Consider the following 144,179-nt stretch of genomic DNA (forward strand, 5'->3'; position numbering starts at 1 on the left):
GTGTAAGTGGATGATTAAGAATCTCCTATTTAATATTAAAATCTTGTGCAAGTTTGAAAATTTTCTACTTAATTCTAAAATCTTGTTCTTCTAAGTGGCCTACTTATAATAATTTTGAGATCTTACAGGTTGATTAGTCACTTAGTAAACAATCCGATAAGAGAAAATTCATCTACCTACCATCAATTGTGAATAAGTTGCCAGTAAGCAGGTAGTGCTCTTCCCTTGCCTCTTGTTTTAAAAAAAATATGGATTTTAGTTTTTGCCTTTCAGTTTTAATTTTGGTTTCTATTGTAGGAAAGGCCTTTCATTTAGCATCTTACTGAATGAATAGTATTATAGGAAATTTCCTCACCTTATACAGTTAGAATAATTCTATAATTTGTTTCAAAGTTTCTAGATGAGACTCCAGTAAGTAATTTTTAGATAACCTAACAAGAGTTTTGGCAAAAGTATCTAAAAGACTCAAGTGACCTATATTTTAGATAACCATCTTTTTGATTCTAAATTACAATGCCATAAACTATGTAACATTGAAAAAAATTCATAGGTACATTTTTCTATGTTGCATGGAAGCTTAAATTTTCACTGTTTTGGTTCCTGATTAAAGAATTTGCAAGTCCTAAACATGTCACAGAAAATATTGTCATGACTTGAGATGACTTTGGATTAAAATTTCATAATTAAAAATTTTCCTCATTTTTTACAGACAATGAGTTGGAAGTGTAATAGTGGTGGGGGAGGAAGTGATGGAAATGGGGGTTGTGACGCAGCAATTGTCAGGCCTAGCATCAATGGCAGCTCATCCCATAACAATAGAAATATTCAGGCCCCTCCCAGATGGACAGATCTACACTCACGAGTTAAAGAAATGCGCCGAACTTATTCCCAACTATTTGTCAAAACTCCAACAAAGATAAAATTTCGTTTAATATCTGATGACGTTCTTAGAATATACTTCCTCCTCTGCCCTGGTCAAGGAAGAGAAGCCACTCTTTTTTATGCTGACTTGAGCCTCTCTGTGGTGAGTTTTTTGAAATAATTGATTTTTGAAATCTTTGACTAGCAATTTTTACATGAAAGTTTGGATTTTATTTGTTGACATTTCCTACTTGGAATGTGGTTGATAGGGGTTACACGCCAATTCATCCATTGGCAAAAGAGAATATTGTGTCTTATAAATGTTTAATAATTTGTTTTCCCGAATTCTCATCCTATTCTGCGCTTGTCTAGTGACTATTTTGTCCAGTGGCTGTTATTGTTCAACCTTGTTCTCCAGATTGGATCCAGCTCACCATTATCAGTCCAGGAGGTGCTGGACACAACTAATCAGTTTATTTGGAGGCGCACAAGTCGAGAGGAGCAACTGTTAAGTGAGCGTCGGAGATGTAGCATGTGGGGCATCACGCACTATCAGCTTCATCCTGAGACTGGCACACTTGCCTTCCCAGCTGCCTCCACCATCTTTTATTGTCAACATCCTATCCTGCCTGTGAGTCATCTCTCTCCCATTGATATTACAAATATTTTGTCTATCAAAAAAGTATTCCAATTTATTTTTAAAATTAAGTTGTTCTTTTAGTTTAAATGCCTATCTTGTTTCTAACCACAAACATTTTTTATAAGAATATATACAAGTGTTTTTTAAAACTTCCTAAGAACTGTTTTTCAGTTGTCATTGTTGTGGGTGTGAGCAGGTGTGAGGCCAGTTGAGGTGAATGAAAATAGGTTTTCCAATATGAATGTGATGGTAACCTATTGGGTTATATTTGTTCATGAAAACATGAACAATCTTGCAGAATAACTTTTTGGTAATTTGTGATAAAAATAGGTTTATATACATATAGTTTGTGTAACTAAAGCCAGAGCCTCTTTGTGTTAACCAAGCAACCAGCATGTAAATAATCTTAGCTGAGAATGTAATTGAGTGTAAGCAATTACAGGAAAATTAATGAGATAGTATATAAAGCCATTCTAATGAACCCAATGAAGAGCAGTGCAAGCTGCTGCCACTACCATTGTGTGATCAGATATCAACTGAGAAGAATTGAAACAAACAATTGAAGTTAGAGTAATCAACTGAAGAGATTAGAGTAAACATATAATTCATGTAATTGCAATACAGCATTATGTACACGTGAAAATTTCATCTAGTAAGTGAGCATTGTAAGCAAGTGAATTGGATGCAGGAACAAAAGGCATAAAATATAGGCAAATGTAGATTAATCCATTGGGTGTCATGAATGAACTGTAAAGCACACCTGCTCCTACAAGCTCCATACAAACATTTATTCTACCAAGCACTCGATAGCAGTCCTTAGTTTCATCATTGTTGATGAGCACACAATATGTGAGGTTATGGACAATCTTTGAACTAAAATTATTTAGCCTTCTTATCTGAGCTCTGGCAACTTATTTCTCTTTTATTTAGTGGAATACATTTGATCTTATTGAAGTACTAGTTATTATTTCCGGTTTTTCTGGTATTCTAAAGCATATAATAATTATTATTAACATGCCTATCTGCAGGCTGGTGCCATGGCTCCTAAAGAACTGCCTACTGGCAAAGTTCGGCTCAACCCCCAGTTGTGTCCTTCCAGCCCTCACCTCATGGCCTACTCTGCTTCTAAAGATGTCTACATTTACAACACAAAGACCAGTAAGTCTATATTTGATCATGTGTTCACTGTTCGTGGAGCATTGCTCATCATGTTCAAAATTCAAAATTTTTAGTTCAAAATTTTCAAGTTGATATAAAGTTTTTTTGTTTGTTAGAAGCTTCTAAGGACTAAGGCAGTTATGCGTTTAGGCTTTTTTATTTAGGCTTTTTCATAAATTTACATTGAAACAACAAAATTTTTGAGAAATTGCTTGTTCCATATTAAATTTATTTGGACATACCAATTCAATCATCAAATGGATCTAGAAATTCAATTCTATGGAATTATAAAGCTTTGCAAGAGAGTCTTCCTGTTTAAATATAACTGTTGTGCAGATTCAGAATACCGTGTAAGCCACTGCCACCTGGGCACTGGATGCCTGGACCAAGACCCGCTGAGTGCCGGTGTGCCTGCGTACGTCATGCAGGAGGAGTTCTCTCGCTACCAGGGGTATTGGTGGCAGCCCAAGACATGGGAGGCTGGACTACACAGGCTCTTATATGAAGAGGTTGACGAGTCACAAGTACTCATTGTTCAGTTCATGTCGCCAGATCAGAGCTGTCCTGAGGAATTTCGGTGAGTTTTGGTTTCCTAATGTGCCAGAAAACATTGTTTGCTCATGCTTAGGCGGCGCTCCAGCATGACCTGGGACTGCCACGTCTGAAATGCACACCTAAGATACTCACCAATGCAGAGTGGACATGCGAGTTGAGAATTTCAGGTGGTGGGACATGCTATAATTTACATGAGCTAACAGTAGGTATTTCATTTTGTAAGTTGATTGTAATATATTTCATTAGTGTCCGAAATGTATTTTAGTTTGGCATTTCCTACTTGGGAGATGTTGTTACCGTGTTAAATTTTAATGTTAATAATTGAAAACCTTTGGGTAATTAACACTGTTAATTAATTACTTGAATATCTTATGTTAATTACATAATTACTGAATGTTGTATAACTCTGTAGATTTCCTCGTGCGGGCGCCAACAATGCAACATCAAGGCTGCGGCTGGCAGAGGTGAGCACCGAGGGCAAGGTGCTGCGGGTGCTGCAGCTGGTGCCTGAGCTGGAGCTGATCGCTCCCTGGTACCAATACCTCGTCAGGGTTGGCTGGACGCCTTGTGGCCAATAGTAAGTTCAATAAGGATAATTTCGACCGCGTTTATCGGTTAATAAAATAGGCGGCTTCAATGACATGATGCGGAGCAAATATAAGGTGAAATTCCAGTTGTAAGCAGTGACCACAGCAGGCATCATATTTTTCCTTTTCAAAGCTCTACTGCAGTTTTTTGTCAATGAAAAGCTCCGAAGGGAATAAAAAAGGTTGACCTCTGTTAAAACTTGACTCTGCTATTAAAGACATAATGACCACATTGTTTGCTGTCAAGAAAACGCAATGAGGTTGTCGTGGCATACTATGCATTAAAAAGTTCTCTGTCTCAAGTAATTTAGAGCCTTTTTTAGACGCAATGAGACTCACTCAGTGGGTAGAGCCATCATATCTGTTTTTAAAGTTGGTGTTTCTTGTTGACTCATCTCACTGTATCAAGTGTGCATGCATTCAGTTTGTATTTTTATATTAACTTAATGTAACATGGTCCCTCCATTCAGTTCTTATACATAAAACTATTTGATTACTTAGTCTACTGATGAGTAAAGTCGTTTTTTATCACACGTTCCCAGAGGTAGAGCTTTACAATAAAATATCATGAAAATGATGTAGTATCAATGAATAAAGTAATTTCTTACCTCCGCCTTGTTTTTGGTAGCGTGTGGTGCCAACTTCTGGAGCGTCGTCAGCGCAGACTGGACCTCATTTTGCTGCCACTTGGGCTTTTCTCGCAAGTTCTTTCTCAGAAAGAATTTCAGTTTCGCCAACACTCGTCCACAAGCCACGACTCGATGAGATCTCTCAATGTTGTATCAACTCAACCTACTGTTCAACAGCAAAACGTTTCCTTACCGGTCTCGCATGTTCATCAAATGCATCAGCATCAAATGCACCAACAACAGCATGAAATGCATCAACAGGATATGCATCAACGCCAACATGAAATGCTTCAACAGGAGATGCATCAACGCCAACATGAAATGCACCAGCGCCAGCAGGAAATGCACCAACAAATGCAGCAGCCTGTGTTCGGGCAGTCTCTCCACCAGAACGGCCCCGCACTCATGCCATACACTATCTTATCTGAATGCAATGAAGACTCCTGGATTGATGTGAGATGTTTATCATTTAATGGTTGCTTTTCTCAACTGTTTACTACATACAGGTCGTAATATCTTACAATAGAAAGTATTTACTACCTTTTATCAGAGAATAGAAAGTATTTAGTAACTTGGATGAATGATCCAGTGCTGTGATTTTCTCAGTCTCCTTTTGAATCTTGATAAATATAATCTGCATTTAAAGAGATACGGTATATGTATTTTAAAGAGCATCATAAATTTATTTCTTTACGATATATTGAACAGATCCAGACTCAAACATTAGGTCTCTCTAACCCAATACTATTCCAAAAAAATGAAATGTTAAAAAGGAAAAATAAGTTCAACATTTTATTGGTTACAGGTGCACTGCTTGCTTTATTGGTTCAAGAATGACGAATCAACCATCCGATCATTTGTGTGGGGCAGCGAAGAGTCAGGTCACAGGCACCTCTACTTCTACCGAGTTAGACTGGCAGGTGAATAGATCTATTTAGTTATCCTTAGTATGTATTTCGCACGTAGCAGCCCTGGCCACGCCTGGCTTTAGTGATTTACACTTCTTAATCTCGTTAATATTTGCTTTAACCAATAGTAGTGGATGAACTGTTTTTGGCCTCTCAGGGCAGTGCTATGTAATTCCATTTCAGGCTCGTCTAATCAGCACAAGTAACGAGAGAAGTTACGATTTTTCATTGAAATTAAACGTTACCAAGGCTAGATATTTGCTAAGCCTTGACCATCGTTGCTCTATATAGTTTCCAGATATTAATGATAGGAAGAAAGCACACTTTCTATGTTGCACGGTGCATGCTGTGGCACCGTGCAGGTGCAGCAGCAACACAGTAACTTTTGTGTTGTATTGTGCAGGCTGCGGCACCGTGCAGGTGCAACACAAGGTAGCCCTCACAGGCGGCGATTGGTCGGTGCTCAGCAAGGGCTTGTGGGTGGATGAGGACAGAGGACTCGTGTACTTCATGGGCCTCAGGGACACGCCTCTTGAACAGCACCTGTATGTTGTCAGCGTCAGTGAGGCCCTCTCAAGGAGCTCTTGGGCCACGCCTCACCGCCTCACCGCGCTGGGATACTCACACACAGTCTACCTAAGCATTGTGAGTGGCTCTCAGTATTGTTAAATGGGCCTTGTTATTGTAGTGTGCTGGGGTATTTTCAAATGTGCGGCTGTATTGTTAGTTTGCTACAAACTTTTTAACTCTCATCAAAATTCCATTTTTGAAATGTTGGGAGGTTTCAGAATCAAATTATGACCCAAGTTTCTGTTGCTGTGATTTTTTATTGTACATATATATTTATCGTCGCCTCATGGTAGTCGGATGGAACGATCTAAATGTGTTAACGACCAGGAATTAGTCGCATAAAAAATAATTGGTACCTGTCACAAAAAGTGACAAAATTTTCTCTTGTTTTGCGATGAAATGAATGGTCGGTTTTACTGTAATGATTTCGCCACTTCTCAGATTAGTTAGCTTGATTATCCCCATTAAATGTCCATTTCTTAATTAATTAATCCCACTCTGAAGGAGAGTCAAGTGTTTGTGACGAGGTACAGCAGCGTCAACTTCCCGGGCTCGTCTCAAGTGTATCGCATCTGTCCACCCGAGCACCCCGGACTTCTCGTCTCTACCCGCATCTGTGCTGAGCTGCTGCCTCATGCTGGTGATTTAATTTGACTCGATAAACGATGCTGCAAATTTCCATCCAAATTGCCATTACCTCTGGTGTGCTTGAGAAATCTTGTCATTGCTGCAAATTGTAATCGGAATGTATCAATTACCGTTGGTGTGTTACACAAGTCTCATTGTTACTTCAAGTTGCTATCCTAATGTTCAACTATTCATCACGAAGGCTCGACTTCATGATAAAAACTTTAGTGTGTTTCAAACTCACGAGTTTATATCGTCCATTTTCTCTTTTTATAGTTGTATAAAATGGTATCTAATATATTTTTTGCATTTGGCTCTAGTTACAACTTTTAAATTATTAATCGACATTGAAATTGAATTATTTCTAGGAGTTGATTTGCTTTTTAGCATTAATAGTGTTGGTAGCGAATTTTGTATTCTGCTACCAGTAACGACGTTCAAGATTTTATTTATAGGCATAAAAATTGAATGATTTCATTTGAATTATAGCATTCATCAATCAGTGTTTGTATATAATGTTGTATTTTGCAGCGAGCGAAGGCGTGCGAGACCTACTGCCCCTGGTGGTGCCTGACATTGTGCCTGTGGAGCTGTCGAGCGGCCCCACGCTGTACGCGATGCTCTTCAAGCCTCACAACTTCAAGTGTGATCGCAAGTATCCTGTTGTGCTGCACATCTACGGCGGACCTCAAGTTCAGCTTGTCACTAATTCTTTCAAGGTGAGGCTCACAGCAGGCGTCTAGTTGATAACAAGTTTATTGCTCCTCAATAATGAGTTGTTTCTTCAGGATTGCAGTGGGATTTGATTTGAAGTGAAAATGGCGAATACTCGAAATTGAGTGATGTATTTGATCCACAGAAATAATTTTTAAGGCTATTTTACAATATATTACGGCTGGTTTGTAATTTTTATCATTAACTTTATTTTTAAATGCAAATAATTCAGTTCAATCAACCATGTTTTTCCAATAACACTTCCCATTTTTATAATGAATTTTCTGGCTATTATTTGTTCATACTTGGCAACGCTACGAGTTTTTTTTTTTCCAAGAACTTGGCGGATGCATGGAGAGCTCAGATATTATTTTCTAAACCCTCTCAACCCCACGGAAATAAGTTCGGCATGGATATTGAATACCAAATCTCACATTGTTTATGACGGCAGGGCTGCCGCCACATGCGCATGCACATGCTGGCGTCCCACGAGATGTGCGTGGTGAGCATAGACTCCCGCGGCTCAGACAACAGAGGCGTGCACTTCCAGGCGCACATCAAGAACAGGATGGGCACCGTCGAGATCGAGGACCAGGTTTGTAGTGCCCTAGTCGCCCACCAGGGTCGTAGTGCCCTAATTTTGCTCGCCCACCTGGGTCGTGGTGCCCTAGTCGTCCACTAGGGTCGTGGTGCCCTAGTCGCCCACCAGGGTCGTGGTGCCCTAGTCGTCCACCAGGGTCGTGCCAGAGGCTTGCTGCAGTTGCTGGTCCATAAGCTTTTAATTTGAGATACGATTTCAATACTTTTATTATTTTTAAAAATCTACATTGGAATGTTGCCCAAGTAAAAGTCGAGTTTGAATTATCTTCTCGCAAACCTTGACCATATTAATAATTTTACTGGTATTCTGGATGAAGTAAAATGGTTTCTTCCACATCAGTTCTTGACAGTTAATCATTCCAGCTTTTTTTAGCAAATGCTCGAAATTGATTATGTATTTTGTGATGAGTACGAAATCAAATGATTGGCTGTATCACTGAAATGATGCATGCAAATTTGATGAAATATCAATTGGTAGCATTGCCGTTGGCAAGGAAAAAAGATCTCGAATCAGAATTTACCTTAATCGAAGTTTACTTGCAATCTATTGCTAATGAAAAGAATATGAGAGAAGCATATGCGGCGGACTTTGTAATGATTTCAGTAGCAGATTCCAGATTTGTTGCACATGGTGGATAAATTTATGGTGAATCAATTCTTCATCATACATCTGAAATTGATAGAAATTTCAGCTCGCTCGTAAATTTCACTCCTAAAATCACTGAAACTGCGCTGTATGCTACCATCTTTGCGTGATCTTTCAGGTGGAAGCGCTTCTTATTCTCCGCGAACGCTTTCCTTTCTTGGATCTGGAGCGCGTGGGTGTGTTTGGTTGAAGGGTCGTGGTGCCCTAGTCGCCCACCAGGGTCGTGGTGCCCTAGTCGCCCACCAGGGTCGTGGTGCCCTAGTCGTCCACCAGGGTCGTGGTGAACTAATTTTGCTCGCCCACCTGGGTCGTGCTAGAGGCTTGCTGGTCTATAAGTTTTTAATCTGATATACGCTTTTCAATACTTTTATTTATTTTTAAGAATCTACATTGGAATGTTGCCAAAGTTAAATTCGAGTTTGAATTTTCTTCTCGCAAACCTTGACATCTTAATAATTTTACTGGTGTTCTGAATGAAGTAAAATTGTTTCCTCCATTTCAGTTCTTGATAGTTAATCATTCGAACTTTTTGAGAAAATGCTCGAAATTGATCATGTATTTTATGATGAGCACGAAATCATGTGATTGGCTGCATCAATGACATGATGCCTGCAAATTAGATGTAAAATCATTCGGCAGTATTGACTTTGGCAAGGAAAAAAGATCTAGCATCAGAATTTTCCTTAATAGAAGTTTACTTGCAATCTATTACTAATGAAAAGAATAAGAGAGAAGCATATGCGGCGGATTTTGTAATGATTTCAGTAACAGTTTCCAGATGTGTTGCACACAACATCAGGGCGTTTGGTGGATCAATTCTTCATCGCATATTTGAAATTGATAGAAATTTAACTCCAAAAATCAATGAAACTGCGCTCTATGTTACCATCTTTGCGTGATCTTTCAGGTGGAAGCGCTTCTTATTCTCCGCGAACGCTTTCCCTTCTTGGATCTGGAGCGCGTGGGTGTGTTTGGTTGGTCGTACGGAGGCTACTTGTCCCTCATGGCCCTGGCACAACGCGGCGACTTCTTTAAAGTTGCTGTGGCCGGCGCGCCTGTCGTCAACTGGGCTTACTATGACACGGGGTACACAGAGCGATACATGGACACTCCAGAGCACAATAGTACGGGATACAAGAACTCTTCCGTGTTGTCCTTCGTCAAGAACTTCCCTGATGAGTGAGTTTCGGGGCGTGAGCTCATGAGCTCTGTAATAACCATTTCATGAACGTGAGCATAGCTGTCAAAGTTACTTAACTATTGCGAATGCGTGTCATTGATCCTTAACCCTTTGACTCGTTAACTTGGCACTCGGCCGGTTTTCCTTACGAACCAGGCTTGCAACTAAAGACCAGGGGCCGCGCTATCCTAAATTGTTGGAAATTCGTAGCTGCTTGAGCAAATCACTGACGGCTTTTAAGCTAAAACTACCAAAAATGGACAAGAAAGTTACCGCTATCTGCTTTTAAGTTGTTTTGATAGCATGGCCTCTGAACACTCTTGCTCACAAACTCATAGATTCCATGGACTTGTCTGAAGCTTCCTATTGCAGCATTCGTCACCTCCGTGTCAGGATTTCTCTACCTGGAAGCTGGAGTCTCTCAGCAAACTCAATAATTTGTTTGAATAGAATTTGTCACGCTTTCATGCCCGTTGAATAAAATTTGTCAAGCGTTCATGAAGTGTCCGGGCCAAGCATGAATGAATCAATGTACTATGATTCTGTTCTACAGAGAGGGACGTTTGCTGATCGTGCAAGGCGTGATTGATGAAAACGTCCACTTCTGCCACACCAGCGCCCTCATCCAACATTTGGTGGCTGCTGGCAAGCCGTACCAGTTGCAGGTATAATTATGACTTCATGAATACTCTTCACGTTACACTGTTACCTAACGGTAGAGATTTTATCATACAGATTCTTTTGTACTTCTATGTTACTCTTTCATACTATGATCAATTCGAATAATTTCAGTGGCGTATGCATTATTTGATAACTTGCCTATTGAATTCGGGGTTCTCGTCTCAAGCACTGGTTGGTGTCTGCAGGGGTCTCTTGAAGAATTTATATGTGGCTGCTGGCTGGTGTATCCTCCTTAAGTGTGCGTTTGTGGCAGATATATCTCTTAAGTATATATTGATAGCTCGTGGATGAAACCTCCTTACTAACGGTAGAGATTTTATCATACAGATTCTTTTGTACTTCTATGTTACTCGTTCATACTATAATCAATTTGAATAATTTCAGTGGCGTATGCATTATTTAATAACTTGCCTATTGAATTCGGGGTTCTCGTCTCAAGCACTGGTAGGTGTTTACAGGTGTGTCTCCTGAAGAATTTATATGTGGCTGGTGTATCCTCCTTAAGTGTGCGTTTGTGGCAGATATATCTCTTAAGTATATATTGATAGCTTGTTTATAAGTGATCGTCTGTTGCAGGTGTATCCCCGGGAGCGCCACTGCTTGAGGCAGCTGGATTCTAACGAGCACTTCGAAACTCAGCTGCTACACTTCCTGCTCAAGGGCCTATGATGACGCGGCCCCTTAGTACCTTTGCTCTCTTGCTCTTCTGAGAGTTACTCTGATCATCTCCTGCTCTGAACTTTCATCACTACCTGAAGGATTCTAAGCGGTTGTGCACCTCCAACCCAACTTCATTCAAATACCTTCAAGGAATATCGAACTTCAAGTCTCACGTGAATATAGTTTCTAACTATGATCACTCTTTAGCTCTTCTGCATTGAAAACATCACGAAAATTTGCTGTGACGCCGTCAGGATAATAATGCAATGTATTATTCAGTTAATGAAGCTTATGTATGACTTTAGATATCAGTTTCGGTTGTTGAATCGCTCGTTGACCTTCGGAAAGTTTCATCTAGGGTTCAGTTGGCAAACCTAACTGAATATTCTGGGGTTTGCGTTCTTGGTATTAAATGATTTTGAAAATATCTTTATGCTTAGTAAATTTTACCTTGTGTTCGCTCACAGCTCTTGATTCAAAGGTAAGGCTTTGTGAGTACGTTAATATGTAGCGTTGAAACGTGGCTCTCATGCTGATGTTCATAGATTCGATGTATCAATACCTGTGATGTTCTCAATAATAACCTAGCCTGTTGCTGACGACGGATTTTTCTCTGTGCTTCCTCTAATCTCACATCATTGTTAGCAGATTGTTTTCTTATTTATATGTCGTTGCTCTAAACATTTAAACTTGAATTGTAAGATTTACGCTCATAAACCGTCGTGAGACTCGCGTGTCTCTGTTGTAAACGTGACGGCTGCCGCAGCATCTCTGTCCTGAGTACTGCAGCATCTCTGTCCTGAGTACTGCAGCATCTCTGTCCTGAGTACTGCAGCATCTCTGACCTGAGTACTGCAGCATCTCTGTCCTGAGTACTGCAGCATCTCTGTCCTGAGTACTGCTGCTGACTTTGCTACTCGGTCTTAAAATTTTATCCTCATGACTGATTGCTGCTATTATTTTAAATAGAATTTCCCTCCATCATTATTTAATATTTGGTCGATCTAATATTTAATTAATTTAAATTCTAATTAATTTAATATTGAACGAACCTTAATATTGAACGGACATGATCTTAGAGTGATTTGCGTTGAAGTATTTTAACCGAAATCTAGATTTCTTGAAATATTATTTGATACTCTCAAGCATCTAAATGATCAACTGTCGTAAACAAGCTCTCATATGAAGCATATTCTCCTACTTGCATTATATTTGTAAGTTTGAATTGAATTTATGTTCGGAAGACAAGGATTTTATGTAGACATTGCCTTGTAGTTAGGCATGTCTTGCGAAACTTCATGTCTCGAAGTCATCATGTCTACTCAACAAATTAACAAACTTGTTGTCTAAACTGCATAATGTCTTGATTTGCTTCAGCAATCCTTCCTCTCTCTCTCTCTTTGCAATGAGACTGGAGAATTCCTTCATATTTTACGATAGCCCCAAACTCGTATCGTCTTTATGATGATAGAAAAATTTATTCATGCCTGCTCAAGAGCTTGCTTTCATCTCGTACTGTCTTGTTGGTTTTAACCTTCTGTCTGTTGATGTTGTAAATCTCCCAGGGGAAAGAGCAGTCATGAATTTAATTGAGTTTTTGAAGTCAGCGTTGCTCTGGTAAGCTTAAAAAGTTTTGCTCGGAGTTTTCATTGAATTGTGTTTCTTCATTTAGCCTTTACAATGCATGGTTATTCACACTATTAATTTAAATAATTGTTTCCGCCATAATTATTGACTAGTTCTGACTCTTAACTGCCGGAGCAAGTTAACCTTAATACAAATAACATCCAGCTGGATTAATATATGCATGGAGGTGGACAGAATGTGATTAAATACGTTACAAAAATAGCGTGTTCTCATCAGTTGGGCCATGGGTTCTAGTGCAATAAAGTGAGTTGACACAATTTGTGTGGCTGTGAGAACTGACGTTTGGAATTAACTATTCGAATGTGAATCTTGTGTATAATAACACAAACACCATCAACAATGAGACCCAATTCACGGCTGTTAGAATAAGCTCGTAAAGTGTTGCGTTTGGGCGGGTCAGACCTCTGTGATATAGCGTTTAATTGGTAGCGAAGCTACCAGTGAAAAGCTTCTCTGTCCATCATCTGAATGGCTTTGAGGTTAGAGTGACTGCGGTCAATCTCCTTATTCGTGATAACAGGTGAATAAAATAACAAATATTTCCTCATCTTTTGTAGGAATCGTGACCTTGAACTTTTCGTTGTGCTCACATTTGTACATTTGCCCTCAATGCTACGGCTTTGATATCAATTCTCAATTGATTTCAATTCTTTCGTCTGTTGATGCTTCCCTGTGTGGTTTTAAGTATTTTTTATTCGCTGTCACACTCTAAATCAAGTCATGTATCGAGTGTACAGAATGAAGAAGTGCACCAATTCCAGGATCATTCAAAGCTTCATGGTTCACCCGAAATTTGAGCTTGTCTATATTTACTGAGGACAATCAAAATGATGCTTCTGGTTTATCGAAAGCTAGTATTACTTCCTGTATTCTCACGTGTTGCTATTGATTATTTGGGTTCTGAAACATAACCAAACGGTTTGATGTGTTTGTTATTGTGTCCTGGTATTTGCTGCTGGTTTGCCGGCGCATACGATCTAGATGAAGTTAATCCTTGATCCTGCCTTCGGCTGATCCTTGATCCTGCCTTCGGCTGATCCTTGATCCTGCCTTCGGCTGATCCTTGATCCTGCCTTCGGCTGATCATGATCCTCCCATCGACTGATCCTTGATCCTCCCATCGGCTGATCCTTGATCCTCCCATCGGCTGATCCTTGATCCTCCCATCGGCTGATCCTTGATCCTGCCATTCGTGGCGGCAACTCAGCCCTAGACGATCCTGCAATACCACGTTTAACGGACCGCTTCACTAACTTTATCTTCATTATGCATTTCGGATGTAGCAGTCCCAGGCCACGCTGAAGCTCCGCCCTCAGGTAATGCACTAGAGGAAGGAGACCTCACCCATTAAGGCCATTTATCTTGTGTTCGAATAGTCGTGCAAAGAAAGCAGAGAAATTTCTATAACTCTGACGTGGTGTGCGAGGTGCTTGTGCTACTCGGCCAGCTCTGCATCACGAACATTAACTTCGATAAAAAAGCTATTCCGTATCCAGCCAAATAGGTTGTATCCGAGGAAGGATGTGTATGATCTACGCACACTTCTGTAGTACGATATTGAGCGAGCAATCAACGTCAATTTTTTTAAATAATGCATAATTTCTTATGAATTACCCTATTTTAATACGTCATGAATAGATTTTCTTGAATTCTCGCTTTGCTCCAGATTATTATCCTTGGTGGACAATTGGACGCTCTTTTCTAGCGTCAATCAAAGTTTGTGCTGAATTCCTTCCAATGGATTTTTTTCCTATGATCTTCCCTGGACGGCCCTGAAGATACTCCGTCGGATATCATCAGTTGCTCCTACGCAGAATTGACCCTGTTGAACTTGTATGATAAACCCGCTTTTTTCCTCGATAACTTTCTGCTATGTTTTCTCTAACAACGTTGTTCTTGGTTAATTAAGTTATTTATTTAGGTTATGCATATAGTTTCACGAGGCCGACTCTACCCATTTGCTTTCTAGTGTTGATATTCGTCATAGTAGTTTTTTTTTCCATACGATGAGTAACAAGTCGACTCCCGTATGTCTATCACATACGGTAAGAAGCTCACTCTTGCAGCTGGTGTAACAGTCCCGTGTAAAATTATTCCTGGCTAACCTGCTTAGGTGTGTACAGTTTCTTCTAATTTGTTGATTAATGCATCGAGTTAGGTAAGCTTTATATGGACGGGCAGTGAATGGGCTCTGCCCTGCTAGTTCATCATAATCTTAAGTTGTATCTATAGCTATTTATTCAGTACCACCTCTGCTGTTGCTGCTTCTCTGTATATATTGTTCGGCCTCCGTTCATTAACCGTCTGTCGTACTCTGATGACGTCGATTTTGTCTCGAGTGGCGATCTAATTATGTTGCCTCGTGCGTCTCTGTGCCTAACACACTACGCTGATCCATGATTTTCATGCATCTGGGTGATGAACGTATGTCGTTGATCCATGTCCATTCTCCTTGCGTATGGGTGAATAATTCTCATCTATGACAATTCGTACGATCTGTTATAATAAGTCGGCGATTTTCAGATGAATCGAAATTTCAGCATTTAACGATATCGTAACTCATGTCATGAGTACTCATGTCATGAGTTACGATATCGTTAAATTATTGTCACTATTCACCGAGAATACACTGGTCGCTCGGAATTGTTATTCTTTGACAATAATGTTAGATTCATTTTTCGCGCTAACTTTTCTGCGATGAAGGTTTTTTAGTTTTACCAAACAATGATACTCTGAATGCATCATGGTATTTACGAGTGGATCTTTAGTAAACGATGTGTCCACTGTTTAGCTAACGTTTGTTATAAACGTCTCTAACCTGAAATGTGATCAAAGCTCTCGAGGTGTCAACGTTTTTAATATTTTTTTTAATACTTACAGTTATCTTTGTACAAGAACTGATGAGCATAATTTTCCATGAAAATTTTTTTGACAAAGTCTTAAATTGAGTAATGATGGCGCACACTTTTTATTTCTATCAATTCTTAACATTAGTTGTTTTTAGTAATTTATTATGTTGCTTTTACCGAGCCTGCTACGCTCGGTCATTAGGCTTGAAATTCGGTGTAATTTTTTTTATTTCAGTAATTCCCGGATACTTACCGTGAGAGCCGTAAAGCTGATCCGCTCCGTTGATGTTCATGTACGAGTCATGGCCCTCATTTTCGGGCGCGGTTGAGAACTAAACTTTGTACAGCGCAAATAAACTCGAATACTGAAGGTGTTATTATTTATGACCTTTTATCTCGTGGATCAGTGGCAGAGTAGGTCCTTCGACCCACTTCTGACGGCTTTACACACGCCGACATTACTTGTAATGAGGAACAACTTTCAGAATTGTATCCTTAGTGTTCATTTAACTTGCACTTCAATAAAGAAATACTGACACTGCTGTGTAATTCCAGCACTCCATGTTTCCAGATGTCGAAGTGAGGACAAGAAAAGTAAAAAGAATGGTAGCTTATGAGTATATTATTACAGCATTAATCACTTTGATGGAAGAATATGGCAATTTATTAATCATCTAGTCCAATATTACCCAGCGAAGAAACGGGACTACGATTGTTGAAAGAAGTTACGAGCTTATTTACAGGGCACCCTTGCTCACCTCGTGATTTAGGGTTATATTGAAGAACAAGAATCTTATCACTGCGCGGTATATTATAAAATATTGTCTTGTACAGAATCTGAAACGTTATTTCTTACAGCCGTCTTGTAACCTTTATTCTTATGGCAGTTCAACCTATCGCTTGTTTCAAGTATGGGCGTCGCGACGACTACCGAATAAAAGTAGGTCCATGCGCGCGCGAACCCATGTTCTCCGTTGTTATTGTAGCAATGTAAAACTTAACTATTCGACTCACTGCTCATTGTTTCATATCACTACTAATACTTCTGTACGATTAAAAATTAAGCAAAAGTAAAATGTTTTAATTGGAATACCGAATACTAAACTTGAACAACAAGAGAGGGCTAGGAACGCCTGTCTACGTAGGACCTAATACTAGATTTGATGAACTTGCAGAAAACATTGAATGATAGCAAAGGTTGTTCGCAAGCAGCAAGAATTAAATTCACTGCGAACATAAACGATTGCATCCAACAGCCGAAGACATAGTTTTAAACGCTATGATATTCNGAATTAAATTCACCGCGAACATAAATGATTGCATCCAACAGCCGAAGACATAGTTTTAAACACTATGATATTCGACTCGTTGACTATATATTGTTTTAATTTCAAATCAGGATTGATCCTTTGCATCGTATTAACCAAGTAGAGTTGTCTTACGATTTATGCGGAATCGATTTGATCTGAATAATCCCCGGTTTAATCATGCACCGTTCTAAAAAGCTAACAAGTTCATAGAGTAAACTAGAATACAGGCCAGAGGAACGAAGGTTAACAATGATTAGAGATTGTTTTATAAAAAAAAACATTACTTTGAAACTAGGGAATACTTTACAAGAAAATACTTAGAAACTGAAGAATACTTTACACCAAGATAATACTGTACAAAATTTACAGCACGAAGGGCCGCCGCTCATCCAGCAGGCACCAGCATCACCGACGACGTACTCATCATCTCCCGCATCAACTGGTGGAAAAATCCCAATATCCTGGCATTAGGCAGGATATTGCAAGCAATAACTAGACTAATTTCACGAGACCAGTAATCAAGATCATTTCCAAATGATCTAAGTTTGAACTTCGGTCAGCCCGCGGTAGCTCGTTCCTGGATAATGTGAGGTAAGATTGAAATGACAATAAATGCTAGTGTATGAGGCCGGCCGACTGCAGATTTGTCACTCCAGACAATTTTTATTGAATTTTAATAAAAAGGTTCTTCATATTTTCTTAGTTTGCAGATACGACATGAATTAAGAAATTTTCTACAATTTGTTTATGCTCCAGACTACGGTATGCATATTACTAATGTGGAAATACAAACATTATTGAAAACATTTTGGTAACTTTCTACCTCAAGAGGGATGTAACCGTTTAGACCTCCAATGGAAATGCGATGATCTTCTTAATTTTATTTGAATCGTCACTAAGCATTTAATAAAGTACCATAACTCGCCATTGCAAATAGTATAATTTTCTGGTGTATATATGTCCCTTCAGCCAAAATTTTCAGAATGTGAGTGACAACCATAGCGCTAAAACCAAACTTCCGACTAATAATGACAAATTTCTTCAGAAATCTTCATAATTTAAATCTGTTTTAAAACTTGACAGAAATCAAACACGTTAAGCAGGCTAAGATATTTGCGCAAGAAAAATTCAGCCACTCAAAAAATTAGCGACCACAATTTTGTCTCATTTTCGTGCGTTTTCATTTACATGATATTGACGACAGGCATATTGCGACATGGATTCCTAACCTGCGTGTCGTACTGATGCACGACATGGAAGCAGATGGCATGAGCGATCATGAGGAGCAGGTGCAGGATAAGCTGCGTGCCCACGTCTGCTAGTCTGTAGTTCGTGGACAGGAAGATCACAACCACCACACCCACCGACGCAGACATCTTCACCCACATCAAGTACGGTACAAGCAGACCCGCAGACTCCTGCGCACAGCAGACTATGTCATCGAATATGTACGGAAAATACGGAAATTAAAGTAACGACGATCCTCATAATCTGAATTTTGACCGTCTGGATATGCAACATTTCCTTGTTTATTTCTTGCACCTCATTTCTAGTAATGAACAAGCGACCTGGCTATGATATTATTCCATAAACATGAACTAACTATATGAACACTAACAAAAACAAACAATAAGCCATGAGCGCAAAAAAAGCTTATCTATATCCGACAAATTTTTAATATTTATAATATAATGACACGTGTGTTACTAGTGTCTAGTGACACGTGTGTTACTAGTGTCTAGTGACACGTGTGTTACTAGTGTCTAGTGACACGTGTGTTACTAGTGCTAGTATCCCTCTGTTACTAATAACCCATCGGTTATTAGTACTAGTAAGCCCGCAGGACTAGCAAACTAATAACTCAACGCTGCACCGATCATGATCATGGGTAGACAGACAGCAACTCTCGTTCACAGACATTCACGCATTAATAACATTGAAAACTGTTCAGATATCCACAGAATATAGAAAATGCATCTTATCATACCCGTAGAAATATTATAAATCAGTAAAAAAACAGGTAGTCGATGAACTGCAAATGAGAAAGGCTATGAACAGAGGACGACATTAAGTGAATCTACGGGATTCATGCATAATGTTTAACTTACTTTTCTTGAAGTGACTTGTTCAAATACGTACACATACGCCAATTAATTAACCTTAACAAGTTAATTTTTTACGTTACTAACGTTAATTGTATATTACATTATAATAACGTTAATATAACGTTAATTTTTAACGTTAATAAATCATTAAATAAATTTATTTTTACAGGCACGTTGTGGCTGCGAAGATGATTTTATTTATTGATTTATTATCTTTATATTAACAGATGAGAATTAAAGCTGCAATGATGATGTAAATATTGTAGTTTGATATTGCTTGAAATATTGCATTGCTTGAAATATAGCATCAATTATCATATATTGATAATTGATGTAAATTCTTTAACACCGGTTTGAAAATAGCTATTGAGGAAGCAAATATATTTTGCAGACACAAGCAACTTACTACCGCAACCCTAGAATAGCGGGAGCTAAATACAACATAAGCTGCAGTAAATACAGGAAAATTGGACTGAGAGTCAAATTAATTTATGAGGAATTGCTAAATGCCTTAGAATCATCAGCTGAGAATTCCTCCAAGAACGGATAGCGAAATTAAGCAAACCGAAACGCTAGCAGCTTATACTGCGGTAGAGAGAACCGAGCTGTTGAAATTCAAGATTATTATCTTCACGCATCTATTAACGCTGATTATTATGATGATTAGCATGATTATTATGATGATGGGCACAATTATTTATTATAGTAATTATTGACGGTAAAGAACTTTAGAATTAAATGTGTACCATGAATGTTGAAAATAGAGTGGGTAGTGAGAAAGTAGAAAATAAAATGCGTCCCAAGAATGTGTAAAAATGGGAAAAATCTTTGCATGCCCCCTTCAGTGACTTGTGAAATTTACTTGATAGTTGTCATTTACTTTCAGCGGTTCCAACAAAATATTGCTGGACGTACTCCAGAGGTTGTATAAATAATGCAAAATGTACGTTACGAAATATGTTTTTTTTTGCTTGGTGATGAAGTAGTGCGTCATTCCCACGCATGGGGAAAATTGTCAAGCATTGAAACTTACCCCGCCAGAACATATTGCCGAAAATAGTGCAATTTTCCAAGATTAATAAAAACTAACTCAATTACGTACATTTTAGTATTCGATATCCTGCTTCTCACCATAGTGAAGATGCTGACAGCGCCAGCAGCCCGTCTCGTGGTGATATTGTAGCATAAATAGTGCACTTCCCGCCGCCTCGATAATCTGTAAGCATCATATAATAAATCAGCATACACTTCACTTATAAACATAGAAGAGTAAATAGTGCACTTCCCGCCACCTAAATAATCTGCTGATAACAAAGAAGAGCATCATACAAAATAATAACCGGGAATAAACGATTGAATTGTTTACATTCAGCAAGACATTACATTATTAACTATTACAGAATAAAGAATTCAATCCGTACATCACGTGAAAACTTGATGGAAGGCGCATGTGGTAAGCGAGGTGAGCACATGCTGTGATACCAGATTCCTGCCTGCGTGGTGAGCATACATTGAGTTGCGTGAGCGAGTGGTAAGCGCTGCGCTCACTGCCTTACGTGAGCGCACGGGGAGTATACATTGCGCTACGTGAGCGCGTGATGAGCGCTCACTGCCTCACGTGAGCGCATGGTGAGCATACAATGCGTTGCGTGAGCGAGTGATGAGCGCTCACTGCCTCACGTGAGCGCATGGTGAGCATACATTGCGCTGCGTGAACGCGTGATGAGCGCTCACTGCCTCACGTGAGCGCATGGGGAGCGTATCCTGCGTTGCGTGCACGCGCGATTTGTTCGTAACGCCAGAAGATCATGAACTTTGCCTATAATTTATTCGTCACGCACGAGCCAAACATATCCTTAACTAACACACGCACGTTTGTTAACGCACGCACTTTGCTATCACGAAAATGCGGGTACAAATTCAATGCAAAACTCCACCGGTCACCTTAGTAACATGCCCAAACAAAACTTCTGCAAAGTGTTTCAATCAAAATAATACTTTCATCTTTTTACGTTACACACGCAATGCAAAAACCATCATGCATGGATGTTAAACATGTTTTACAGCGCAGGCTGTAAAATGAAAACAACCCGAGTTGAACCTGCAGAGAACATCAATCAGAGGATATGAATTCATTCTAGACTCGAGTTTTAGACACAATACCTAGCTGGGCCAGAAATGCTGGTCATCGTTCCCATATCTAAACAAATTTCTGTTTAGAAATTAACGAACGAAAATAAATTATATATAGAACCATAATTATCATAGGGTACTAGTAATAAGTTTAATTGATTAAACCAATTTTACAGCTCCTTTGGATGATTCATACATTTAATCTGAAACCAGACTGTTTTCATTTTTAGTAAAAGAAGTTTGTTTCATAAAATCTAAGCTAAAATAAATAAGCTATTACGAAGGAACAAATTATTTCCTACAAAAACTGAAAATATTTCACTGAATGATAGGTTTATAACAGCCGGTCGTTGTGACGCAATCTTATGAAAAATTCCCTTACTCCACTTGGCAAGATTTGGTTTTCGTATTCAGGAAACTTAATCCCGCTTCAGAGCCATGCAATTTCAACTCCCGCGTAGTCCGAGTGATTATAGAGCATAAGCTTTGATGTATCGTCGAGTCGTAACGTAGGTGTTATTACGTCACAAGCATGACGTCATGAGTAGCTCACGTGCTGCAAATTGTCCGGTCAATGCAAAGCTGTGATTCTTTATTACGACAGCTCCGTGACCTTCACCCTCAGTTATAATCTCAGTTTATGCGGACTGCTTGGGGCGCTGGAACAAAGAAAGACAGGATTCTTCGTGCCTAAACTTTGGCATATACTGCGAGATTCCTCATATGTATAAGCACACGGCAAGATTCTGCATGCATAAGCATTCGACGATACTCCTTTATACATCAGCATAAACATAATTAAATAGGTCTGCCAGCGAGAGTCGTATCCCAGGAGCGAGTTTACAGTTGACTGAGGCAAGAAATTACATTTGTTGTTTGGTTACAAAAAAATGCGAGAGTGAATACCTCCGGGTACTTAATTGAAATTACCATTCATTTAATAGTAATGCTACATAATAAAAAATCTATGAAAAAATTCAAGATTAAAGGCTTACGGATACTGAACTAATATCTATTATCTCCATAGTAATATGACAGCAACAACATCATAGACCCCGGAGAGCACAGTTCGAAGAAAATCGAATGTTCTTGAAGCATCGTCTCGTCTTTATGAGTGAAAAGTTTGGACAATTTCATTATTGCAGCTAGAAAACGTTTAATGTTAGGCCAGGATGTACGGATATAAACCTCAAAACAATCATTGAATTTTCAACTCACAAAACTCTAATTTAATAAGTCCCAGAAATGTAGTTTCATATGCAATATCGCTCCGTTGCCGTAAATTTTTTCGCGAAAGGTACTATTGATTTCCATGAATTTGCAGCAGAAAAAAAAACAAAGAATGTGGCAAGTTAACTACGGAACTTGGCGATAACCTTAGCACAGCACGCAAGACGTCTACACCCAACACAAAGCTATGAGGTATACTGCCATGCCTAGCAAACTCTTGCATGAAGCTTCAATTATAATGGATTGCGCTGTTCCATCGATTACAAAAATGGTTACCTATACATTTAGTCTATTTTATGTACAAATGGGAATTACAGAAAATTCTTAGATAATTACTCTTTTTTCCATGAAGAGCTCATTGAGAAAGTAGAGAACATGATTCCCTAAAAAAACACATATTAAAGTGCGACCTACCGCATAGCACGTCTGATTTTATCGATAACTTTTGTTTTTACCTCTCAGCGAGACTATATTTCTCGGCATATATTCACGATCCTTCATGCTCTTATGAATACTTGAATTTTTGTTGTCTAAATGTAGAAACAAACAAGTTCGAAAGACTCGTGTATAAGCGATGCAAATGCGATGCAAAAACACGGGATTGCAATTACTGATAGCGATCATAATAGTGCGGCTCATGGTCGAGCAGCTCATAATCGTACAGCTCATAATCGAGCAGCTCATGATCGAGCAGCTCATAGTCGTACAGCTCATAATCGTACAGCTCATGATCGAGCAGCTCATAGTCGTACAGCTCATAATCGTACAGCTCATGATCGAGCAGCTCATAATCGTACAGCTCATAATCGAGCAGCTCATAGTCGTACAGCTCATGATCGAGCAGCTCATAGTCATGCGACTTGTGGTCGAGCAGCTCATATAGTCGTACAGCTCATGATCGTGCAGCTCATAGTCATGCGACTTGTGGTCGAGCAGCTCATATAGTCGTACAGCTCATGATCGTGCAGCTCATAGTCATGCGACTTGCGGTCGAGCAGCTCATATAGTCGTACAGCTCATGATCGTGCAGCTCATAGTAATGCGACTTATGGTCGAGCAGCTCATAGTCATGCAACTTGTGGTCGAGCAGCTCATAGTCGTACAGATCAAGATCGTGCAGCTCATAGTAATGCGACTTATGGTCGAGCAGCTCATAGTCGTACAGCTCATGATCGCGCAACTCATAGTAATGCGACTTATGGTCGAGCAGCTCATAGTCATGCGACTTGTGGTCGAGCAGCTCATAGTCATGCGGCTCATGGTCGAACGGTTCGTGATCATGCGGTGCACACGCCTGCGCTTCTATATATCAAAGTTAAACATTAAGAGTTTTTTAAGCTTGCTGACGTTACTGGACGAGTTCTTTGAGGGCTTCGCATTGAAACTTTTCACGCACGCAGCAAGAAACTGGGAGAAAGCGTCCACGAACGCATCATATTTAGATACATTTAATGAAAATAGTCAAGAATTTCACTTTATCCATTCATCAAAAGTGGATAGAAACGAGTTTCTTCGAAGACTCATCACAGACAGCTCCCTGCAGTATTGACTGTCATATACTGTATACTGATAGAGAATATACATCACGGACAGCACCCTGCAGTATTGACTGTCATATACTGTATACTGATAGAGAATATACATCACGGACAGCACCCTGCAGTACTAACTGGCTAGAGAATATACATCACGGACAGCACCCTGCAGTACTAACTGGCATATACTGTACTGTACTGACTGGCATATACTGTACTGTATATACTGACTGGCATATACTGTACTGTACTGACTGGCATATACTGTATACTGGTCGAGCAGGCAGGGCAATTGTCGTGACTGTTGACCTTCACAGCCTCGCTAAGAATAGCGTTAGGTCGTTACCGCGACTGCGCTCCTGTTGCTAATATGGACGCCAATATTGCGGCATAATTGAGTCTCAAATTAATTTGTTCAACGCAAAGCACAAAGGAAGAGCTTTCAACTAAACTACAATCAAGATTCTAGTGAGCGCGGAACAAAGGAACTCGCAATTAAATATGCAGGACATAAGTCCAAGAGAGGAACAGAGATAACGTGCAGCTTTGAATTTACAGGTAGAAGACCCCGTATAGCTGGAACAGTAATGTCATCAGGAGATTGATAGTTAAATTTGCTGCATAAAATATCATTCAATGAATGTTTGTGATGTGCATCAGTTAACACCGAGTTCAGGTATATAGATAATACATTCAATGTTTACATAAATGTTATGATCCAGCAAATACTGCGCGAGTCATTCAAGTCCACCGTAAACAAGACCTGCATTTCCCGCACATGCGCTAAAGCCTATAGAATATCACAGGATATTTACGATCCATCCTACTCCGAATAGCCCCCAGTTTTCTGCAGTAAAAATAAATGGTCGCTATTGGTATCATCCACATAAAAAACGTGAGCCACACAGCAGCGGTGCGAGTCACGGCACTATAGACCGCCATGTTAACTGCAGAACAAAGCGAATTTTTTCGACGGAGTCGTGAAGAACAAAGGGAGTTGTTGTTCTGACTAACAATCAACTCTACGAGAGCAGGAATTAACAGAATACGTAAACATAAGCATGATTTGTTCGCGAGTTATTGGTTCGGAACGCCGGAAGATCGTGAAGATGAATTTATTTGTCACGGACGAGTCAAACATATCCTTCACTAACACACTCGTTTGATATCGTGACAAACTTCGCTATAACACGAATATGCGAGTACAAATACAATGTAGAAAATAAAAATTTTACCACCTTAACTTGTTCACATCATTGTAAAGATGACCCGATTCGTACACTTAAATCGTTTTGAGTGATAACTGGGTGAGATTAGTGTTATTAGATGAAAAACTCGCACTACGCACTACCATATTACAAACAGAAGGTGGCATATCATTTTTTTCCTCACTTCGGTTGCTCATTTCTCTTTTATAGTCGTCGTGCCAACTTAGAATTGCCTCCTCCTAACCAAAATTTTGCCACTAATACACTTATGAAAGCAAGAATTGCGAACAAATTTTTCAGCAAAAAGCAAATTAATACAGACTTCAAAGTAAATTGTGCATCAATTCGAACTTTTGCTATACTACCACATGGCGACAAGGCGTTATTGAATTACTGCCCTAGTATTGTTCCTGCCACCACTCTTTAATCAGGGTCATTGAGTACGCAGTGTGAATGGACACTATGGACGGATTCTGACTAGAAATTTCTATATTGCTTTTCATACGTGCATGAAAAGTCAAGAGCACTTAAACGGGCGACCAAACATCACTGACGTATCGAAAACCATAGGCATAATTGAAGAACACATGTGCAAGGCAGGAAATAGAGAAAAAACGTTGTACCTCAGTACCATTCACATGACTGTCATGGGAAGTTCAGATGTGATTATGATATCAAATATTCGCAAAGTATATTCAAATCAGAAAAATAATTCGCATAAAATTGTGAAATTCTTGGTACAAACAATTAGTAAAATGCACACTGGAACACGATTGAGACCTGTTAGCTTACTTTATCAAGAAAACGACGGGGAAAATTTTCCTTGTTGCAGTTTGAGTTCACGAATTTTTGGTTTTACACGTTACTTCGCAACGAAGTTTACTTTAGAATTGCAAGACAAGGAAACAGAAGCCAGTGCAGTCGTGCATGTTATTGTTGGCAGAACATATTCAGTTGGCTCCTGCTAAGTGGCCTCAAGCAAACGGTGTACGATCGCACCAACACGCAAGATCGATGCGTCAACGAGCCAGTTGAGCTACATGCCTTTCGTCTCTAAGGTGATCGCAATTAAACACGTGTTCGAACATAACGCTGCATGTTGGTGCCAAACATCTCAATAAAATGTTCATTATGATGTTAATCTTTGTTTCTTCATTCGACAAGAAGTTCTTGAAGAGCTGAAAAAATATTACGCCAAATGGTACGTGGTTATTAGGGAAGGTCATGACACAAATGAAATATGAGATCATGAGAGAATTAAAACACATCAAGTTAGTGATGATATTAATAAAACATTATTAATTTTTTGTAATAACATATATTTTATATGTGATTAACTAACGCATAAAAATAAATGATCATGATACAAGCATGAAATCCAGGAATCGACAATTTATGGAACCTGACAAGCACTAAAAATGGAAACGAACAGATTATAGTTAAAAAATGCAATATGAACTAAAATATGAAGTACAAGAATTCTTCAAAAGTTTCAAACACTCACTTTGACATTTGTTTCTCATGACCAACATTTCAACTCAGTACAAGAGCAAATGCCAATAAAGGAATTTCACCACAAAGACAAACACAAAATAAATAAAGTATGCTCGTCATATCAATAAAAAATTTTCAAAAATATATTAACTAAAGTTTCATGCGCTGATGCCAGTGAATATAACGATCCCAGTCTGGCGTCCGCCAGACTGGGATCGGCAGCTATATTTATCTCCCTCCATTTAGAGCGATTGCATGACCTCCTCAGAAAGTTAGCTATTAATACAAATCAACTTTAAATTACTTCATCTAAAATGATAAATTAATTTTGAAATTTTGATCTGAAAGGCTAAAGATTATGCAGTTTATCAATATCCATCAGGGTGGATTTCGAATGCTATTATTAAATAAAATGGATTTCGCAGAGGACAATTCAAACAATATTTTTTTAGTTCTGTGGGCAGGTCACTCAAGACAATACTGGACTTACTTTATACTAAATTTACATTTCCGTCATGCCTCGAAGAGCAATAACTGATCAGTGCAACAGCCTACATCTGATGATTGTTACTGTAGGCCGGATGATGATATTTTATACCCCGACGGTTGACTATGTCAGTCCACTTACATATGATAATTTTTCACGCATCACATCAACTATCGTGCTGGCTACCAAGTGATCGGAGGTGAACATCTCTGAGGTCAGAGGCTATCGACAGAACAATAACCGGTTAATGTAGAGCAGCCATATAACAACAGCAGCAGCCATGAAGGAGCATATATATGTATAGATGCGAGGACTGGAATAGCTCCCAACACAATTGGGGATCTCGCAGTTGAGGAGACTCGTTCTGGTAACGGGCCGATGACGTGCCTTTGTGTCGCCAAGACTCAGGCGTTCAGGTAATAAATGGCTGGATCCGTCACCAGAACTACCAATACATTTATTATTGTCCAGCCACTAAACTCTTATAGCTTTTTAATGTACACCATGATCGTATAAAGGTTCCCAATTGGTATATTATTTTGAAAATTGAATGACGGTATACTGGAAATTTTTTACAAGATTTTGCACAAAAAACCATCAAACCTAATCCATGTATTTTTTGCTTCAAATATTAGATCGAATGTACGCAAATACCTAAAAGCAGACATTCAACAATGGCTCGATGCCAAGAAATACTTCAAACACAAACATCTCTGAGGTCAGAGGCTATCGACAGAACAATAACCGGTTAATGTACTGCAGCCATATAACAACAGCGGCAGCCATGAAGGAGCATATATATGTATAGGTGCAGAGACTGGAATAGCTCCCAACACAATGGGGGATCTCGCAGTTGAGGAGACTCGTTCTGGTAACGGGCCGATGACGTGCCTTTGTGTCACCAGGACTCAGGCGTTCAGATAATAAATGGCTGGATCCGTCATCAGAACTACCAATACATTAATTATTGTCCAGCCAATAAACTCTTATAGCCTTTCGATGTACACCATGATCGTATAAAGGTTCCCAATTGTTATATTATTTTGGAAATTGAATTTTAAATTTTGGAAATTTTTACACATTTTCGCATAAAAAAATCATCAAACCTAATCTATGTATTTTTTGCTGCAAATAGTAAATCGAATGTATGCAAATACCTAAAAACAGACATCTGACAATGGCTCGATGCAAAGAAATACTTCCAACACAATACCGTTAACCAGATCACTGCAGCATGCGTCGCCGTATCAACGAGGTGAGCTAATCGATGCATGATCCGTCTCGGTTTATTCCAGTAGATAATGAGAAGACCTGAGGCGATTTCTCCTAAGAAGGCCAAGGATGAGCTGTTGTGGAACGCGTTCCCAATTAAGAAACCTTAAGGTCCGTACTGCGATAAGCCGTATCGCGTGAGCTATCGTCTTAATGACTTCTATAGTGATGCCGCTACACGCATATGTTTCCACGGAATGGGTAATCAAGCTTCAATGAAATATGCTGCTCCATGTTTAACTCGCCCGCAGGCCTATTATAAATTCGATTACTTCAGACAGGTTATGTTAATGAAACGTGCTCGAATAATTGCGAGGAATACACTCTCAATTGATATTACTTTGTTTTACATGATAAAACTCTCGTAGTATGATAAGTATCAATGGAATTGGCGCTCTGTACAAAACATGGTAGTTCATTCTTCGTTGCAATTTCGGAGTTGATAAACGAATTTGCAAGTATAGGTAATATTGTTTCAGCGTTACGTGCTCGCACATCCAGTGCCGTCTTTAGTGGAATCAACAAGCCTTGACTCTGATCACTGTAAACATATCACGTAAGCATGGCACCGTCAGACATCATAGCCTTCATCACATGCACAACTCGCGCCTGCCACTTACCCAAAAAGTTAATCAACAATCGGGACTTGCCCCATGAGTGCCTTATTGACAAAGTTGCTGGTGCGCGCTCTTGTTATAACTTCAGCCCAACACCTGGAGCCGATCTATTGCAGGGTCATTAACCTTATGCATGGAACACAACTCGAGCGGGCGTGATTATACAGCGGTCGGCCGAGATGAGGATAATGGAATGATTCACACAATATAGTCTTTCATTTAGGTACTGAACTGACAGAATAAGTCAAACAAATTGCTTCTAAAACTCCAATATGTTCATAAATTCTACCTAAAATTAACTACAAAATCTAGGAAAAACTAACATTGAACGCTATTCTGTCAAAAAAGGTCTAACATGAACGTCGGTGTTGCCTATAAGCCAGCTTAGCCGTCATTCATCACTAGCCTTAAGTTCACTCTTAATTCTCACGTAACGAACTGGTGATTTTTGGACAACCCCTTGCCCAGAGCCTGCAACTTTTCGGACTTCAAATCATCGTTAACAGCATAAAGACAGCAAGGCGTTTGTGTTCAAGGTGAACGAGAAATGCGACATTATTGGCTTTGCGTTATTACATGGGCATACATCACCTACAAGTGCCTGACTTTACGACCATTTCCATCAGAATTACTCGCCATACAGAAGCGTGCAAAGTAAGCTATTGGCAGGCTTTCATCACATCAACTTCATTACATGCTGCTTTTTGGACCGATGGCATCTATTGGTAAGGCCTGAGTTTATTACTCATTAGTTTGAAAGTGGTGCGAAATTTCATACTGTGCAATATTTTGTTCTTATTTCAATTATTTATTAATCTACGTGAATAGCTCGGCCAAAAAAAATCGTATAATAAACTTATCTATAGATATCAAATTCATCAACTATTTTGAACTTAATGATAGTTGTAAGGTATCTCACCTCCTTTCTTCACCAGCGCCGTCATGGAGGGGCGAGTCTGCAACAAGGAGGAAACGTCTAACATAAATAAATAAATCATAAAATTATCATTTATAATATGTAGAGAATGATTGCTGTTTATCACAGACGAGTATATGGTTGTTAACTGTCATGAGTTAAATGCAGCCTAACGTAATGAATATAATATAAAATATGTCAATCGAAGACGAATTAGTTGGAGTGTCAAAAAAAATGTGGCCAGCGATATCCATTGAATATATTAACCATATACTAGTATAGTAAATAAAATACCCTCCATTAAAGCAGTTCAGAGAAAAATTCCATTTGAGTTTATAATGAAACCTGCAGAACAATTTTGCGCTCAGCATGAGAATAACGAAGACACCGGAAAATAGGCACCTGAAATATTACACGTTAAGTACAATTTCGAATGGCTAGACTTTTCCCACTATTTAAGTGTTTTTATATAACAGATCAAGCAGCATAGGACAAGGTATCCAGCTTATAGTTACAGAGGAACATATTCCAAGTAAGCAAGCTTCACTGAGTTGACGCGCTGAATAATGGTATTGCACAAAATAGTTTTGGTGTCGCGGCAAATTGCTATGCGGTCGGTCAGGCGGACATGCTGGAGGACAGGGCGGTCATGCGACGAGCCACTCAACAGGCGCTGAGGGAGCAGCAGGCGCTGAGGGAAGAACAGGCGCTGAGNGATGAGGGAGCAGCAGGCGATGAGGGAGCAGCAGGCGCTAAGGGAGCAGCAAGATCATCAGCAGCACCAGGAGAAGCAGAAGCAGTTGTTGCTGCTGCAGAGCTTCAGGCCAAGAGAAGTAAGAAGCGGACATCGATCAAGACGATTCCGTTGAAGCAAAATTGCCGTTACGAGGTAATGACGATAGTTGCGGCGTCTCGAATATGAATGATTGAACCATATTGTGGTTGAATGCAGATGATTATCATATTTTACATTCCCTAACATTGCAGAGAACGAACAAATAGACGATATCAATCACGGTAAGCAGAGTGAGTTAAATTTGCCTGGCTTAGCTTCTGGCCACCGCTCGAATTGGTCGCTTATCAAGCCGTTGACAGTCTTTTTCAGGCCCGTAGAGAATCAGATTGGCGAGTCGCTCGCTAACCTTACAAATTGTATTATATAATATCCCATGCAAAGCCCTTCTATTTGATATCTAAGTCGGCTATCACATATAAAAATGGCCATATGTTGAAAAATACGTATTGACATGGAATCCGAAAATACCCGAAACAGACACAATTATTCGGTCTTCTCTGTCCCCGAAGTCGCATGCTTTCTAAAGTGCATTTATATCCTACACAAAACACGTAAGTTAGGAGTTGCAAGGGCAAATGAGTCTCATTGACTGTCCTTGAAACCACGGCATTATTGGAACGCATGCTCTTCCTCAGGACGATCAAGATAACCTGACCCCATAACCGTGACCGCACGCAAGTCGAGCATCGCAAGCTTGAGGCTCCCTATACTAAGTGCTGGTCCAGACTCCTTAGTGTAATAGGCAGTTGGAGGTCCATTACTTGAGTCAACGCAACAAAAACTAGGGCACAAGATTTGTCAGCCGATTATGGTTATTGGATTTTCTAATCATGCACTCGCCGAACTTGTTTGAAGGGTTTCAGTGCAAGTTTTCGTATAGGTTGTATGGTTTAAGAAAAATAGAATTCAATAGAATTCTGTTATAAAAAAACAATAAAGAACATTTAATATATGGAGCTTTGGAGGCAGTAGTGATTAAAGAGCGTCTCCATACACTTTCAGCCTGCAATTATAGTGCAATAAGAAATTTTATCATGAAAAAATTCGACTTAAAGAGCCGGTAGAAAGCGTTTTACATGATTTCATTCACTACAAAAATTCCTAAAAAGCAAAGCTTATAAATCTTATTTTGAAGGAAAGTTTCGGTCAACACAAAATTGTCATATAAATCTACGGTAGGTGAGACCAGAATTTAAATAATAATTAAAAATCATATTGGCCGGCAAAGACAATCGCTTTACTTCTTGCAGTACGCAACGATTAATTTATTGGATTGTTACTGTAGCGAAGTTCAACTCTTGTATTTTCTCAGAAAAGCTCCTACCATTGCGGAATGGGAACATTAATAGACCCAAAGTTGATTGACATATGACACACACACTGCATGAGACAAACGTGCGCAGCAGCAGCAGCATCAGGGCTCAGCCGTTCACTACATAAAGGGAATCGCACGCTTGAATTCAAGGCTTGAAAAGATAAAAAAAACACCTGATTTCAGTCTGTTGTGCTTGCTGAAGCGAGGCTCAAACAGAATAACACAAATTTTAATTCAGACCATAAGACTTTCAGAAGCGAGGTTCAAACAGAATAACGTTTCATGTCTGTCTATTGTGCGCTCAGAAGCAAGGCTCTATTAAAATAAAAAAAAATATTTGACTTTAACCTATTATGCCATCAAAAGCTTAAAGCTTAATAAATTAAGGACATTAAAGTTTAGCCCCTTTTTATATGGATGTAAAATCTCAGATGGATGTAAAATGGCAGGGAGTTTGAAGGGCAGGACGTTTGTAACCCCTTGATAACACCGCAGTGTTTTGAGTGTCGCAGCGAGGAAGCATGAGGGACAGAGAGACGGCCAATTGCGGACAAACAACTAAATAAAACACAGTAGTAAATGACGACTCATAACAACTTAATTGGTGGAGTGAAAGCTATGAACTAATTTGGGTAGCAGCCAACAATTAGAGATCATGAATGAAATGCACCGAGTTCATACTTGAAATTCTACGTCGTTTTCCAAGTTTTACTCAAAATATTCTTAGGAGAAAAAATACATAATATAGTCTATATACTTAAAATATACTTTCCATTTTTTGAGCACATATGTAGTTTTTTCTGTTTTTACATAATTATTTCACATCGTAAAAAAATGTAACAAGTTTTTCACCCTTATATACGTGGCTGACTAAGAACTAAAAAAAAGCATTTTTACCCTTTCATCATTCACAATATATATGACAAATGACCCCCAGAAGGTTATTAACCACAATTGAGTGAGCAACACACAACTGCACTGGTAAGGAAGCAAGGGAGTTCGGCGAGTGCGGCGTATCGCCCTCCTTGTTGACGCAGCGATATACTGCATTGCAGTCCAGCCTCTAGTACACTGCACAAGGTCAGACCTACTGCACCACGCAAGGGTTCAAGTACTGCTCCGCGCAGTATACTCAGAGATATTAAAGAAATTTTGTCCAAATAGCTATGAACCTTTACACTAATTTGGGTCATAATGATCCAGTTTGGCCTGGAAAAAAGGACGTAGCGGTACTTCACGCAGCCAGTGTGTCACTATATACATGTATCGTTAGGTAATAATGTAATCAATTTATATCGGTGCACAAATTCACGAGCGGGTATTAGGAATTAGGCGGTGCGGTAGTACCTTGTACGTGAGTACCAGTACCATGAATTTATTTGGGAAATCCACAGCGATGTGGCTACCTTTTGATGCAATACCTGTACAATAAATGGCATCGAAAAATATATGGCGCGGGTGTTACTTCCAACACAAGGTCAGACCTACTGCACCACGCAAGGGTTCAAGTACTGCTCCGCGCAGTATACTTAGAGATATTAATGGAATTTTGTCCAAAAAGCTATGCACTTTTATATTAATTTGGGTCAGAATGACCCAATTTGGCCCGGAAAAAAGGACGTAGCAGTGCTTCACGCAGCCCAGCGTGTCACTATATATATATTTTGATAATAATGTAATCAATTTGTATCGGTGCACAAATTTCACGAGCGGGTATTAGGAATTACGTGGTGCGGTAGTTCCTTGTCCGGGAGTACCAGTACCATGAATGTATTTGGGAAATCCACAGCGATGTGGCTACCTTTTGATGCAATACCTGTACAATAAATGGCATCGAAAAATATATGGCGCGGGTGTTACTTCCACCTGAATACCAATACCATAAATTTATTAAATTACCTTCAAATCAACGTTGATGTGGTTTTTTTTTTGGCGTATTACCTGTGTCATAAACGGCATCAAAAATCCCTTGCGCGATTTGTTAACTTTTACTGCATTATCAATTCTAAAAGTGGCGTTGGCAAGGCACCGCAAGTTCAGCGTTTCGTTTATGCGTTAAGTTAATACATTCATAGTCAACAACACGTGATGATGGTAAAATGAACGTTTCCTGGGACTTACTTTGCTCTATATTAGCCACCTTACACTGGAGTTCAGAAAAAGGGTTCAAAATCCCTTATGAAAAGGCGAAATATAATTCTGCGACATTGCGGTTGTCTCTTCCTTGGCTACCAATGTTTGACTATCAACACATACTTTTTGCTGCACAAGATCCTACTATGACAATTCGTCTTCGTCGAATTTTCGTAACAGAAAATACTTTACCGTAGATAATCTCGAGAGATTACTGATAATTATTCATGGCAATTTGGAGAACACATTACACATTACGTCACATTACTTTTTATTTATGAACTTTTATTTGTCAACATAATAAAATCTTCAAATATTTCAAGTTAGAACTTTAGGTAAACATAACATTATATTTTTTGAAGCTTCACCTTGTAGTTGAGAAGGTCCGAGGGCAGCGAAACCGTTGCTGGGGAAAGCTGAACCGTTGGCAGTTACAGGCCCAACTCTCGTAGCAGCGCCAACCATGGAAGCTCCTCGCCCCTCCACAGATCGCCCTTCTGGCAGCGGCCCTACGCGATTGAAGCTCGGCACCGTGAGAAGTTAGGTTAACTCCAATATATGTACTTCATCAGCGCCATTTATTTCGTAACAGATGTTTGGCAGACAAATTAGGCGAGTAGAAAACACCAATACGTAGTTCAAGCGTTGCAAAGTAGTTTACATGATTATATCCTGAAGCTGTTGAGACGTTTGTGCTACCTGACAATTGCAGGATACTTGTTGGAGGCGAGGGAGGTGCAGTCCGGTGAGAAATGAAGTGCTCTCAACAGCCCGGTATGCGCTCGAACGAACACGTGCAAAGTTTTTAGGTAAATGGTTATAGATAAAACTACAAACAACTCTTATGATTACGACGAATAGTGCATATAGAAACAAGGCCGAAGGTTTCAATTTCTTACAAATATTAAAAATAATATTATGAAGTAACGGACAAAGACCGTAAGCTGGGATTGGGTGATTTCCTTCGACGCGAACGATGCGTTGTACAACACACAGCATTTCAAACAAAGATTCGAATCAAAATTTTACATTTCATCGATCGGAAAATTTTGGTCATCTACTCCAGGTCATTATAAGTTTTTCATAAGTTGCGCGAACTTTTAGCCTTAGGAGGTACCAGGCCACATGAAACTTCCCGGTCGAGCTCCGAAGATCGTCGAAGGCTGTTGTAATGCAACTCCCCTACTGGGAGACATTTGGTGTGTGGTCGTTGAAGCTTGAAGGAATACTCTATATATTATCACTTGATGAAATCAAGTCTCTACGCCAGTTTAGTTAGAAAATCTGGTTGACAGAATAATTCCTCTTCTTAAAATGTTCACACTTATATGCAGGAGATAATTTAATTTTCTTCGTCACGCAAGAACAAACAAACGAAGATTCAAACAAATCTTGAAATTTCTAACGAGACTTTTGACAATAATTTTTCACACTTGAATCTCTTCTTTAGAGACGTGTTTCATGATTGGCATACCTCAGCCATCAGACGCTTAGCTGCAACACTATTTGGTCATAGATGCGGACACACATTCATCGACCACCTACCCAACTGCTGCCTTACCACCTACTGAACTGATCACTGCTTGATATTTTTTACAGGGTTGCCAGATGAAGCCAAGAGAAAAAAGCCCATTTAGCAAACAAAAATTGCCAAAATCGGCCCTATTTAAAATTAATACCAACGTTTTAAATTTAAGGTAGTTAAAACCATTTACAGTGCGCACATTTACGCTTCAGGTTTTTATATGAATAGGTAACTGTATATAACCCCATGCTTCAACCATGGTGTAGCCCGAATTAAGCGGCACTCGGCCAGTGTTGCCAGGAAGTTATGAAACAATTAGCCTATTAGGTATCAAAATTTAAATTTGCCCATCTTGAGCAAAACGAAATTGTAAGTGAAGAACAAAAATAAGGAGTAAAGAGTGACTTGAAAGTAACATACTTTTTCATAAAAAAAGCAGACGGGCAAAGCAGCCAAATAAATTTTGACAAGCCAATGTTTTGAAAAAAGGCCACGTTTACGAAATGTGGCCGCAAATTGGCCCATTTAGCAACCCTGGGCCTTGATTTTCCCTGACCCTCATTCCAGTCATATCAATGATCGACGATTTCTGCGTCTGAGCAGAACATGGACTAAGATTGCATGTTGTGCTTTTTATACGGGTAGTTCTCGTCGAGTCAATCGCTACTTTCTTGTTTGAAGCCGCAAAAACGCAGACATTATTACAAACATTAATCCGACAGGACATTGAGCATCAATGATTTCCTGTCTTGCCTGAATACAACGCTCGGCTATCTGCGGTCAAAACCAAGTTCATATGTGATTCAGTTCAGCAGTAGATAAATTATGCAAATCAAGAAATTTAGGAGCATATCAGGAAATAATTTAGAGGCTAATAACCAAATAATTTATATGATCATTGTTCCAAAAGTGGGCTCCACACTTTGAGAATCATTCTCTTGAGTCTAAGACAAAAAGAGAGTGTTGAAGGTTGGTTAGAGTTAGAGATTTTCACTGTTAGAGTTTGTTAATAGTATTGTTGACTCTTGATTGTCCAGTCTGGTTGCAGCTGGTAGTTATAAAATTTGTTCAGTAAATTTGCCTATTTTCGCTTCTCGTACGCGAATATAATGTTGCATATAAATAACTCATTAAAAAGTCTTCCTTTCGAATTTCATTCCCAGGCAGGGATATATTTCAGAAGCAACTGCTCTGTCCGAAATGGAACATTTTCGTCTTGAACCAAAACTAATGCTGAGAAACAATTGACAACACCTACTTATGTTGCATATCCAGACGCTCAAATTGTAGCCAAGGAACATAATTTCAAACAGTATGCATTTGATAAATATTATCTTCAATGACGTGGTAAAATTTCGTCCTTCCAGTTCGTATATTTTCATCTAGAACTGGAGAACACAGTGAACTGTCCCGTTGTTGTATGTTCCATATAAACTTCATATAAGAGGGGTTGGTGAGAGTATGGCATTAACTTTGCATTAACTTTATATTCAATTCAATTAAATCATACCATCGCCGATTTTTAACAAAGATGATGGATCCCTATGTTAAACCTGATATTATCTTATGGTAAACATTTGCGATATAAAATATTATTTCTTCGATTATACTTTAAATCCCATCACTTTTATATTAACTGTCAATATTTTCCTATACAAACTTCATATCATAGGTATATATGTATATTTATCTATACCTCGAGTTTTAACGTGAAAGCTGTTTAAATTGAATGAAAGTGAACATTTTGAGTTTGAGCAGCAAAAAGCTACTTGCGTGATGGTGGTATTTCGTATTCATCACATGCTGAACACAATCAGCTCAGGTAAAAAAATTCTACAACGGAATATCAAATACACGAAGATAAAAATAAATATTCAATATTAAAGTAATATCAAAATAAAATCAGTTTCTGAAGTTAGTGAGGGTCGTGCTATCCTGATGAGTTCACACTTCAAATCGAATAAAATTACGAATCAATCAAAATTTTCAGTCGCGCCCGAGTGCTGCCAGTGTAGCTATCAGACACCACATTTAATCTGTTTATTTTCTTTTAAATCTATTATATCAGTGGTTCCCAAAGTGGGCGATATCGCCCCCTAGGGGCGGTGGAAGGATTTGGGGGACGGTAATGAAGAAGAGGGCGGCAGGGGGGCGGTAGGAGGTAGTCCGAAGTCAATGTAAGAAGTTCGAACGTTTGTTTGACGATTTGTAGTTTGTACACAACACGTGCAGCACATGACTCCCATGCAGCGATGGTTTTTTCACCCAGATCGTTTTTTAACCTCTCCTGAGTTTACGAATCGGACAAATTAACGGCCGGTCTCACGGCCAATTTCCAAATTCAATGATCGAGGAATATCTCTCAAACTAATGAACTTAACTTGATGAAACTTGGTACACGTATTCATTAGGACCTAGCGATAATGTTTTGCTCGTGAAAATTGTTTGAATTTTGCCATCGTTTGTTATTGCCATAGTTACACACATATATGGCAAAACAGGCCAAAATTCACAGTGATCAAGTAATTTCTTCCAAGCTACTGAACAGATTCGAACGAAATTTTGAATTTACAGTCCTAACTACCGGACGGTAATGTTTAGCACGTGTAAATTTTTTCGATTGTGCCTTCGTTCGCGATTTTTTTCATTTCACCCTCATTCGTGATTATATAAACAGCAATACGCGTACGTGCTTAAATTCGCAGTAATCAAGAATTTTTTTCCAAACTACTGAACAGATTTGAATGAAACTTGGTGTTTAAATACCTAACCTCAGCAACGGTGATGTTTACAATTTTTTCGTTTTGCCTTCGTTTGCGAGTTATACGGCTATACGTATAAAGCGCTTGATTAAATCGGCCGGTAGAAAAGCCGGTCGTTCCTCCAATATCTGTATAACCCGCGAAGCAAAGCAAAATAGAAAATTTGTCACGAGCCAAACATCACTGTTGAGAGGTTAGGTATTTATATACAAAGTTTCGTTGAAATCTGTTCTGTAGTTTAGAAGAAATTTCTTGATCGCCGCGAATTCAACGGACAAATTACCCGACGATACGGGCCGAATATAAGGAAGTGTGCATGAAATCAAGAATGACGGTGAAATGAAAAAACTCGCAAACGAAGGTAAAATCGAAAAAAAATTTATAGGCTGAAAAATCACCGTTTATTAGTTAGGAATGTACATTCAAAATTTCGTTCAAATCTGATCAATAGTTTGGAAGAAATTCTTTGATCACTGCGAATTTCGGCTTGTTTCGCAATATACGCTAACTCACAAGTGAAGGTGAAATTGTAAAAAATTTTACGAGCTAAACACCACCGTTAGGTTCCGATGAATACGTGTTCCAAGTTTCATAGAGCTGCGTTCATTAGTTTGGGAGATATTACTTGATAATTGAATTTGGAGTCCGGGGGATATTTGAATTTGGGCCACGAGTCCGGCCGTAAATTCGCCCGCGACGTCCTAGGTTTCTAGTGCTGAAACAGCTGAAAAAGATATTGGTTCACTAAATGAGGTTCTATTTGTGAAATACACATTTGTGTTTAATCTTTATCTTTTAAAATTGCAGCGTACTAAATTTCAAGAAAGAGACGTATGTCTGTGGGGTGCGCTAGAAATTCACTAGGGAGTCAGAGGGGGCGCCAGCCTGAAAAAGTTTGGGAACCACTGTATTATATCATGGCAGCTTAAACCTACATTACTCGGAAAATGTAATCTTTTTTCGATAATCATATTGATAATTTTTAAAGTGAAGTAATGCTAATTGAAGGAAATCCTCTTCAAGCAAACGTTAATTAAAACACCCATATGACTCTTGTTGAAACCTTTGACACCTAGAACAAAAAGTTAAACTCTTAATCTAAATCCCATTTATTATTTTGTCAGTTACAGATAATATCTCTATACGAGAAGCATTTTGAATGGGTTTAAATTACAGCACGATAGTTATAACAAAGATAATAAGTATCTTCATCTCAGAAGAAGAAACTTTCTAAAACTATAATACAAATCTATAGTATATCTAATACTTTAAATACAATACTCATTGCGCTATATATACTTTATATACTAGCATCATTTATTGGGAAGAAAACCAAGCAACACATCTCACCTGAATAATTAGGACGTAACATGAACTCGAAGTCTGAAAAGGCAATTTGATAGCAGTAATGAATTATCGAAAAATGATCCTTCGAAAATGATATTCAAATATTTTATATGCGGCATGAACATCTATCTGGCTATACTGCCGGTATATGATCTGTTATTTATTTCCGGCAATTTGTTCATATGTGTTGTTTTTTGTTTCAGTATTCTGACTGTTTAAATAATAATATATTGTGGCTTTTCGTAAGCATATACACAGTGCATTCGTTATGACAGACATCCAAGTCGGACGAAAGTGCGTGACAATCCCGGCGCCCTGAATTCAACCACTTCGTCACGCCTCATTTCTTTCATTCGGAACAAATAATAATGACAATTAATACGAACACATTTTAATGCTCATTGCAATTTGGCAAGCATTTATTGCATTTTTAGTTCTTCCCGTTTTCAATTAAAATGGGCGAATTAAACCACTTTGGCACGCCCCATTTTTAATTAATTCGTGACGTGAAGTCTCTTCAATACAGGAATTGCATGAAAAAATTGAATAATCTATATGTTATGAAGGAAGACGTTTGTTTTAAAATTCGAGTTGGATTCCTCAAAGAGATTGGTTATAACTAATCTCTCATTATTAGAAACATTGAATGAGCTTAGTTCGATTGAAATGGAGAGAAAAATTAATTTTGAAATCCATGGCAATCTCTCACACGCATTGTTTCAGAGTGCAGTAGGTCCCTGAAATTTCAATTTATACGGTTTATTGTAATTCACATTTCCTCGCTTTTTTATGTCTGTGCAGTTCAGCATAGCCCATAGGGCCCTTCCACAAAATCTCATATATATCGCGCACATATGGACATTTCATCATAGACAAAGCAATATGAAATCCCAGTAACTTTTCAGACTCGGAGAAAGTTACCTAAATAAATTAATTGTATAAAGATCCCTTATGCAAGCAATCTAAAATTGATCCTGATACGCAGAAGAACAATATCCGAGAAATGTTACACGGTACGAGCATTTCTTCACTGAAAATTTCTATTCTTAGCAAAAACTTATGATACTTAGGCACATATGGAAAGTTCCCTTAATTTAAAATATAATTATTCTAATTTCACTAGAAATATTTCAAAATACCAAGGAGGGAAGTATGTTGGCTGCCACGAAGTTTGGCAACATCGTCAGATGATAGAAAACTATTCTCGGAAGAGCAGTGTAGACGTGTAAATGTTAGGCTTTCGTTTCTATTTTACATCTAGTTCTCTGAGAATACAATAGAATTTGTTTTACATTTTTTATTCTTTGAGGTACGTATGAGTGAAATCGTTGGCTGAATTTGGGACGAATTACGAAGTTTTGAATGTGTTCCTAACATTAACAACATAATTGGTGTCGTACAATGGAATGATGAACGGGGGGGTTGAATCATAGTGATTTTTGTCATCGCAGGAAGTGAATATTGTTCTAGAACGTCGTGCATCTTGTAAGAAATTGGTGATAGCTATGTATTGATATACTATATGTGTGTGTGTGTGTATAATTTTTTCCGTGGCAAATGCCAATCCGTGCTAACTTATTTTATATTTTATAATCTACCGTACGCACAACAGTTAACAATAACATCAAGAGTTTTTTGATTTCCTACTTGAATTTTAAGCATTTCACAAATTAGGCTAGGTACCTACCTACATTACATAGGCTTATCTTTTGAAAATCTGAAAATAAAATCCTCTTTGTTTCAACAAAATGGCAGTCATAAAGAAGCCTGGTTACCTTTATTAAGCTTTATAGCTATCTAAGATAGAAGTTAGGAAAGTTGACATTTTTTTCCCTAATATTTTTTTTGTGGTTTCATGTTTCCAATCATACATGTCATCATTTTCACGTACCTATGTCATAATCATAATTTATTTAAATGTGTAGCCTAGCCTACTTTCCTATCTCTGCATCTCACTAGAGTGACTAGACTACTAGTAGGTTTTATCAACAATTCAATAATTTATCAAGCAAGAATCATTCATTTGCATAAAATGTCAGCTGACTACCTAAACTCAATCTGAAAAATTGGTTCAAAATTTTCCTGAAATTTTGTAGCTATATAAAGTCATACTTTTCTTTAAATTCAAGTCAAAAGAGTGCTGTTTTTCTTTTTTTATTTCTACAGTAGAGATTTGACAAGGACAATGGAAATTGTCAAATTCCTAACTGGGCAATTAGGCTGTTAGGCAGAACCTTCCCGTGAATCGGATGAGAACGCGGCGCCCATGACTTGAATCTGGCCAATTTGAACCATCCTGTGCCGTGTAGCGTATAGGCTTGTATCCTTTCCTTATTTCTTAGTTAAAAACGTGAAAATAAGAGAAATCGCCTATTTTTATATGCAATACAGTAATCCCTTGATTAACACGGTTAATAAATCCCCCAGTTTTACTGTGTTAAGCAAAACCGCGCTAATCAAACTTGAGAATATATGGGAATAATTATAATGAATCCTCAAAAATATCAAAGTTACATAATAATTTTTTTTCCACTAAAATTCATCATATTTTGCTTAGTTCAATTCATCATTCAAGCTTAGTCTCCAAAGTGATATTTTTAACATTTTATTATTGTCAGTTCGACTCGCGTAGTCAATATACTCGCGTATATTGTCGACTAAAATAGTAGAACTATCTTAGCTTTCTAAAGTATTTTTTACCATTTCTAAAGTATTTTATTTTTTACCATTTTTTTACCAGCATAGTACGGCGCACCGCGCAGGTCGTTAAAATGACAAAATAAATTCCCGCGCACCTGGCACATCTTCCTGACCATGGGCGCCCATGACTTGAATCTGGCCAATTTGAACCATCCTGTGCCGTGTAGCGTATAGGCTTGTATCCTTTCCTTATTTCTTAGTTAAAAACTTGAAAATAAGAGAAATGGCCTATTTTTATAAGCAATACAGTAATCCCTTGAGTAACACGCCTAAACACGGTTAATAAATCCCAGAGTTTTACTGTGTTAAGCAAAACCGCGCTAATCAAACTTAATATGTGGTAATAATTATAATGAATCCTCAAAAATAACAAAGTTACATAATAATTTTTTTTCCACTAAAATTCATCATATTTTGCTTAGTTCAATTCATCATTCAAGCTTAGTCTCCAAAGTGATATTTTTACGTTTAAGCGTTCCCTTTTGTCCATAATTATGACGGTAATTTATCAAGGAAAATTATGTAGTTTGATAAAAGTGAGCAGTAGATATAGCAGCGATCTTGACCAGTTGAAGGCTAACGAGTAACTAGAGCACCGGCATGGCGCACTTACCGGCGAACGTTGCCGAACTTGACCATTCGAGTTACGAACGAGACAAGGTGCGGTTAAACCGACTCTGTAGTCAGCACGAGTGCCTACAGAACGGGACCTTATTTAAAGAATTATTGGCTGAAATTCATAAAGTTACAACATTTGGCGAATTTTTCCAAAAGTCGTAACAAAAGTAACAACATAAGATCTAATAAGCAAAAAGTAACACTTTTGTTACGAACATAACACCTCTGTTCGTAACACCTCTGTTCGTAACACCTCTGGCTAGAGGTGGGAAAATGATGCGTTGTGAAAAAAAGTCACACTAATTAAAACTGGCAACGCGTAGATTAAGGGTAGGTCGCAAATTTTTTTTTCGCGTTAATCAAAACCGCGGTATTCAAAACAGTGCTAATCAAGGGATTGCTGTATTGGAAAATTATTAATGCAACTATTGCAACAATCATTTTCACCTACAATTCCAGGAAACTTTAGTCCAATATTTCAAATTGAATATAATTGTTTGCAAGCATGGGCATTTTGTCACATTCCAATCTTGAATGTGGGGTAGAATTTATTGAATCACTGGTAGAAAACATTGTTTTGCTTGCTATTTTATATTTTCTAAAATTCAAAATTGCAGGCATAAGTCATGTTTTTCTCATTGTTGATAATAGAAATTATGCAAGGGCCATAAAAATCAGTGAAATTAATTGCAATTGCAAGAATTATTATCACATTAATGAGTGGCTTCTGCCCGTATTTTCAGTTTAGAATTTAGACTGAATTTGCCTTCACAAAAGATAAACTATTATCCAAATTCTGGCTCAAAAATTTTAAAATTATACAGTACGGTATCATGAAATTGTTCTTTTCTAAAACTGAAAATAGTGTATATTGCTTGAAAGGCCAGAAAGTGAAAATATTGTATAAATATTGATGGAATATAATAAGGAAATTACAAAATTTTTGTATTCAACTAAGTTGCTTCTGAGTATGGAATAAGTATAGGTCCTTCCATTGGAATTTGGCTTGTTGCCATTTTGTAGTCACATAAAAGATGCATTTTAATATTCAATGATATTATTTATCAGGTTATTAAGCCAGGTCTACATGTTATTTACAAATTTGAGTAAAATAATTTAGGAAAATGTATCTCTACAATTGTTGATGTTATTTTGGTTGATAAATATCAACAGAAATGGCTTTTTAATTCATAAATTGAATTAAACTAGTCATATGGTTCAAAAAATAGTTGAATAGTTTTTGTATGGTTTCCTACTATCCTTTTATCAGATAGGTACTAGTCATTGCTTGCAGTATCATGAAATTTGAAGAGCATCCACAAAAACTATTGTCTTGCGCATTTATTATGTTTCATTAACTTATGAAGAACTCTACAACTTGTTTTGTTTGCTGTGTACCCACATTTGTGAAATGTAACTGAAAAAGTAATTAAATGAAACTTTTTAGTTAACAAGATTATGTGGTTATGATTTAAGATTCGTGTGTTCATTCAGTAACCTGAAGTTAAGTGGTAAAATAAAATACTTGAAAAATTAAAAAAAAACAATGTTTTTCTTGTGGACTAAAAAGTAGAAAATAAATTATGGCTCGCCCCAAAAAATGTGTGTTGGGCAGATTTATGATTAAAGCAAAAAGCACACAACACACGAATTTTGGAAATTTGATGGTGAACGTACAGCCCGACCCACGTCTCTTANTTTTTTTTTAAAGTTTTTTTAAGTATTTTATTTTCTCCTTTTTAGTCCGTTGCTACACATCAAAAATGTTGTTGCGAGCCAATTTATTTGACTTGATGTACGCATCGATGATCCGCAGCGTTAGCGCCAGCATGTCTATAATGTCAGCGCCGGCACGTCATACTATATAAATATATATATAAACTTTACTCAATTAAGCTAATTTAGGTCTCTAATTGCTAGTTTTTATGAATGTATCTGAAATTGTAAGGCGAAAATAGCCTGCATGCCAAATTTCAGATCTCTAGATCAATCAGAAGTGGGCTAATTTTTCTTGTCAATGTTAACAACAAACAAATCCACAAACAAACGCAAAGCTAAGTTAAAAAAAAAACGTGTTGATAAGGCTATAGCTGCTCATGAGTGAGCTATAATCGTCCATGTCCCATGTGAAATATTGGGCAGATTTTTGATGAAATTGTGTTATCAGGCAGTATCATTTTACTTGAGATTTTCTACTTGGAATGAGTGAAAATGTATGCATACAGACTTTCATAATTAATTACCTGTAATGGTTCTTTATATGTTCAAATCAATCTAGTCTGAAAGAAAGCTAGACTAGTCTGACTTGTATCTCACACTTGAACACATTTCCTCATCTGGTGGGCAAGTATATACATTTAATGTAAAAATGGTGGTTCCTTTTCCTTTATGGTTCCTTCCTTGCGGAGAACAATCAACCTTCATTGCTCCATTCAATTTGGCTATAAGAATTCAATCTGCTCTTGTCCTGACTTAACATTGTAAATTTTCTATTATAAATCAAAACATCAGAAAAAATTGAAATGTCATGTCTAAACATTCCACTGTGTTGCTTAATATGATTGCACATATCTAAATTGATATATGAATGTAATATACATCTGGTAGACAAACGTGGATTAAGCTTGTTCTTTAGAAATGTTCTTCTCTGTTTTCATTAAAATAGAATTATATTGTAGTATGGAAATGTTATAAGTTCCATATTAAAAAAAAATAGTGCAATTCATTGTATAAAATGACTATTTTATTGTAAGAAGTGATACTAGTGTAACTGGAACATTACCACAGAGTGGAAATGGTTAAGAGGCTTTCATTCTGCTGCATCGAATGGTACTAGAACCATCTCTGTACGTTGATTTATGCGTTCACAACAGATCCCGAAAAGGGTGGGTTGGTGGAGTCCCTTAATAAAAGTCAAGGGGGATAATTCTGGCCAGGCACTATTAAATGTGCTATCACTGGACCTGCAGCTCGGTTACCACTCAGCAACATGTGGGAAGGTGTTTATTTAGTTGTCCTATATATTGCTTACTGCCTTCAAGTGAGATAATGCTTACTTTTGGTATCTTAGCTTCGCTACATGCCTTTACATTGCGCGTGGCGGTTTTTTGCCTCTACTGAAAAGTTTGAAAACTGAAAACCTCTCTCATGGCAAACCTATCTCCTCCTACAGTTTTGAAGCTACAACAATGAGACATAAATCGTTAGATTTGCAACACAAAGCTCTAAAAAGTGGTCTTTGTTTTTTTCTAATGTTGTCATAGTTTGGGTTTGATTCTGCAAAAAGGAAGGGTGGCAGGGGGCCAAATTGAAAAATTTCCAAAAAAATATGAAAAATGCCTCCTCACCCACAAAAACTAGAAATTGCAAAAATCACTAAGATCTGTTTTTAGATATGGTCTTTACACATCCAATGAAATGTGTCTTGATGTCATAGCTCGAAAATCCTTGGAGGAGGACTACTGTACCCCCCTTTTTGGCCATTTTCTAAGAATTTCATGTTTTCTTTAATTTTTTAAAAAATTTTACCCAAACAAAAAAAAAGTCTTAGATTTCTGTTTTACATATGTGTACCAAATTATGAAGTGATCTGTTTGTAAATAACAGAGTTGCAAAAACACCCAGTGACCCAGATGCTCCCCTTAAGAGTAGCATTTTGACATTGCAGAAAATTTTCACTGCAGGTTTACCAAAAGGGCTTAAGAGTGGTGCCTTGGTCCAGCTCTAAATTCTCTTGTGTGGGAGTGGGGATGAATAAACACAAGGAAAACTGTATTATACTGATAATCTCCAAGTGGCATGAGAGATTCTTCATACAAGGATACATAATTGGTTCAGTTAAGGTAGATGCATATTATTCTTCACTGACTATTCAAAAGCTCCAGACCATATTACAACTTCAGAGGTACAAGTGTCAAGTGGTGAAATGGCATGTGACATTATTCAAAACTTGGACAAGTCAGACAGGAAGTGACATGGGCACAATCCATGCCAAAACAAAAAGCCAGTCACAGTTACAGATGATGCAAGCCCCAAGGTTTCAACCAGCACCACCCACTAACAAGGACAATTGCAATGGCAATAGAATCCAGTAAGGCATTTGACACCATGCCTCAGGCCCAGCTCATCTCTCAAATTGCCTCCACTCCCCTCCATGTTAACATTGCCTGCTGGCTGATCTACATCAAAGGCAGGTTGGCCAGGTGCTCCTATAACAACTGCATCTCCTCCCCACATCCAATCGATGCTGGAGTCCCACAAGGCTTAATCACCTCACCCTTCCTCTTCAATTCCTATGTTTCAGACTTATCCCCAGTCTGCTCCTTTAACCATCTTGTATGCAAACGACTTCACAACCGCTGCAGGGGCTGTGCAGATTGCTGACATGTCTGCAGTCCTCTCCTCCCACTCTTCTGATGTGCTGGCATTGGCCGTCAGAATGGATTTTCTGTATCTATCCCTGAATCTCACACCACCCTCATCACCTCTGACACCCTCCAATCTCAAACTGACCCTCGTGTCAGCTGGGAAGGGTCTGACCTTCAACTCTGTTGGGCTCTGAAGATCCTTAGGGTCACTTAGCCCTCTCCAAAGCAGCCAGAAGCACCCTTTCCCAGCTCAGCTCTGGCTACTCACCGTGACTCAATTTGTACCGTGCCCGCACCAACTTAGTGCAGCAAATAGCCCTCTCTGCCCTAGGTGTGGTGCAATGGATCATACCACCCATCACCTCTTCAGCTGCCCATTGCACCCCACCTTGCTAACCCCACTGGACCTCTGGCCTAACCCTGGACAGACAGTAGCGTTCCTCGCATCACTCCCTTCCTTCTCCAACATCCTTGTAGTGGATCCTCTGCTCCCTCCATCTCCCCTGGAGCCACCGCTTTTACTGAGGTGCTTCTGAGCAGCAGACCCCAGTAACTAACAACAGCATGCAAGCCCCAAAACACTGTTGATAAAGGCAAATTAAATGGGTACCATATGCAAGCCACACCATGATGCTGAAGAATTAGCCAGTTAAGGTTACTGAGGGAACAAGCATCAATACACTGCTGGGAAAAGTAAATAATATGGGAATGAGCCACACCTCAGATGCAAAAGAATGAGCTAGTCTCAGTTACTGAGGGTACAAGTGCCAATACACTGCTGAGGAAAGCAAAGGGTTAGATGGCAGTTATGCCCAAAAAGCATGACCATGGGTATGAGCCCCAATGAGCCACTGTTCCAAATACTCTCATGCAGCAGGTATTAGCCCCTATGACTAGAGGGTGCATACTATTAGTTATTAGCTGCATTGAAACTCTGCCAGCAGCTGGGACTAACCTAGAACTCTGCCATATTTTGTCTGTTGGTGGATCTCTTGCTTATGCTTGGTCAAAAAAATGCTCTGAGCTGGTTAGGCTTTTAAGATTTCCACAAGTACAGCCAATTTTTTGTTGCCCAGATCTGGCTCTTGTAATTTGAGTCAAAAGGCTTGAACCTCAACCCAGCCATACTGAGTCATTAAAATTTGTCTGCCAGGGGTAACTTAACTAAAATAATCCTTAAATGCCTCTTTAAAAGTGTACGCAAAATGGGCTGTTAACATCTATGCAAAAAAAAAAAATGATATAATGTATAGCAAAGTAGAATCATATCTGAATCCTTTGACCACATATAAAGCCAATAATAATAAAGGTGAAAGTTGGTATTTGATAGAAAAACTCAAAGATACCTAACTTGCAAGGTCATGAGTCATGAATTTTGTAGCATTTCACCTAGATATATGAAACCTTGACTAAAATCATTATCAAAGTGCAATTAAAAATAATACCTATATTATAATAGAATTGCAGTAATAAAAAGCTTAACACTTTGGCAACATGATTACAGGTTATAATCAAGTATTTATGTACCATATTGCTTGAAGATGACCAGCTTGCTTGTGCAAGATGGCAACGTAGCCATACTTGCCTTGACAATGCTCAAGTGCTTATTTGCATACAAAACAGTAAATCACAATAAAAACAATCTTATGACAAAATAATTGCTCATCAAATTCAATAAATCGTGGATCAAATCAACTTCCAAGTGAAATATGGAAATAAATCTTACTGTGGCTGGGGCTAGCTGACAATTGGTGCTTAGACAATTGTAACAAAGCTATCAATAAATATCACATTGAAAGGAGGTTCCTGGTTTCCATCACAAAATTATGAATATCTATGCATTACTTAATCAGACAGAAGTTTATTCCATTGAGTTCAGCCAGAAACAAAACACTTCTTAAAAAAAGCATAGTTCATGAAACTTTTGTTTTGTTACACTTGTTTGAAGTATTCACTAAAGTCACTTAAAAAATTATTGGTTTGTTTTTATTGATACATTACCAACAAATGGGGTAAAAAGGGATGGTTTTGAGCGTTTTTTTGTTAATAACTTCTTACCATGAAACATTTCAGAATCAAGTTTAGGCTCATTTTATAGCTCTTTGCGAGGGCTATCAAATGGCATCTTCAAAAAAATTCCATGTGCTATTTGTAAGGCACTAGGCGCAATATAAAAGGCTCCTGAATTAATCTTGAAATGGGGTAAAAAAGGACACTTGAAATAAAACTCAATTTCAAACATTTGAAGCATGCAGAGTGTACTCATCTATTACTAACAGTACTCTGAAGTCCTCCTCTTTCATTGTAGATGATGTAGATGTAAAATAAATGACATTTTCTGTGATTTTTACTTGTTTTTCCTTTATTGATATGATATTACCATATTCATTAATTACCGTATTATTAATGTGATATTACTGTATCCATGGACATGCCATTGAGCATTGACAACGACCTTGTCCACTGCAAGCTTCATATCAGCAGCCATGTAGCATTTCTTCTGTATCTGTAAGCTTACGGGATGGTTTGTATTTCGCACAATTTTAATCGAGTAGCGTTTCACTATAACAAAAAAGATCATGAAAAACATACCTGAAACAGAAAATAATGTTTTAGTGACAACCATCATATGTTTTGAAGAAATAAATCATAGTTTAGGTCAATTACTTTTCATTAAAAAAAGCATAGTTCATGAAACTTTTGTTTTGTTACACTTGTTTGAAGTATTCACTAAAGTCACTTAGAAAATTATCGGTTTGTTTTTATTGATATATTACCGTCAAACGTTGTAAAAAGGGACGGTTTTGAGCGTTTTTTGTTAATAACTTCTTACCATGAAACATTTCAGAATCAAGTTTAGGCTCATTTTATAGCTCTTTGCGAGGGCTATCGAATGGCATCTTCAAAAAAATTCCATATGCTATTTGTAAGGCGCTAGATGCAATATAAATGGCTCCTGAATCAATCTTGAAATGGGGTAAAAAGGGACACTTGAAATAAAACTCTATTTCAAACATTTGAAGCATGCAGAGTGTACTCATCTATTACTAACAGTACTTTGAAGTCCTCCTCTTTCATTGTAGATGATGTAGATGTAAAATAAATGACATTTTCTGTGATTTTTACTTGTTTTTCCTTTATTGATATGATATTACCATATTCATTAATTACCGCATTATTACTGTGATATTTCTGTATCCATGGACATGCCATTGAGCATTGACAACAACCTTGTCCACTGCAAGCTTCATATCAGCAGCCATGTAGCATTGACAACAACCTTGTCCACTGCAAGCTTCATATCAGCAGCCATGTAGCATTTCTTCTGTATCTGTAAGCTTACTGGATGGTTTGTAATTTCGCACAATTTTAATCAAGTGTAGTGATTTCACTATAACAAAAAAGATCGTGAAAACATACCTGAAACAGAAAATAATGTTTTAGTGACTACCATCATATGTTTTGAAGAAATAAATCATAGTTTATGTCAATTACTTTTCATTCCATGATGCCCGGTGCACAATTCTATATATAGCATTCTATGTTCAATTTTGTGATGACCGATGATGCACTAATTTTTCAATAAGTGAATTTTTTTGCCAAGCGAGGTAAATGTAATCAAAATTTTTTGTTGTTGATAAACTTTTTTGTTAACTGGAGCCTTTGCTAACTGAGGTTCTACTGTAAATGCATGTTTAAGGGTGTCCCTAATTACCCTGGGGGGTGTCCCTTTTTACCCCGCTGCGCGGAAATGACTGCCATTTTTTGGGGAATGAGATAGGCAAATTTTGTCAATTACGTTTTCAAGCCAACACCTGGGTGCAACTTTTATGCAAGTAAAATTTTTCAATACGGCAAATATTTTTTTTTGCTCCAGACCTTAGCAGAGGTACTTTTCCAAAATCGCACTTTTCACACTTTTTTTCAGCGATTTTTTGGAGATAGTAAATGTTTGAATTCTTGGCTAGCTTTATACATAATTGATAGTAAAAATGTTGAAGTTTACGCCATTATTTTTAGTTTTGCCATATTTTGATTAGTTTAGCTGCTACAACATGTCTACGAAATGTGGGACGCGCATCCCTATTTACCCCGCCCGTCCCTTTTTACCCCATTTGATGGTATATAATTTTTAACATCAAAGGCTTTTTCTGGATGCCTTTTTATTTTATAAACATGTTACATAGCACAAATTGTCATGAGGTTCTATTTTTGGAGAAAGGCTTGAGGTAAATAAAAAGTACATAATTCATACCATGAATTCTTTGATATTCGAGCTTTTTGAATTAGTAGAAATTTGAGGTTAACAATCTCAAGATCCATTTAAGGGAGAATGTTGAGTTCTTTGTAAATCTCAAAGTGATTGCTGCTTTAAGTAGGACTTGTGTTCTAAATATTTCTTGGAGCTTGTTGAAGTACAAGTCATTTCTTTTTCTGTGCAGCATGACTAAGGAATGTGGTCGGCCTACATACAAGATCTACGTTGGAAACTTGGCACCCAATACTTCTGACTATGATCTTATGCGTGTCTTTGGACAATATGGTGATGTCATTGAAGCAGTCTCACTTGGCTCCAAAGGCTTCGGTTTTGTGGTCAGTTCACATGATATTTTTGTCATGTTAAGCAAGTTTCATTAACTCTAGTCAACTGTTATTTTGCGCTTCTAGCAGATTTAGGTTTAAAAAATTCTGTAGATTGCAAATGATAGTCACTCTTGTCTTGAGGAAGCTTGTAAATGGCATTGATGGCACAGTGAATCTTTTCCCTGCTTTAACTGTACTGACTCAAATTGTTTTTGAGGCTGATATTATGTGTAGTAGTAAATCCACTAGTTGATAAACTGAGCAAGAGTTCCCTACATTTATCAACCTGAGTTCATTTCTTGAAAGTAAGGTCAAATTTTGACTTACTATACTTAGAATAATTGTAATGCTTCCTTTATGTTAATTCTTATTTACTTAGTTGTTATTGCTGTCTTACATTAGTTGAATTTGGTTTTTAGAATCCAAGTAATTTAATTCTCTGGTCTATTGATGATGGGTTCATGAAAATATATCTTAATGTATCACCTGATTGCTATAGCTTCATGTAATTGGGATCTGACAATGGCAAGCTGATTGGCGATTGCTGATTATGAATCCACAATCCACAAAGTTTCAATGATGAAGTCGTATCAAGTTTTGAAGTTGAGATTCTGGAGTTTGTTTGCAAGATTCACTATTGTCAGGACTTCTGTTAGCTGACAATGATTTCATGAAAATATATCTTAATGTATCGCTTGATAGCTGATGATGAATCTACAATCCACGAATTTTCAATAATGAATTCAATACCAAGTTTTGAACTTGAGATTCTGATGTTTGTTTGCAAGATTCACTATTATCAGTCTGTTAGCTGACAATGATTTCCTGAAAATAGATCTTAATGTATCACCTGATAGCTATAGTTTCATGTAGTTGTGACGTGATAAAGAAAAGCTGATTGCTGATTATGAATCTATAAAACTAAGTTTCAATAATGAATTCAATACCAAGTTTTGAACTTGAGATTCTGAAGTTTGTTTGCATGATTCACTATTGTAGGGTCTTATTTAGCCCCGACGTGTAAGCTGTGATTTAGTTATCAGTAGTCAATGTGATAAGATATCAGGTACATTGGTTTATCTTGAAATGTGTCGAGAGCTCTGTCTGTTTATCAAACTTCAGTGTGCTTCTGCTTCTCTAACCCTTTAGTTTGCTGAACACGTACACTGCCTCTTATCCTTATTCAGTTTAGTGAGAATTTTTTTGCTTACAGGTAATTGTAGCATTGTTTTTATTGCTCTGACTGCTCAATTCTTTCCTGTTGAGTCCTCAGCATTTCTACACATACATGATGTTTAGGTTTTCTATGGTTGTAGTATCTGCAAGTGAAATTAATTCTAAATTACACATTCATACTGCAATGTATTTGCACTTCTCATGTTTGGCACTTGCCCACTTTTTTAAATATTTAAATTGATTTTAATGGTTTGCTTAAATTTTGAAGATTCATATGTATTTGGTATAGCTTTTTGTTAGTGTAGTTCACCTAGAGTTTTCTTGCAGGTTATTCAAGTATATGTTCATAAACTGCACAGATTATTTTATTTCATAGATCTGATACTGAGATCTACTTTTTTTGCAACTAATTTCATTATTTTAATTTTTTGCATGTGCGTTCCTGGATTGTGCCCCTGCGTTGCCGCCCTGTGCCTTCTCGTGCTGCTGCTGATCTCGCTTCCAAACCCCGCACGACTTCTCCCTGTGATATCCACTTGATTTTTTGTCCCTTCACCTACAATATTTGTTGTCCCCATTCTCAAATTAATTCTGATTGTGCACTTGTCTTAATTGTTTGAACATGCTTTTACATTTTTCTGAATGTAATAAATAAAACGTGTGACCACCATTGCTCCTGGTTGTGCTCAAATTTGTAATTGATGTGTGCCCCCGTCATCTGATGTGACATTCCACTGCTACATGCGTGATTAACTGGTACAGCACATGGCTTGTGAGGATGAGGGTGTCAGAGCCATGAAAGCTCTTTATAAATATCTTCTCAATGGCAAAGGTACGGCACTCGTATTGTTTTTAAGACACTTATTTTGTTTTTTAGACTAGTGAGAACGTTGCTAAGTCCACAACCAAAATTTGCGATCCTTGAGCATTATTATGATTTCCCATGATATTTTATCAAATTTTGTAATCGTGATATTCCCAAGAATTAAGCAACTTGTGTGTGAATATCACTAATTAGCTAGGTTTTTATACATTGTTTGAAAAGTTGATTCTAAATTGAAGAAAACTATGCAAATCCTTTAATTTACTCTCAGCCATGATTTCAATTCAACTTTTAATGAAATGGTAATAATGTCTTGAATGGTACGTTCTTCCCATTGATTTTTCTACTGAGAGCTCGTGATTGATTGATTCTACTGAGAACTCATTCCACTGCATTTTCATACTCTTCCATTACATTTGAGATCATATTTTTGAAGCTCTGCATTTGTGCATTTAAAGAATTCATATAACTTTTTCACTCGCCAGAAATGGTTGTTCAGCCTGCAATCAATCCCAAGAAAGCTTCTGTGAGCGGTCACTTTGCCAATAAGAAGAGAGCCACCATCGGGAGAGGAGTTGGCACACTTGACGACTTTGATGATAATTTTAGTGTGAGTTGCAACTGCATCCTGAGGGTGGTGAAAATTTTTTCATATGAAATGTCTTTTTTGCAAAATCTCAATTCCTTGATACGAAGTATTTAAATCAATCGCATCAACTCATGACCTCATTGTTTATATCTATTTTTCATTGCGTTTGGCGTATTGAAAAGCAAATATTGGTGCAGGGGGCATTAATATAACACCGCGTTCCTAATTAATATAACATGGAATAACAATTAAAATTTATTAGGTGTTGAAGATGAAAATAATCAAGTCCATTTAGAAGTACTTCAATACGAGGAAGGCATTTGCCACAGAGGTCACAAGTCAAAACTGTTTTTCTGTTTATTCGTTGCTGTTTTATTCCTGTGTTGTTGAATGTTTATTGCACTATAATTAGATTGATATTTTACTAGACAAGTCGTGCTATTTAAGTAGACAATGAATGATATGAAAGACGTAATACCATGAAGATTACATTTTTTAATTTGAATTGTTTCTCTGCAGTACGACTTGCTGGACCAAGAAATAGCTCAGTGTATCGAGGCGGAGAGCTTGGGCTCTTCACACTCTTCTCCTACAGCTCAATATCAGCAATATTCAGGCGGTGCCAATAGTCAAAGTGTTGCTCAATTATCTGGCCTTAGTGATGCTTTAAGTATTGACGCAGACAGTGGCGTTACTATTAATGGTAGTTCAACAACTATTAACAGTCTGCAAGGTAACGCCGCTAACGCTGCACCAGTTGGTGCGAGTAACGGTTTACAAGGTATCGTCAGTAGCAGTGCTACCGGGACTACGAATAACGTAATCCACGGCTGTGCTCTTACTCCTTTCCAGTTTACCGCCACTTCTAGTGCTAGTCAATCTACGATAGTGTCGAGCCCCTGGGGAGAAGTGGATGCTGGCAAGAGTAATGGTGGCATTCTACAAACTCAATCTCAACTTGCTCAATCTAGCCGAAATAATACTGGTTTTTTAGCTCACAAAAACAACGGTCTAAGTCAAGCTGCTTATCTAAATGAGCAGTTCCGTAACGATCAATTAAAAACGACCTTCAACCTCCATAGTAATGACGTCAACGCCTTAGTATTAAAAGCCAATCAAGTTAATAATCAACTGAACCAAGTACGATCCTTGCTGCTTTCCCAGCCTCAGAATCCCACGCTTGTTGCGCATTCCAATCGACTACAGCAGGATCTGGAGTCGTTGCAGAACCAAATTTACGCAACTCAAGCCGCCACTAACAGTCTCACTGAAGACCAACAGCTCATTCTTAAATTGAAACAGAAACATATTCAGCAGTCAGAGCTTCAGGCTTTGTTATACCAACATCAACTTCAGCAGCAGCAGCAGCAACAACAACAACAATCGCTTCTGAACGGAAACGTAAATCTGGGTCCGGGAATTTTGGATGTTAATCGTGGACTGGGCTTACAAAACTCCTCGGTATCCAATATACTGGACATGAAAAGATCATCGAGCGGACTAACCAATTCTTCATATCCTAAGATCAATTCAACTCTGAGCAACGGCTTGGCAATGAACTCGAATAGCTTCACCACGAGCAGCAGCACCACCAATACTCTGGCAATGAACAACCATGCAATGCCGCACAGGTGCCAGATGTGCCTGGAGCCTTTCAACTTGAATAATCGCGTTCCTAAAATTTTATGCTGCACCCACACTTACTGCTTATCGTGCCTCATGGCAAGCACGTCTCCCACTGGGCTCATTCAATGCCCTGGAAATTGCGGAGTTTCTACTCAGCTCACTGAGGCTGGCCTTGCTGGTGGGTGATGAATTGCAATCATAATCCATTTTGAAAAATTTTTAATATCTTGTATTCATTTTTGGATAGAGGCTGAAATAACTGCTGGATTTCTTCGCCCATATCAGGAGCTTTGTTTGTTCATATCCTGTAGTAACTTTTAATTCCTTTAATTACCGGAAATGCCTAAGAAATTTGCTGATTGGAAAACTGGTCTCCATGAAAAACTACTTTTACAAAATCATTTTCATTCTTGGCAGGGCTGACTACCAACCAAGGCTACCTGAATGTCCAGGACAGCACCGGTGCGACAGCGTCTAATGGACACGTGCAGTGAGTTCCTAATTTTCCATCAGACTCGGGATTTCGTGCCAAACTTTTTGAGCAGTAATATAGTTGGATATGATTCCGCTTACCACCCACATTGGGGTTTGATTATAGCGTTATCGTTCGTAACTGATGCGTGATTCTGATATCGAATTCGTCTTCGCTCAAACTTATTGCTTGATGTTGATCACTAACATAATACGGGAGATGACGATGATGCAATAGAAAATATTTTTGACTAAGCGATTTCATCGAATGTTGGACGACACGTTACCTTCTGAGAAATAACTGCATATTGTTCATTGATTAATAATAACTGTTTGTACGAAAATATTTATCTGAGCAGACCGAGCGAGGTGTGCGCGTCCTGTACGGGAACGCTGCAAGACCAGCCTGTAAGCAAGTGTCGCCAGGAGGGCCACACTCTAGTGGCCAGCGACGAAGCTGTTCGTCTCATGGTCGCTCAACTCCGTCCCAACGTTGAAAAGATCCTGGTGGTGCTCAGGCAGGTCATGAAGATGCGCGCCAATATCAAGGAACGAGTTGAAAGCACCCTGCAGTCACTGGCCAAGTTCACCGAGGAGCTCAAGACTAAGGTTGGGTCCTAACCATGTCTCGAAACTGACGTAATTTTGGGCGTTTTCGTTAATATACAGATCGCTTTGAAGAGGTTCATAAAAATGATAACAATGTTGGGAAATGCAAATGAAGCTGTGGTTCAAGGGCCTTATAAAAGTTTGGAATTCATTAAGGTTCTTCTAAGGCCCATTTTCAGAAGCATTTCAAAACACGGAAAGCGCTCTCTTAACGTCATAATATTAGATTGGGGTGTTGTAAAGTCTAGTATGAAACGTTAATTTATAATTACCCGTATCATACGTATCAATAATATGAATAATAGGAGCAGTTTATAATGTAGTCAGATTAACGTTGTAAAGATTTTGAAATGTTTAATTATTGAAATCGGTTTAAGAGTTCCAGGACTATTTTAATAACTTGTTAAAAATCATCGTTTCGAAGTATTTAAATTCGAGCTTTAAAATATCGCTCTGTTTTGCTGATATATTATAATTTAGCATCGACTGCTGGTATGATTATGGTTTCTGTTTGTATCTAGGAAATGTATCTTTGAAAATTACTTCATCCTTCACGAGTACTTTACATCTATTTCAGCTGCAGCACGATTCTCTGGAAGAAGACGTACTCATTTCAACCCTGAACGACCTTAACGCCCTTATGTTGCGCATGGATACCCTGACTTATCCGGAGCTTCTAAGGACTTTTCAATCGGTACGAAATTGTTCTTATTACTCTATATATTTGAACTCTGTCCGATTATAATTTAGGTTTGTTAATCTGACGCCCTGAGTCTCCAGTGACTAGTGAGGTTTCAATCCCTTTGACATTGGCTTAGAATTTTATATCGCCTAAGATTCAAAATTGTTAGCGTTATGGATTGGATGTTGATAAGATCATCTATTTTTCAGGTGGAAAGATGTGCTAACAACATCAGCTATCAGCACACGCAATGTTACAATTCTACAGTCGTTAACGAAGCTGTTGAGGCGCTCATGCTGCGGCTGCACCAAGAATCTCTGCCACAGGTTTTCAAAATCGGCCTCCGCCAGAACGAAATGTTCCGCATGGAGCAAAGTCTACAAGAACACGCCCTTAGTGGTAATTACGCTAACGTGTTGCTCCAATATATGGTGGCCGATCTACTAGGCTCGCGGGTCAAGCAGAATAAAGCATTCTCTGCCTTCGGTAATTGTGATGCTACTGAAATCGATAATATGCCTCAGGAGGCTCATGGCTCCAGCAGTCAGTCTCCTTCCGATGCCGGAATCATGAGTAACGGGGTCTTGTCATCGTCCGGAACGCCTGATATGGCGGCCATGAATGGTCACGATGTTAATGTGCTCAGGAATAGCATGGAACAAGTGGACATTACGTGTCTATTGCAGACAACTGAGGCTATAGAAGCAGAGAATCCCAGTTCAGCAGACATACATCAATATAATGATCATTCAGCCTCATTAGGCCTCAGTAATATATGCCATTTGGCTAATGATGCTGAAGACATAGAGGCTGTCGATTTAGAGAAATCTCTGCTCGAGGGCAGCGCTTCTATTGAGCCAGAGGAATCCCATGGTATGCACTCATCTGCTCCTTCGCCTCGTAGAAACCATTCCGTTACTCCTCCCATTGGCGCAGTGGTACCTTTGGCTGCCGAGTCCCCTGCGGGATCTTCGGATAAAGGAAGTAAGCCTTTTTCTTATCTCGATGCCGCAAAAAAACCAGCGAAGCCTCAACCAGAACCTCAACCGAAAACTGACGTTTACAAATTGCCTGCACAAGTGAAGCAAATAAAGACTCCTCATTGCTGGATGAAAGTTACGGTGGATGGAGAGCCCATCGGCCGAATCGTGTTTCAGCTTCGTCCCGATAAGGCGCCGAAGATGTGCGAGAACTTCTTAGGCCTTTGTACTAACAAACCAGGTTATGGTTATAAAGGCACGCATTTCTTTAAGAATGGTGACGGGTTCTTGGCTGGAGGAGATGTTGAAAACGATGACGGCACAGGAGGCTATTCCATCTTTAACTGTGCTAAGTTCGAAGCAGATTTGTGTCCTCTTAAAGATGAAGTTGGTATGATAAGATTTAAAGGAAATGGCACTAGTGAAAACGGTAGAGGTATGGTAGGGTCGCAATTCATGGTTTGGTGCGCCGAGAGAGAGTTTAAAAAGTTCTCCTTCAGCCTCGTATTCGGACGAGTCGTTGACGGCATGGATGTTGTCAAGAAAGCTGCAGCTGTCAATTTATCTAAACATGACGTTATGATTGAAGATTGTGGTGGTGTGCTCTAATGATGATTTTTTTCTTAATCGAATCATTTTGTACTGAATCATAGAACGTGGAGTGTGAATTAAGCACGACTTGAACTAATTTGAGTCTGCGAAAGAGCAAGCGAGCGAGCATGATTAGATTCAAACTTCACCATTTCTTCCACTGTGCCTTACTCTCTGTGCCTCGACATTATCGTGGATAGCCTTAGAAATCGTCCCACGTTCGTAGCAGAAGATACAAAATATTTAGATGATGAAACTATTGAGTACTTCATGTCAATTAGTCAGAGTTGATGCATTTTGGCCGTGCCATTCCTTGAAGTTAGTTCGCGTCGTGTGAACTTGCGTCTGTTTGTAGGAAGAAGTAATAACGTGCGGCCATCCTTGGCCGATCATAGGGGTTTTCGCACAGAAGACGTGCTAGAATTATATGGATCTAAGTCATCTAACTGACCATTTCTTCGATTTGATTTTAACAATTTTTATGTTGTGGATGAATCTTCAAGTTGAACTATGTTGACGGCGATTGCATTGCTGTGTAAATTGGTTTGGACCGATAGTTTCATCGATCATTTAACTGCATGAATGTTGGTATTTATTTTTCCTTAATAATTGATTGTTATTGTAATTACCATCGACTATTTATATATTCGATTGCGAATAATTTGCTTACCTGTTGTGCCTCGGCCAATGGAACAAACCTCAATATTTCTGATTTTGTAAAACATTTTTGGGTGGGGCATGGTTTTTTTTTCGCCGATGAGTTCCCAGGCCTATTGATTTTTTTTTATTTGTAAACCGTACTTGAATTGTGTCCTTAGTGGGCGATGTAGCTATTGGGATTATTGGTGCGCAGTAGTAGACAGCTGTGGTAGCTTGTTTGTAACGACAAGGTGGTCGAATTTAATTTTTTTCTAATTTTGTGTGCTTGTGTGAATCGCGTCCAAAATGTGCACTCGAATAAATTCAGGTTCTGCCGAATTTTTCGTAATGTGCTTTTATTGTCTATTTCTTGTCTCCTGGGGAGTATATAGTTTGGAAAATAATCTTTTTTTCTTGTCGAAAAAATACGATTTATCTAGTTACTTGGTCTTATGTCATCGAAAGTGCTCATTTTGCTCGCCTTGTAATGTTTGATGTAATTTTAATTTGATAATTATGGAAATGGCCGATTTTACTGGACGCAATTTTTGTTGTGCTATTCGCGAAGAATTTACGTACGCCATAATGTTGTTTCTTATGCCTCACATCCTACGACTAGAAAGCTGTTAAGTGTTGCTGTTGATCGTCATTGATTCAGTCGATGCAATTTGGAATGTAGTTCGTAGAGCGTGCTTTCTTCATTAGAAGTGAAATAATTTCATACTACCTCTGGGACGACTATCAGAAATTGTGCACATTCTCAGCAACAATCTGCGTTTACAATCCTTAATATACGAACGAATTTCTGGTTAGTTTTAATTTGAGTGTTTGACTGTTAGCTCCTTAATTCTCAACTAACAAACTAAGGCAGAATATCAACAGAGCTGTGAGGTGCCGGCTCAATTTCGTGCCTGTGGGTCTCTGCCTCGAGCAATCATGGCTGTCAATTAAAGGCCTAATATTAGTGTGACATTCTTGGATTCTATTCGACTATTTATACATTTGTTATCATGCTCGTGTTTCTTCTCAATATTTTTTATGATCGTGTAATATTTACATTCCACATTTCCTTGTATCAATTGAGCGACTTTATATGAAGTACAGTAACGTGTGTCGAGAGTTGTTCTTCTCCCTCGCGTCTTGGTGGGAAACCGCCGCATTTAGGAGTAGCGCGTTTTGATTCGTCTACCTGAGAATTGCACCCTAATTTATCTCAGAATTCTGATGTTTTATTTATAATTGTCTGCTTTACATCAGTATAATATTGATGCACTATCATATTAACGGCCTTGCTAAAAAGTCTACCGTTGTACGACGGGAGACTTCTTCGCTTATCAAATGCGCGTCTTTGCCAAACATCTGCTGGGTTGAAACAATTCGTTTGATACTCGTCCCGATGTGCTATAGCAGAACTCGCGCTCGGTCGGCGTTCTCATTTCAATGCGTTCTTTCTTAGAATTGAGCTGTCACCAAGGAAAAGTTTCAGCCCCTGACTTCTGAAATGAGTTCCATGGTCCTAAAATGATCAAGCAAATCATGCGTACATTCTCTAGACCTTGCTGACTGTGATGCCAGATGACGACTCATTAATTTTGAAGAACGTTTATGATTACAAGTCCTAACCGTGATAGAAAGGTTCATTTAGCGAGAAACAGGAGATTTGTCAAATATCCCCATTGAGCCTTGGCATCTATTAGTACATTGACATACTTCAGGATTGTTAAGCAAGACTGATACGGATCAGTTTTAAATACGCGTTTTCATCTTCACTTGATCCATGCCAACGTTGTTTAAGGATGCTTTTTGTATTTAGGATAGAAATGAGACTTGCATGACCGTTGTTTTCTTTGGCAAAATTTTTTGCACAATCAACTGTCGTTATTAATTTTTCGTATTTAATGATCGGCCAATATGTGCTGAAGAGCATGAATTAAAAATAAATTACAAATATTACCGTAAACAAAGAAAAAAGAATATTTTGGGCATCATGGACCTGAGTTTGCCGTCAACTTAAATCGATTGAAATGACTTCCTTAGCGATCAACCACACTACACACCAGTGTTTCGGTTGGGCGCGGATGGGCAGACCAGTGGTTCCGAAAGTGGGCGATATCGCCCCCCTAGGGGCGGAGGAAAGATTTTGGGGGGCGGTAATAGAGAAGAGGGCTTTAGGGGGGCGGTATTCCGAAGGCAATGTCAGAAGTTCGAACGTTTGTTTGACGATTTGTACACAACACATGCAGCACATGGGTGCGCAGCCGTAGATACGCAGCCTGGCGATACGGGTGGAATATAATGAAGTGTGAAATCAAGAATGACGGCAAAATGAAAAAAAAAACTCGCAAATGAAGGCAAAATTGAAAAAATGTTATAAGCTAAAAAATCACCGTTTGGTAGTTAGGAATGTATATTCAAAATTTCGTTCAAATCTATTCAATAGTTTGGAAGAAATTTTTTGTTCACTACGAATTCCGGCCTATTTCACAATATACGCATAACTCACGAATGAAGCTGAAATTAAAAAAAAAAATACGAGCTGAACATCACCGTTAGGTTCTGATAGATAAGTGTTTCAAGTTTCAAAGAGCTGCTTTCATTAGTTTGGGAGATATTACTTGATAATTGAATTTGGAGATTGGTCGTGAGACCGCCCATGAGTCCGGCCGTAAATTCGACTAAATTCGTCCGCGACGTCCTAGGTTTCTAGAGCTGAAACAGTTAAAAGAGCTGAAAAACATATTGGTTTACTAAATGGGGTTCTATTTGTCAAATACACATTTGTGTTTATCCTTTATCGTTTAAAATTGCACCGTACTAAATTTCAAGAATGAGGCGTATGTCTGTGGGGGGCGCTAGAAATTCACTAGGGAGCCAAAGGGGGCGCCAGCCTGAAGAAGTTTGGGAACCACTGGGGCAGACCGACCGGCCTGTGAGTTTAGATACAATACTAGGCGATTTTTCAAAATTTGATAAAGTTTTACATCAAGAAATTTTTGCTACGTAATCTCAACCGTTCAACAGTTGGTTTATGAAAACAACTCGCGTCAACTACACATCAAGAACGTTGTGAAACGATAAATTTTCAATAGTTAATAAGCTTTTTATAGTTTTTAATATAACATAAGAACTCTCGGATTGATTACTTTCTTATAATTTCCCGGTACTGATTAGGACTAAAGGGGAAAATCGGGAGCGTTGAACTATCCTTAATTTTCAAATGAAATAAATAAGATAACAGTACTGTAGATGCTTCGATTGCACCACATCTTACTAGAACTTTTTTCAGATTATTCCTGAGTACATGAATAGTCTTAATTAAAAGCTCACGGGCGCAAACGCCGGAGATCAAGAGATCCATTTAATTATTGAGGGAATAGTTCTGCTCGTTCATCTGATTGATGCCTTGTTAATTTCTGCAAGTTGATAGACCTGATTAAGGGTTGAGGCAATGCAAACAGATTTCCGTTGATTTGGTCCGGCATTTGAGTCGATCGAACGTGGCGGGAAGATGGCGGGCGCGCGTGCCAGGTTCTAAAGTACCGGATAATCACGTCACGCATCTCCACCGGATATTAAAAAAGGGTGATGCGGGGCCTGTACAAATATCGTATTCTCAGATAAAATGAGCCTCGGCCATCGAAATCTTACGTTGGAAAAATTCACTCGAGAGAAGGGTTCAAATAACGAGTAGCCGGGAACGACACTAGTGGAGCCTGCATGAAGAAAACCAAATGAAAGAAAAATTCCATTAAACCTGATAGATTTTGAAGAACAGTGCTTACTGTTGAATGATGAAGTGATGCTTGTAATGTTAGAAAATTATAAGCAAAGACATACTGTTTTACCGTGTTTTTTTTTTTCAAAATCATCCCATCTTGACATGTAGTAATTAAATGAGTACAAACTTCCCTCGTACAACAGAGAGGTCATAATCTTATAGTAAGTATGCATATATACAATAACTATGCCCATATTCAGTATATACGCCAAGGATATACGGAGCATCACGACTTTGTAAGTCCACGTATGCGACGGTTGCGACCGCTCTGCAAAATGCGACCACGCACATGTCGCGCGCGTAAGCCTGCCCTCTGGGAAGAGCACACGTGTCTTTGGACAAAGAGGGGTGCCAAATTGTGGTCTTTGCGAAGTGAGGGCGACTTCTCATAATGTGGCTCAGGATTACCAAGAATGACCCCAAGTTAAATAATAAGAACTGGGAGGCGTATTGACAGCCTCACGCTGGACTGATCACCGAGATAGAGTGGTGAGTAGAGCTTGAGCTTACAGCCGCAAATACTAGTAACTATTACAAGCTTTGATGCGAAATGCACAGGAGAATATAGAGCGAGTAACAATAATAAATCAATCTAGTAATATTCGCGATGGGAACAAGTATTTATTTTGAAATATGACAATGAATTTTTAAATAAATTGGGAGTACTTTTATTTTGAAAATAAAATATCCTAGCTCAAGAAAATTCCTAATCCTAAAAAAATTAAAAATCCGAAAATTCCAATCCTAAAATCTCAATTAATATCAAATAAATAATTTTCTCAAAGCATTGGTTGGGATCAATAATATTATAAAGCATGACAAATAAATAAACTTTCCAAACGAACGGTTTGGAAAGTTGCGAACAAATGGCGGATTGTTGCAGCAAACGCTACGACCACACCATATCGGATTTAGGAACTTCCATGCATGTGCTAAAAATATTGACCACCGGTTCTAGCCTACAATAAACTAACTTAACCACCAATAATACTCCATTGTACGGTTCACCAACGCCAATGCGCGCTCGATCGCACTCTGGTATGAAATTTAAAAAAGTGACATCTGTGATATCGAAAACACAAGAAATTCCGTTATAAGTGTAACGCATACTCTTGTTCAATTGTTTATTCATCACTAAGGCAGCTCTCTCGGCGTCAACTTCACTGTTCTCTCAAAAGAAGATAGTGAGCCAGTCACGTGTGAGGCGCCCAGGCTGCCGGGCTCGCCTGATCAATATACGGAGGACCAGCGCGTCTGGATAAAGTCAAGATCAAGAAGTAAGTGAAAAATATGGCCCGCCACAGATAAGGCGGAGGAGAATTCGTAGAGGCGCTACTGTTTGCATTTTGCCTTGCGGCGAAATGCCGGAGCTAACGCAATGCCTTCTGCCGCGGCCCAAATGGCGGAGCAGATTAGGGAGATAACATGGATGCACGACCTATCTTTAGGCATAGAATTTTGAATTGACTGGGTCATTCTGCTCGATGAATTTTAATACTCTCGCAAAAGCAATAGAGTATACCGTTTTCATTCAGAAATGATTTTATGAACTGTGCTCAAATTAAACTGTGTTAAAACTACAAAGCGGGTCTAGGTCTCGCTTAGTTTATTTGCGGAACTATAAACAAAGCATGGAATGAACGCTCGCTTTTGATCTAAACGAAACAGCAGACGTGAGGGAAACTTTTACATTGGACCATCACAAAACTCACGATGACGTAATAACTTTGGGGATACAGTTCCTCATTTCTCGCGGGGAAAGTGATCACAAGCTGCAGAAGAAGCTCATCTGCTGAGTAGCTCCGCCATTAAAAACACATAAGCGGCAAAACACCTCAGGAGTTACCCTAGGGACGAATTACTGCAAGCCAAGTTACCTTGAACGCGTCTTTTTACGTGAGCGTCTTCTCGCCATATCGAGCTCTTCATCGATGCCAGAACTGCGGCCAGCACCAAAGATTAACTTGTTATTGCCGGCCACTTGCACGTACTTTTCAGAAAACTTGAATTATTTCCTAAGTTTTTTTTCCTTGAGTGCTCTAAGAACGTTGGAAATACTTGATTTGAATAACAGATTAATATTTACTGAAAAATATGTAATTAGTTTGTTGATTAATTCAGGAAATGACAGAGTATATAGCTTAGATAATTTTTTTTATATTTTGTTGGTCTTAGCACAGCACATACGGTGTGTGGGGCAGGATCTTAAAGTTTCTTGTATATTTCATCATACCTTCCATCTTTATTTAAGTTATTTTTCTCTTTCTGTTTGTGTGTCACTAAACATGCACCGCTTGCGGCTCGCGATTTTTTCTCGCGTTCCTTATGCCTCTCATCCTACGACTAGAAAGCAATTATTAACATAATTTTTTGCAATAAGGATGAGCCGTTGAAGGATCGAACTAAACTGCATTTCAAAGCGTGCCTGCAGGATTTTCCTTTTTGATATATTTATTTCAATAAAAAGTGCCAAGCAATTAATTGAAGTTGCATGTATGTACCGCCAGCGCCTGCCTCTAGAGGCCAAGCGAGAGTCTGGCGGTGACGTGGCTCGAGATGAACGGCCGGACTGGCGCCGAATTTTACAGTCTTTCGCCCAGGCCAGTTTTGCGGAACCGCCCGCCGCTCTGTCGCTGTCCGGACGAGGCAGCGCCGACCCCTGGGGTCATGAATCCTGTGGTAAGGTTAGGATAAGGTTATGATAGGTTACGAAGCCAGGTTTGGGGTGAGTAAACGGGGTCATGGTGGGTCGAGAAACGTGAGTCGGGATGACTCAACGAGGAAACGGTTGGGTAAGACACCTTATCGGATGATATTAACTTGGCTTAGATGTAATGAGTACACCGCAGATTACGCAGGAATTTTATAGAGAGAATGACTCATAGAGCAATGATGATTTTTTGAGTTGGTCAGCGGAGTAAATATAATATTAGGCTTCCTCCAGATGAATTAATTATGAAAGATAAAGAGGCTAGGTGATGGGACGGAAGAGTTTCAAGTTACGTACTCCGCAGTTACCCACATGGAATTGATCAATATTTAATTGAGACTTGAATTTTTAGGTATTTAAAGTATTCATTTGACCAGAGCGGAAATAAAATTCATTTTATCAACTCCAAAGAATACTTTTTCATATTTCGTTCGTCACAATATTATTCGATGCGCACCTGGCGTTAGCGCATTTATTGTTAGCAGACACGTTCTCTGGTCACACATTGCAAGTTCCCACGTCAACGCGTTTGTGCCGAGCAGCATGACAATCCGCGTTACGCCAGTAGAAGAATTATATACTAATGATCAACTTATGCAACTAAAATTAAGTTGCAGTCTTTTTTACATCTAAAGCCGTAAAATATGTGCCATAGATCCAATCTAATCCAAGAAGTTATGTCAAAATAAACGATTTTTTTTTCTGTAAAGGAAATCAATAAATATTGATATGCAATATGTTATTTACCTTGCCTGTAACGAATATTTTTTAGTATATTTCTAACCAATAAATGTGTCATTACTATCCAAATGAATGTAAAATAACCACAAAATAATCTGCATTGAACTAATAAATAGTTTGTGTCGATAAATGCGTTAGGCTGCACGAACTACCCGCGAAAGAACGCAATTAATTAGAAGGTCGCTTAGCATAATGACGGAGAATCGCTCCTCCTCGCAACTTTGCTAATTACTCGCCCTGGAAGACTTCTTAATGCCCCACTCTGCCTTCAGATTTATTATGAACAAAAATCGGAGGCGATCATTATCTACATGCAATAGATTGGGAGCGGCCCGCCTCCTCTGTATGGCGGACGGTCGAATAGGGATTTTTTTCGCGATACAACTCCGTAGACTTTTTGACTGAATTATTGTATGTATTTGATTTCATATATATTTGATTAAAACTCTCTGAACACATGACGTATATTTTGATATTGTTATAAATGTCAACACTGAAATGGAACATTTAAATGGTCGTATATCAGAACGTACAGAATTTCAGTGTTGAATCACAGTAAAAATGTCTTAAGTTAGGGCAATTGTAAGTGAGTAATTGGGATGAAATCATGAAATTTCAAGATTTTAAAATAAATAATTTTCCTGGAGCGTAAAACTGCCACGTATCTTTTATCACTAAATTAAAAACGAGAATGTAACTTCCGATCATCGGATGCATCTTATTATATTCGCAGTTTAAGATTGAATTTTTTTTTAAAGCTTCGTATTATTTTATTTGCAATTTTTATACATGTCCTGCCTCGATCCAGTATCCTAACTGCTCCATCTTTCCACTCCCACTGCTAAGTACGTATTATGTATAGACCAATTTCCTCATACGTAATGTGTTTCATGTTCTTCCATCATTACAATTTACTTTGTTGTTCGTTCCCCTCCTTTATAATCTTGTGCTACAGCAAAGCTCTGCCATACGTACGATGGCCCAAGCGCACACTAAGCAACTTTGGCAGCAGTTTCAGCCGCCTCTTAAAAACTTTACTTCTTGAACGCGCCGTAAAAACCTGGGCACAACTTACTCGAATATTAAATAAGAAGCGTCGAGAGAGCAAAAATTTTTATTATGATATGCCGTAACTTTTTAGGGAGCTCGTGACAAATGTTCTGAGGGACAGCAGGAGACGAGAAAATTATGGGAGTGGCTCTCGCCGTGCTCTGTAGGGGACTGTATTATTCTCAACTTACGTACCACATGTAGAATATTAAATTACTTTTTTAAATGATACTTATTACATAGCATGTGCAAGTAATGATTGTTTACTGTCAAACATAATCGTGAAGATACTCTGTCGTGTTTATTGTGGCGACCTTGGACGTAAGTCAAGTATATTGTATGCGTCTTGCTTGGAACTTAAATTTTTTAGATCAAGTTCGTCATCGAAAACATGGAAATATTAACCTCTGCTATCTTAATCTCATACCGGTTACTTGATTAACTGATTATGAAGATAAGCAATCTGTGAGAGTCTCTCACTGTCTTCAAATGTTAGAAAGGTTTATGCGACCTAAACTCATGCCTTATATTAGCTATAATTTCTGTTCAAATAATATGTCTGTTAGCCTGCTGTTTTGTTACGAATTGGCATCTAGTCGGTCATACACAGACTCGGAAACACTATGAATTCTGATCAGGTTTTTGCCCATTTAAAGAATGTGTTCTATTCTATAAAAGCACGAAATTATTTATACCCTTAAATTTCAGAAATCAATCACAGATCAATTTACAAATTTTCGTCGTGCAATCGAATGAAGTGTTCGGTAGCATGTCGTCAGACTGACGTTGATGTACAGCCGCTTTGGGGGATCGATCGACGTATGCAAAATAGGTGTTTAATATCTCGCCTCAAAATCATTCTATGAAATTCTTCATCAGCTCCTAGCCTTCAGGAACAGGACAGAAAAGACAATCGGCAGCCGACAAGGAAAATTCTCTTTTGAGGTTCGCCCTTACATCAGCTGCGAAAATACGATATCGGTATCGAGTATTGAGGCAAGAAAATTGTGGGAAAACGCTGATGTAAATATAAGTGAAAGGCCGTTGATATCGGCCAACAAACTTGTCTAAAATATTGTGAGATCGTTTCGTGAAGACCGCTTTGTAAACATCCCTGAAGCATGCATGAAATATGCAAATAAGGCTTGTATAGACTGGCTGCCTTTTTAGAAAATCTTCTCGAGTGATACGACCGAACAGTTTCGGAAAATATGATTCTTAGAGCGTTTTTGATAAAATTTTTAACGCCCAAATCTGATATTTTCCGAAAGAAAATTCATAAATTTTTTGACGAAGCGCAATTATTATTACTGATAGGGTAATATAAAATGACACATTTGTGTGCGTTATTTGACTATCGCTTTTCCAGCATGCTCAGCTACTATGAAGATTCTGCGCGCATCAACAAACGATGTTGCAGGTTTGGGTCTACTAACCTGTAGTAAAATATTCACCCGAACACAGCACCCAATTTAATACAACCGAAAAAAATAACCTGAAGTGTAGACATGGAAATAATTAGAGTTCGGGTTAACTTCCCATGAACTTTCCCGGTTTAAAGGCAAATAAAGCTTCCAATAAGATGTTCCTTACAAGGCCTCGGCAGGGTCCGATAATCGGCCTAAAGAATTGCGCCTCTTGGAGTTGAAATTGAAGTCTCTTGGCGCAGAAAATTGAGAGAAAGCTGCCAAACTCCAGACTTTAGTCCTTGCAGTCTCCAGAGGAAAGATCGCAAGGTTAGGGACTCATCCAGAATTGAAATTCGGGACCACATTGTCTTGGAGCTCGGGCTGGGAGTTGAAACTTTCTGTTGAACCCTGGCTGACATGGAAACTGAGATAACAGTATGAAGTTCTGATGTTGAAAGTGTCTTATAAGACCCAGCCAAATTCGAATTGAATACTTCCTCCGATCAGCATTGAGCTTCTGCATGATTTACGATTAGGAAATTACGGTTAAAATATACGGTTCACGATTAAGAATATACGGTTCACATAAACGCAAAGTTCCAATATTTAAACATGAGATCTCGAGTGTAATTAAAACCACAATGCTTAAAGCACTCGACGGTACACTCATCATAAACCCATGATTTTCTATAACTTGAAAACATTTGGAGTGAATCGCGCCCAATAGTATATATTTTTTGTTCGAAAAGTATATTTTTTCAGTAAGCCTATCAGAACTAACACTCGATCAGGTTAAAGTTAAACTACGAAAACAACATTATCGTATTTCTCATGCTTCAATACTCATGTAGTTCGGGCAGACGTTAAAGATGTTTCCGAGTCCCCTATGCAACTATACGTCGAGCTTCCTAAGAAAACTTTAGGATTACTCGAAATTCATTGCCTGAGGACGGCGCGAGAAGTGCTGCTTGGGGTGCTGCTCTATTTCTCCACTTTTTTCTTACTATTTCTGTGCTATTTCACCGCAGTAAATAATTGGAATAAACATCCATCTTGTTTATTTGGGCGCTACGGCAAACAACGATGGGCTACAAGCAAGTATTCATAAAATAATCCAAAAAAAGCCACTTATTACAAAATCTTAGTTTATGTAGATTTCTATATACCTTAGTTTATGAAGATCTTGCTTTCGTCTTTTTAAATGCATTTTTTCCTTACTAAAAATTTCAGGGAATATTATTCTTTAATTTAAATTATAAATCTTCAAGCCAGATTCTTTTGTCCACCTCAAAACAATCACTTCTATTGTATTGTATTGTTTTTGGAAAGAGGGAAAACATGCTTTTTAATACATGTTTTATTTTGTAAACTCAACCTTGTTTCTATTAGTAATAATTTTAATGTTTGTTTATTACATTAATTATACTAATGAACATTTTCAAGGTAATCACAATTGAAACGTTAAAACAATAGTCTATATGAATTTCTGAGCAAATTTTTCATGAGTTCTTTAGCTACTCTGTAAATATCTGCGACGTGGTGGGACGTTTTTGTCCGCAGTCGCCGTTGTTGAGACGCAGAGCGCGAGTGCCAAGCCTTGTTTAGCGACGGCCATCCAAATGCACGACTCAAAGTGTCTCACATTAGCTTGAAATAAACACGAAATTGCATAAAAACTATTAAAAACGAAAATATTAATATATCAAGCTTTTCTCATATATGCTTTGAAACTCAGAATATGTTCAAGTTTCTCAGAATATATTCAATTTATGAATATATTCTCAGAATATATTTATTTATAATTAAGCCTTTAGAACAATTAAGAAAACTTAACTTGCTAGAGAATTTAGAGTAAATGAAAGTTATTCGAAACAAAATTGCATGTACGAGATCTTGAAGGCTACAAAAAACTACAGTTGCATTTTAGTTGATGATTTTTCAGAATGGCTTTACTCATTGCAGTTGTACGAATGCTCATTTATTCGCACATTAACGAAAATAGACTTCTCACTTATTTGGGAAATGTTTTTATGTTTCAGCTGATTATCGAAACATCACCTGAATAAGAATTTATAATTGTTATTTTTCATGATGTTGTTTCTTCGTTTAAAGAAAATCCAGGCAAACGCGAATTTTTCTTTTTTTCCTTATTGTAATGGGATAATTTGTTTACGATAGTAAGGTTAGTTTTCTTATATTTAGAAGAGATTTCTCCCTCACACAGTCACACTCACGCATAGCGCGCAGCACAGGTAAGCGAGCAGTTCTTTATCAGCCTGCTCGCGGTCGCCTGATAACAAACTCTTGTATACCTCGACGGCTGCATTTATACACGCCTAAATAAATTGTTACACGATATTTTACTCTCAAGATTAAGCAGCATGGAAGAAAGCCTTGTGCTATTGCAATTCTTTGTTGTATACATACATTGCTGTTCTTGTAAACTGTATAGTAATTATTTTGTTATTCAAAGTTCCGTTTATCTTCACGTTATCAAATAATTTTTGTTCTCATTATTAAGCAATTCAAGTGAAATATCAAAACCATTCTGGCAGCGGTGGGATTCGAACCCACGCCTCCGAAGAGACTGGTGCCTTAAACCAGCGCCTTAGACCGCTCGGCCACGCTACCCTGCCTATGCCTGACGGTGCTTATTTTTTATTTAAGTCAACTGCATCAGCCAACTACAGTACCTAACAGCCAATGGCACATCAAATAAATTAAATTATTTTTTTATATTGATATAAACTGCGATCTTAATATTTCTCATGACTTGAGCGAGGCACATTCTCGATTTACTGGCGATTACTCCATAAGAGGCAGCAAGGCACACCAAAAACTTGAATTGGCGGGATCAAACCGAAAAAACACGACAAGTGTCACTTCGTCCTAAATAATATTGCTATTTTACTGTTGTATAATTTTATTGTTAAGTCCTTTTGTTGGATTAATATATTTATTTCAAGAGGTCAAGTGTGTGCATCATGTGTCGTCCCCTGCGGTAACTAACACAATAGGATATCGGAAGGCGCATTTTATACCTTTTACAGATGCGAGTGAGATTTACACAGGCTGCATGACTGACTGGACTTGCACCGATGATCATTGTTGGACCAAAATTATATATTATGCCCAAATATTTATATACAACCGACAATATACTACGCTGGTTAATATATTTCATTGTTTTTTTATTACAAAACTTATACCTCTTGGAAACTTTTTTATAGTACTGCGAGTCTGTTAAAACAATGGCAAGTGTTGAATCATATTCATCATAAATATTAAATCATATTCCCTTCGCCGAAGCTATCAATTCTTAAGTCATAACTAACTCTAATTACATCATGCCAATTAATTATGTAAGACGATTTATACAGGACAATTAGAATATAAAAATTCCATGCCTGAAACAATTCTGTAGTTTCCTCAGCTTCCGTGACTTAACTGCGGAAACTTTTTTTGAGGACGTGGGCTTTTCCGTATGTGGTCACCATCGCTACGCCGCTATTCTTCTTAGCGGCAAGAATTATTGATTCTCCAGCCATCAGTCAGATTTTTTCGGTTGGTGCTAAGTGCTGAACACAAACTTTAGCGCTAATCTCGGGCCCCTCATGCATTAATCTTCCTGTCCAGAGGGGATGGGCGGCGCTCTTCCATTGCTGGCTGCTTTGGGGAGCACATACTTATTGTAATAGTTTTTAAAATATTTTTGAAGACTTTTGTGATCTAGGCAGGTTTTCCTGGTTGCTGAGATGCTGATCGTAAGGAGCATATGCCATATTGTAATTGCTATTAAGTTATGTTTTAAATATGTATTATTATGTATATAATATCGATTGGAATTTTTCAGGTTGTCATGATGCTTGCGACCCTCGCGCAAGTTCCCAAGCAGAAATGTGGAGAAATTTTTCGCACTGTATAAAAATGTACACATTAAACAGATGTGCGAATTTTATATGTATCAACCTCAAAATAATAATTTCTTCTGTATGGGTTCCATGATGTTTCAATTAATTTTTATTAATCAATGCGTGTTTGGCATTCTCATTCATTTCTGAAAGTTCAAATTCAATTTTATTGTCTTCACTTAAGATAGATTTAAAAAAATTATTCTAAAACGAATTGAACTGTCTTTATATTTTACCGTCTATCTTAATGCCGATGCGTGCCCTCACGAAAACAGAGATTGCTACGACGTAAGAAAAAAAAACTATTGTAGTTTACAGATGCTTGAAGAGCTCTAGAGAACAGCTTCTGAGATGAGCTCCAGAGAACAGTTTTTGAGAAAAACTCCATAGAACAGCTCCAGAGAATAGCTTTTGATAACAGCTCCAGAGAAGAGGTTTTCCGAACAACTCCAGAAACTAGCTCCAGAGAACAGCTTCTGAGAACAACTGCAGAAACGCAGCTTCAGAGAACAGATCCGGAGAACAGTCCCAGCTCGGACGCTAAACGGAATTTATTTGGCCTCGCCGAAGAATTCGGACTTATGGGGAGGGGAAGGGACATCTGTTCAATATGTTGGCGCATCAAATGTGCTTAGTGCAGTAAATCTAATTAATATCATTGAAATTTGATAACATATTTATAATCAACCGATTTGTTCCACGCTGGTCTACGTCGTATTCAGTCAATTTTACGAATCGGCAATGAGTTCCTAGGCAAATGTTTAAGAATTCTTAATTTTTACGTGGGATGTATATCTCAATGAGGAAGAATGTAAATCGTTATCTGAGCAAAAAGTGAAATGTTACTATTATTTTCACCTGCATCATTACGGCTGTTATTCATTACGCGCAAAATTACAGCTGTTATTCATTACGCGCAACATTACGGCTGTTATTCATTACGCGCAACATTACGGCAGTTATTCATTACGCGCAACATTACGGCTGTTATTCAGAAAGCAGCGCCGCTCTGACGTTCTCCCGTACGCGGAGCCTGACAGTCCGCTTTGTCCCGGCTCCGGAGAGGCAAAACTTTGCAACTTTTTCTGCCTGCTTCCGTTTTCCGTCCTTCAAGTCCCGGGGTTTCCTTCACAGTTTTTGGGTTTCCTCGAATATGTTGTTGGTGATATCAAAAACCCTGGGCGATAATGTCGCAAAGACCGAGTTCACCGTAAATTTGTAATCGGATAATTTTCTCGTAAATTCAATGATAATTTCTGAATAGGCTGAATAGATTCATAATATCCTACAAAAATCAATTTGCAGGTCAGTAGCCTCCTAAAATGCCTCACTGTGCAAATGCTCAAAACATGTACTGAGCTAGAAATGAAGATGAGAATCACTTATCAATGCTGCCATGAATTTGTAGTTACATTTTGCGGGATTTTACAGAAGAAGTGAACCTTCTAACCAACACTGGGAAATCAGGATAGATATGAGTTAGCATTCTTGGTCCCGGCATGTTCTTTTAACGTTACTAACATTGCCATCATTATGAGCGTCTCTTGCCATTGCAGAGTCTCGGGACGAGGTTGTGCTGTCATGGCTGACTTTTTATGAGAAGCGTTTCTTGCCGGCCACTCAGGCGTGTTCAAATTCCGGAAAATGCTTCCACTTCGCCGACTTTGGCTTCCAACTTCCGAGAACATTTGCTGCTCTTCTTGGTGCTGCCGTTCAAAATGGCTACCATCGTGCACTATAAGGATATGGAAAAATGGTTGATATGAGTATCGCGTGCACCAATTCTGCAGTGCGTGCTTGGAAGTTTGTAATCCACGTCAAAGATTGGTCGTTAATAGAGTCGAACCTTGGAATATGCTAATCTCTTAAATAAAGATTCGATCAATCAAAATTATTTCAGGAAAATTCAGTAAACTCATACGCAAATATCGATAAATCAATGCAGGTGCTACAGATCACAAATGCGGTCAGGTTGAGGTGCAGGCACTTAATTCCTTATGCAATGTGCAGTACAGGATTCGAAGACACCAGCAAGGATCGCCAAGGTGTCAATGACTTCTTGAACGGCAGGAGCATGAATTATTTATCATAACTTCGTTATTTTTATGGTTTGCTGAATGTTTATTCGTTGGTGGGTCAATAAGTTTTATTTCCCTTTTGTTGTTTCTTAGGAAGGCCAAAAGTCGTATGAATCAATGGCCATTTGCAAATAATTCCAGCTAAAGCTTTTAAGCTCCACATTAATCATGTATTTCCAGTAACTTACGCGGAGCTAATAATCGAATTCAGTAGATAGCCGACTTATGAGGCACAAACCGAGCATTTAAGTCGCTAAGGAAATTCTTTTCTGGCTGCTGTTCGACAGGCACCTCGTCTCAACAGAGCTATTCATGAATCGCCATTATTGACTTTATTTCCGTCTCCCCTCGAAAATTAGGCTACCATTAAGAACAATTTTCGTCAATTTAGCAGGAAAGGGATGGCTGCGTGCCAAAAGTTTCCCTGTGTCGAGTGCAATTAATTGGAACAATAAGCGAGCCTTGAGAACGAGTCCAGTCCCCGCGTCTCAACAGAGAGATTATAATACCTCTGAGCGATAATAATCCCTCCGAGGAATGATAAGCTCTCTGAGGGATGATAATTTCCACAAGGATTGATAAGCACTCCGATAAATAATCTCTTATAGAGATTATAATACCTCTGTGCGAGAGTAATGCCTCTGAGGGCTGATAATCCCTCTTAGGAATGAAAAATTATTTGAAGAATAATAATCCCTATTAAGGATTATAATATCTCCAATCGATAAGAATGCCTCTGAGGGATAATAATCCCTCATTGTGATGATATTTCAGGAGCATTTATGGCACAATCAAATAAGTCATATATTGCCAATCAAGCACCTGTTCACTAATGTTCACTGTAATGTAAATATAGTCATTTGTAAGCAGTACTAGGCTGTATATTTAAACGAGACCGTTCATTGAATTCAAATGTAAATGAACTGTATGAGCTTTCTCTTTAAACACAAGGCTTGAATGAATTGCGTTTCGGGCATCGGTAAAACAGATTCGTCGACCACCAAACATCATATTCACGAAGGCATTTCATCAACATTTCAAGTCATTGACGTTAGAAAATCGCTGAGTGAATCATGTCTTTCAAATCCCATCTTCAAATGAAAGCCATAGTTTAAGATGTCCTTTCGATGCTACAGCGCCTCCATTCATCGGCACGAAGAAGCAACTCCAGGGCGCCGAAAAGACGATTACCGTACGCCAAGTTGCGCGTCTGCATTCATGGCCGATCGATTTTCAATAGCGGGAGGGCAAGTTTTGCGGCCGCTGCTGGCACAGAAGAGGCAGCGCCGCCACCCATGCACCAGGGCATAAACTTGCCGAGGTTGGTGAATGTTCAGATGTCGGTTCACTTGTAATACGTTTTCCATAACTCGTGCATAACGTTTTCTGAAAGCTGTTTAAGGTTAGGTGGTAATTTCGAAGAGAATCTGATTTACAATCGTCGATCGTTATTGCACTGAGATAGGAAACAAATGATAAATTATTTTCGTTCATCTGCGATGTACTCTCAGTTATTTAATATACATATAAGAAATTTGCATCAGTATCATTAAAAGAGGCTGTTTGTGTGCAAAACTCACATTTTGTTCCTATTCCTTTCATCTTACTTACTAATACACTAAAATTACCCGGTACGGAAAATCTGAACCCCGACAAAGTTTAAACAAATTTGTAAAAACATACGGAATAAAATGTGTGCTGTTTATTTCTCTTATAAATGTACGTGAAAAAAAGCCTCCTGGGTTCTGTGCCCAGTTTTAATCCGATTTGATGCTATTGAATATGGCTTGTTTGGTGCAACGCAGCGGCACACGAGATATTCTACCGCGGCGCGTCCGCTTTGATGACGCGCACTACAAAGTAGTTCCTTATACTCGGCTCCATTGGACACCAATCCATTTAGGTTTAGATCGTGTTTCATCACAAGGCCATTGCTGTGCATTAGACTCAGATGAAATTATTGAGCACTCTGTGGACCGTAAAGTGGTTGTTGATAGAATGTTATGGGCTCCTGTTATCAATAATGTTTTAAAGTTGAAAAAGATTTTGAATGTGTACTGCACTGCAGGCAGTGCTCTGGAGCTGCGTGCTTACGAAATTCAGTTGCTAAAAAGGTAAGTGGTAAATAATCAGAGCTGGGCAGCGCTACTTTGAAATGTAGCGGCGCTACCTCTACTTGCTCTAAATGAAGCGGGCGCTACCGCTACCGCTACATCCACTAGATTGTAGCGCCGCTACCGCTACCGCTACTGAAATTGTAGCGGCCGCTAGTAGCGGCCGCTACATGTAGCGCTCTACTGCCCACCTCTGGTAATAAAAAGGTAAGTGGTAAATAATCAGAGCTGGGCAGCGCTACTTTGAAATGTAGCGGCGCTACCTCTACTTGCTCTGTCTAAATGAAGCGGGCGCTTCCGCTACCGCTACACCCACTAGATTGTAGCGCCGCTACGGCTACCGTTACTGAAATTGTAGCGGCCGCTACATGTAGCGCTCTACTGCCCACCTCTGGTAACAACTAACATGTTGACACTAGTAACAGGCTGAGGTTGACAACATTACACCGAAATCTTTCGTACAGTTTTATTTTGTAATTTATATTATGTATGTATCATGCTGGTTTTTAAATAATACTAAATTAATACTATAAAGTAAAATCTAAAGGCTTTATCTATAAATGTAGCGGTAGCGCTGTAGCGGCAAAACCTCGTATCGCTACTTAAATATGTAGCGGGCGCTACCGCTACCGCTACAATTGCTTAAATGTAGAGCCGCTACCGCTACCGCTACTGAAAATGTAGCGGCCGCTACATGTAGCGCGCTACTGCCCCCCTCTGTAAATAATATTTATTCATATAATATACAATCATTGCTTGAGTGGACACATGAAGCAAGAAGCGTGCGTGAACTTCTAATATATCCTACTCAAAGTGCATTTTGTTCATTTTTAATCATGACAGAGATTTTATTGCACAAACAGTGAAATAAAATTGCTCTACAATGTAGAAGATGATCAATGAGGCTGAAAGGCTAATTGTCTTGCATATTTAGTGAGCAAAATTTCAGGAAATAAAAGTTTTAATTTGGTGTAAAATTATCATTGATTTGACTCAACTTTCGATCTGCAAATTCGTGAATTACTGGTATCGAAAACAAAAATGACGTTCATGTTAGTAATGAAATATTACTTCGTGTATTTTATGTCTTTGGAAATTTCGTTCAATATAGAGAAAGTTTAATAACTTCCTTGAATGATCTTGGAGCCAGTTATGTCATATTCTAACTCGTGGATTTTAAGAAAAGAATCAGCGGTAGTGCTCGTGATAAATCTGTACGGCATTTGCTGTGGCATTACGTCTTTGAGCCGTCAAGCCCCGGAGCCAAGCTGTCTCGGGGCGCTGCACGGCGGTCATATCAGCAATTCATTGCAGATGCATGGCTCAGCACCGGCTACTTACGGCTTATTTATGACCATGCACGCATTACGGCGTAGATCATGGGGCGTTTTATGCGCGTTATCGCAGTCCTCAGTAACGCACCGAGCGTGACTTCCTTCCTCTATGCGCAGTCGCCACATGAGGCTCGCGCTGGCCTAACGTCATGGGGCCGGTTTTACTCTCGCTATTTGTCTTGCGATATCGCTTCTCCTGGCAAGCTGCTGAGGTAAATTTGTCTCTGGATAAATTATAATTCTTGCATATTTAGCGTCATGAAGTTGCGTGCAGACGCTCGGTTGGCGATTGTTTTCGTCCTCACTAACCTATTTCGCCATGTTCCTAATCGAGCATACACCCAGCATTCATTTCTTTGCAAGACGGAACGAGGTTCGATCTCCTAAAATCTGCGTGGTCGTGCAGAAAGAAGAAGCTATAAACTCGGTGTCTGCGTGATGCTGGTAAAGGCTTTAATAAGAGTGGCTCGCAACACAACCGCTGGCCTTCATTTCCTGCGAAGGGCTGCGCAATAAAACGAACTCTGTTTGCTCTTCCGACTGCGGCAAACGTTTGTCTGCTGCATAGAAGGCGCACAAACTTTGGTCGCCGGGCCTCGATCCGACGAGGGGAAATGCTGGTGTTCCCCTAGACTCTTTATTGAGATTTTTAAAGTTTTCATTTTTTGCACCAGTTTTAATTGCTCTCATCGAGTTTTTAAGCTTTTATTTTACCAATTTCAAACTGTTCTTCGACCATTTTGCAAGGTTCTGTTCTGAAAAATTTGGTTATTATCTTTTAGATTGAATACTGATTTCTTCGTGTTCTGCAATGCAGCGTCAAATTCGTCCTACTTTTGGATAGCTATGAGAATGGCAACTTTCATAAATGACGACTTAGCAAAAGTTGAAATGAATATCAATACTTATATTTTCGTAAAAGTGCATTACCGGTGTCATCGTTTGATTATATTACGGAACATTCGAATTTTCTGTTCAAAGCTCATGATAAGAAAAATCTGTGCTAGAGAGATGGGTCGAAACACTGCAGTTTTTCCATTCAGTTTACATGACCTCCATAAATTGTTAGCTACGTTAAGTGAATTAAGGCGTGAAGGCAGCGAGTTACTTAGCACCTACTTTAATTGCTTTCATGCAATTTATGGCAGTCACATCAACCTTTGCTCTGATTTATGAACATTTTTTTAGGTTTTTCATTACTAAATGTCGGCCCATGCAGAATTGTGAACATAATTGCTTTGATCTCAAGCGATCATCTTTTAATAATACTAAAACCATCTTATACCGTTGACCTAATAATTTGCGTTCCGTTGGATCAAGACGAATTTTTGTTCCTAATTCAATATATCGAGATCATCCGGACGCGGGAAATGAGGTACTCTTGAAAAATTTCCTGGATCGGAAGCAGTAATTGGCATTCTTCTGCTTCGCTCACTTTTACGGTGCTGATTGAAAAGAAGAGGCCGCCTCCCTATTATGTACGGATTATTGGCCGTGCGGAAACTACAGGCCAATACGTGTATGTACGGGGGCTCAAGATCCATGTCAGTCTCTGTCCAAAATTTGGTAATGCCGTTCTCACAGTGATGAGAAAATTTATGCTGGAATTATATATATTTACCCACTTTATTCTAGATGTGAAAAGGTGTTCTGTAAATAACTCCTTTAGTTGATTTGCTATTGGATTTTTAGTATGATGAAATACTTGTCTGAGATTTATAAAAATAAAATGATATATATAATATAGCTGCTAGTTTGAGAGCGCTTTCAAGGACTAGTCTCACTTTAAGCCTGTGTTTTATTTCCAATTAACTTTAAAGTTTTTTTACACTAAAAAAAAGGTAAAATTAAATTAAATTAGCAGGGATGCTGAAAATTTGGTGCGCGTCATCGTATTCCTCTCAACGCTGTAATGGTTTAACACAAACTTGTTACGAACCGCGTCCGGCTTTGAGAGCCCTGGTTTTAAGCCTACACGACAGTACAACGCTTTAAACCCTAAATTTATCTCTAAGGTTAAAAATTTTAACCCTCCTTTTGAATTAAATTGGACAGCCAACGTTTAAATGTAAAAATTTTTTGCCATGCATTTTATGAGCTCGTGCACACTACAGAAGTAAGCAGTTCAAAACATGGAGCTCGTTTTAGTTTGTTTGCAAAATATAAAGCAATAATTTCTCGCTGGCTCCTGGCTAATGTAATATTCTCGCCTCGGAGGATCACACGACACATGCATCAGGTATAATGTTGTTGTCTGATTCTCGTGCTTGAGCTGAACGTCCTCTTAAAATCGCTATAGAGAAACGTTGCTGATGCTTGGAATCGACCCTGATGGCTATGGCTTGATTAGAGTTTGCAGCCTGTATAGTGGGTCTATTTTTTAAAATTTGAATGCTGGGTTTGGCGGGTGAGATATTAGAAGCTCAAGGTACTATTTCAGTATACAATCGGTGACAAGTCTTCAGTACAAATTCTCTCGGATTGCACAAATTTATGGTTATTTTCTTGTGTGCAGGCAAAATATCCATGACGTTTAATTTCAAATGAATGATTTGTTATCTGAAGTAGTGCTTATTCCGGTTATAATTTTCATTCATGCTAATCAATCCTAATATCATGACTATAAGGATAGAATCGGAAAAATTCTGGGTTAGACTCATAGTCTCATAGGAAATACGTTCCTTACTTATCCGAAACTTCCTCTCCTGAACAGCTCAGATCAGCTAATTTTTCTCCCAGCCTCCATGTCGTGCTGGTTCCTAGCCTGGGTTAGTCGTCGCTGCTCACTGCAGTTTGCTTTCAAAATACCGTCAGTTTGTGCTCTTAATAGGCACAAATTGCTGCAATAAACCCACGTAACTTTGCCCCGTTTCACGATGATCTGAACGTACGTGAGATTTACAGGATCCTGGCGTCAAGGCAACTGGAGCCGAGACGAGCTCAGTTATGCCGGACAAACGGAAGTCTGATTGCCTGGTATGACAGCCGACTTTCTTGTGCAATATATACACGGCGCTGCTAACAATTATTTCAGGTAATGGTTTGACAAAATTCTTCCAATATATGGTATATTTTCTTTTTGAATTTTGTAGTTTCCAAGTAGACAGATGGTTCTGCTAAAGCTTGCGTTATGAATTCTTTCTTATTTTATTTTCATGTTTGAATTTCTTCTTGCATCATAATCAACCGCAGCAATAAAAAATCGACTGTCTCTTAAGAATCGTATGTAATACCTACAATGAGGTTCTTATCAGATATGAAAGCTTGAAGAAGATGCACATATGTATGCTCTTGTCTTGGATGTAAACAGGACCAACAGCGCGGCCATAACGATAGTTTCCAGACTTTTGATGGTTTACTATTTATGCCAAGACGTATTCTTTACCACCGCATTCTCGCTTAAATATGACCAAAGTCTTTACCAACGTGGAACATGTTGAATATGCGATCACGCGTGCGTTCATTACGAGTTCACACTCCTTTCTACGCATTGCAGAACTTTCTATTAAACTAAAAATTTCGTAAAACTTTTAACACGGGTACCTGCACATTTTCTTTATTGAGTATTTTATCTAAAGGTATTGTATTCGGCTGTACCGGACAACGTTCCTCTTCCTCTCTGCCTATATAGAGAGGAATGTATAAGGTATAGAGGTAGGTATATAAGGTATAAGAGGTATAGAGGTATCAGGTAGGAAATGCACGCCATGCGGGGTTGGATGTGCACTCGAGTTGGCATCCATGATCCACATTGTCGTCGAATAACTTTAATTTATATTGCATGCTCAGCGAGTCTTTGGCCCACCTGCATGAATTTGACGGTATTTATGCCCATGTAGAGAATGGCAAAGACTTGGTGCCGAAAATGAAGCCATTAAAGCACAAGGGGTTCATCGATTATGAGCCTTCAACGTCTCACCGACGACGTCGTTTGGTCCGCAATGATCACTAGAACGATAATGAAAGACTTCCCGGGTGTCGTCTCGACAAGCCAACTTCCCGCTAAGTGAGATGAATTCAGAAATGAATGTGTATGCCCTTCAGAAAACTTGTCAGGTTACATTCAATCGATGAGTATGAACGCTGTCCTTCTTTAGGCCAATATATTGGCCTTCAGTCACAGCAGTTATTTGCATCCTTCGCCCACGCAGGCTGCAGGCATAAAGTAGCGTTTAATAGTTGTATTTTAAACATTCATTAATACTACAGCCATTCATTCGAATTAATTACTCAGATTGTTTTGTTAGCATTTACATAAAGCTTCTTCACAACGGCGAAATTAAAACGACAAACTTGGGTTCGTTACAAATATGCTTTCACATATGCGCTCTCCTGCATAATGGAATCTTTTCAACGAAAAGATAAGTCGCTTGAATCATTATAATCGTTTGATGTTATTTGCCACTTTGCGCACGCTAATTAGGTCACTGATTAGAGACGCAAAAGTAGCAGCTGTGTACCGTAACTTCATGGAGTTCCGAATTTTGCGAAATACCTAATTAGATATAACAAACTGCTGAGTTGGAGATTTTTTTATCCGTCCGTTGGTTTTACTGTGAGAGTTTGTAATCACGGGAGTGTCAGAAGTGATCACAAAAACACAATAATCATAAGTGATGACGACAGAGAGAGACGTGAGATGATGGTTTGTAGATCTCTCATTACTGCTGATGTGATGTGCAGGGATGAAACCTTCGTCCGGCCGGCGCTGGTAATGAGAAGGTTCATTGACACGTCCCAAATTGATGGCCGCATCGAGTGTGATTCAACCCGAGTCCTCTGATGTCTTCATCGTAGGTACGACTGCTTTTTATTCCTAGCGTCTTATTTACGTTTGTTTCTGAAAACTTCGCGTCAGCAACCAGCAGTTATTGGGAGTTCTTGAACGTAAGAAAAATTGTAAACTAGGTTTTCAGTATTGCGATTATCTTCAACAGGGTTACTTAAACAATGAACATATCAAATATGTATCAATATTAACACGAGAATTGATCCCAGCTTTTTATAAACTAGGGGTTATACTCTATGACATTAATAAAAGTTCTCAACAAATGTTTCCAGAGGACTTACTGTAGAAATAACGCAAGCTTGACTATTTTTCTTGCCTCTTTCATATAAGCGCATTTATTAATAGAAATGCTAACATATGCAAAAAGAGAAAATGATATTGCATAGTAAAGGCTGTATATTATTACGGTGTAGAGCGACACGTCCATAGAGATGTATCGATGTGTCGGTTCTGGTGTAATGTCGGGTTGTGATCTGAACGATTGGACGGGCCACTGAGCGATCGCTTCGCTGCTGCAGATTGTTTTAGTAACTATCTTTATAAAAACAGTGAATGAATCGATGGAGAGCTTTGAGCTCTGAATACGGCAGTTAGAAACTGGCATAGATTCTAAGCTCTTAATACGGTAATGAGAGAGTTGTCAGAGATCTTAGAGCTCTGGAATACTTTAATGAGAGTCGTCAGAGATTTTAAAGTTCTGAATACAGCAATGAGAGAGTCAGAGATTTTAAATTTCTGACAACGGCAATGAGTCTCCGGATATCGATGAGTGATCTGCTAGTAGAAATTAAGAGGCACTTAAACGAACACATCGAAATTTCCGACGACTTTTCGTTTGATTTTTATTGAAAATGCACATCGTTATTTAGTCTTCCATCAAAAGGATGTAAATTGTTGTCAGAAAACTATCGCATCTCGTTTTTTTCACAGTAAACTAAAGTAGACTGCATTTTACCGGTGGCCATTTAGTCGTAATATTACATTTCAAAAAAATATGTACAATTAAAATTTTAGTTAATTTTCAAATTATCTCAATATTCTGTATCAATAGAGTTCGGTTGCGGCAGTAGGTGACCGGGAACAGCGTTGCGCTAAGGTCCTTCTTCCATCGCTAACATCACGAGGACTTGGTTCTTCATTACGTCCTGCCTGGGGCGGTCATTTCAAAATTCGTTAAAATGCACGTAGCGGCCTGTTTTTCGTCTGTGATTGGTGGGTTAAGCTTGAAATGACGTCAGCGATCGGTTGGTGGAGTTGGAAACTTTTTTTTTAAAGTCTGGTCCCCAACGAGCATATGTTGGCGGGACAGGACAACCCTGAGGGCAAAGGCCAGGGTAAGTTTAGAAGCTTGAGATATTTATTCTGTCAATAAGGCTGGCTGCAAAAAAAAACAGAATAATTAAAACAAGTATGTAAGCAACCTCTGTCTAACTGGAGGGCATACACAGACTGAGAGCAAGAGCCAGATGGTGCTGACGATTACCCGAGAGAAATTACAGAGAAGCTCTCGGTAGATTAGTTGAATATTTATGAGATATCAGTGAAGTGCGCAAGAGAAATTTCCCAGATATACTTGAATTGTAAAATATCGATCACTGGGGCACTACCAAGAGATTACTAAGGTACCCAGGAGAGATTACTGAGGTGTACCAACAAGAGATCGATTAAAGACTCATGAGAGATCACTGCGATAGCCATGAAAAATCATTGGAGTACCCCTGGAAGATGATCGATATGATAGAAACGAGAGATTAAAAGGTTAGCCATGAGTGACTACTGGTATACTCTTGATATACCTACGAGAGATATCTCTGACGTAGCTATGAAAGATAACTGGTATATCCACGAGTTCTCTCGCTGCTCGTCTCTCTATAACTCAGTAGCGCGTATGAAGAGCTCGGTCGTGGCTTCGTACGGTTAGTCTTCACACCTCAGAGCGCAATGGACGATCTAATTGCTAACCGGTTTTCTAGGGGCTCCGAGAGTGCCACGGTCAGGGCGGCTAATGCACCACACTGATGCTTCTTGCCTTCACATCAACAATCGAGGTTGCATTATTTACGTCAATTCCCCGGTAGCTCGAAACATTATTTTAATCAGAAAATAAATACAAGAACATGAATTTTGACGTATTTATTTGAGGTAAATACATCAGTTAACCTGTCTCTATTTAACCCAGATTTTGAATTTCATGACGTGCACATCTGAGTAATTTTCCAACAATTTCCTGGCTGATTTAACTAAGAACTTGTTCAATAATCGAATAATAATCGCACGTGTAGTCCTATGAAATATTACAAGCCATTCAATGTTGTTGACATATTGGAATTGTTCGTAAAATATTTTTATTTGCTCACGAAAAATGCATATCGTCTGAACTTTTCTGAATAGGCGATCTCTCACTCCGTCAAATTACTTAATTCAACTGATGAGTTGTGAGTTATATATGGGTGATGGGTGTGCGAGGGACATCACCTTGCCATGGGTGTGGGGGATGTGTGTGTGGGGAGATATTGCCTCTTATGTGTGTTGGAAATGGATGAACGGGAATATCACTTACCATTGGTGTGGGTGATCTTACCTTATGACCTTATGATGAGTTCGGGACTTCCTAGTCCCAGGTCACGCTGATGCGCCGCCTTCGTCGTCCTCCGTCTCCGAGTCGTCGTGGGATGTAACGTTGGGCGTGTTCCGTCTATTTGCCCTCCTTTGGGCCACCTGATGCAAGATGCTGTTGTGATGGGTGTGCGGGAATATCACCTCCAATGGGTGAGGATGATGGGAGTGCGGAGGATACCTCTCCGCATCGGTATTAGCGATGGGTGTGAGGGGTATACCCTTCCTCATGGGTGTGGGTGATGGGTGTGTAGGGGGATATCACTCTTCGTGGGTGTGGTCGAGGTGTGAGCAAAGCCATCGCTGATCATCAATTAGCTGGAGCAGAAAGAGGAGCCGCTCACTGATAGGTCAAAGCGGCTAGCTAAAGAAACGGACTCGGCTTTATTGGCCGCCTTTGCACGCAACTCTCACAATACCAAAGGGGAAATTGCAGATGCTTTGATCGACTGCCCCACTGCAGTCCGTTGAACAAGGGGGACTTTTTCCTGTAATTTAGCCGAGGGGGAATGGCAACCCAAGCTTATCGTGTGGCTCAGCATTTTTCTTATGATGTTATGGAATGCGGTTGAAACAGTGTTGGTCTTATCGACTTGAGTGATGGATGGATTTGACGGCTTGTAAGAGATTTCTGATGGCGCCTCGCTGACGATTTTCTCCACTGTTGTCTCGAACATTGGTCATCAAATAAATACATAACTCATGATAGAAATATTCGTCAATTTCACTTGGAATTAAAACATTTTTTAATTTTTTATGGGGTGGGAGCCTTTACATCATAATTTCTTCAGGCTTCTTTATTCGTCAGTCGTTCGTAATTGCGCAACGATTCGTTTGCATTCTCGGGCAGAAAGCGGTAATCACGCTTAATTTTTTAACGTTGAATTCTCGTGTAGGAATGAGCAGATTTCATCAAGGCTTGGTCTAATTTGTACAGCATGAAGAAAAGGTGAAAGCGACTGTTTTACCAGGGGGCATCAAACGTTTATTAAACCGCTTCGAGGGTTCAATTACATATTTTCTTTTGTTATTCAATTGAAGTCCTTATATTACTAGTTTGCTTATATTATGAGTTTCAACATAGAAGTTCACCGTAAAGGTAGTATTTTCGAAAGCTTCCATGAAAGCGACTGATTTCTCTTAGCACAAAAATATCCGAGTTTGAAAACATTGAATGTAGCCAAAATCAACTGACCGTTTAAACAAGCCATTTTCCTGCATAACGATTAAACCCGACACCTCGCTGCGGATGTAAAACTCTCCAGCACTCCGGACACATTCTTGTCTCGGAAGGCATGCACCTGTGCATGCAAACTAATTCCGGCCATTTTTGTAGTGGTTTGAAAAGAACTGAATATTGCAGAGCCGGGGGAATGAGCGTCGCCGTAGCTGTATGTAATACTGTATGATAATGTTGCCTGAATTTTATCATTGTATTGGGTGCAGCGGAAAATGTTGTCCTAGAATGCAGTGAAGGTTTTAGGAATATTATTATGATAACATGCCAGTCATTATAATATTAGTATTGATTAATTAGTATTACTAGATATTATTTATTTAAATAATATCTAATAAGATCTCTTCTATAAAATATAATAAGTTTTTAATGGCATTAGAAATTTGTATGGGTACGCGATGAAGGGAATGTCAGTCAACTAAAATAATTAACTAACTAAAGTAACTAATAACTAAACATAATAGTTATGAAGTGCCTTTTTGTACTCAGAATTAAAGTACACGATTAAAATAAAATTTACTATAGTTATCCCTAAACTCCGCCTTACGATTCATTCCACACCTAACGCAAATTCAACAAGCAATTGGACGAGCAATTCCTGTTTTTCTGTGCGGATTTTAAGGGCGGCTGTAAAATCTTATGGAGGGGCTTGCAAAACTCAAATCTGCGCTACTCACGTTGAGTACGCCTGAATAATTGTGTGTTACGTGTTATGACTATTGCACGGTGGTCATATTACAGTGTAAGTGTATTGCGGGAGAATAATATTACACTGCAAGTGCGCTAATAATTGCCTAGTGGGCCGTGGAAGAAGACGCTTTTTAATTTGCAATTTGCTGCGAAGTGGAGGAAGTGATTCACATGATTTTAACTTCGCGCGATTTGTATTATGCAAGATACTGACGAGCGAAAATGGTGATAAACATGATTTGGAGTGTTCGTTGTGCGTTCTGTGTAAAGCTCATTATTGCTGTTGTCGTTCCACTCGCACCGTAAGGAGTTGGCCTCAAAAACTCTGCTCACAAACCCGCAACATATCTTATTTATAATTATCGTCTGCAGTTAATGCGTACTACACAAGCTCCTCTGACAAGAGTCCATATTTTAAAAGTTGGGGTCACCTGCTGACTCAGTGAGCTGCTTGCTCACTGAGTCTGGGGCAACAGTCTTTGCAACGGTGTATGTCATGGTTGAATTAATTTATCAATTCAACCATGGGTATATACCTTCTTGCCATGACTACCGGTCGCATCTTGGTGCCCAGGTCCACAGAGCATGTCGTCAGGCTCAGGTTACGGAGCATGCCACAAAATTTTGATATCTTAAAAAATGTTTGAAAAATAATTTTTTTCAATATTTGAAAATAAAATTAGAAATTCATTGTACATGTGTAACATCCAAGGCATTGGATTGTTCAGACGTGTTGTCTTTAAAAAGTAATTTTTAAACGCATATTATTTTATATTCTAATGTACAATATATTTAAGTCTGCTATCGTTTGATCGTTTTCACAAGCAGAAATTGCTTGTGTTCAGTTCAAGACTATAGTAATATGCCCGGTAATTTTTTATTTATTCTAGGGTATAATATAATTAAGTATACTATCGTTTGATCACGTTAACTAGAAGATATCGCTTGTGTTCAGTTTAATATTATAGTAATAAGCTCAGTAACTTTTTTTTAGATTCTGAAGTATATTATATTTAAGTCTCCTATCGATTGATCGTGTTCTCAAGCGGAAATTGCTTGTGTTCTGTTGAAGACTATGGTAATATGCCCAGTAATTTTTTATTCTAGGGTATAATATATTTAAGTCTCCTATCGTTTGATCGCGTTAACTAGAAAATATCGCTTGTGTTCAGTTTAAAATTATAGTAATAAGCTCAGTAACTTTTTTATATTGTAAGGTAAAATATATTAAAGTCTCCTATCGTTTGATCGTGTTCACAAGCAGAAATTGCTTGTGTTCAGTTGAAGACTATAGTAATATGCCCAGTAATTTTTTATTTATCCTAGGGTATATTATATTTAAGTCTCTTATAGTTTGATCGCGTTAACTAGAAGAAATCATTTGTGTTCAGTTTAAGATTATAGTAATAAGCTCAGTAACTCACTTACAAGACTTCTCTTTAACTTCACTTCTTGTTTGTTTGTCTGTCTGTCTGTCTGCTACAAATCTTATAATCGAAATTTAACACGCTTCTACTTATACTATCGATCTGAAATTTTGTACACTTGCGTAAAGTTGGAGACAATGCAAGAATCAAATGACAAAATAAATGATTTTAAAATAATTTTTTTTTCGATATTAAAAAATGTAAAAAATAATTTTGTCAGCTACAAATCTTATAACATACTTGATACACTTTTACCTGTCCAATTGATCTGAAATTTTGCACACTTGTGTGAAATCGCAGGCAATGCATGAATCAATTGACAGAATGAATAATTAAAAAAAATTATAAATTAAAAAAATTGAAAAATTGATTTTTTCAATATCCGAAAATAAAATGAGAAATACATTGTACATATTTAACATTGGAGACACTGGATTCTTTAGAAGTGTTGTCTTTAAAATGTAATTTTTAAACATATATTATTTACAATCCAACTTCAATTACAATGAATTTTGCTTGCTCATTTTTCTTCACTGAATGTAGCTGTTATGACTTCACAGCCAGACTTTTTCGTCTTCCCTTCCAATAGCAATAAAGTCTCAGAAATCTAGTATCACGAGTAACGCTTTCTCGTTCTGTGAGGCGTAGGAAGCAGGATGACCAAATTGCCTTCTTAGCGCAGCTCTGACTCTGTCGGTGTCACCAGAGGTTATTTATTGCATAGAATAGCCAAGCCTTTATTCAAGCTAAGGGAAACTTGAACCTTAATTCTAACTTGTTTTCAAAGGCTCAAAGTGTTTCGATCTTTGTTCGATTGCACACGGGTAGTTGTTGGTATGTTCACGCAGGTTCATTGGACAAATATCTTGGACAAAGTTTGAGCTTCAAGACATTATTCTTTTTTAGCTTCAGTGGTCGCCAAATCATGGACTCTGTTTAGTACAACGAAATTCATGCAGATTTACATGTATCTGTTATACCCACATTCACTCGATCGAATTGACATGGATGAGTGCATCAAATCTTTATGCAACATGGATGAGAGCTAGTCGATGTTACTAGTCATGCCACATAGAGCAGCTGCTCTTTATTTTGGTTGTACCGCGATTTTGTTGATCAGTGAAAAAGTTATTTCTTGTATTTTGTGTCGTTATATATGCAATTAGTTTCATCGATGTTTTATCTGTCGGTCTTTACTAGCATTTTCATCTGGAGAAGAACCCTGTTAGTCGCCATCTTCCGATACTCGTCACTTTCAAATACAGTATGTTTGTCGTGAAGCAAGTAGTGCTTCACTGCTAGTTTAATATTCGATAAATAATGATTTTGCAATATTTATAATTTTCTGTTGTAATATTTCTGAATAGTATGTGGCTATATTGGTAAGAACAAGTAAGGCCGTTCATTGCCACATATTGTTAATTATTTTTGTTTCAGAACCTTGATTTATCGTTCAATGCTACGAGCAGTAGATTCAGTGCGAGCCATACGCTGGGTTCATTTTCTGTATTAATTCGGTATTCTATTGTGGCATCAGTGTCTTCGTTATCAATAAAGTGTTGAAAATACCAACCTCAATTCCGGGCTCAGTAAAAGCTCGCTTGGCCTGACTGGCGCTGAAGTAAGAACGTTCGCGCGTCACCGTCGCGCCTGCAACATGGGTGAGTTGACCCACTCTTCATGTAATTGGTGAGGGTGTACATCCATAAGTAAAGTGTAACACTATATTGTGTTGGTAGATTCTATCGAAATGTCGCCAAGGATAGTGAAATCAACACCCTGATATTTGGTATGCGATGTGATCAAAGGTTTCACCGGGCAAAAATTTGGAGCTGGAGCAATAGTCGGTCTGTGATTCACTCGGCCTCAATACCCATCTCTGCTGTCCTTTGTAATTGTTAAATTGTTAACCATAACTATACTGGTGAGTATGTACACGATATTATTTTCGACATTCTGCAGGTTATTGCAGTATTCTGAGCGTCGACGGATCCCGTACACAGCGCATATAAGTGCCATGCGGTTGGTAACGTTAGTTCGGACTTATTATGGGAATGCCGAGCGACCTGCACTCCCATGCGATGACTTTAATTTTTTAGACTATGGTGATGGGTGTAAACAGCATTTGCGTACTAAAGGCCTTTCATGGTCCATTTCGCTATTATTTAATCAGTTTAATAGCGCCAATGAATTGGTCTAACATGTTATTGAAGGTCATCAATCTACAGCATTCGATTTGTTAGGCATTAAGAGCGCGTCGAGAGCCTCATTAGAAGCCTCTGCGACATCCCTACATCGCGCAGGATACGGCAGGAGTTCATTTACAATTTCTGCTTCTGTTGTATGTAGAGTTTACATTTCTAGCACTCTTGCAGGAGTTTATTTTTTTCGAGGTCCACTTGAAATGAATCGAAGGATTTATTTGAGCTGATGGTGCGATTTTTTCATTTGCGTACTTCCTGCTATTGGCTATTTTTTGTGATTTTAATAGTTCAAAAATTGGCAAGGGCCTTTGAATTGAAGTTCAAAAGTATAGACTAAAGATTTGTTGAAGCTATTATACGACGAGCACTCCAACCAAAACTGAGTGGCTTTATATTTACGACGTCTAAAAGCAGGATCAGAATCGTAGCTCAGATTAATTTTGAAAGGTATAGAGTCCTCATAGCGAAATGATTATACAGGAACAATTCTTCTTCGGTCTGAAGTTAAACTTAACCTATCTCAGAGTAGAATGGATATCAGAACAAGACTTTGTGTAAACGTAATGATTTGTCTAATTATTTATAGCTTCACCTTAACTGTCTTTCAAGTGTGAGTTTCTAGTTCAGATCATTTTAGTTACGTACGTGTACGAGTACGTCACACATTACGTTTAACAGACACTTTAATGGGCTGTGTCTTCAGCATAATGTTTGCGTTATTGTTTGCTCATGCGTGTAGCCATGATTAGAGGCATACAATTGCATTCTACTGAGCATTTCATGCTGTATTCACTAGTTTCCCTGGAAAAACAGATTAAAGGAAATATAATTTCAAAACTATTTTTCAAATCTGCTACTTCAGAACTGATTAAATATGATACTGTCGATTTATAATTCTTTTCACAAAAATATGTTTACTCTGTCTATTATTTCTTATTTTGATTTTGATTTGTGGTTTTTCAATTTCGACGCTATTAACTGAATGTATTTTAGAATGTTTGAACTGACGATGATGGTGAACTTAGAAACCATATTCTACGTCCTGACACAATCGAGCGACATATATGATGGGTCAAATTGTTTAACCGTTACTCTCAGCCGTACTCGTATTGTTCACCCGTCAACTCGCCCAGCCGTACTCGTATTGTTCACCCGTCAACTCGCCCAGCCGTACTCGTATTGTTCACCCGTCAACTCGCCAGCCGTAGTCGCATTGTTGAGCAACAAGCGGTTTGCGTCGCCCTATAGTTGCCAGGCATGCGGGTGCTCACATTAATCTATGGCGCATCCGTCAGTCCGCTGCATGACTTATTGATGAGAATTGCATGCTCTTTATGCATCAATATAACCTGGCACGATGCATTAGCTTGCATTGGCTCCTGATTTTTTTTTTCAGTATGGCTGATATTTAAGAGCATTTATGTAAAGCACGCGTGAAAAAACTTGAGGAGTAAGAGATGAACGCGTGTCTTTGAACGAACACATCGAGACATGATTTACTCGCTCAAATTTCTAGCAATCGAGTATAGGCTTTAATGATAGCTAACGATAGCTCTAATATTAATGACAGCATTACTGGCTCTTATTTCGACTACGATTAAATGAAACTGCATGCTTATACTTGGATTTCGTTCCTCCCTCCCTGTTTATTGTTATGCGAGAGAAAAAAAACGTTATTTTTTGAGGTTCATGTGAATTGCGTTCATGTTATCACTTCTTCTCAATAAGGTAATAAAATATTTGATTTTAGATAGAGAAGGTTCAGGGAGTTGCAAACTCTTACTTATAGAGTCTATTGAACGATTGTTATGAATAGAAGGGATAAGTAGAATAGATAGCGTGCTTATTGTGAGGCTCTGTCGTGGATGTGTAGACGAAACCTTCCATCTGATCTAAATACCCATGCTTTTACTCGAACATGACTATTTTAAACAAAAATCGGAATATAATGAACCAAGACAGTTTTTTCCTCTTTGCACGCATATTTTGTTTTGATTTACAATGTAGAAACGAAGTCAAGTAGTTCCGCCGAGCATAATTTTCATTTTTGCTAACCACTTTTCCAATTGATAAAAAATCAAGATTCCAAAGTGCCGGCTAAGATTTAATTCATCCATAATTTGCACTGATAATATTGCCGACAATATTTTAAATGTACAGCTATCCGTCATTTATCCATTAATGTAATATAAATTTCACGGTCCAATAAATCTAAAGCCACGATCCTGAATCAGAAGCGAGTAGTTCTATCCTTAATTATAGAGACACAGGCTTCTTAAGTGAAATATACATTACAGGCTTTCTAGAGTATGGGATGTCGTTTATCAAGGCATTAGAACGCCTTTGCTAGAGTGATAGAAAGTCGCCTGGGGCTAGACAAGCCTCATTGTAAGGCCTAACATTAAGGATCACTTAGATTCGTTGGTAAGTCTGCGATTAAAATATTATTGAGGATGCAGACGCTTAAATTACGATGCTGAAACTTTTTGGGAATCACTATAGCCATGAGAGATGCGGTCAATCATGCGAGGAAAGTTGTCTTTTTTATCGCGATGGCTGCTGCTTGGTTGCAGTGCGGCAATTTCTATGAGCTGTAGGGGTAATTTCTTAGGGTGAAACAGTAATTCTATTACCCTTCATTAGCACCGCTACCTCAGGAGCAACTCACCCATCAAGCCACTAGGAACAATTCATAACCAAGCTATTGTGCTAAACTCCTTCCGGCGTTTTCTTGCGGGGCTCCCAGATAAATACTAACTTTTTGCCACAGACTGTGTTCACATCAGAACTGTTTTCGTTTAAAATTTCAGTTTAATTTCGTTGATGTAAGATTAATTTTATCATTATTTATGCAATACATTATTCTTGTTGTTTCGGTGGACTTTTTACGACTCAATGGCACTCAGGTGTCCAGCTTCCCTAAGAAGAGAAGATCAAACGTTCTCAAAGTTACAGCATAACTTGTCCGAATTTAACTCAATACTTTGTTTGACGAAAATTTATTTGATTTCAATCAAAAGATTATTCATGAATTTTGCCCAGAACCTAAATGTAACCAATTCATTGAAGCATTTCCTCGAATCTTCCATCTTTGTAGATATTCTGTGGAGCATTAAAAGAAAAAAGTAAAGTGTTCATGCAGAATTAAGCTCAAACGCAGCAGTCAGGCGTGACGCACGTCGAAATTAATTTTTTGTTCTGATGAAAATTAATGCGATAAAAGATTGCAGCTAGGCTGTTTGGTGAAGTTTTTTTTTTTGTCGATTTACTGCATTTTTTAGTCACTTTGCAGAACATTTCGCTATTTGCCTCAGCTCATTTCTTCGGGTCACAGAACGAACATAGAAATCAATCCTCAGAGTCTGAGAGTGATGAATGGATGGCTTTAAATCATTTAAAGTCGCTTATATTTGGTATTCATTGAAGTTTTTTGCGTGCTTAAGTGGTCTCTATATAGAGTGTCTTTGGTAGGCCAAGATTAGCATCTGTACGGAGTCGGTACGCGACGTAATGAAAGACTCGGCTTGTCTTGCAAGAGCTTCTGACGACGTTCTCCTAAATGATTTTCTCGAAATGCTTTACTGCCTCTGATAATTCCTAGCTTTTAATGTCCATACGTATATTAAGCGTCATGCAAATGGGACTTTGATACCACGGAAGACGTCTCGCTTGCGGTTTGCTCATCATTTGCGTTCTCGCCCTCGGGGCTCTAATTGTGATGCGACTGATCAAGTTTATTATCGCCGTCCGAGCGCAAAAATCCATTTCAAAATTTACACAGACGTGTTTTCCTTCTATAGACGCAGGTAAGGCCAAAAATTGACAACATTTTTATGTAATTTTTCTTAAATATTCAGACTTTTCAATGTGAGTGTATGAGTCGACTTCATCTACCATCGCCTGTTTCGCATCGCGATTGTTGCCTGTACCCGAACCATGCTCGTAGCTTCTTCATCGTGTGCACTGCACAAAACTTTTGATGCCTATTTGCACTGTGCACGATGAACAGCTTTCAAATAGCAATTAAACGTATAATGTACACAGTACAACTAACTACAGTGAACGATGCATAGCCTTCAAAGAACAACTAAACTTAGGTGACTGCTATGTGGCGGTTGTGTAACTATAATGCGGCTGCTATGTTGCTGCAAATATGCATGGTTAATAATCTTGCTTGAATTAGATCCTCTTCGCCACTGATTACTATTTTCGAAATAATCATCGATGTGATGGGAAGGAGAAGGAAAGCTTCGAGTTGCCGGTCTTCGTACATCGCCTGCAAGTTGAGTATCGATGAACAACGTTATACGTATTATACAAACATGAACTTAATGCAATTTTACGCGAATGCTGCGAATTCGCATTTGTTTTAATGTTATCTTGTACAGGAAAACCTAGAGATCTTATCACTTTATAAACTAATTTTGACCTTTTCTGTTCGGCTCGACTAATACAGTCGAAGACAAAGTCGAGCTGGAAGAATAGTTTAGTTGCCACCGACTGCGAGTTACTGCATGGTGCTTGCCGCATTGCAAGCACCATCGTCCTGTCTGTGAGACTAGGATCTCTTACTTAACTTTTGGCTGCTCTTTGAGTTAATCCAGCCAACGAGCCCATCGTTCTTTGTGAATTAAGCCGAGTCATGACATTTTTTGAGATCAACCAGGCAGTCCAAGGTGCCGGTACTGGCGCCCTAAAAAGGTTCAGATCCCTTTAATCTATGCAGTGTCACGCGTGAAGCTCCGTAGCGCAAACACACGCGTCCGCCACCCTCCCGACTACCCTGATCCTCAGTGGAACAACAGCTGTGTTATGGGTGGCCACTCAGTGGCCGACGCTAAGTCTACCCTCAATCTGGAATAGGTAGTTTTGCCTACACAATACTCGTAGAAATCGTTGGTGTCTTCCTGATGGCCACTACAACACGCGATGGTTGGCGACCGTTTACCGCCGACGGTTGTCTTCAAGGAGCGTTATGGCCCGAGGCACACATCGTTATGGTTTCATAAGCCTATGTGCGCGCAGGCGCGGCGCTGCAATTGTGCCATCACTTCTAACGGCGTTGGGGCCAGGCTGACGCGACCCAAATGCCCCTACGTCCACCTCGTAATTAAATATATCTTTAAATAAAAATCTCTAAATATGTACCGATAAATTCCCCTAAGATCACGAGTTAAGTGAATTTTATCCACAAGTTGTGCACAAAAGAATCACAGGCGCCTAAAAGGGCAAATAATTTGAATGCAAGTCAAGTTTGCTGAGCGGTTGGTTAGCTAGAATTATTTATTGAAGCTTCTTGATTTATTCAGATTTTATGGAATTTATCAAACGTATTTTGTAGGCAATAACTCTGTACACTGATACTTATGTTAAATTCTCATTTATCCGAGGCACTAGTCTGTAATAGGCAGAAACAGTTTCCCAATCAACAAAATTGGTAATTTCCCTAAAGGAGCGATTATTTCACATTTTGCAATCTAACATAGCCGTAAAAAGATTTTATTGTGATTTCAGCCATGAATAACTTTCAGACAGAAACGGTCCAAATGTTTTGAACATTTGAAGCGACATAATTCAGGGGGGAAAACTGTCAGTTCTTTAAGTACGTTTAAGACAGGAATCATGAGATCGTGAAGTATGGCGCTTAAACGTTAAATTTATTTTAAAAAACATTACGACAAGTAAGAGCGATAATTCGTGTTGACTTAAGGTTAAACGTCAAATTTATTAAAAAAAACATTACGCCCCGTAAGAGCGATGATACGTGTTGACTTAAGGTTAAACGTCAAATTTATTAAAAAAAACATTACGACTCGTAAGAGCGATGATACGTGATGACTTAAGGTTAAACGTCAAATTTATTAAAAAAAGAATTACGCCTCGTAAGAGCGATGATACGTGTTGACTTAAGGTGTCTCACACACGTTCCGCATAGCGACGCAAGCGAAACGCGATGACCATTACGACTCATCAGCCAACACGCGGTGGGCGTTCGCCCAACACTCCACCTGAGCACTGACGTGTGGCTTGACTTCAGGGCTCGTCCATGTGACGTGCTTTGGTACAACCTGCAAGCAGAAATTACGTTTGAATTATTTATTTCGTGTACGTTGATATAACTCGCTTTTAGAACATGTGTCTAACTGACACATAAATTGAGAATTTGAATAGCTCCCATATAGAAATAGTGTCTAAATGATGTATATCCTCACCTCACTCATTTAACGTGTTTTGTTGTATTCACATCAGTTACATAAAATTGTATTTGTGTGCATCTCTTTACATTTCACATGCGCAATCTATATGAATATAATTTGTATGTTGCCTTTTGCTCCTTGATAAAACACATGCGTGTGACGTGTGCTCTCATGTTGCCTCCTGGAGATTTCGATTTCCCTTCGTTGTGCGTCATAAATTTTAGTCGTTAATACTTTCTGCACAGTTAAGATTCTAGTCTGTTTACGCAATTCATAACGGTTTTTTATTGGTATTTCATAAGCCGCGAACATTTTGTACATAAGGAGAGCTCGAGCTTTGAATCTTACAGTGCATGAGATGAGGCAATCTTTTCAACAGAGGCATTTTTGTGTCGTTATAGTTTTCGACTATAGAAACAATGACGTTAAATGCCCTATTTTTCCTGATTTTTTTTTAATTATTAGCCGTATAATACCTAAATAAATGTCTTGTTATATAGAATTCTACGCCCACCTCTTAGCTCCTGATGATGATGGAGCTCAGGTCCTGATAAGTTCAAGTAGCTGATATGACATGCTAATAACATATAATAGTTTGGTTTTGATTTCGAGTTTTGTTTACCAAAATTGGTCTTTTTAAAACGTTAGCCAAAATATATTATCGAGAAATTAAATGCTTAAAAACCAGAGCTGAATTGCGCATCATTATTTTAAATTTAACATGAATGATAAATGGAAATGAAAGTCCGGGACACGCTTGTACCCAAATTATTATATGAAGAAAAAAGATGTCCAGTGAATGTAAATAAAAGGTTTACAGTGCTGGTCTCTGACGCTGAGAGTTGGCCGCATGAGGTGTACAAATACAGCCTGGAGCTGCTTGCTGGCGTTTACCCAAGAGATTTACAGAGCACCAGGATGGACTTAGAACTTGCAGAGCTTGACCATTCACAGAGGCTTTCGAAAGTCCTGTTTTTTTAACTATTGGTTGGATGAAGAATGTCATGTGGTTTATTATAAAGAGAAGTATTTGCTTATTAAAGTAAATGGGAGTTTTCGTAACTTCATAGTTTTTTTCTAAGTCCGAAAATGAAAACTACTATTTTGCACTTATATACTACGAATCGATATATTTGTGAGGTGCTTATTAAGTCAAGTAAAACGTTATGTCAGTTGACCATTTATATATCCGTTTGCACGAAAATTGAAGGAACAAACGTGAAAGATTTTTATTATTAAATTTTATCGACTATATATGCATGCAAGATGAGAAAAAGAATTGAACGAAACTAAAGGGAATTCCAACTTCTCTTAAGGATTGAGAATCCGGATTTAAGGCAGCTAAACTCTCCAAGTTTGGTGATTTGAAGTTGATATCCCTGCGTGTTTGCACAAACCACTTGGCATGACTCGGTTAAACTGGCCTGCTTGGCGGCGCATCACGGCTCCGTTAGCTTTCACCCAACACATGCGGTAATAACGCTAACTCCGGCACGCGTGGGCCGACATTGCTTTTCTACAATACATATGCAGGCCAGTATCTTACTATTTCATTTCCAGTTGCATATGTTCTACATAATACAATGCAGAAATAGTATGTTTATTTATTATAACAATTTTGTTTATTGAATTACCCGGGAGTTAAAACAATATCTATAATAATTTGTTTATGCTACAGAGACGACAGTGGGGATGTTGAGTGAGAAATTCCTCATTCCTCACAGTCAATTGTTACTAGGCAAAGGTTTGTTTACAAGATCTTTTATTAATTGAATTATATTAATTGTTTAATCCGGTTCTCTAATTTCATCCGAAGAATAAGTATTAGTCTACGTCAGCTAGGGGTTCTGCCGCGGTTTTCATGGGCAGTCATCAGCATCAGTTATCGGTTATATCGAATTATATTAGCCGCCATATCAGTGATAACTTAGGTTGTTCAAATCTCGATGTAATTCATCAATTAAAACTAAGTTTTCGTGAAGATTACTGTTTTTAAACTTTTTGACAACTTGCATGCATCAAAGTCCAAGTATTTCTACCATCTCTATATTTCATATTTGAATGTTGTATGAATTTCGTTTTGCTTATTTTTTTCCTATTAAATTCATTTATTTAATCTGTTGGATAGTTGGACATAGTTTAAGGCTTACAATTTTAAATTATTTCAAATTCAACTTTCATGCTTTAAATTTATTCATTACCTCATCTAAATCAGTGGTTCCCAAACTTTTTCAGGCTGGCGCCGCCCCCTTTGGCTACCTAGTGAATTTCTAGCGCCCCCCCCAGACATACGCCTCTTTCTTGAAATTTAGTACGCTGCAATTTTAAAAGATAAAGGTTAAACACAAATGTGTATTTCGCAAATAGAACCACATTTAGTGAACCAATATGTTTTTCAGCTGTTTTAACTGTTTCAGCACTAGAAACCTAGAACATCTCGGGCGAATTTACGGCCGGACTCGTGGCCGGTCTCACGACCAATCTCCAAATTCAATTATCAAGTAATATCTCCCAAACTAACGAACGCAGATCTATGAAAATTGGAACACGTATTCATCAGAACCTAACGGTGATGTTTAGCTCATAAAATCTTTTTTAAATTTCCACCATTCGTGAGTTACGCGTATATTGCGAAACAGGCCGAAATTCGCAGTGATCAAAGAATTTCTTCCAAACTATTGAACAGCTTTGAGCGAAATTTTGAATATACATTCCTAGCTACCAAACGGTGATTTTTTAGCTTATAAATTTTTTTATTTTACCTTCGTTTGCGAGTTTTTTTTTCATTTCGCCGTCATTCTTGATTTCACACTTCCTTATATTCGGCCCGTATCGCCGGGTAATTTGTCACTTAAATTCCCGGCGATCAAGAAATTTCTTCTAAACTACTTAATAGACTTCAACGAAGCTTTGTATATAAATACCTAACCTCTCAACAGTGATGTTTAGCTCGTGACAATTCTTCTATTTTGCTTTCGTTCGCGATATACAGATACAGGAGGAATCACCGGCTTTTCTACCGGCCGGTTTAACCGAGATCGAGTCTTGTACGTATAGCCGTATAACTTGCAAACGAAGGCAAAACGGAAAAATTGTAAACATCACCGTTGCTGAGGTTAGGTATTTAAATACTAAGTTTCGTTCAAATCTGTTCCAAAAGAATTTCTCGATTAATGCGAATTTAAACACGTGAACCAATAAATGTTTACACACGGAATCACGAATGAAGGTGAAAAAAAAATCGCGAACGAAGGCACAATCGAAAAAATTTTCACGAGCTAAACATTACCGTTAGGTAGTTACGACTGCAAATAAAAAATTTCATTCGAATCTGTTCTGTAGTTTGGATGAAATTACTTGATCACTGTGAATTTCGGCCCGTTTGCCATATAACTATGGCAAAAACAAACGATGGCAAAATTCAAACAATTTTAGCGAGCAAAACATTATCGTTAGGTACTAATAATACGTGTACCAAGTTTCATGAGTTAAGTTCATTAGTTTGAGAGATATTCCTTGATCAATGAATTTGGAAATTGGCCGTGAGACCGGCCGCGAGTCCGGCCGTTAATTTGTCCAATACGTAAACCCTGGAGAGGTTAAAAACAGATCTGGGTGAAAAACCCATCGCTGGGAGTCATGTGCTGCACGTGTTGTTTACATGCAAATCGTCAAACAACGTTCGCACTTCTGACATTGACTTCGGACTATCGCCCCCTATCGCCCCCCTACCGCCCTCTTCTTTCTTACCGCCCCCCGAAATCTTTCCATCGCCCCTAGGGGGGCGATATCGCCCACTTTGGGAACCACTGATCTAAATCAAATAAATCGATTCAATTTTTAGTAGTCTTTGCTCAAGAAGTGCGTTACTTTACTACTTTACCTGTAAAGATCACTATTCACCAAACTTTAGCCTTAAGTCTTTATCTCGAATTTCCAAAGCATCAAAACCTTGTACTGTTCTTGCTATTTTTCCTGTCCAACTTCCCACCCCTTAAATTGATTTTCACTATTTTCCTCCAATTTTTCTTCCTTCATAAAGTGATTACGATACTGGGCATTTAAACCTCAGGTTCCATCGGAGTGTTTTCCGTGCAAAAGTGATATTTTGATCATTTATTTCAACCGTAATTTTTTTACCCGGACATTTTGCAAAATTTTAAATTTAAATTTATTAATTCTACAGTATACATGAATCCGATGAGACTGGCCGGCCTAAATTTATTTCTACATCACGCATTCGTCGCCCTGTTCTTTCAACTAGCCACCTTCAACGTCTTGCGTTTACCGTATATTCTGCATTCTAGGATTCGGCTTTCAACGACTGAACTTTGTCTGCATTACAAGGAAGCAAATTCACTTCAAATCAAACTCGAAACTTTGTTGAATAAATTAAAAAAAGCTTCCTTATTTTATTTAATTTGACGCCTTGTCGATGTGTGAAAACCTCACAGTTGAAGAAAATGTTTGAACTTGATTAATTTTGCGTTTTTGTTAGGAATATGCATGCCACTGCTGTCTCTATTTCTTTTTATTCGATCAGTTCATTTTTCTCGTCAACTTTGATATGATTTCCACTATCCCCTAATTATATGATGAAAATGCATTTGACTTATTTTTTCTTAAACTGAAAGATGAGATAACTCCTTTGCATGGCTTAATTTTATCTTCATGCCAGTGCAATGACTAGATTGAATTATATTAAAATTAATTTCCGAAATTAAAGAGAATCTAGATTTATTTCATGACTTGAAGTACACGGGCTATTGCGTGTAGGTAGCTACACTCTATTATGTAGGCTGCGGAAAGTATTTCCAGTAGAAAAGTTTTTTGAACGGATACCGGAAAAAAACGTGCACTAAACGAGATGCCAGTTTATTCCGGTATATTAACCAATGACTTAGGGACCTTGCTTAGCACAATACGGTGTGAAATCAAGCAAACAAATTTACTAAAATAAATCAGTGCTAATAATTACAAACATCGATTAATTATTATCAATGTGTGTGTGATAGGAATGCTGCAAGTTCGCAGTAAATGCGCAACAGTCGCGAGCAGCAATAAGTATGCACAGGCCGCGTTGTGCCGGCAATAGTTGGTCGTCTTGTGAACACAAGACAAGCTATACAATGGCTGGCAAACTGACTCTGCCGACCCAGCTAAACACTTCAAACAATAGAACCTGTCGCTCCTCTAGCTTACTCTGACATGTCTCCGCCTCTGTCGCTTCTATAGCTTTACTCTGACAACTCTGTGTCTGTGTCGTTCCTTTAGCTTTACTCTGACATCTCTGTGCAGCTGTCGCTCCTCTATAGCTAACTCTGACATGTCTCCGCCTCTGTCGCTCATGTAGCTCTACTCTGACATCTCTGTGTCGCTGTCGCTCCTCTAGCTTACTCTGACATGTCTCCGTTTCTGCCGTTCCTATAGCTTTACTCTGACATCTCTGTGCCGTGTCGCTCCTCTAGCTTTACTCTGACAGCTCTGCGCATCTGTCGCCTCTCTAGCTTACTCTGACATCTCCGTGTCGCTCTCGCGCTGTCTCTCCATCTCAGTGACGCTGTCTCTCCTTTCCCCAGCTCTCAGCAAGACTCGCAGCAATGGTTATATTGCCGACTGTCGGTAACCGTTCCACCGAACTTCAAACAGAACGGCAAGTGTAAGAATATTAAAAACAATGTATGCAACTATCTTCAGCTATTGATCAATCTTCAATTTCGGTCAGATGCAACATCCATCTTGACATCCATATGTATGATCCAATTTCGTAATACTTGGGTTCGGTTAAGGAATTAAATTATGCACGTAGCTAGTCTAATTTCCCTCACAATGCGATAAAACCTATAAAATCTATTGCGATTCTCAATGATTTAATTAAATTTCTATGCGTATTCACGTGAGTCTTACACACGTCGACGAACTGTTCATTTTTGATTAATGAAGCTCTGCAAAACGTCAGTCACAATCACAATTAACACCATATTTCTCCCAACTTGCGACTCATATCCACGCATAGATCTCGGCGATCACCGATGCTTGGCGTCGAAATCTCGACCTGACGCGGCCGGACAATGCAAACTTGGCCGGTCGTTTGTGTGGCGATCACATTTGTTTGCTCGCGTGTTGACGGGCGTAGCCTAGAACCCTACACGGCGTTTCCATCTAGGTTCTATCCTGAGAAAATTGAAAATTGATTTAAGCTTGGTTGAAACGCCTAAATTGGCTCATTGTACGACTATATTTTCATCAAAATGTTTAGAACATTTTAACAGTAACTTAGTTTTATTTGAATTCTTCCACAATTTTTTAGCGGAAAGTACAACATGCATGGGTAATGGATAGACAATATTTGTTTTGGAAATTTTTGACTCAAATTATTCCTCACATTTAAGAGTTTTTTATCTCGTTCGATAAAAGACTGTGTAAACATTATTTTACATTTGTCTGCAGCTGTTTTTATCGCATGTTCAGTCCTCCGACGTTTGTCGGTAATGTGAAAGTGACGATAAGTGTAGTTGTTATCGCCTATAGGCCCTATATAGACAATCAGAAAAATTTCCTTTAGGCGCTCTTCACAATTAATTCGTGGGCAATTTTTTATCCACGGATCAATCGATCGTGCTTTCACTTTTCCAAGTGATGGCGTGATTTAAATTAAGCAAGACAAAATTGGTCTATTTAAACTAAAGAAACAATAGTTATATCTCGCACTTTAGCAATGATTTAATTCAATAGTTTTAACGCTTCCAAAAATAAGACATAATATAGTGCTGAATCCTCCTGAGAGCGACCAATTCCATATTCTTGATTCATGATAGCTATGGAAAAAAATTGTTGTTAAATAAATTATATATATGTTTTGGTACGGGAGACAGACGAGAGTATTTAAGAAAAATATCCGACATAAGCTGATTTCACCACTACATCTACAGCTTTAATTTTAATACCACTTGCATCAGGTACCGTCTCCTCGTCTTGCTCGGTACAATTTAAAGAAGCCGTCGAGACAGACAAATTTTCATCACTGCTCATTTTAATAACCGTCTTCTCGTCTTGCCCAGCACAAATAAGACGGCGAGACAGACAACTTTGTATCACTGCTCGTTTTAATAACCGTCTTTTCGTCTTGCCCGGCACAAATAAGACGGCGAGACAGACAACTTTGTATCACTGCTCGTTTTAATAACCGTCTTTTCGTCTTGCCCGGCACAAATAAGACGGCAAGACAGACAACTTTTCATCACTGCTCGTTTTAATAACCGTCTTTTCGTCTTGCACTTTATACAAAGAAGCCGTCGTGATCCAATTAAACTAGGAACTTGAGCTATCTATACCGACTAAATTTCTCTAAGTAGTTTCACTTACCTAATGAACATTTCTAGGTTTATTTGGACTAAACTACCGACTAATTAGAGCAATGAATATGCCGAGGAGATGTCACTGCGATGTTGAAGCGACATTTTCTTGTGATCTGCGGTCCAATTCTTCTGCGAAATTTCCGAAGAATTTCAATTGCGTATGCAATTACGGATGGATGACTGCATAGCTTTCGTCTCAAGAACGCCGCAATTAATGAACGACCAGCTGAGTGACATATTTGATCATTGTACCCATACAATATGCAAATGTATGTACCCATAAAAAATGTACCCATATCAATATGCACTTAATAATTATTGTGAGTGAGTGACCCTTACAGCTTTATTATCTCCCTTATATGCTGGGAATAAAATTGACATGTACATTATGGATAGAACAGAGGTATTGTATGGCGCTGCAATGAAAAGAAAAAAATATAACTCAGTACTCACTGCAGTGAGTGACAGAGAGCGCATTTTCTCGTCGACGAAAACGTGAAGTCACGGACGGACAGACATACAGACGGATGGACGGACGGACGGACATGGCGAGCACAATATAGTGCCTTTTTTCCATAAATGAGAAAATGCGCTAAAAAGAGACCAAAAGAGAAAAAAATGTCGTATTTTTTGATCATTCATCTCGCGCAAGATCGTAATTTTTAGAAACTGTTAGCACACGAAATTCTGGATCGTATATTCGTCTATCAATGAAAAGACCGCATCTAAATTTTTAGTAGATACTTGTACATTTCTAGCCTCATGCATATGTATGGAAAGTAGCTATGATTTTTTTTTTTGGTTGCCCCATCGAGACTCAAAAGTCCGAGATATCTGCATTGAATGTAAGATTTTGCGCTTTATTATTGCATGCTTTATGATAAGCAAAAATGCCTGAAACAATTAAATAGGCTAAATTCCGAGTTGTTATCAGTAGAAAAGTATAATAAAAATATATCAGTGAAATTATAGGAGGAATTCAAATCCATAAAATGGATACAAAGATTGTGAACATGTAATTGTGCTATGACTGAAATCCGTCAAAGAATTTCACTTTGTCTCACCGATAAAAGTTGAATCGTCGAACGAACTCTACGCCGCGACTCCTAACTATTCCTGTTCAGAACAATAATTGACGATTATTCAGGAGGGTTCTGATAGAATTCATTTAGCGGATCGCTTTATATCCACGACCAGAGAAATTTACGGTGCTTGGTGCCTTCAAACCTGTCTGAAAGTTGAGCCCGCGGCTGCGAACCTGGCCAGTCTTCAGTTAAAAATTGAGTTGTTTCAAAACAACCAGGCGAATGAACGCTAAAAAGTCATTGAGATGCGTGTCTGTTACAAAAGAAGAAGTTATACACGACGAAATAGAAACAAATACAAGCATACTCGGTTTTTGAGTTATGTAATATAGTGTTCTTTTAGGTCCGCCGGTTCTTTTAATTATTTCTTGGGCGAAGCAGAAGCATTTCATCGAGCAGATGGAGACTATTAAATGAATTTAATATTAGTTACACATTTTATTAAGACAAGTTTTCCATTGAGCACATGCATTAGCCTTCGTCGAGTAGTAATGTACCTTGTTAAATTGTCCATTCCATAAACTATTCCTTTTAATCCTTAAATTTTCACATTTCATCTTTAAATCAAAGAGAGCTGCTTCATTATACTCGTGAGTACTATTGCACATATCAATCAATGTGAGAGCACAGTGCGATTATTAAGCCGTGCAATGTTCAAGTGCTCAGGAGTACTTCTCAGTGCCTCACAGGACCGCGGCCACACACACGCACGCGTCCTGCAGAGCATCTGCTGACAGCTCGCCCAATTTATGGCGCGTTTATGAAGCAGCACAAGTCAGATCGTCTTGACTCTCCTGGCCGCCTCAACGGCAACTCGAAGCTTCATCGCCCAATGCTCGAACTTTGGACGGCATAGGTTGCTGCATGAGGCCACGGCGGCTACCTAGCTGTAATGCACTGTCTACCGTGTGATGCTATATTACCTTTGGTTGCATAGGTTGCCGAGGCCACGGCGGCTACCTGTAATGCACTGTATACCGTGTGATGCTGCTGCCTTTGGTTGCATAGATTGATGAGGCCTCAGCGGCTACCTGTGATGCTCTGTCTACCGTGTGATGCTGCTGCCTTTGGTTGCATAGATTGATGAGGCCTCAGCGGCTACCTGTGATGCTCTGTCTGCCGTGTGATGCTACTGCCTTTGGTTGCATAGGTTGATGAGGCCTCAGCGGCTACCTGTAATGCACTGTCTACCGTGTGATGCTACTGCCTTTGGTTGCATAGGTTGCTGAGGCCACAGCTGCTACCTGTAATGCACTATGTACCGTGTGATGCTGCTGCCTTTGGTTGCATAGATTGATGAGGCCTCAGCGGCTACCTGTAATGCACTGTCTACCGTGTGATGCTATATTACCTTTGGTTGCATAGGTTGCTGAGGCCACGACGGCTATCTGTAATGCGCTGTCTACCGTGTGATGCTATTACCTTTGGGTGGCAAAAGTTTTCCCATTGCGAGAATCATAACAGCTAACCTTAACATTATATTCATATGCAAGGTTGGAATTTCTGTGGTTTGGTTTTTGTGTGTGGTAAAAATTCTAACGATGCTTCACTGCAGGATGCAGGACTATTATAGGCTTGCTAAAAATTGTTATAGTGTTGATTTGCTATATCAACTGATTTTGAGATTTCTTAAAATTAGCTCGTAGCTGAATGTAATGTAGAAAATGAGACTCGCATCATACCTGCATTGAATCGGTGTTAGGGTAGTACTGGTGCATGCAAACTTGCTTTTGGGTAAAGGAAATATGAGAAGGATTATTTATTTAGCGCCAAATTCAATTTTTTTGTGTCAAAGTTTGATACATAGGCGTTATTAATTATGACACGGTCTTGTAGTTACTGTGTATAATAACACTGGAGCAGAAACTGTGAGTTTCAACGAGAATCTCTCCATACCTGCTATAGGGTCGGAATTACTGCATGCGAGGATTAGGTTGCGCGATCGAGATGCACTTGTTTAACTAGTCGGTTTGTTCAGTCGAACGCTATCATATTTCCTTTAATCCTATCGAGGGATCTTTTCCGTGGGAGTTTTGGACCCGGCAACAGCTGCGCTGGGGAGATAAAACCTTGCCTGGAGGGGAGCATAGCACGTCTGAATTGCATTGCAATAATACCGATAACAATTATACGTCTGGACAACACGATCACCTAGAAGGGATAAAAAATAACACCTTATATGCGACGGTATCTATCAGCTGCATTCTTGATGACAGTTTTTTTATACCATCGTAAATTTTGATCCCTCCTAGCTGCAGCTTGAACAATGGACTAGGCGGAGAAAAATGCGATTCGCTATGAACACGATTATGCTTTACCCAAAGAAACTTTTCCTGCAAACGCATTTATTTTATTTGTTTCTATACACAGACAAATTTCGTATTGTATCCTACAAAAGTGGTAAAAAGTGTGTTGAATGCAGATTTTTTAAAAACCATGAAGCAAAAACTCTAAGTTCTGGAGTCTAGATGATGTGGATGCGTCAGGCCGAAAGCAACCTCGCTTGAACGGTGGACGTTTATAACCCTTATAGAGAGTGGAAATAAAATGCCATTTGCGTGCTTTTATGGACCATTAGAAACATGGTTCTCGAGTCCAGACTAGGGAGGCTTCTGGATTGTTTCCTTCATCATCTCACTCCTTAAAATCTTTGATGAGGTTGCCGGCCAGAATGGTTATTGAGACATCACGCAGAGCTTGATGCACTCCAGGGACTGGAATTTGTCCACTGATTGAATATTCATCATTACTCGAGCTCCCATAGCAGGACTGAAATCAAATTCAAATTATTCAATTTCTTGCTGCAGTTCTGTATTGGGTGAGTGTGTTCGTGCATTTTTATGTGGTAAAAATGACAAAAATTATTTATAACTGGTTTCATTTTGTTACAGATCTAATCGAATTTTCAAAAGTTTCCGAGCAGAGAATCCTAGGATAATTAATTCAGAAATTTCTGTAACGTTATTTTGAATTTCAAGTACTCAGACTCATGGTTGATTAATTCAACCATGCTCAGACTGAGCATGGAACACAACAAAAAGCCTGGAAATGAACTAGCCCAGGATAGATTATGTGAATGTTTGTGACGTCCCTAATGCACCACCTACGACTTTCCACGATATAATATCGACGTCGGGCGGGCAGGTAGAGGAGAAAGAGATTGCGGACTGCAGCGGTGGGCGGAGGCAGCGTCTGCGTTGTCGCGGTTGAGCGCTCGCGATAGGTCGGGATGGGGCGGTACGCAGCGGATGTTGCATGGTAGGTACCTCCTTTCAGGCGTCGGTTGACAACGTTCTCTTCACAAAAGGAATCAAAAGCTTTTCCTGTTTTGCATTTTCGTCTCTTGATTAATGATCAATTGACCATAATTTAGAGCTTCTTAGAAAACCGTGCTTCTCATAGCCATCCGTTTTTCACACCGGATTATGAGGCGTTTGAAAGAAATACTCCAGTCATGATGTGGCTGATAGCTCGACCATCAAATGAACTAGGCCCTGAACAATAATAACTTATCTTTGTACTGTATTTCAGCGATCATAATAACTTATTAAGGAAAAAAAAATCCGTGCATGCTAAAGTTCGGTAATTCTTCCATTTAGTTATTTTAAAACTGAGTTGCTGTTGACGTAAACTAGCGCCACCAGCACGCTGCGGATGAGCGAGGAACTACGGATCACATGCTTTATACATTGCAGCTAATGTGATTAGGTTTCGTACGTAATGATAATAAAATTAACAAAAAGATCAGGTGTGTTGATTAAAATTTAAGAATCAATTCGCAGAATATTTGCAGCAGATTCCGCCATTCTGGGCCAATTGTGTTATTCAAATTTCCCGTGAGATATTCAAAGAAGCAAAAAACAGCTCGAGTGTCCAAGAAATGAAATGATTTAAAGTCTAGCGATGACAATGTTTTGGACTTGCAATCCGGTCTTCTGGTGGAGGTAGTGGGTTCTAATGAGCTGCTGCCGTGATGCTTACTCACCTCATTTGATGATTTCCTTCTCACAGATAAATTAATGACCTCGGCTGGTCTCTGTAAAAGTGTCCTGTTTGTTTTCAAATAAAACCTGACAAATGACGATGGTGTATGCGGGACTAAGATTCGTTTGGGACGCGTGTTGCTAAGAACCCGTGAAATGTAGAGTCCTGATGTTCCATGAATGATTTGATCTTTTTTTTCGTGGAAGTAAATCAAGTAATTCACTTACTGTCCGAGTTCACGTACAACAAATGCATTTGATCATATGTATTATACTCATTTTTTTGTACATGTAAGTCGAGGAATATATTTGTTCACTCAGAACTAAGTTGTGTCTTCATCCTAACACAATAAATGCATACTGTAGGTTATCATGTGCCTTAATTATTATATATAATACATATATATATATTATATATATATTATATATATTATATATAATATATACCGTAATATATAAATATACCGTAATCTAATGTGAAAAATTTGAATTGAAAAATTGGGAAAATATTTGAATAGCAAAAAGCAATGAAAATATAATGCTTCGTTAATAAATCTTGATTACTTGACTTCAATTACTTATTTTTCGGTAAAAAATATGTTGAAAATTCCATTTGATTTCGATTTTCATCATTTGGGTGACAAGGCGATTTTTGTGGGATAATTTCACGAATATAATTTCATTTCATATTTGTTTTAGTAGTGTTCCTCTGAACCAATATTGATCGGCCGAATAATTCCGCCCAATAATATTTGTTAAACGCATTACTATGAAGCCCTTAATTAAAACTCTTGAACAATAATATTTCCTTACCAGTTTTACTTGGAGTTTACCAATGAATAATAACAATAATAATTGGCGTCTACCAATGAAAGGAATTCATCAATTTGCAATAAAAAATAATTGAAAGTTGCAGGGAATATTCGATAGTGAATGTATTACGCATGGACAGTTGAAAACCAATGCGATCAAATTTGAATACATTCTTGGGTCCAAAAATCCGACTTAATAACCATTTTAATGTTAATAATAAAATTTTTCGAAGTTTTGAGCCTATAAAATTTAAATTTGTAATGGATTAGTTAGAAATTGTTATAAATGCGAATGGAAATTTTTTCAAGGGAGTCATTATAGTGCTCCATATTGACGTGTTTAGCTCTTGCATGGGAAAACAGGAGAAGTTTATTATTGAACTGAAACTTTAGAAGTTATTATAATTGCTAGTAATTATTATTTCACTAAAATCCAACTGCTGAATTCCCTGTGGCTTTTAAGTTTAGGCAAGGCAATTAAGATGAATCTGTGAATAAAAAAAATTCTGAATAAAAAAATTGCATCGTGGCATGTATGACTGACTTAATTGTAGAATGAAGCAGAAAGTTTCAGATGGAATCATTTATTTTACCTGACAAGATTACATTTCTCGAAGACGTTTTTGATCTTGCTTATTTGATCTTGGTTAACCTCGGTCAGACATCGATTTTTCCATTTTTCATAGATAATTTCACGATCTACAAATTTTATTGTTCACGATGAATACAGATATTAGCTTAGTAAATATTGTAAGATAATATATAAATTAGAAAGTCATTAGTGAAATATTTATCAGAAAAGCCATCCCAAAAAATTATTGTTTATTTAGTTCAAGACTTCCTTCATTGGCAGATAATTGTTAAGATTTATCATTTAAAATCTAAGAAAGACCAGTTTATTTCTTTTTGCAATTGTATTAAAAAAGTATAAATACACAAGAAATTTTGGATGTTGGCTCCATATTTAATATTTGTTTAAGTGTGGGCTCAATATGAATTGTTTGGTAGTTGTTGGCTAATTTATTATTGTACATTAATTGGTGGCTCAATATGAATTTTGTTCCAAATTCAGGTTCACATCTAACTCTTCGTTTGAGCGACTGGTGCGGTTGCGGGAAGATCTGATATTGAACGCTTCCGATGACTACTTAATCGTGGGATATTCTTGAGTATTATTTCAACATCTTAATTGAAATTTGATTTCACGTATCAATCATATCAAATCAACCAAACTTGAATGATTATGCATTCAGAAATCTAAATTTATGACTACTCAATTGTTCGAAATAATTTAGAATTATAATGTTTACATACTTGCTGTTTGCTTCGCTAAAATTGAGTTTTGAGCGTCCCCTTCCTGTAGAGGGTGTCCTCTAGCTTTGGCCCAGGTCTTACATGGGGTATCCCCTATAGTTCTGGCCCAGGTCTTATTGGAGTATCCCCTATAGTTCTGGCCCAGGTCTTATTGGGGTATCCCCTATAGTTCTGGCCCAGGTCTTACTGGGTTGTCCCTTAGTTCTGGCCCGTGTCTTATTGGGGTGTCCCCTAGTTCTGGCCCAGGTCTTACCTGGATGCTCCTAAGCTCTGGCCCAGGCTTTATAAGGGTGTCCCCTAGCTTTAGTTTTACTATAGGGTGTCCCCTAGTTCTGACCCAGCCTTATCAGCGGCTGCCACCATGAGGCACCTGGAATGCTCTTCTACATCGACTTTCGGTCTTACGAGCGCCTGCATCTCGTCTTGTCCTGTCCTCTCTACTTAATGAGTCGGAAAATAAAATTAGTGGTTAATGAAGTAAAAAAGCGTCACAAATGAAGCTTGTGTGCTCGAATGCATAGGTGTCTCAAATTTTAAGGGCAAAAATTTCTCACATTTCCCAATGAACATCTTCTGTTATTAATGTCAATGAACTTTTCAATATTTTGTCATTTAATTTTTTCTAAAATCGAAACCGCTGATTGCTTACGCATCAATTTATAATATGGGTTCATTTTCACTTACATTATCAGGAACACGATACAATAATTAAACCAATTGGCTTCCTCACAACAAAAAGTAAACTGAAATATTTGACGGAAACTATTCTGTTTTGGCTTTTGTAATCAGGGTCCAACATTCATAGCAGTATTTCAAGAGAATTCGAATTCGCCAATGACTAAGGCCAGGCTAGGATGTGATTCTTCCAACACCAGTCTTAAACAATATACTTACAAAGATCAAATTCTTTCATCAGTTGCCCGAGCTCAATTTTCTTCAAAAGGGCTATTAAATCCAGCACGCAGCCAGCTGATTCCGTAAATATTCTCATATTGAACGAAAATAATTGATGCATGTCTGGCTAGTGAGATCCTCACCGAAGTCTACCTGTCACCCCCAATGGCGGGGACCATAGAAATGCGGATAAAATAATGATGGCGCCTTCATTATGGGAGATTGAGGAGCCCACGTGAGCCTCATCACAATAACAATGCCTGCTACAATGGCGGCTTCTGCGCCCGCTGATCACGGGGCCGTCTTTTGTATGTGTAGATTGCCTGTGTCTTTTGACTGCATCTTGTGTACCCAGATGTGCTGCATGACCATCTCAAGTCCTGGTATATTCTGATGGTTAACCTGATGGATAACCTGAATACTCCTAATGGTTGTTTGAGGAAGGATTATAGTTTCTCTGACATGCAAGGCATTGGAGCAGGCTACGACCTTGCCTTTGCTAAACCTAAATCGAACTCTGTTGAACCTAAATCACCTATCCCGATGCTTGTAAATGTTCATTCCGTAGTAGGTCCTGTCCTCAGTCATTCTTAAATTCATGGGAAATAATAAAGATCCAAAATCTTCTATTTTATTTTCAACTTCGTCCATCCTAGTTTTCATTTGAAGAACATTTCATATCATCAAGTTCCCAACCTTACAATTCATGTCCCTCCTGAATTCCGGCATGATCATCCAAGTTTTCTGTAGACGGGCGTGTACGACGAGAACTTTTTTCGTCAAGGGAGGGTAAAATGTTTACGCGTGACGCAGTTTCCCCTTTATAAGTGTAGCTGCGAAGGCTGCATGATGAGAGAGCAATAACTCAAGATAGAAAGCCTCCCCTCAGTTGCTTCTGCGATCGTCTACGTGAGATGCGTACAGATGCTTAAAGGGAGTAAATGATTCATGAGACTGTGGCTGCAAGCAGGGAAATTTTCCGATTTCATAGTTTTTGCATCCCAGGTCGTGTTAACTTTTGTTAAATACAATATAACCTTTTATAATTATGCTAGAAAACTTGAGAAACGGTAACAGCTGGGCATACTAATTTCAGATGCCACTATATATTTGCTTTCATGCTTCTGTTAATTTTGCCGTCTTTGATAATTAAGACAAGAAAAGTTAAGGGCCAAATTGTCTATAAAAATTTTTATTAAAAAAAAAGTTAAGAGCAGAATAGTGTTGATTTTTACCGAGCGCTTTTTTTTCGATGACACTTAACAGTGAATTTCAGCATTGAATTCAAAATTAAAATTGACGGGGACCAAATGTGTCGTGTTTAAGAGCATATATACTATAAAGTATAAACATACAAACTTTCTCGCGATGCCTTCATAGCTGGCTTCGCGAGGTGCCAATTTGTTGATATTCAGTCGTGAGATTTCGCTTTTTCGCTCAAAGAACGTTCGAGGGAACATAATTCAGTAAATTTAAATGACAAAAATATGTGTAAATGATAAAATTACTGAAATTATTATTATTGTTAGTACAATATATTAATTATATTTTGAGTGATTCACTTAAGACAACGATACGTTAAAAAATATTAACATGCACATTGTAGCGCCCCATGAACTCATTTTCAGCTACTAGGACCCCCAGCATTGATCAATCAACATCCATCGCTAGCGAGACGCCCGCGGTGCCTTTGAGCAGCCTATCCCTCCTAGCATATTACGTTGAAACAACGTTGATTACGAGTTGTTTTTGTTAGAACAACGTTCATTACGAGTTGTGTTCGTTGATACAACCTTGATTATATGAGTTGTTTTTGATGAAACAAAGTTGATTACAAGTTGATTTCGTTGAAGCAATGTTTAATCGACGTTTTTTTTAACGTCCTATGCCTGAGTGCACCTACGATTGGAATATCCAAAGACTTGGTTATGGCCCATATTTTGATCGCTTAACCCATTGTTTATTTATTAACACATTATCCGCCATCTAAGATATCTAAGGCATGCTTACTTCAGTTACCGTTATAGTAAAGAAAACTATAGTAGAGAAAAGTAATTTATTGATTTTTTAAACATTTCAATATGAGAAAGTTCTATCAGCCGCGGAATTCTCTTCTTCTTCATAAAATAAGATGGCTTCACATAAAAATTTTAAGCATTCTTTCACTCACTGCTCTTAGCATACGGGTGCTGTTTTCTCTCACTGAGCTCAGCATATTTACTGAGAACAACAGACATTACAATGAAAACGTGGAAATTTCGAATGTTCAGGGAGGAGCAAGGGAGCGCCACGGCCGGCAAGACTCCAGTGAAGAAGCCATTGGAGTTACTCGAGTTTAGCAGGCCTTTGTGCATCTGTGTGTTCATTGCCTCATCACAGACGGGGAAAGTTTTCTTTTCTAGCGCAGCCAAATGACAGGCGAGTTTCTAGCCTATTCTTTGGCAAGCAGCAGTGTTTGGACCTCCCAGGAATCTCGAAACAAGCCAAACAAATGGAATACCTTAAAGAAACACTCGCCTTCGCTTCCAAAACCGATTTACACACAATCCATGCTGCGTGAGTATCCGACTAAATGCGCTACCGTGAAAATACAATTTACCGGCTGGAGCGATTCTCCTTTATACTCTAACTTATATCCTTTATACTCCGAATAATTACCGTCTTTGTTGCGGCCTTTCTATTTGTTGATTTCGAGTTAGGGTAGGTTATTCTTTAAATCCATTATAATTTTTTTATTAATTATAAACTTGAAAACACGTGTATCATACGTAATCAGAAATTTTGCACTAAACAACAGCTCCTGCTCTACCCTGAAAATATCTGCTAGCCGACGTGCGTACAAATTCTCGATTTAACTTGCCGTAGTGAACTGGCCAGGTTACTTCTTTCATCACTCACAATTTCTTGACAACGGACGAGCACAGAGTGAACTCGTACGAGTATGAGTGATGACCTAGTATTTCAAAGTTTCTGATCGGCAGAAAAATACATGGTAGGTAAGAGACTACCGTACTCATTATTGTTTTAGTAACAAACCTGCTGGGTGCTACCACGCTGCGCTGTACAAGTTTAGGCACAATTCTGATTAGGTTCGGTTGAAATATCAGCTATTTGGAGGCACTGTCCCCGGGGCCCTTTGCCCTGGGAGAGCAGGCATGTTGTTGTCAGTGATACGTAATGAGGAGTGAGGCGTGTTCTAATGAAGACAGAGCGTCTGCTTATAAAACATGAACTGTTATCCTTATTGGTCTCGTACACAGTACTGGCAGCACGATGCTATAAGTCAGTCCATGCCAGCGTCATCTTCATTCCATTTCCATGCGCTGCTTTCCGATCCTTTTACTGCTCCAGTTTTTCGCAAGGCTGTGGTCGACCGAATACGGTAGATCTTTTAGGCTGTGTTTAGGAATAGGTAGGCTGTGGTCGGCCGAATACGGTAGATACCCAAAAACTTCAAGAAAATGGAATCAATTATAATAAAATCTTGATGCATTCATGTTGGATGACCTATATTGACATAGAATGTAGCTTTTTCACGGTGATCCGAAGGCAGAAATTTCAGTTTAAAATTGTATTGCCTCTAGCACTGATTCTTATTTGGATTTACATCTAAAGAACGCACAAATAGAAAGAAACTTGTATTCTCCCGCTTCTCCTTTCACCTGACCATAGTCAATCAACATCGCTGCTCTCGAAGGCTTCTGTCCCTGTTGTTAAAACTTCCTTGTTACATCGACTGGACTGAGCTCATGATCCCAGGATATTGCAAAATTCAGATCAGTAATTTTTTGTTTCACCAAATGAAACTGGATTTAGTTGGGGCTGAACGATCGTGACGCTCTTATCTACGAGTCCCACAGAACCGAAGAATGTCGGATACATTTATTTTTCGTTGACAAACACAGATAACGAGACTTAAATTCTCGTAATTAGGAGTGTTGCGCAACCTAAGAAGCTGCAGGAGCCAGCATCCTTTACCACATGGAAATGCCAACTTGGGTGTACACTGTACAGTCGCCTGGAAAGTACAAGGAAGTCAATCGCTAATTTTTGAAGTCATTTACTTCAGTTTGGTTCCATGGCTGTTCGTCAATTTCAGTATTAATAGAACTGTCAAATAAAAACATATAGTGCAAACATTCATATGAAATTTGAACAATTTATTCAACGCTAGTGACTATTGAAGAATTTTTTCCGGAATTTCGTCCTCCTAAGCCTTAATACTGCACAAACATTTTGAACAGTATTAAGGCTGCCCATCTGTAGATTGAAAATTGTAGTGGGGAGAATTCTGGAATTCTCGTTATTATTTCTTTGCTCCATGCACGCAAATGAGATAGTTCCAGGTGAAAGAAAAATATTCTCGATATGTTGAAGCCAGCTTTAAAACCAGAAATTTTCCCAACATGCCCGTCCGCGAGTGCGTTATCTCAACCTCTGAGACATAAAACTAAGTGAATTTAAACCATGTGTTTTTTGGGTGCTCCCAATCCTAAAACCTGGCTGTGTCGAATGCTCCATTACGGCACCTTGCTGACACGAACAGGTTTGTTGCTTACAGCAAAGCTGCAATGACTCACCCCCATTGAAAAGTTAAGTCTGATCCGACATACTGAGACAGATGCTCATTTACGTGGCATTTGGAAGTTATTCAATAGCATCCAAAGAACACGTCGCGAAAAAATCAGGCTGTGTGGCTTTTTCCAGCCGCGCTGAAGTTATATATGTTAGGAAGATATAATAGGTCTCTACATTACTATCTGCTGTTGAATATAATATTATGAATTTTCGCATTATGACATGGATTCATATAAAACGGTTTACCAAGTTTTGTCATTAGATAATTGAAATTATGAATTATGAAGTTAACGACATTTCTGTGTGTGTTCAAAAATCCGATCATAGAACCATGGACGTTTGCACCATTACGAATTTTAAAAATAGACCGGAAATACATTTAAAAAGATAAGCAAGATGCTATCTCTAAAGCACCAGAAACTAACATTTAAAGCTCAGCGTGAAGTATTTTAACGGTTGAGAGTCGGGAAAGCCAACCAGAATGCCGTAAGAAATTACTCACCCCGCTTGATGAAGCTGGCCGAGGAAGTTGCGACATTTGTACCACCAGCGAGGGATGTTTAACCAAATTTTAGGGAAGTGACCCTCCTGGAAAGCTCACTGAATTTGGAAAGCGTATGAGGTGATTAAATTCGTATAAACACAGTCATATTATTAGAGGTATGAATATTTTGTGTTATTTTTGGGCTTATCATCCAAATAACAATCACTATATTAATATAGAAATAGTAATATACACAAAAAATCTTAAATTTTAATAACGTGTACCCGGAAACTCTCCCAAGCGGCGCTTTACATGAGGGATACGATGAAGATAGCGACAATAGTGGGCCGCTAAAATAGAAGTTTATTCCTGACAAAAGCTTCTCAACGCGCGCCATAAAACCATAAACCGACGCTTGCTGCTGGAAATTCGGAACGATGTATTTTTCTTCTAGGAATCAGCCCCCGCAAATTAAATGATTGCCACAGTTAAGGAGCAATGAAAATCCCGGTTTGCAGAGACAGTCGCTCCCTGTATATTTCCCGTTGATAACTAACCTCGTGAGAAGTTAATCAGTGTTTTATTGTAAATACGAGAAGGTTAGTGATGTTTATTCAGTATCTCATCTTTGTGCAAGAGCGCACCCAATCCGAACCGTTTCATGTTGAGTAAAGTTAAACATTTTCTCAACCGTTTATACCAACGTATTTCTGACAACTCGGCGCTATGGTTTCCATACCTGCATACGAGTCCCTTGCACTAGTTATATGTACGGCACTGCAGCCGTACTAGTATTCCGCCTGCACATCGACCCACCGTTCTTCCCACCTGCGCTGACGCATAGAACATTTACCACGGCGTATACCCTACAATTCCCTACAGATGAACTTTGTGATTATATTTGGCGAGCAGTCGTAGCGCACAATTTACAGGCTACTTCATCTCTAAAGGTGTCAACTGCCTGCTGGCTCCGCCGAACCCGCGAGGCCTAATCGCCGCAATCTGAAGACCAATTGGCACCGCATCCGCCCCCTCAATGCTCTGTCGATGGCGCATGGATGTGATTTATTCAAGATATCCGTGCTGAATCCGTATCAATTTGCCGGCCAAGTCCCTCTGTCTTCGAGATATCCATGCTTAAATCATATCAATATCCCGCGACCAAGTCACATTTTAAGATATCCATAATTAACCCTCTACCGCCTGACATGAGTAATATGAGCAATATTGTCACACAGGCCTACCCAAAAAGGATGCGTTGCTTGTGAGCGCAAAATGACTTGCACTGATGATTTCCGCCACGTACGACAACTTTAAAGCGTTCGCTGGAATCTCTGCTGCGTACAAACGTCCTTAGGATGCTATACTCAATAGTTTGTTCCGAAGTGGAAGTTATGCTCACGGAGAGTGACATACGGCGGTAGAGGGTTAAATCGCATGCAATATGCTGGCCAAGTCTTCAAGATATCCATGCTTAATTAAATCGTATCAATATGCAGGCCAAGTCACTCTATGCTAGATCTTTTCCCTTCGTGTTAGGAGCCGCGCTGTCTGACCAACAACTGATTAGGTTTCGGCATCAAATTGCTGTTGGAATAGAATAGAAGTGTCGGCACTGAAGAAATAGGCCCATGGCCTGTTACCGATTCTAGTACTTTTCGTGACTTGATTCCACAAGGGATCCGGCCTTCTGAACCCGATTTTTCCATAACTGACGATTGATTGAGATAGCTGCAGGACTTATTGAAAGGTCCTTCAGGTGCTAGGCATGTCAAGACTGAACATATGCTCCTGCATAGCTTCGTCTAGCTCTAGTCTGTTCTTGAAGGCGTTCATACTCGGAGCGTCAACGATGCTATCAGGGTCAGGGGGCTGTTCCACATGTCGGTGACTCGAAGCGAGAAGAAATGTTGTCGCTTGGGAGTGTTACAGTTTTCTTAGTTTATAGCCGTGGCCCCTGGTGTTGGTTCTTGTTTCAAATTCTAGTAATCTTAAGGTGCTAGGCATGTCAAGACTGAACATATTGCTCCTGCATAGCTTCGTCTAGCTCTAGTCTGTTCATGAAGGCGTTCATACTCGGAGCGTCAATGATGCTATCAGGGTCCGGAGGCTGTTCCAATTCCACATGTCGGTGACTCGAAGCGCGAGGAAATGTCGTCGCATGGAAGTATTACAGCGCAGTTTTCTTGGTTTATAGCCGTGGCCCCTGGTGTTGGTTCTTGTTTCAAATCCTAGTAATCTTTCTGGGACCTTTTACAAACCGTGGGTATACTTGTATACTTCAATGAGGTCACCACGCAGACGTTGATAAGAGAGGCTGGGAAGCTTCATAATCTCTAACCTTTCTCTATAAGGCTTGCCTTTTAATCCCGGAATTATCCTTGTTGCACGCCTCTGAACACTCTCGACTACATTTTTGTCCTTTAACTGTTGCTCGTGAACCCGATTACTGTTGCCATTTCTATCTATCGTCCTCAAATTTCCGGCTCTATCGTTTGCTTGTTATACGCCGGGAATGCTGAAGATAAAAAGAGGTTCAGCGATCAAAATATATCTTCAAAGTCCAATATTTCTGTGATATTTCAAATCACATCCAGCATTGACTGATCGAAACAAATGTTCGTCTACTTCTCACACAAAAGTTGGTGAATATATACGTCATCATGACTACATTTAAATCGAATACATTCACTCAACGTAACGGTGATAATTCGTGGGCCGTAGTGAGGTATTTCAGTGATAAATGTGCTGTGGCCCTGTTGACTGTGCTGTGGCCCTGTTGACTGTGCTGTGGCCCTGTTGACTGTGCTGTGGCCCTGTTGACTGTGATGTGGCCCTGTTGACTGTGATGTGGCCCTGTTGACTGTTATGTGGCCCTGTTGACTGTGATGTTGCCCTGTTGACTTTTATGCTACCCTGTTGACTGTGATGTGGTGCTGTGGCCCTGTTGACTGTCTTGTGTCCGTGTTGACTGTCTTGTTGCCCTGTTGACTTTTATGCTACCCTGTTGACTGTGATGTGGTGCTGTGGCCCTGTTGACTGTCTTGTGTCCGTGTTGACTGTCTTGTGTCCGTGTTGACTGTCTTGTGTCCATGTTGACTGTCTTGTGTCCATGATGACTGTCTTGTATAATACTTGGCGTCTGTCTGTGATTGAAAGTCGAAAAAAACAAAAGTGGATATGCAAATGCAGTCTGGAAATATACTCTGATTGCAATTTTTTGCAGCTGAATTTAAGATAAACTTGAATACTTTTTTGTAACCTGATCTTTCGTTGTATTTTTTGGAATGTCAGGTTCGCGCAAATTGGAGAACATTTTTGTTAAAAAATTAAAGATATGACGAGGAGCCTTTGGTTTTGTCTAAAGCCAGTTTCAGTAAATATCGTTTATAGTGCACGAGGACTTCTTAATTGTCCATTTGTCTTGTTGTGCAAGTGAATTATTAACTGAAAAAAATTATAATGAGATTTGCGGTAGAAATGATCGCTGTAAGCTCATTTGGAGACATCGCGTCGAGATTCGAGTAATTTCCAGGGGCATAACTTCAGAATGAATGCACTTGTTTGTCTTCAAGTCGCAAGAGTTTCAAGTACGATTGGTATGCACAGAAATGAACTAATTATCGAGCGTTGGCTAGCTCTTGGACCTGTGATGACAATATTGCATTGTTTTTTTTGAGTGCAGCAAAACATTGGAATTCTAAAGCAAGTGACGCTGCCTTTGTTGGCTTATTGATGTATGTACACTCAAAGAAATCAGTTAGACTTTGTCTAAATAGCGATGCACTTTTTGCCCTTGTGTGAGTCATCCTTACCCAGCTTGGGTAACTAGGTTGCTCAGATATGCCCAGGTTGAGTAGCTCAGAAATGCATGCCCTGCAAAAGTGCTACTTGCAGACAGTGTGTCGCTATTTGGACAACATAAAACATCTATTTTCCTGAGAGCAGCTACTTCTATTGCATGCAGAAATATTGATGAAAGTTCATACTTTTAATAGGCAATCGAATCTGAATAGAATTTTGACCCAACGACGAATTCATCTACGTCGACACTTTTAGGTTCGCAGCAACGTGGACGGCGGTCTAAACTCAACGTTTTATGATAAGCAGGAGCGTTATGAAATAGTTGACTACTTGGTCAACTAATTTCTTTACAAGTTAAATAAATAAGTAAGTTGAGCGGGATACGTGAATAATAAGAACGTTCACGAAAAGATGATAGGAGAATTACGAAAACGAAGATTCATTCAAGAGCGTCACATTTACTAAAAATAGAAAGGAATGCCTTCCAGATATAAATAATAATGGTAGCACCCATTGCTATCCAGTTAAAAAGAATTTAATTGTCAAAAAACCCTCTTCTTGTGAATTAAGGGTCTTAAATGAGCATGTAACTTTGAGCATGTATTCACGCATTCGATTTAAGATAAAAAGTTCATTAACTATTTTTGCCAAGACCGCTGGAAGAAAAATAAATGGCCGTGATTTAGATCTATTTAAAATTGCGGTTGTATGTGAGTATTATGTTTTCCGTTTTCGGCCTGGTTCACCTTTTCCCAATTATTTAAATTTTAGAAACACGCATAATACAAGGCATAATGTGGAAATCATTTATGCTTATCCATTTAAATGATTGTAAAGGACTATAACTTTACAAGCTACGGCCAAAACGTGTGTAGAAATGTCGATCCACAGTCGGCCAGAGCCGTGTCCCCGGCGCTGTCTGTCTTGATCATATGGCTGGTCATTCTGTGGCCTTCACTTCACCTTAATGGCCTCAATGGCCCGTCTAATTGCGATGATTAGCTATTTCTGGACGCCACACCGCAGATCACACATCCAACCATCTCTGCACTAGGAGAAATTAGGTGACTCTGTCCAAATTCAGAGGCACTTGTTGCCTTTGTGTGGGTCATCCGATTCAAGTTTTGGCCCAACACATGGGTTATAAGCGCCGCTCGTTGAAAGTGCGTCACTTTTTAGACAATTCGACCCATTAATTTTTCTCGGTGTGCGATAGTTACGACGCTGCATCTCAGGTCCAAGTGTGCTTGGCCGAGCTGTGCTTATGGCTGGTTGTAGAGTTTCTGTCACAATGTCGACAGTAAAAAGTTATACTTGACTTAAAGAGAATAGAAATTATCTCGCAATAGTTATGATATCTGAGGCGTCAGCTAGAGCCGAAGTACCTGAAGAACTAATGCTAGGTTCAATGACTCGAGTTTTGGAAATGCTAAGCGCCGTGGAGCCAGACATGAGCTACTCAAATACTAAATAAATTCAACTACTACCCATTTCATTCAATTGTAATTGATTTGAAATCAGTCATTCAATTCGCAAAACTGTTTCGCAGGCTGCAAAATAAAATGTTATTCCGGTGAATGTAGCCATGGTAAGTGGAAGTTCCAAGTCTACGTGCGTTGTTGCCAGTGGTACATAGTCGATTGGTTCATATTGAGGCGGCACGGCCGGTGACGGGCTTGTCGGGAATTGTGGACGAGTGATGAATAGGTTCCATTAGTCAAGTGCACGCTGCACTAGTCCCAAGTGAGAACTTAGAAAAGATTATTTTGTCATGGTCTTTGTGGGTTCTTCTTCTAAATTCCTCGTAGCATTGAAGCCTTTCTTGCTCCTGGCATCGGATATTGAAAGGCTCGATGCAGCATCTGGCCAGTCTTTTATTCAGTACTAACGCAACTGAGAGTCAAATCGTGTACGTCTTTTGCCTTTATCATAATGGGAAAGTGCTGGATGTTTGTCTTTACTGAGGTGCATTAAATATAATGCAGTATTTTCGGTAAATGAAGTTATTATTTACTTGAAATTGAATAGAAAACATTCAATATTCCCATGACAGTTCCAACAGTTCTATAATACGGTTCCAACGCATCTGTCTCCACAATAGGAGACAGATGCGGCATATTTGAGTAGAAGCGAATGAGTGAAATTTTTGGTGATTGCCAAAAATAGGCACATTGACCAAACGACCTCATATTTAGAATATGCACGACCGCGATCCTTTTGCTTGTAAAATTCCGAAACTAACTCAGGTCGAATTTGGTACAGGTTGAATCACTTCGTGATTCAAGCGGTATGCGACGTAAATATTTTTCCGAAGTTATCGAAACGTTAGTATTTCATCTTTGAATTATTATGTCATGCTGCATGTAATTACTCGTTAATTTTTGTACCGATAGCATGGAATCTCGGCGAGCGCACTTGGAGAGGAAGATATCGCATCGTATCTAGGAGAGAGCAGAGGGTTCATTGACGGTGCAAGAAAGACTTGTTAGTCGCTCAGCAGAAAGACGAGTCACCTTCCTAATGACGGCGGGAGATGGTCGGCCTCGGCAACAATAAAGCCCCTTTTTAAACGGGTCTCGGGTAAAGCCACTGAACTCAATTGAAACTTGAAAGCGAGCGACTGGTCATGCGTGATAGCTCAGAAATGCAAGCGAAATACGAAATGCACGCGAAGAAAGCAGGGATCGATTGACAGGTCATAACCGAGATATGCACACGAAATGCACGCGGAGAAAGCAGGGATCGATTGACAGGTCAAAACCTAGCATAACCGAGAAATGCACGCGAAATGCGAAATGCACCCGAAGAAAACAGAGATCGATTGACAGGTCTTAAACGAGCATAACCGAGAAATGCACGCGAAATGCGAAATGCACGCGAAGAAAGCAGGGATTGATTGACAGGTCATAATCGAGCATAACCGAGAAATGCACACGAAATGCGAAATGCACGCGAAGAAAGCAAGGATGATGGATGAACCGTGGATAAACGTACAACGATGTTGCTTAAAGTGAGCATTGCATTCCACTAAAGTTGAGGTTATACTGATGAGCATTTGAACCTCCTAATAAATCATTCCACTTGACACGAAGCCTGTGCACTAAATTCGCGGTATTAGGTGACTTGATCACTACACAAGCTGTCTATCAGAGGCATATCGCTGAATCATGGCCAAATCAGTGCACACCGCCTATTCGTTCAGGACTCACGAGACGCGACAACAAAGCTCTTAATGTCAGTCATGACGTTCACTCTACCACTGCCACATTGCAGAGTGAGGCTTGGGTATGGCCATAAGCTACTCGTGCTTCCTCATAAAAAAATGAACTATGGGATGTCATCGATCCTGCTCAGAGGTTTCTCTTACTGCAATTTGTCATATGTAATCAAAGACATATTTTTAAACTTCATAGAAAAAATATTTCAACCTAACTCTTCATGGCATGGCTTGCTGGTCGATGCGTGTAAAATATTATTCATAGAATATTTGTTTCAATTTTAAGTTAAATGGTACTCTTATGACCGAAAAAAGGAAACTTATCTAAGAGACATAACAAATCTGTTAAATTCTTCTCTGCGATAATGCAGCGTCCATTGGCATTTAGGATGTGGTAAAAATCTAAACTTGTATAAAAAATTAAAAAATGCAAACAAAATCGTCTGTAATCAATTCAACCCTCCCATTTCCAAGAATCCATGAAAAGTGATCAATGTGCTTGATTTCTTCCAAGTTATGCCGTTTCCTGGAAGACGATGCGCGGCTGTTTGCTTGTTATTTGGATTAACGGTCGACATGAGTGCTTCTGCTTCATCATCCAGCTAAATTATACCTGTTAGATTTATGTCAAGTATGTTATATTGTTAGGTTTACTGAATTACGAGCAATTTTTATTCATGTGAACAATCTTTTCTTCAATTTATTTTGAAACCTGAAGCTTGGAGTTTCTCTCAGTTGTAACACTGCGAAGTTATATTATTTGACAATTGGAGGGTGGTAAGATGTTAACCGAATGCAATTCTGCAAAAAATGTTTGATGCCTCGTTATGAGGGACAGTTTAAATAGAAAAAAAAACATTTTGTAATGCAATAGAAAGACGAAGTATACAAATGCACGAAGACCTAATGCCGAAAACATCAGAAGAATGCAAAGGCTTCAATAATAAAATAACTGCAAACGGGATTTTATTTATGTTCGCCGATTTCAAGAAGTTGAATAAAGGTCATGACGATTTTTTATCAACCTTCAAAATTCTTCAACCTACACTGTACTTATGTAATACATTTTGTTGAATATACGAGTAGCACTACCCAGAATACATTGCAAATTTATCTCATTGATGAAATTATCATGATTGCTCCAAAAAGTTGTGTTGAAAAAAATGGTCATTCAATAGAACTCGATACGTGCCACTATAGCAATCGAAAATCGTCCCAGCGGATGTAGATGCGAAATTCACAGAATACTTGGCAACATCATTTCAATGTTGAGAGTTATGGAGGGTTGTACTCATGAATTATAATTAAGTATATGCAATGTGTTAGGCGCTAACAGGGAAGTTAGCAGAGAGCACCGAAGGAACTTCAATGCCGAAAATGTAACAATCCGAGTTACACGTCGTGACGCCTCATCATGGTCGAAGTACTGTCGTAGAAAAAATCACATTTCTTAGAATGTTGTTGGTGGTTTTGATTAAAAATATATTCAAGAGTCAAAGTTCTGGGGTTTGTGGAGTTAAAAGTAAAATTCCTTTATACATTGAATCCATTTTCATCGTGGCAACGGTAAATCTCTAAGTTATGCGCGTGTGTCACAGAGTAAATTTTTTTATACTAAACTGGCTTCAGCAATGCTTGCCGGCAAAATATTCTTCGACTTCCATACTTGAGATCCCACCTTATAGTTTACGGTTCATGGTCAGGACAAAGAGCTTTGCAATGGGTTGAGTAATCCCCCTTTTATGGTCATGAGGCGCCGCAGGGAAAGATGTTGCGCGAACGCCACCTCTTGCCGAACGCTACTGGCTACTCATTAGGACACTGATGACACGCCATCCTTCATCTGCGCACGTACGTATTCAGGAGCCTATGGGTCGAATGATCGACCTTCTAACCAACACTCGGGAGATTCTTAATGGAAGTCACAAGATTCTCACTTCAGCATATATGTTGAGACCATGGAGTGACCTTTGAAGTGAAATAGCTTCTGAGAAACCTCTAGGTATAGGAGAAGCCTCCCAAATATACGAAATGACCTTCCCTGCATATAAGGGAACTCAGGCACTGCACGTGTGGAACTTTTGCCAGCTATGGTGTTGCTTTGCAGAGGCCTTGAGTGGGATCATATACTGTTACGGTGTTGCTTACAAGAGAAGGAGAGTTCTGCCGGCTGTAGTGTTGTTTCCAAATGAGGGTTTTTTTATCGGTTTCATGATGGTGTTGTCTTTCACTAGGCTTTGGTGTTGCTTTTCTGTAAAGCGTTCTAGCGACAATGTTTTTATCAAATACTTATGTTGATCAATTGTGTTTATAGATACGATTTCACATGCAGCGCTTAAGGAAAATTAATTTAAAAGAAATGCGAATAGAAACACATGGCTATGGGCAGTACTAGTTGGTTCCCGTGGTCTTTGCAAGCATTGTTGTCAAGCCAAATGTAAGTTTATTAACTAATTAAGTAAAAATGGATATGCTGAACGGAAGTTGTAATTTTAAAACTGCTGAATTTTCTCAATTATAACAAATAAAGTGTGAATAGTACGTAAAATTGTTGAGCTGTAGCAAATATGATTTATAGCAGCTCATGGTTGGACGGTTGGACACTAATACTGTAGGCATATTGCCATTTATTCGGGTTTTAAAAATACCATACAACAAATTTAAATCATAGAGTTATTTATAGAACTACTCTAATCGAAGAAATGATGTAATTTCGAATTCAGTTAGATTGGCATGAATGCTGAAATGCGGAATTTTTCGTGCTAAAGAGATTTTAGCGGCGCAATAATTTTAAAATGTTGCTCTCGCAACAGAAGGGAGCAAGTATTTCCTTTACTTTAGAGCGCGTACGTCTCACTTGCTCAAAGCACGTCTGGAAATGATTTGTAGAAGCCCATAATGACGTCAGAGACGGAACCAAAGCGTCGTGATGGACGATGCCGAATTCTTCAACACAAAGGAGATATGAACGTCCCAGTTCTCGATCCGGCTTGACGCACAAAGAGGTTTTCAGGTAAAAGAATTGAACGTTATTGTACGTGGAAGAATTTATTAAATGTTTATGATCGAAACGAGCAGCTTGGGTGTTATTATTGAGATCTTCGGATGCCTCCAGGAGTTGCACGTCTTTGTCTGAGGTTCAACATTTGGCGTAGAAGGCGCTTACTAGAATTTTTTAGTTAGCGGCATGAATCGCATGTAATGCAAATGGGTGACACTCCTGAACAAGGTTCTAAAAGTTGAAGTTAATTGCATTATATCAACTAACAATGTTTGATAAAAATCAAACGCAAAAATATCACATGAAGGAAAGTATTAAAATTAGAAATATTAACTCGTCTTTGAATTGAGTTGAAGCTTTTCCAAAATTTTCTCTGCTGCAAATTCCACTCTTAGAATATTCGCCCAATTTGAACCTTGTAATCCCACTTCTTGCATCACCAGCCTCAATGTATATTGGGAGTTGGATTTTATAAGCTACTTCAATAGCATTGATTAGTTCAATCGAGACAGCAAGCGCTCGCTCTAACCATGAGCATCTTTTCACCGCGAGTGTCAGAAGTTGTCTTGCAATCGCTTGCCAAGTTGCCTTAATTCAAGCCCGATGTATAACTTCTGTCCATTATTCAAAGACAACTGACACTTCCTCCTGTTTTATTCATAGTATCGGTTATTGAGTCATAAAACGCTTGAAGCAGCAACAAATGATGCCAATAATATCCCTTGATTACTAAGTGGATGCCCTGTGACATATCGGCACTGTAGCGCTCTCAGGCATTTATGCCACAACCCTCCACTTTGACGGTCGTAAATAAGTACGCATTAAGGAAACTATATAGAAAATTGGGCGTTGCCCTGCCACCCGTGCACGGTAATCATTCTCTTAACGAAGCCTAAGCGTATATCTGGCGAGCAGCATCGCCTCTGCCAGTTTGTACTGCAATGATTGCAACGCCGGCGTCCGTGGCCCGACTGCTGAGGCGGAGATGGTAAGCTCGTACCTAACTGGCCCCAACCTAACCTGTTGCGACGCTGTCAGCTTACCCGGTCCCACCAACGTCGAATACGAGATAGCGATCTCTGAAAGCGAGATGTTCGACGCAACACATTAGACAAAAGGGGAATACGTGCATGAAGAAGAAGCAGATAATACTCCCTCTGATGTTGGTTGCAGTGAGCGCTGGTAACATTAAAGTTTGAAATACAACTTGGCAATGAAGACCTGCCTCCCCGGCAGCGACGTTTGATCTAATGTTATTGACTACTTGAGTTAGTGTGGAAAGCAACTCGCACTGTCTTTTAAGATTGACTTGCTTTTTCTAACGGTCGTCTGAGTCGCAGTTATGCATTCTTACGTCACGCTAAGGACTGTTGTTAGGCTGAAATTAACGAGTTTGTTATACACAAACAGACATGAACCTTAACTTTCTGACTCTAATAAACCTAACTTGCAAGAAAAATATGCTCCTAATGATACTCACTCCTCTGTGGAAACCTAGAACTTCATTCCGTGTGCTGGGTTTGACTTTGTGTTTCGTTGGAAATCCTTTACATTCAGCGAGTAAGAATGGAAATGAGTAGAAGACGGCAGCTTACTTAGGCCTAGCTTAAAGCTTGCTAAATCATAATGAAGCAAGGAATATTGCAGATTACAGACCGAGCCTGCCGACACTGCCTCGCTCGTGTGAGGTCTTCGCCAGACTGCCGTGTGAAATCGCTTGAGATTTCATTTGATAATGACTAAATTGAGACGTCAGAAAATAGATTACTTGATCTCGGAACAGATCTTGCCGTTTTTTAAGCTCAGATCACTGACCTGTGCATTCAATTTCTGGGCAGTCCCTTTAGAAGCTGCATCAAGCGTCGGATATTCGAGAAGAGGCCGCATTTTTCTTTCTCTTTTCCTGATTCGAAGTTCGGACAGTGAAGGACTTGAAGCAACAGCGCAGAGTCGGACTATTTACAGTCATGAATGTTAAACTATGCGTCAGGCTTGATTTTAGGATCGGAATTTTTATTGTCGTGCTTCACAAAGGTTATTCAAAGTAGATTCAAATCGACACAAAGGTTGTCGATTTCACAGTAGAAAAGGTTATCACAATTAATTATACGAAACAACTTTCGTGTGTTCTATAAGTTCTACAATAAACGACACCCATTGATCAACGTTGTTCCAGAGTTATTCGCACAATGGTTTACTTTGTACTATAAATTTCAACCCAGCCAACGTAAAAGAAACAGTCTTCTAAATCCGAAAATTTCAATTCCCGTTGCTGTGCGTGCCATAATTCCACAGTGGATGATGACACCAATTTGAGGCGCCATCTAGTGAGCAAATGATGACAACGCGTCGGGCGATGATGGATCATGTCGTGATTGTTCACCCTGGCATCTTTCCGCAGTTATTCCCGTAATTGATGTTCAAGATTGCCGTCACTCTTAATGTACGAGTGATCCGGTTCTACCAAGATTGTGAATATGCTGACAAATGATCGAGACCGCACATATTAATGGTAATTTCATGCTGAAGTCGCTGTAAAATAAATTGCATAAAATGTTTGAGCACAGATGATGGGAGGTGCGCTTCTCCAACGGCATGATAGATTCTAATAACGACTATAAAATTAAATATGTAAAATTTCTGTTGTGGATTGTGCATTTTATAGACGCGTTAACATTATATAAGGAAAATGATAAAAAATGAATACAGAAGGAGTTGTTTCCAAGGTCGGAAATTCAAAAGCGTTACCTTGCAGTAATTTATCTTAAGAGAAATACGCTTTGAAATGCAAGCATAAATGTATTAGTAAACATGTTTTCATAACTTTTACCTAAAAATAATTGGTTAGAACAAAACGTTGTGATAGCTCAACTCAAATGTTACATTTTTTACGTTAATTGAATGAAAAGCGGGACAAATCGGCAGAAGATTCTGCGATGAGGCGAACATTACGAGCCTTGCTCAAGGAACTTCGTGAGTTGGTCCAATCGCTGGAAAAATTCACCGTGACCGTCGGGCTCGGGTGGTCCGCCTCATCTGGGAAAGCATGTCAAGCGCGGGGCACCGACGCAAAATTTCCTTGCATGGAAGTTGAAAGCAGGGTGGGCCTTTTTAAGGCCAAATATTATGATTTTAGCTTCTATTAATTGCTTTGATCAGTAAATATTGAGTGCCTAACCGCTGGGTGCCTAACCGCCTGATCTGGGAACCACGACATCATGTCAAGCGCAAGGCACGGCCGCGAAATTCCCTCGCATGGAAGTGGAAAACAGCGTTGTTAGATGCCTTTTTTTTCGGCCAAATTGGATGATTTTGGCCTTATTTAAATTACTTTGGCAGGCGAAAATGTATGAGTGCCTATCAATACATATTTTACTTCTACTGTACTTTCTAAATTGAATTGTTGTATTTAAAATTGCAAATATACTAGTAAATAATAACTTGTATGACTTATTGGTTCTTTTTTGTTAGTTGATTTGTTCATCTGGCGAAAAATACTTAACTGCCATTTATTGGCAGCTGCGGCAACATTGAATTTGTTTGCGTGTCTTAGTAACTGCCATCAAGTAATAATTACTGTAAATTCGTTCAAAAAGTAATGATATGAATGAAACCTGATCTTAAAATTTTATTAGCGGAGATGTGCGAGAAATATCGTTGGCCGGGGCGTTAAGTGGTACTGCGTGGTTGTTCTTTGCATGTGGTCAAATTTGAAGTTGATTTGCGACGAAATAGCAATAATAAAGCCTGGGTATATTAATTGACCGCTTAAATTTTGCCTCAAACTATAAGGACGGGGTCTGAAATTTTCCAATGAAGATTTATTATAAATTGCTTTTATTTATAATGAAAGCAACCATTTCTTCTGCTTCTGATAAGACGTTACAGGCCAATAATATAGCATCGCATTCGAATGTTGCTATTCCTGTCCACCTCTTCTGAATTATTCGGCTGAAATTTAACTAAGTTATAAATTTAATCTGATTTAAGATTAGTCAAAAAGTTGAAACATCGAAGTAAAATGTATGGACTCAATTAGATGTTTGATTAACACCAAACAATTGGGTAATGGATATCGTTGTGGTTTAGGACAAATTTAATTATAAAAATTGCACACTTTTTCGCTTCATGTTTTTCTACAAAAGTTTATCTTGGACTGTTGTCTGAAGCGGCAAATATGGTCCTCGATCGACTGAAATCTGTTAAATAATTTTTGCAAATTTGATGAACGGCCGAATTTTCAAACAGACTTACATATTACGAAAAAATTTTTATCCGAGTTTAAAGAAAAATTTTCATCGCACGAAAGCCTCACAAAATAATAAACTATAATCACTTTAGCTCGCAGGCTCGAGCCATGGTCAATATCCCGCTGTATGAAGGCTCTCCAATATAGCCGTGGCCAGGGTCAATGTTGTGCCCGGCTTCGGGGTATCGAAAAACCATTGGCTTTCTTTTGGGCTCTGCGATCTAGGAGGACTTTCGTGTACGATAAACAATGCTCAATAATGATCACATGAAATTGATAGATGCCATAAAACTGCTAAATTGATTGGAATATTGATCACAAGAATGTTGTGAAATGCTCTGTTTGTGGTTACAACATACGATGTTGATGTCATCGGATATTATTAATGGTATATTTTGCTTAGCTTATCTGGATTCATGTTTTTATAAAATAAATTTATGGGTTTAATAGCTGGGCTGAAATTTTCCTGCACACCATAGGATGGTATTGGTTGAAGCGACGAATTCTTAACAGTAGAACAGTCATTTACCCTTCGAATTCTATATATTTCGGAACGCGTTCGAAACCATGCATGAAATGCGACAATTACTGCGTAAAAAGGCTTTTACAGCCGGATTGAAGCTTTGCGATATGAATCGCATGTAAATGGGCGGTACACTTTAGGACTACTTTTATATAGACGATACGGAATGTTAAAAGTTGAAATTAAGACAGAAACATTTTTGGATGAAATGCTCTAAATGAATATTGCTGGCCCGAATTTCAACAAATTTGTTGGATATTTGCTAGTTTCGAACCTTATTTAACAAGAACTCTTTGAGCATCAGCCTCAATTGCATAATGGGTGTTAGATTGTACGTGTTACTCCCGAATTATTTAATGATTCGATTACGACGTAGGAACTTATAATGTGTACTAAAGTAACAATAGTCAAGTTTCGTATTCGTGATATCTTGTTTCAAATTCTAGTAACCCTTCAGGGACCTTGTATAGACCATGAGTATACTTGTATACCTCAATGAGGTCCCCACGCAGACGTCGATAACACAACACAACACAACATGACACAAACATTTTTGGATGAAATGCATCAAATAAATATTGCTGGCTCGAATTTTAACAAATTCGTTTAATATTTGCCAGTTTCGAACCTTTAAGCAAGAACTCTTTGAGCATCAGCCTCAATTGCATAATGGGTGTTAGATTGTACAAGTTACTTCCAAATTATTTAATGATTCAATTACGACATTGGAACTTACAATGTGTAGTAAAGTAACAATAGTCAAGTTTCGTATTCGTGATAAATATTTCTTGCTTTTACGAGTACAATATTGTTTCATTAATGTTAAGAAAATCAAGTCTAAAACTTGTGATTTTCATATACACCTAGTAGGTTGCTATCAGATGTTAAACCTTTGTCGGACAGAACAGGTACAACTGTACCAACAATCAGTTCGATTATAACGTTGTAAAAGAATGCAGTCTGACAGGATTAAAAAGTATTGAAAAAACGACAAGTATTGACGTTTCCTAAACGTGCACGACAGGTTGACCGCCTGTCGTTTATGAAAAGAAAGCTGTCGTGTTTTTCGCGTCTGATGATCCTTTCATGCGGTCAAGAAAATGCGGCATGGCAGCGAAGGTGGAAAAATCGTCGGGACTTGACCCATGAAGCGTGTACCATCATTCCTGCCATAGTTCATTGCTGTAAGTTACACCGCTACCAATAAGCGCACGATGCGCCCTCTGCCGTCATACACATGGCAAAGCCTGGCACGACTTTCTGGTAACAGCTTTGTTGCAACAGCTCCCCTCCCCCATCTCTTGGGGGGAGGTAATTTGTTGAAGGTAATACCCGGTCTCGTATGCGTCTTATCGCCAGGAAATACGATCGATCCATAGCGGCAGAGAGGCTTGTATTAACATATACAGCCATGGGTACGCTCGTACTGCATCGATGCTTATGTCGCCCTGGTGGCCGCTGTGCAATGATCAGCCGACCACATAGAATGTAATGCATCAATAATTGCATGTAATGAAGGCCTCTTATGGAGACCGCTCACTTGGTCCACAAGCAACCGCCGCCACAAAATCAAAGATGCATGACGTCAAATGTGTTGCTGCTGAAGCTGATTTTGTAAGGAATTAATTTGGCACGAGGTTCTTATCCAAAAGAGCCAGCGAAGCGTGAGTGAAACCAGCAATAATGGTTGGGAGCTTCATATGAAGGCACCGAGCTGGCCTCGCAACCATCCATTTTGACTCGGCCAATGCCTAATGATGATATCCTCTTTGATGGATGGAAAAGACTTAACCACACACCCTCGCAAGATCAAGTCGCGCCCAAATTACTGTCGATGGTCTATAAATTTTCAGCGTACTCGAATAAAAATAATCTCAGTCCAAGAACGCTCGTTTTACGAGATAATAAATTAGAGAAGCTTTTGATCAATGAAACTTACCCCCAAAGATTCCCTAAAATGTGAGCATGAGATAAAAATGTCGCGTTGCGCTTTTCCGATAGACTGAACCATCTAAAATAGTTGCTTCCTTTGCCGCTACGGTGGAAAACAAGCGAATTGACATTAACACTTTAGTAATCAATTAAAAACAATCTTATGCTTGACTTTTTAACAATTGTGTGATGCCTAATAATAAAAGCAAATATTTCAGTTTCTTACGAGGTCATCGAAGTAAACATGTGTATGAATATAACGAAATTGTAACTAAAATGAATTATTAATCATTCCTGCTGCCTCACAGAGCCACTGCAGCAAAACGAGAGCTCTTCGTCCGCACATAGTCAATCCTACAATCCCTTTATTCTTTAAATGCAGTCTTGCAATCCCTTAACTATTTAAAAGCCAATACTACAATCCCTTTACGACTTAAATCCAATCCAACAATCCCTATACAATTTAAAGCCAATGAAATCTCATAACAAAGGAGCCCAACATTGACCTGCCTAATGGTAATGTATTCCCAAAGGCATTCTGGTAGTTGACTTTGCACTCCGGACTTCACAAGTTCGGGTTTGTATAACACTTAGGCTATTCAATGTCTATAGAGCAACGGGGAATTTTTTTCCAGAGTCTGCACGACCTCACAGTCAAAACTTGAGCGGAGCGAGCTTTGGCACACGCGGTAGCGTTCTTCGCTAAATTAATTATAATGATTTTCCTTCAGCACTGAACAGAGTGACCTTATTCGAGATTGAGTTTAATTTTTCAGTAATCTTTACAAAAATTATCTTTTGTTTCGTTTTGTTTAATTAAATTTTCTACTGCTGGCTCTGAAGTTACCGTTATTATTATTATTCCTCAATTTGATTTAAACTATTTTCTCAAGCTCGACTAGACTGTTATTTTTAGCGCATTTTCTCATTCATGGAAAAAAGGCGCTATTGTGATCGTCATGTCCGTCCGTCAGACCGTCCGTGACTTCACGTGACAGAGAAAATGCGCTCTCTACATGTCACTCACTGCAGTGAGTACTAATCTATTTTTTTAATTATTTCGAGTTTATTACTTCTTCTCAAGCTCTGTAGGGACTGTACCGCTTAATTCACCACAAAATTGACCGCGATTCATTTTCTGTCGCTGCACTGGACCTTGAAGGTGTCGTAAGATTGTTCCATCTGTCCGTTTCGATTGATTTTCTAAAAATATTCGTTCGCAACTCTATCCATTTAATTTTAAAATCAACTCAACAGATCGCTTTTGCCCCCATTTCATACCATTAAAAAAACGGTTTTTTTTTACGTCAGCGAAAAGCTTCAGTTATGCGAATCCCGCAACATTTGATCTTCGTGCGTTGTAGCCAATATTCAAGATTAATTAGAAATTTGATTAGCTTCAAATCCAACATAAGTTCACTAAGCGATTCTATAGATAAACATTTCTCTTCCGCATGGCTCCGAAACGTGTTCTTCGCGAAATCATCTTTAGCTGAGAATAATGAGAACTTATTTAGCGGACATAAAAGTTCTCACTGAAGTTCATCTTATCGCTCAATAATTTCAAACGACAATAAATAAAAATAATTTCAAATGGTCACATTTCAGCTCATATAAATTCCTGGGTCATATTGTCCAAATAATTACATTCGTTCCTATTCCCACAGTACGAGTACAGAGCGGATGTAGTACTGTTACACTTTTTTGCTGGGCCAAACTAAGTCAGGATGACCCACTCAAGGGCTATCAGTGTATCGTTTTTAGACAAAGTTTCACATATTTCTCTAAGTATAGTTCCGGAGACAAACCCCACAGGCTTAACGTAGTTCCGCAAAACAATCGCTCCGCCGATTATATACAGTCCAATTTCTTTGTTATGGCTTTCGCTTCTCTAAATAAACGGGAGCTTGATGCTCCGAAATCAACATTAGAAATGGACATTGCAAGCACAATTGCTCAAAAGGAACGACCATGACGGCTTTCACTCCATACGGGATTATGAAGTGGATTACTTAGTGGAATGCAATGCGGGCGCGACTTTCACTTGGGGAAAGGAAATGTCATCTAGAAAAGTCACTGACGACAGAATTTGCAATAATTGGTTTGAAGTCTAAAACCAAATGTATTAAATTGTTGAAGTAATTGTGTTTTATGGCGTTAAACTTAATTAGGCATTATAATGATTATAGCGTTAAACATAGTTGAGCGCGTATTTAGCGAGGAATAGAAAGGTATTATTTGAACTATTTGATTTAATCCCTGCTGTAGTCAAGTTCTAAATTGCCTTTCACGTCAAAATTTAATAGCGACGTACTTCGAGCGAAGAGTTTATTTTACCGCCCTGACTTTTACCATGATGGACAGGCATCAAGCTGATTAACCTTAATAATATTGTACAAATAATTAAATTGCAGTAATAATGAATAATAATCTATCTACTAAGTAAAAATTTGGCCCAAATGCAAATAATGATCATACATCTACTCGACTTTGAATTGTGTGTATTCAATTGTCCGCACTTCTAGAAAAAATACAAGGAAGAAACCCCAGTTTTGTTGCAGTGCCGGGCGCGTGGACGTTGGAATGTGATAGATTAAATGTTATGTGATTGCTCTGTTGCTACGTGGAGGCAAAGTGGAAGTGAAACTAGATGCTGTGCGAATAATTTGGTTGGCCATATCTATCTGTAATTTCCTTTTCTCCTTCCATCTTCAGGAAACTCTGTTGCCATACTCTTTTTTTTGTGCACTTTTTCGGCCAGGGTAGAATTCAAGATGGTAGCGTATAAACAAGTACATCTATAATATTTTATCTAAAAATCTGTAACTAAATTTTTCATTTACATTCACTTGGTATTTTTTGAACCGATTGGCTAAATCACCAGGCTGTACCGATGTTAAATGTAAGAACAACCATTCTTAGAATTTCACTTGCTCCTTCCTTGTGGCATCACATTAACACCACCAGTCAATGGTGTAGGAACTGGGGCCTAGCATCGGCGCCTCTGATGGTATTACCATTTCATCATAAATTAGTGGTATTCTCTTGAAAAAATAGCTCCCGATTTGCCAACGTCATCAACCTTACGCTACGTTTGACGTCATGTTGACGTTAGCCATGGCGTCATCCTCCGCAGTCTACGTTGACTTCGCCATTGTACGGCAATTGGAAGAATTTGTTCAACAACATCTTGTATCTGCATCGACTACACCATCTCTCCGCACACGGGTAAGTTAGATGAATTTTTATAAATACAATCCGAAGTTCCATTTTTACCATAAATTTTCATTTATGAATGATTTGTCAAAGCTCTTTCTGAAGGATATTGCCTCATTCTGATGGGTAGGCGTCTTGCTCATGTAGCCTCTCTTTCTTGACACGAGTGGCCTGAAAATTCAATTTTATACCCGGGTACCTGTCCAGCTTTCAGTAGACTATCACGGTATAATATTGGATCGGCGGTCATTTTCTATCATTTGCTTGTCAATATTTCCTAGGGAAGTAATAAATGACCGGAAAGTTAATGGTTGATAGACCTTTTCTTTGAAACTCAGAAATTTTGTCGGGGTTTTCTGCGAGGATCTGCGTACGATTATTTTCCTGTTAATGGAGGATATGTTGAGTTTGAGATTTCAAAGCGTCAGAATTCTTGAATTTTCGCTTTAGTATCTGGCTTGCAATTTTTCATATTAAACGTTGATACGAACACTTCATTCGATGTCGCTACGTAAATATGGATGAAGGCCTATTCTTATTGTACGGCTCGTGCACATCTCGCTCGTAGAGAACGGAAGCTTTCGTAGAGATGACGCACGAAAACAAAGCATGCGAGCGTCACTATCCTTCCCTTACAATAGCATTTGATCTTATATAGCGAAGCCTTTCTTCTGCGACCGCCGGAACGCAATGGTCGGTAGACTTTCCAATTTAATCCAACCAAGCCAGCGCTAAAACCGATTTCGATTCTTGATAGTATTTTCTTAGGACACTTTGAGATATCGGTTGCAGTAGGATTAGAAAACCATAAGCATCCTATAAAAAAATTCACTTAAATAAAAACTTAACGAGTTTTAATGACATATAATTCCAATAATGCTAACTATCATCTAGTCTTGTCTCAGTCCGCGCTCTGATGAAATAGTAGTCCGCGCAGGAGTGATCTGAATGAAGCGTCATACACCGATGCGTTCATCACTCCAGAGGCACATGCAAATCATGCAGCAAAGCCATGCATCAAGTTACTCAGAGTGAAAATTCAACGTTCTCCGCTGTAGATCTTCGTATGCGTTATTTATTATGACTTTCACAGGTGTGTAATGCTCAGCATTAGTTACGAGGAGAGCTCATTTAGCGATGCCAGACGTTATTTATAATCATCTTCGTCTTGCCCATTTCCAATTCAATTAGGCACGACCATTGATTACAAATGGAGAAGACAGCTGCCGGTGCACATCACAAATTAGGCTATCTCCATTGAAGGCACTTCAGTTTCGATAAGCACCCTTATGAGTCAAGGGAAGTTATATCTAACGCCTCATCAGACCGACTGAACTAACGTTCAAGCTAATGATGATAGGGCTTCTTAGGACTCGTATGCCCCCTTCTTTGAATTTAATAGGCTCATTAAACGTTTTGACGTGATTTGTGAAAGGGACCTTCATGATTGCAACTCCCCGGTAACGACCAATGGCGCGCGATTGTCTCGATGAGCTGATGCCGCAGGTAGAGCTCTCTAGATAGATCAACTCTAGAGATGCCCCATCTAGAACGCTTTATGGCAAAATGCTCCTTTCTAATTAAAATCCATTATTATCATTTCCTGATTTGTGAACAGCTACTTCAATTTCAACGGCTTCATGAATACTTGGTAGTCATACATATGAGAACACTGTACAGGTTTATGCAATAGTCAGCTCGTAACTATGCTTGCATGGAACTTTACCTCCAGTTCAACTAGTGACCATCTTTGTACATCAGTTTTATTTTCGGGTACTATCGTGTGCTAGATACGTATCGTTTATACTGTACACTAGTGTACAGCTACTAGCGTATACATATATACTAAATAACGCATTGCGTTCGGGAACTAGCGTATGCTAGATAAGTATCGTTTATAGAATACTGTACACTAGTGTACAGCTACTAGCGTATACATATATACTAAATAACGCATTGCGTTCGGGAACTAGCGTATGCTAGATAAGTATCGTTTATAGAATACTGTACAAGCGTATACTAGATAACGTATTACGTTCGGGTTCTAACGAAAACTATATAATTATTGTGTCTGGGAACTAGCGTAGGTATATTAGATAAGTATTTTGTCTGGGTACTAGCGTATACTAGATACGTATATATAGTGTCCTGATGCTACCGGTATTGCAGAATTTGCTGGCATGTGTAAATTAAGTTCGACTACAATATGATTATAATTGTCAAAAGTATTTCTTGTAAGTCATTTATCTATAAGTGTAAGACCATTCTTTAATATAAATTGGAATTATAAAAAAACCATAATCCTCGCAATTGCCACCCTCTTGGTTGGCATTTGAGTGGCAGTGAGTGTATTTTGCGACCGATGACGTGTCAACAAGAAGACCATAAAAAAGGCTCAATATTTTAAGCAAGCCTTGCCATTTAATTAGCTAGCGATTAACAGTTTCATCTGGCGTGATTACGACTCTGATCCTGGGCAAGAAAATCCCTCGTTATTACCAACTGAGCCATGGAGTCTGGCTTCTTCTTTAGCCGCTGTCGTGGCTTCGCTGGTGTCGGAACTAAGCAGCCATTAAGTCCTAAGACGCGGCCAGTAGTGGCGGCCAGTACAATTCTTAAATGCTAACCGTCTGTAATTATTCTGTTAATGACCTCATAGAAAGATTTACTGGGTTCTACCGTGGTCAGTAGTGCCAATACTCGGATCCAATAATGCGGTAATTAGTAGGGGTTAGTATTTGATGGTTCCATTGGCCGCCCCTAGCGGCGTAGTGTAGTTTCGTAACTATCGCTGCTGTTGGAATGTCAAGTAGTATCCCACGCAAGAACACATAAAATCTCGATTTCACTAAAATTTAACAAATTTCTGTTCAATTAGAGAAATTTGTTCGTTTCCTGACTATTCATGTACTCGATACTTTTTAACTAATCCATAACAACGATCAAACAAGGGACTAACAAATATACTGTACTTTATTTCTTGTACATATTCCTTGTACTTTATGCACATGGATAAAGATCGGTGCATGGAAGAAGGGGCGGTATTCACGACCCTTGCTTGTCTATAAGGAAAGATTGCAGTCAATTGAAGGGACACTTTGTTGTCTCGAGGCCGCATGTCCTTCAGTCGACTTCAAGAATAGAGCTGAGATGACGTGCGGAATTTGCATGGATGACACAAGGCGACTTTGCGTTGCGGTGACGGCGGCCTAAGTCTTCGTCATGACACCTGGAGCACGTAACTTCTTACTGGTAATTCAGAATGATGCTTGGCGTTAGAGTTTGTTTGTAGGATTGCCACTTTTCCCTCGAGTCTGCCAGTACAGTTGCTGCTGCCCTCGAGTCTGCCAGTACGGTTGCCGTTTTGCGTTCGAGTCTGCCAGTACGGTTGCCGTTTTGCGTTGGAGTCTGCCAGTACGGTTGCCGTTTTGTGTTCAAGTCTGTCATATCGGTTGCCGTTAGATGTTCGAGTCTGCCAGTACTGTTGCCGCTTTGTCTTCAAGTCTGCCAGTACGGTTGCCGTTTGGCGTTCGAATTTGCTAGTACGGTTGCCGCTTTGTGTTCGAGTCTGCCATATTGGTTGCTGTTAGATGTTCGAGTCTGCCATGCAGTACGGTTGCCGCTTTGCGTTCGAGTCATCCAGGCTGCAGCTGATGGCACTATGTCTGCCAGTAAGGTTGCCGTTTTGCGTTTAAGTCTGCCAATAGGATTGTCGCATTGATAAGCAAGTCTGCCTGTGCGATCGGCACTTTGTTGAGTATGCTTATTTGCGAAACAAATCTGCCAGTACATTTGTAGCTTTACCATGCAAGTTTGCCTGTATTCGGTTGCTGCTCAGCCGTTCAAGTCTGCCAGCAGGACTCTATTTAATTTCGTTCGAAGCGATGATGGTGAATGATATTTAAAATGATTCAATGGCGTCCTATGCAGTAATAGTTGCCCTTATTTTATGCAACGAAAAAAATTAGCATCTGCCACTATAGGTAATATACAGCAATACATCCTATCGAAAACACACTCATTTTAAACGTAGTATTGAATTAAAACTTCCATTTAATAGGCCACGAATTATTCTTTTTAAAATCTAGTCGAGTTATAGGCACCAAAGATACGCTTAATTTCTATCAGAGGAGCAAAAAATCCATTCAAGATTTGCTACACGAAAAAGCGTGGGCTTCCCAACGCTCAATATGAATCATGCAGAGATTGAAAATGCAAGGTTTTTAATGGCATGAGTGATTCAGAAGTGTTTTACTAACAGCTCCATAGAAGTTATCGCATCAGTTCCAGACCATTATAGTTCCGATTGGAACGATCCATTTCATTCTCAAAGGTGCTGGGTACGATGAGAATTGTTGGGTATAGACCCAGATATTTTCTAGTGATAAGGCGGGCGTTTGAAGAAGCCTACGATTATGCAAAATTTACTTCCCGGTTCTGCTGCATATCTTTCTTAACAGAACTTTGCATAGTCATTAAATAGATACGTTCGATGCAATATCGTTGATCGTATATGCAAAGCTTTGGGCTACGTAAAATAGGAAATTTATTAGTTTAGGTTTCAGATATCAGCAAGAAATCGGGCAGAGATTACCGAGTTGAAATCTATCATGGTTAAGAATTTTAATATTTCATTATTACGGTGCATGGCTGATCATAACGGTGTAATTACTGATGCTGAAATTACTGGCGAATTAGTGGTGAATTATAAATTGAAATTACTGGTGAATTACATTTCTTCATTACCTCAAATCATCTGGGAAGGCCTGATTATACTAGATCATCAACTTGTTAAGTTCTGATTGTAATCATTCATTATTACCTATTGTATTGTTCTTCATAGCGAATATTCTGAAGGCATCGATTGATATTAGCCAATAAATGATATTTGCCTTCTCGTTCTTTTACCTAATTAACGTACTATCATAGTACCTAAAGCTTACATTGAATGAAAAGCAATTCTTTACCTTTTCACGACAATATTGGAATGAGACAGAAATGCAAAACATTTTCTTTTATTTCCGAAGATATGGGGAGAGTTGTTCGAATGAGAAGCTCGCAAAAATTTGGATATGAGTACACTGGAAAGACCAAGAGACGCAACAGTTTGAATGCATCTCCTGGATATTTGCAAGTTCACGTGGATGAAGCACGGTATTGTGATGGAATTTTTACGCCTTCCAGGAATATGGGATCGCTTTTGCGAGGAAGACCTTCGGGTGGAAAAAGGTTCACGAGCTCCTGGCCTGAATTCTAACTTCAACTCGCTCCTGTCACATGGTGGGGGACAAC

The 144,179-nt window shown here is 38.8% G+C and overlaps 2 protein-coding genes, 1 long non-coding RNA gene and 1 other non-coding gene across 6 annotated transcripts; 2 read left to right on the top strand and 2 right to left on the bottom strand.

Moving 5' to 3' along the window:
- The first annotated feature begins 707 nt into the window (after positions 1 to 707).
- Positions 708 to 11,744, top strand: LOC108672991 (dipeptidyl peptidase 9). Its single transcript, XM_018160757.2, has 14 exons — positions 708 to 1,024; positions 1,280 to 1,492; positions 2,530 to 2,659; positions 2,996 to 3,236; positions 3,627 to 3,791; positions 4,430 to 4,883; positions 5,236 to 5,350; positions 5,742 to 5,983; positions 6,413 to 6,548; positions 7,067 to 7,254; positions 7,701 to 7,844; positions 9,403 to 9,674; positions 10,229 to 10,340; positions 10,933 to 11,744. Exons 1-14 carry the CDS (start codon positions 713 to 715, stop codon positions 11,023 to 11,025), a joined length of 2,817 nt encoding a protein of 938 aa, XP_018016246.1. The 5' UTR covers positions 708 to 712; the 3' UTR covers positions 11,026 to 11,744.
- An 8,316-nt stretch (positions 11,745 to 20,060) lies between these two features.
- LOC108672992 lies at positions 20,061 to 35,614 on the bottom strand. Its single transcript, XR_001930946.1, has 3 exons — positions 34,432 to 35,614; positions 29,823 to 29,859; positions 20,061 to 20,143 (listed from the first exon to the last, which is right to left on the bottom strand). It is a non-coding gene; the product is annotated as an uncharacterized LOC108672992 (long non-coding RNA).
- A 5,281-nt stretch (positions 35,615 to 40,895) lies between these two features.
- LOC108672993 lies at positions 40,896 to 61,269 on the top strand. Of its 3 annotated transcripts, none has more exons than XM_018160758.2 (9): positions 40,896 to 41,006; positions 51,825 to 51,975; positions 53,905 to 53,974; positions 54,451 to 54,575; positions 55,074 to 56,358; positions 56,598 to 56,670; positions 57,011 to 57,260; positions 57,838 to 57,954; positions 58,152 to 61,269. In XM_018160758.2, exons 2-9 carry the CDS (start codon positions 51,826 to 51,828, stop codon positions 59,529 to 59,531), a joined length of 3,450 nt encoding a protein of 1,149 aa, XP_018016247.1. In that variant the 5' UTR covers positions 40,896 to 41,006; position 51,825; the 3' UTR covers positions 59,532 to 61,269. The 3 variants fall into 3 exon arrangements, with proteins under 3 accessions (XP_018016247.1, XP_047741338.1, XP_018016248.1); XM_047885382.1 differs by lacking the exon at positions 40,896 to 41,006 and adding an exon at positions 41,163 to 41,182; XM_018160759.2 differs by lacking the exons at positions 40,896 to 41,006; positions 53,905 to 53,974 and having other exon boundaries at positions 51,912 to 51,975.
- An 11,120-nt stretch (positions 61,270 to 72,389) lies between these two features.
- Trnal-aag lies at positions 72,390 to 72,471 on the bottom strand. Its single transcript has one exon. It is a non-coding gene; the product is annotated as a tRNA-Leu (tRNA).
- Between the last annotated feature and the right edge of the window lie 71,708 nt (positions 72,472 to 144,179).

The sequence above is a fragment of the Hyalella azteca genome, unplaced genomic scaffold (assembly GCF_000764305.2).
Source record: "Hyalella azteca isolate HAZT.00-mixed unplaced genomic scaffold, Hazt_2.0.2 contig17751, whole genome shotgun sequence".
Lineage (NCBI taxonomy): Eukaryota > Metazoa > Arthropoda > Malacostraca > Amphipoda > Hyalellidae > Hyalella > Hyalella azteca.

Bases quoted from the DNA above. Each gene is read 5' to 3' on its own strand.
- LOC108672993 (XM_018160758.2), top strand. From the start codon at position 51,826: ATGACTAAGGAATGTGGTCGGCCTACATACAAGATCTACGTTGGAAAC. The intron at 51,976-53,904 runs GTCAGTTCACAT...TAACTGGTACAG, and splicing joins CCAAAGGCTTCGGTTTTGTG to CACATGGCTTGTGAGGATGA. The intron at 53,975-54,450 runs GTACGGCACTCG...TTCACTCGCCAG, and splicing joins ATATCTTCTCAATGGCAAAG to AAATGGTTGTTCAGCCTGCA.
- LOC108672991 (XM_018160757.2), top strand. From the start codon at position 713: ATGAGTTGGAAGTGTAATAGTGGTGGGGGAGGAAGTGATGGAAATGGG. The intron at 1,025-1,279 runs GTGAGTTTTTTG...CTTGTTCTCCAG, and splicing joins CTGACTTGAGCCTCTCTGTG to ATTGGATCCAGCTCACCATT. The intron at 4,884-5,235 runs GTGAGATGTTTA...TATTGGTTACAG, and splicing joins ATGAAGACTCCTGGATTGAT to GTGCACTGCTTGCTTTATTG.